Genomic DNA, 143,562 nt, shown 5'->3' on the forward strand with positions numbered 1-143,562 from the left:
CGCATCTGGACTTCACTTCCCCGCTCCACGGCCCTCTCCTCCCCCACTGCCGCCCCTCCCAGCACCCCTAGTGCCATCTCACTCCTCTCGCCATCCAGTTTGCACTGGTTTCCACCGCAACTGCCCTTTCTGAGCTGAAGCTCCCTTCTTCTCCAGGGTCTGCTCATTCGTTCAGCAAATATTACTGAGGTAACTACGCTCTGCCAGGCACTGTTCTAGATGCCAGGGAAACGGCAGCCAACAGAGGGGACAAAATTCCCTGCCTTCCTCCAGCATCCTCCTTGGGGAAACAGACCATAAACCAAAATAAGTACATTGTGTATTAGGTTAGAAAATGGCAGGTTCTGAGGGAGAGAAAAAAAAATCAGGTGGCTGGAGAGGGTGGGGTGGACGAGGCCAGGCCTTTAGGAGGAGGGGACGGGGTGGTCCAGGCGCCTCGCTGCGCTGCTGCCCATAGTGTGGTGGGGCCTCTCTACCTGGTGTGTTCCCTGCAGGCGCCCCGCAGGGCCTGAGCACAGGATAGGGAGACAGGGCCAAGGAGGGAGTGGGGGCAGGGACCTGGTGCGTGGGGCGTGCAGGCCCTTGTACAGACTTTGGTTTTTCCTGACGGAGATGGGGAAGCATTAGAGGGTTTGGGGATGGGCAGTGAACCCACTCATGTTTTACAGGAATTAAGCAGGCTCTTGGGTGGTAAGGGGGACAGATGTGGCAGCAGGGGCACCAGGCCAAAGATAATAATTGCTTGGCTTAGGGTGGTAGGGTGGAGTGGTGAGAAGTGGGTCAAATCCTGGATCTATTCTGCAGGAAGAACCAACTGGGTTTCCTAAAAGAAAAAGAAGGAGGGTCAAAGACGACACGATTTTCCATTCAAAGCTGGGGAGAATGCTTTGCCATTATTGAGATGGGGAAATCTTTAAGTGTAGAAGGACAGGGGTCTCCTTTTGGACATGTCACGTTGCAGATTTTTATGAGAGATCCAGGTGGCTGTATCGTAGATGGTTGGTTGCCTATGGATCTGAGGCCTTGGCGAGAAGTCTGGGTTGAATGGACTTCTGGGAGTCATCAGCACAGAGATGGTCTCGAGAGCCTGGAGATGAGAGGAGATGGATCTCCATGGCGACGGGGGAGGACAGAATGGTACCCACACTGGTTCATGGAGCCTCCAGCACGGAGAGGAAGAAGAAGGTCCTGCAGAGAAGACAGGCCTAGGGGGGATCACTGAGGGAGGAGGAGAATGGAGCCAGGAGGAAGGCGTCAGCCAGGTCACTTGCTGCCCGGAGCTCAAGGGAGATGAGGATTGGACAACACGGAGGCCGTGGGGTCTTTCTTCAGTGCCACCGACCCCTCATCTGTTCCCACCCACCTCTTGCTCCCTGTGTTTCAGGACTCTTGGGACCTTAACCAGAAATCACAGGTACTTCTCACCATCCCCTTCTGCCGTTTCTAGTCTCTGTCCTCTAGCCCTGAATAGGATGCTGGAGCCAGGGAGTCTCTCTTCGTATTCACTAGCTTATTGAAATAAATTGTATTTTTAAAGTGAGCTAACTTTTTAAAAGTTTAAGTAAATGGAGTTCCCCTTGTGGTGCAGTGGAAACGAATCTGACTAGGAGCCATGAGGTTGCAGGTTCGATCCCTGGCTTCGCTCAATGGGTGAAGGATCTGACGTTGCCGTGAGCTGTGGTGTAGGTCGCAGACCAGGCTCAGATCCTGAGTTGCTGTGGCTGTGGTGTAGGCCGGTGGCAACAGCTCGGATTGGCCCCCTAGCCTGGGAACCTCCATATGCCTCGGGTGCAGCCTAAAAAGACAAAAGACAAAAATAAATAAATACATAAAGTAAAAATAAAAGTTTAAGTAAATCATAGTACAGGGGGTCCCTGGATATGGTGCAAATCAGCAGAGTAGAGCTGCGGCCGTGACCCAAGTTGGGAAACCCTGTCTCTTTTACCTCGTCCTTCCGCCTTCCTCTAATCCATCTCCAGATGTGGCCAGGTGACCTTTATAAAGCAGGCAATTTCCATCAGGTCAGGATAAAATCCAGGCTCCTTAGCACGGAGTGGGACCGAACAGCTCAACCTGCCCTTGTGTGATGCTGCGCGTTCCTGCGCCGCTCTCTGTTGAGAACCCCCCCCCAATGCCCCACTCCCCCTCTTCCCGCTTGGCAGCCTCGTCCATTCAACCTTCCAGGCTGGGCTAGGACCGTCATGCCTCCAGGTGGCCTCCCTGGCCTCTAGGCTGAGATAAGTGGCCCATGTGCAACCACAATCCTTGCACACCCCCCATTTCCACATTCCGTTTGCAATACTCCTTTTTCTTTCTTTTTTTATTTTTTTATTTTTTTTGTCTTTTTTTGTCTTTTCGAGGGCCGCTCCCACGGCACATGGAGGTTTCCAGACTAGGGGTTGAATCAGAGCTGTAGCCGCCAGCCTACACCACAGCTACAGCAACGCGGGATCCGAGCCGTGTCTGCAACCTACACCACAGCTCATGGCAACACCGGTTCCTTCACCCACTGAGCAAGGCCAGGGATCAAACCTACAAACTCATGGTTCCTAGTCGGATTCGTTAACCACGGAGCCACGACGGGAACTCCCTTGTCTTTCTCTTTCTGACTTACTTTACTTAGTAGGAGAATCTCTAGCTGCATCCCATGTGGTTGTAAATGGCATGATTTTGTTCTTTCTTATGGCTGAGGCAGGACTCCATTTTCTGTGTGTGTCTGTCTCCACCACAGTGGGAGCTTCTCAAGAGAGCAGGGGTTGCATGGCTTTCCTTTCACGTCCCCCAGCCTCCTGGTGTTCACACGGAGGGTGTCCAGGAACTGTTCCCTGAAGGGACCTGCTCCTCTGCAGCCTCTCTTCTGCCTGTCAGTCTCCTCCCTCCTGTGCCAGGCCTGGGACTGGAGTCACTGACCCTCCTATTACGGAAGATGTATGGCCTCTGGCTTCAGTCCCAGTGCCTGATACACGATAGTCATGAAATCAACATGGGATGAATGAATAAATCGCAAACCACAAAACCAAACATAAGAACCGTAAAGGCCCTAGGTAATTAGAACTTAGATGCATTAAAGAAAAATATTGGGTTTGTTTTCTAAATCCGAATTTTTTTTTTTTTTTTTTTTTTTTTTTTTTTTTTTTGCTTTTTAGGGCTGCACCCACAGCATGTGGAGGTTTCCAGGCTAGGGGTTGATTTGGAGCTGCAACTTCTGGCTTACACCACAGCCACAGCATTGCCAGATTCAAGTAGAGTTTGCGAACTACACACCAGATCCCTGACCCACTGAGCAAAGCCAGGGATTGAACCCCTATCCTTATGTATACTAGTCGGATTTGTTTCTGCTGTGCCACAATGGGAACTCCTGAATATCAGCTTATTTAGTTTGTCTATAAGAGCTCTCTAAAACAGAAGTTAAAATCCATATCTCTGGAGTTCCGGTTGTGGCTCAGAGGGTTACAAACCCAACTAGTGTCCATGAGCATATGGGTTCGATTCCTGGCCTCGCTCAGTGGGTTAAGGACCCAGTGTTGCCATGAGCTGTGGCCACAGGTCACAGACTGCAGCTCAGATACTGCGTTGCTGTGGCTGTGGCGTAGGCCTGCAGCTGCAGCTATGGTTCGACTGCTAGTCTGGGAACTTCCATATCCCTCGGGCGCAGCCCTAAAAAGTAAAAAAAAAAAAAAAGTGTGTATTTGTTTTTAAAAAAAAAATCCGTGACTATGAGCTGTTGGCAATACTTTAAGAAATGTTTTATTCATTTTTATTTATTTATTTATTTTTTGTCTTTTTGCTATTTCTTTGGGCCGCTCTCGCGGCATATGGAGGTTCCCAGGCTAGGGGTTGAATTGGAGCTGTAGCCACTGGCCTACGCCAGAGCCACAGCCACACGGGATCCAAGCCGTGTCTGCAACCTACACCACAGCTCACAGCAACGCCGGATCGTTAATCCACTGAGCAAGGGCAGGGACCGAACCTTCAACCTCATGGTTCCTAGTCGGATTCGTTAACCACTGTGCCACGATGGGAACTCCTATTCATTTTTAAATTATAAAAGTAATACATGAAGGAGTTCCCATCGTGGCGCAGCAGAAACGAATCCGACTAGGACCCATGAGGTTGCAGGTTCGATTCCTGGCCTCGCTCAGTGGGTTAAGGATCCGGCATTGCCGTGAGCTGAGGTGTAGCTCACAGATGCGGCTCACATCTGGCGTTTCTGTGGCTCTGGCTCAGGCTGGTGGCTACAGCTCCCATTAGACCCCTAGCCTGGGAACCTCCACATGCTGCAGTTGCGGCCCTAAAAAAAAAAAAAAGACAGACAAAAAGATAAAAGTAATACATGAAAAAAAAGAAGGAAATGTTGGAGTGCAGAGTCGCCCCTCCTGCACCCCATCCTTCTCCCCAGAGAAAAACACTGTTACCCATTTTTGGGTAACTTTCCAGGTATTTCCCACGCATCCACATAGATGTTTTATTTCTCACACAGGGGGACTCATGCTGTGCTGGGCCCGCCTCAGCTGCTGTCACTTACTATAGGGTCTTCCACATTTTTCATGTCAGCACATGTATAATGACTGCACGTGAATGAAACGGCTGCCTGGGAGTTCCCACTGTGATGCTGTGGTTAAGGATCCAGCACTGCCACAGCTGTGGTGGAGGTCGCAGCTTCGACTCGGTTATCCCCGGCCCAGGGAATGTCCATACGCCATGGGCGCAGCTAAAAAAGGAAAAAATAATGGCTATATATTATTTCTTTGTATTGATGTATGATAACGGGAAAGCCATTAGCGTTTTTATCTCCAGTTTTTCGTAATTACAGAGATTCTGCCACAAACGTCCTTCTAACCATATGCTTTGCACGTTTGATCAGGTTCTGCCATAGGACAAATCCGCAGAAGCGGAGGCGCTGTGGAAAAGGCATATGCACCATTCCCATGTTCTTAGATCTTACCCCATTGTCTTCTAAAAGGCTGCCCCTTCTGGACTCCTACCCACGGGATAGGGCCTTGTCTAAAGTGCCCACCCCCTGCCCGCACCACCAACCAGGGGCATCTTCAGACTTTGCTTTGCTGGTCTGCCAGACAAAAAGTAGTGTCTCATTGTTTTTATTTGCATTTTTAAAAATTGTGAGTTGTTTGGCAATGACATTTTTAAGCTCCAGGCTAGGGTCATTTTTTATCATTGCGATGCTTTCCCAGGTCAGAGCTTCAGAGTAGGGAAGGCATTAGGGACCCCTTTCCCCACGGGAGGTTCTCACTGAATTGTGGAAATAAAGAGGCCAGGTGGGAGGTGGATTGGGAAAGTCAAGACCTGGATTCTAGCCCAGGTCCTACTGACCTGCAAGCTGACCTCCGTGGCGTCACTTCCCTCGGGACCTCAGGAAAAGGAAGGCGCTGCACAGGTCACCTGCTCCCTGCCAGCTCCACTGTCCCCCGACTCTAGGAATGGTTGCTAACAATCGTTCCGATCTTAGCTGCCCGCTATTAATAGACTCAAGTCCAAGATCCTAAGCCTGGCATTCCACTCCCGCCCCACTGGGCCCCAACATACGCTTTCAGATTGATGTCCCAGTGAAAAGCCCCCAGGGCCCTGGACCCCATCGCAGAGCTCCCTGAATGCGTCCTGCAGTTTCGAGCCCCTGGCCGCCTCTGCTGGTCCTGCATCTCGCCACCCCAGCCCGGTGTCACCTTTCGAGGCCAGCCTCCAATGCCCTCTCCTGCAGGAAGCCTCCCCGTCCCAGAGGGTTCGCCCCCAGCTCCCTGGCTACCATTTATTCGACCACGCATCACAAGCGTCTCTGCCTTTTCTTTCATTCATTCAGTTCTGCGTGAGTGGGAGGGAACAGCTTTACGTCCATCAGACCTGGATTCAACACTCAGAGCTGCCTCCTCTTTCTACCTTGGCAGCAGTGCCCAGTTTTCTCCTCTGTCAGTGAGGAACACAGCATCACGTTTCATGGAGTTAAAAAGGATCGCGCGGGCGAAGAAGCTCACGCTGTGCCTGGCTCAGACCCTGGGTGGTTGGCGTCCATTCTCCTTAGAGATCAGAGGGCCGGAGCCCTGTCCATTCCCTCCAAGGACTTGTCTGTTGGCCATGCCACCTAATCGTGGGCTCGTCCCAGGAAGGGACCTCCTCCTGATGAAACAGCCTGCGCTGACGGGCCAGCCGAGGCACCTGCCAGACGATGGGGCAGCCTCCGTGCCTGACAGCCAAGAATCTCTACCAGCCGGTTCACCAGAGCCCTGGAGGCGTGCCCTGTTTACCAGTGCCTCTTGGGTGACATGAAAGTCTTCCTCTCTGGACAGACGGGGTGGGGAGTCTCCACCCTTGCCTCCCAGCTCTGTGACTTAGGAAAGTCATGGCACTTCCGAGCTTCAGTTTCCTCGGCCTGGGAATATGAGATCGTGACCCCTCTCACCAAGGGTTGACTGGATTTGTTTGTTTTGTGTTGTGAAAAGTGTTTCAAGCAGGGAGGTCCCGTCATGGCGCAGCGGAAGCAAAACCAACTAGTATCCATGAGGATGCAGGTTCAATCCCTGGCCTCGATCAGTGGGTCGGGGAACCCGCGGTGCCATGAGCTGTGGTGTAGGTCGCAGATGTGGCTCAAATCCCCTGTTGCTGTGGCTGTGGTGTCGGCCGGCAGCTGCAGCTCCAATTCAGCCCCTAGCCTGGGAACCTCCATGTGCCGCAGGTGTGGCCCTAAAAAGCAAAGAAAAAGAAAGAAAGAAATTGTTTCATGAATGCCAGACCTATTAGAACTCAATTTATTAAATATTTCATTGCCCCATTTTCCTCACTATATGATAAGCTGCTTAAAGAACAGAAACTATATGTCATTTTTTTGGTGGGGGGGAATGCTGCACCCAGGGCATATGGAGGTTCCTAGGCTAGGGGTCTCACTGGAGCTGCAGCCGCCAGCCTACACCACAGCCACAGCAACGCTGGATCCTTAACCCACTGAGGGGGACCAGGGATCGAACCCGCATCCTCATAGATACTAGTTGGGTTCGTTAACTGCTGAGCCATGACGGGAACTCCTATATGTCCTATTTTTAAAAAATCCCTCATCGTCTAGCACAGGCATCAGCACGTTACACAGGATCGATAACTCACGAAGGATGGTAGGGACGGTAACGTTTGTCCGGCGGTTTCCGTGGTCAGAGCGACGGCGGCACACCCGCGCTTAGCTGAGTCTTAAAGCAGCCCTTTGAAGCAGCCAGGGTTAAGTACACGGAGGAACAAGGTCCCGAGATCCAATGACACCTTCAAAGTCTCACAGCCAGCAAACTGAGGACATGAACCCAGGCGTCCTATTTCCAGACCCCCCACTGTCCCTCTAGGTGGCATGTGAGAGTTTCTGCCTGATATTCTGGGTGTCTCCTGGAGCCAGACCACAGAGCAGTCTGGACACTTTTAATGTGGCCGAGCCACGGGCAGGGGGCTCCTAGTGACAGCATCTGGCTTGGGAGATGGTGTTTGACTGTCCTCTAAGTTGGTTCTCAAGCTCCACGTTTTGGCAGCCACACGCTCTCCTTTCCGACGATGCCCTTGCTGGCACTGCTGGGACCAGGCTGGCTCCTGGCGGCTCGGGCCCTCCCCCACCCCACCCACCTGTCAGGCCAGTGTGACTGCAGGCTCGGGTGGGTCCTGCCGACTGCCTGGCACTCGACCCAAACCCTCTCCCTGGTTCTGAATGGAGGCGGAAAGAAGCTGGGTCGGTTGGGTGCCACCCTCTGCCTGGCAACAAGAGCCCAGATCGCTCACATTCTTCTCTTACAGCTTCACTGCCCATCGATCATGCCATGAAGGCGCAACAGTTGCAACAGAGCTGTCAGCAAACTGTCGGCTCAGGAACACTGGTCTTAACCTCCAGGAAACCTCTCTCGCCTGTGACTCACGCCGTGGGAGGAGGAGTCATGATGCTTTACTGCCACTTCAAGAAAACGTCCCAGACAAGGAGCTGGGAGGCTGTGGCTCTGCTCGCTGGCTCACATAGTCTTCCAAGAAAAGGTGTCCAGCGGTAAAACATCTCCAACCATAAAATAATACCCATTTAAAATTGTCATGGAGTTCCCATTGTAGCTCCGTGGGTTAAGAACCTGGCTAGTATCCATGAGGACGCCAGTTCAATCCCTGGCCTCACTCAGTGGGTTAAGGATCCGGCGTTGCCGTGAGCTGTGGTGTAGGTCCCAGATGTGGCTTGGATCCTGCGTTGCTGTGGCTGTGTTGTAGGCCGGCAGCTGCAGCTCTGATTGGACTCCTAGCCTGGGAACTTCCATATGCCATGGGTGTGGACCTAAAAAGCAACAACAACAATGATGATGATGATAATAATAATTAATAAAATTGCTGTAGCATCTCATCACATTTCAATGCACAAGCGATATTATTCTCACTTAACAGTGGGAAACCAGGAAAGAGGGATTAAGTCACTTGCTCAAAGTTGACCTTTCGTGACCTTGATTGTTATGTGTCGATACACTCACTCACTTTGGTGTATCTCTTCTACTTTGTTTTTGGCCCCGCCCGGAGGCAGCCAGAAGTTCCCAGGCCAGGGATGGAACCTGTGCCACAGCCGTGACAAGGCCAGATCCTGAACCCTCTGCACTTCAGGAGGACTCCTGTATGTATTTTCGAAACCATGAGACTGTCAGTTCCCGTATCTGGACTTTTGAGTTACGTCTGTCCGTGGGGATCAGAGAAGGGAAAATCTGGGTGTCAGAGGGAGAAGGAGAAAATAAGAGAACTTTGCAATGAGCAGCGAGGGAAAAGCAGAAGCAGGCCCCGAAGGGTCTCCCGTAAGGGGGCGGAACTGGTGTATGTTTGGTCTGAAATTACTGTGGCCTCGCTGTGGAAATGGGCGGCGGGGGGCGGGGGGGGGGAGCAACTGGGCGTCACCTACTTAGTCCTCCTCCATCCTTTTATTTTATTTTAATGATTTTTAGTTTTTCCATTATAGTTGGTTTACAGTGTTCCATCAATTTCTACTGTGCACAATACTTTTATTTTATTTTTGTTTTCTTTTGTCTTTTTAGGGCCGCACCTGCGGCCTATGGAAGTTCCCAGGCTAGGGGTTGAATCAGAGCTACAGATGCCAGTCTACACCACAGCCACAGCCACGCCAGATCTGAGCCGCATCTGTGACCTACACCACAGCTCATGGCAACGCTGGATCCTTAACCCACTGAACAAGGCTGGGGATTGAACCCACATCCTCGTGGATAGTGCTAGGGTTTGCTAGCCACTGAGCCATGACAGAAATCCTATTTTCTTTTTCTTTTTTTTTTTTGTGTGTGTCTTTTTAGGGCCACACCCTCAGCCTATGGAAGTCCCTAGGCTAGGGGTCAAATCAAAGCTACAGCTGCTGGCCTACGCCACGGCCACAGCAATGCCAGGTCCAAAATATGCTTCTTCTTTGGTATGTTGCCCACATTATTTATGTTTGTGAACTCTGTTTTCCACATAAGCTCTCGAGGGTCTTTTTTTTTTTTCCCTTTTTTTAGGGCTGCACCTGTGGCACATGGAGGTTCCCAGGCTAGGGGACAAATTAGAGCTGCAGCTACCAGCCTACACCACAGCTGCAGCAACACCAGATGCAAGCCGCATCTTCAACCTCCAGTGCAGCTCGCGGCAAGACCAGATCCTTAACCCACTGAGCGGGGCTGGGGATGGAATTCTCATCCTCGTGGATACTAGTCAGGTTCTCAACCTGCTGAGCCACGATGAGAACTCCAAGATCTCAAGCGTCTGAGCCTGAGTCTCCCTCCCAGCCCTCGGTGTCCACGCACACGCCTGACTCACAGTCTGGCAGCCACATGGCTCCTTCTGGAGCCCCAGGCACTTGGCGCCGGTGCTGTAAATGCCCTAATGATGTGTGCGCCCTGCGCTTTGGGAAGGATGAGTTCTGTCTGGGGAGCCGAGGTGGGGAAAGTGGAGGAGATGGGGTTTGAGCAGGCTTCATCGAGGAGGAAGAAAGGTTCTCCTGAGCGGAGGGAGGCCACTCCTGACAGAGTAGAGCCCAGGGAAGGGGAGCCGATTGCCCAAGAAGGAGGGGCAGGGCCAGGGTGTGACCAGGGAAGCTTATGTGGGAGCCACCGTCTAATGGAGCCCAGGCCAAGCCATCAGGTTGTAGGCAGCGGGGAGCCACTGAAGGCTTTTGAGCCTCAGAGTGTTATCATCTATTTTTGGAAAGGCACTGGCAGAGGAATGAGACATGTTTGCAGAGGTGAGAGGTTTTGCAACCTACCAGGCGAGAGGTGATGGGGGCCTGAGCTGGGCGGTAGCTGGGTGGACAGAGGACTGGGGACTGGCCTGACAGGTACTTGGTGGGGGAACCGCCCGGGCTGAGCGATGGATGAGATGCTGGGGTGACAGGGAGGGCTTAGAGCTGGGCGAGGAGTGGAATGGCGCTGTGGTTGAGAGGTGAGGGGACACGGAGGCCAGACAGGTGTGGGGGGAGGCTCGGCGAGGGCGTTGGTGGGGATGGACGCCAGTCACCCAGGCTGATGCTTTCCCCTTCCTGTAGGGTTTGGGTTCCTTAGATTCCAAGCTGACATCATCGGGTGAAGTCCTCGGGAAACAGCGCTGTAAGTTGGCAAAGCCCACAGATTCCGGCGCACGAGGCTCCCCAGGACGGGAACGTCTCCACGTCCTTAGCTACTACAAGAACCGAATGAGGCGATTTGTGTCAAGTGCTTAGAACAGTGCCTGGCACATGCTGGGCACTAGATAGATATTGGATGAGGCCACAGGTGCACCGTGGGTAAAAGTTATGCCCGTGTCCCCCTTCAATTTGATTCAGAACCGACGTTTGAAAGGCAAACAACTGAGTTCATTAAGTAGCGATCATTGCACCACAAGTAACTGAGAAGAACTTAGCTTTTTGTAATTTTCCCTTTATCATCACTAGTTTCATCAAAGGCACTTTATTTATTTATTTTGGCTGCACCCAGGGCATGTGCACAGTCTGGACCAGGGATCGGACCTGTGCCACAGCAGCAACCCACGCCACTGCAGCGACAATGCTGGATCCTTAACCTGCTGTGCCACAGAGAACTCCAAAGGCATTTATTGAACGTGAATCTAGGGTTCCATATGGAGCCATGAGAAACAGCCCCCCCCCTGCCCCGCCCCATCTCAAAGTCTTCCTGCCTAGGTAGGGCAACAGCAGCGGCTAAACTCAATGCCCCCCATCGGTTATGCTGGGGGTGTAGAGAAATCGAAAGAACGGAGAGCCCCTGACGCCTCTTCAGACAGAGGGCGGATGCAACGGGTGGAGGTCAGGGAGGCGGGAGGTTGGGTGGTGGGTCGTCCCTGCCCTCTGTGCCTGGGGATGGGCGCTGGGGTGCAGGGTGATAAAATGCTGACTGCGAAGCCAACCACCCTCTCTGGTCCCCGGGCAGTGCTGCGGCGGGGCGGCAGGGGCCCCGGCTCTGCTCTGCACAAGCCCCATCTGGATGGACGCAGGTCCCCGGCCTGCGCTCTAAGACACCGGGGGTGGATGGGCGTGGAGAGGGGTTGACACGTGCAAACTGTGGATGGACGAGTGGGGCGTGGGAGAGGACGTCCCCACCCGAGGGCCCAGCTGGGGGACTGCTTAGGGTGCCAGGGAGATTTTGATTTTAGTCTAGTGTGAATTTCCAAGGAGACAAAGGTGAAAATAAGAAACATGTTTTATAATATTTTCTCCTCTAACATGGTAAAAAAAAAAAAATATTTCCCCTGCTTTCATTTTGGGATTTTTCAAATTCAGAGACCACCTTTTTTCATTTTAGGTAAAGTTTAACTTAATCATTTCATCTGGCTTAACATGGACAACAATGAGGACAAAAGATAATTACATTTAAGTGGTATTCTAACTTAAAAATTCCTCTGGGAGTATCTGTGAGTCACCCTGCTCAACTCAAATATCCATAAAACACGTACTAATTGTTCCAGAAGGAAATCACCGCTGCAGAGGGCAAAAGGCCAAGGGAGCTGAAACAGCAGGCTCTTAATTTATGGTCAATAAAAGGACTCTTGTGTGAGTTCTTCTCAAGTCAGAGAGTATTTGTCAGGTTAAGTCTGGCACCCAAATCATTTGATGCTTAAAAACTTCGCGAGGGCACAAAACAAGGGAACCTACACTAAGGGCTTCTGGAAAACACTGTGTGAGACTTAACACTGTGAATTTACTCAGCTTCCAAGAAGGCAGAGGCATTTTACATTTTAAAATGTCACCGGCTACCTACTCAAGATAAAAATACACACTTTTAAATTAAACAGTTAACTCTGCAGTATATAACAACTCAGAACTTTTACAGCTGCCGCACTTTGCAAATTCTAGTCAAGATTGTCCTTGAGACGCAGAAATAATGCTCCTTCTCTTCTAAGCAGCCCAGCTTTCTGAGCCAATAGAGGGTTGAATTCGTACTGCTTTAAAAAATTTTTTTTAAGTGGCTTTGTGCCAATGGGGGGCGGGGGAGCAGAACACAAAGATGACAAAGAACTACAGACGCTCCACAGGTCACTGCCCGGCCTCCTTCCTTTGGGCTACAGCAGTGCCACTTGTGAGCGGCAGTGACAGGCCTGCTGCTTTCCGTCTGAGAGAAATGCTACCCTTCGCTGCGATCAGGCGCCCGTGGCTCCTCGCCCTGCGAACTGTCAGTACGTTCCCGTAAGAATGTTGACGGATCCGAGGCAAGAGGAGCCAAAGCTGGCAGGTGAAAAGCATCCCCGCTCCTTTTCAGTCTGACACAGCATCTCCGACTAAATGCCTAAAGAAACCTGCATTTTTTGAAGGATTAAAAAAACAACCCCCCGCCCAAGCCAACACAACTATGCTCAAAGTGTATGAGCTGTCTGACTAATGCACTCTTTGGGCCCATGTTCTGTATTCTTGTGGGAGGAGATGCTCATTGGGCTCTCCCTGATTTAAATTTCTAAAGACAAATGTTAACATGTTTAAAGTTTTTGCTTTTATCGACTGCGAGCGAACCTTTAAAGGCTAGAGTTGTGGATGGCTGCATTCATCTACACACATTAAATGAGAAAGCATTTAGAGTGTTCTGTAAGCAGAGAGGCGCTTGAGCACTGTCTCACCACTGGGCTTTCCACAATGTTTTGATAATCTAAGACAATTCAACACAGGAAATTTAGGGAGTTTCCCCGGTGGCCTAGTGGATAAGGATCCGGTGTTGTCCCCGCTGTAGTACCAGTTCGATTCCTGGCCCAGGAACTTTTCTGCATGCCATGGGTGTGGCCCAAAGAATAAGGAAAACGACTGTGAAATTTAGTCAGTTTCAGCACGTGTATTCTATATTTGCATGGCCATGAGCTTAGACTGATCACTGAGAGACAAAATAATTTGAGGACCCCCCCACCCCCCGCCTCCGAAGTAGTGGCTACTGGATTCTATTTCCAGCCCCTAGAAGACCTGATTCACCCGATTACAACAGTTAGTGGACCTGAGACCATGTGAAATCCTCCTTGGCTCTATTTCCCCTTAGGGTAGAGTCACCTCAATCATGAAATTACGTTTCACTGCAGTGGTAAGTAATTTAATTAAAAAACCCAAAATTTGTTCGTAAGAGAGATTCCATCCAAACCAGCAAGCCACTTGTCACTCTAGAGGCAAAATAATGTATTTCTTCCCTGAAAGGGGAATCAACTGGAGAAAATTTGATTCCCACTCTCGGCAGGGGCAGCCTGCCGGGCCCCCGGCTCCCCCTAACCCTTCAGGCGGTGTAGACCTTGCCCTCTGCTAGCTCCTATCGGGGGCTACTTGTACAGCCACTGTGGCACTCAGCCTGCTTCTGCCTGACTTCCTAGCTGTCCTCTGCAGTTTAGAAACAGTTGAGGCAAGTATTGAGGGCTGGAGGGTGCCCTGTGCCAACATGGGTGGGTGAGGGCAGCACAGGAGTAGCTGCCCAGTCTCCAAAGCAGCCCCCGCAGGTGGAAGGGTCCAGAGGTATCTCCACGCTCCCATGGCTCAGGAGGAAGGCGGCTGGTGGAGCTGAGTGCCAGGGGCCTTGTGGATGACCCGGGGCCAGTGGTTCTCACTTCTGTGTGTATCAGAACCAGCTGGAAGGTCTGCTAGCAAATTCCACTCTTTATTCAACTGAGGTGCCATAGCGCTTCTAACCAGGGTGCTGATTCCAGAAAATTCAAGTAAATATTCAAATAATTTTCCAGATCAGATCCTTGGAAAGCAGCTTTTTAAGTTATAGAAAGATGTTTCTTATATAGCCCCCCAGCCCCACCCCTGAGCAGAGGCGCTGCAACAATTGGGTTCTCTGCAGAGCTGCGCGGGCTTCCATCAGGTGGCTGCACCATACCCTTCACCTGGTGATGGCCCTTCGGCTGCTCAAGATGCCAAGCGTATCTGCGTATAAGCCTTCGTGGGGAAAAATGCTGTTATCTTTCTGAGTAGATGCCTAGAAACAGAATGGCCGGATCATAGACATATTTTTCACTTTTGAGAAACTACCAAACTCTTCTACTGTGCTCGTACCATTTTCCATTCCCACCGGCAGTTGGGAGCACAGCTGCTTCCAATCCTTGTCAATACTGTGGACAGTCTTGTAACATTTGAGTCATTTGTGTGTGTATTGGTCTCTCCTTCTGGTTTTAACTTCATTTTCCTAATAACTAACGATATTGAGCGAGCACCTTCAAAGCGCTTATCTGTTCTCTGTATATTTTCTTTGGTGAAGCATCTGCTTCAATCTGCCCATTTTTAATTGGATTGTTTGCTTCTTATTGAACTGTAAGAATTATTTGTATAGATGAAGTCCTTTATCAGATATATTTTGCACATATTTTGCCCAGCTAGTGGCTTAAATTTTCATTCTTTTGAACAGCAAAGCTTTCCCAAGAAGAAATAGATAACCTCAATAACCTGATAGATAATAAAGACCCTGGACCTGTAGCTGAAAACCTCCCCACAAAGACGACCTTTTCAACCCAGACCCAATGAGCTTCAGGCAGTCCCCACTTGCTAACAAATTCCATACACTTAAAAATACTGAGACAGACTGCTCAAAGCTAGGAAAGGTTTTGGGTTACCCACAAAGAAGGATTATTAATAAGGGAGGAAAGAGAAGTGAAAAATAAGGTTTTGCATCCATTTCAACCTTATGAATGACCTTTAAGCCTAACCAAGAAACGTTACTTCTTTAGGAGTGAAGGCATTCACAGCTCAAACTATTCACCCACAGGAGACAGACCAGCGCAGTGAGAACATTCGATCTTTAGAGCCTTGTTCAGCGCTGGAGTCTGGGTCTAGCATGTGCCTGCAACATACACGCTGCTCGATAGGGGTTTATTGCATGAATAAACAAACCAAATCAGAATGCCGCGTTTCCAACACACGTACTTCTAATACATATACAAAATTATAATGTTTAGATCTTGGATCCATCTGGGATTTACTCTGGGGTATAAAGAGTAAGGAAATAATCCAGTTTAAAAAGCAAATTTAGCTTTCAAATACAACGAAAACAAATTTCTGAATGCCATTTCCACGCCACTGCTATTTTAACAATGAGAACATTCACAATTTAAAAAATAAATTCAAAGTTCACCTCTTTTCCAGTAAACATTTTACACGCAGTTTAATACATATGTATGTATATATGTGTGTGTCTATGTATGTACATGTGTGCAATTAAATGCTATTTTTCACCATTCTCTGGAATGCATATTACAATTTGACATTATTATCACTATTAAAATATTTCTGGAAGTTCCTCTGTGGCAGAGCGGGTTGAGGATCTGGCATTGCCATGACTGTGGCACAGGTTCCATCCCCGGCCCAGGAAATTCCACATATCATGGGTGCACCCCTCCTCCCGCCCCAATTTTTCCATTTGTTTTTTCTCAACTTTTTCTCGCTTTTCTGGATCTTGAAGATTTCTTTGTTGTTTTAGTGTATTTTGTTTTAAAAAGTCTCTTTTCAATCAAGCTTACTTCTTCATGGAGAAGGGAGGTCTTTATTCTTAGCAAGAAGGAGAAGAGATTTAGTATAAACTGATAACTCTGAGAAAAATTCGATTCTTCATAGGTTGTCACATGTTTGCAATAGCTAGAAGGGAAGAAAAAGGAAGAGGTTACATTTAAAGGGTCATTTAGAAACGTATGGCTCTATCCCGTGAACACCCCAAATAACTTAACAAATATGTATATGGTGAGGCTTCAAATACAAACACACTCTGAATTGGAAGGAAACCTGGAACCATCAGGAAGGAAATCTCAACTTTAGCAAGGAGAAAATCTTAGCACTGTCCCTGTCCCTGGCCACCACGCAGGGGACACAGGTGGCACAGAGCCGGGTGTCACACCTCCTCCTCCAGTCTAGGTGGGTCAAGGCAAACAAAAGCACGAAGGGGGAGAGATTCTGGACATATTTTGAAACAAACAAACAAACAAAATAATCCCCAACCCCCATCCAAAATAAGACACCAGACTGAATAAATAATGTACGTTGCAATTTTGTATGCGTTACAGAAAGAAGTGTTTACAAAGTGATTTTGCTAGTTTGGAAGTAGGAGACCCTGAATCTGATGAAATCTGTAACTACCATCCAATCTCCCAAACACTAATTGAAACTGCTCACTAACTCGACCAAGCTGTCTACACCGGGGCAGCAGAACATGTAAGGGATATTATGGGCTGTAATCAGCCACATCTAGACAAGGGGAAATTGCTCAGGACACATGACCTGCATTACTCAATACGTAAATTACAAGGGGGAAGAAAAGAGATAACGGGGGAATTTATGAACCCAGACGCTCAAGGGAGATCTCGACCACCTGCCAGGTATGGACTTTCCTCGGATTCTGAGTTATTTAAAAAATGACGCGACAATCAGGACAATCTAGACACTTGACGGACGCTTGACGTTAAGGAACTACCGCGAGTCTTTTACGTCTGATGAAGGAGAGGCTGCCGTGCGGGACCCGCACCCTCACCGCCTGCGAGTACAGGGGAAGGAGCGAGCGGGACGCGGGCGAAGCTGGGCTGGACACGCTGGCAGCTGCTGGAGTGGGGTGGCGATGGCTACGGGGGTCACTGCGCTGTGCTCGCTACTTTGGACGGTACTTGGGACGTCCCGCAACACAGGGGTTTTAAACCCGGTTCACCGTATCCAGGTACTGGGACTGTACACCGCACACGGCCCTAAATTCCTGAGAGAATTTTTCTGTTTGGACCACCGAGCTCTGTGGTGACCAAGGATAACGAACCACTCCTGGTTCTTTCATCTGTGAAACAGGAAAAAACAACGACATCTCCTCACAGGATGGCAGAGGACTGAATGAGAATATATAGTAAGCACTTCCCCAATGGTTGGCACACGGCAAGGGCTCAAAAATATTCACTTTCCCTACACGCCTTTAAAGGTGATTTTTTAAAATTTCCACTTAAAATCTTAAGGCTACTTTAATAATATGCCAAAAAAGCTATGGCCTACTATGTTTACTGCTAGGCGATGTAAAAGCCTCAATTGTTTCTGTGCTGATTGTTTTAATGGAAACAAAATATATAGGGATTCTCACAAAAAAAGAAGAGCCTCTTGGCTTTTCTTCTTCTCTAATTTCACTTTATTTTATTTTCTCTTTTGTCTTTTGTCTTTTTAGGGCCGCACCCATGGCATATGAAGGTTCCCAGGCTAGGGGTCCAATCGGAACTGCAGCTGCCGGCCTACACCACAGCCACAGCCACTGGGATCCGAGCCACGTCTGTGACCTACACCATAGCTCACGGCAACACTGGATCCTTAACCCACTGAGTGAGGCCAGGACTCGAACCCACATCCTCATGGTTGCTAGTCGGGTTTGTTAACCACCGAGCCACAACAGGAACTCCCTTCTTATCTAATTTTAAATTTTAGCTATATTAAGAGAGATTCTTTCAGACAGTATTATCCAAGGAGGGGAAAATGACGTTTCCCTTACGTAGGGACTCTAGGGAAAGCTCTACTTTTACAAGAGAAAGATAAGAAAAGGTATACAAAGCATTTGCTAACGTAAGGACTTTTCATTTCTAAGCTGAATCAATAATAGTATCTTTTAGGGTATACATTCCTTATCATAAACTCAGAAAATTATCCTAAAGTTGTAAGCGATAAAATCAAATATACGATAATTTACATTGATTAGGAAAGTTAGCTCCACCTCAGACAAGAAGGATCAACCGCCCGGCGGGTCTGGAGGCTCATGCAGCCTCCCCCTCAGTTCTCGAGGCTTCGGGGTTCTCACAGTTACTCTGCAGTACAGTGTCTGTCTCTTCCGAACCCTCAAAATGAGCCCTTCAGCGTGACAAGGTTCTCCACATAGCTGAAGATCTGCTCTCTTAAGCACCAAAACCTTTCGTTTTAACCATTTGGGGTGGAAATCTTTAAAAACTGAGTTATACATTATTTGGTTATCTTAGAGCACATTCAACATGTTCTTTTAAAGCGCTTATATTACATGGTGACAAGTTATCCACTTTTATAGTGGTAAGAAGAACAAACCCCACGAGTGCACACAATTTGGGACCATGCTCCACCCTCGAACTGGGACTCGGTCAGGCTTGCTTGGTTCTGGGCAGTGATCCCGTGTCTCTGAAGGGCCATCTGAATTCTTTGGTCTGCTTCTCTGCCAGTCCCTACACTGTCTGTCAAAGGAGTAGCACCACATTTGCTGTCAGGACGCTTATCAGCAGAGTAGCTCTCAGTCTCTCTCCTACTCAGTTCCTCTTGAAGAGGAAACTGGAAATCAGACAGCTCAGACACACAGACACACACACATACACACACACACACACACCCCTCTGGGCAGTGTGTGCGGGCTCCGAGTTAGGGGCTAAGGGGTATCCTGAGAAAAGCGTATAGTTTTAGTCATGGACTTGGTGACCTTTTTACTAAGATTGGCTAAACCCTTTTTTGCTCACCCTGTGGTTCTAGGCTGTAGTCTAAATAGACAAGGTGGCGGTCCCCGCTGTAGCACAATGGGTTAAGGAGCCGACAACAGCTCTGCAGCCACTCAGGCTGCTGCTGAGGCGCAGGTTTGATCCCCAGCCTGGTGCAGTGGGTTAAGGATCTGGCCCTGCTGCAGCTGTGCCGTAGGTGCAGTGGGTTAAGAATCTGGCCCAGCTGCAGCTCAGATTCGATCCCTGGCCCAGGAACTTCCACATGCTGCGGGTGTGGCCCAAATAAAAAATAAGTAGATTAAAAATAAATAGGCAAAGGTAACCGGACAGCTTGGGTGCTCAAAGTTACGGCATCGCTGGTGCCGTGCTCCGCCGTCAAATGCACGCAGGGAAAAACATCTCGACAATTTCACCTCTGACTCCATCAATGTCTCTTTATAACTAACCGTCTTCTATTACAGTATTAAACCCATGAAGAACATCTAAACTTTGGATCATGTAAAAAGCATGAAGGTGTCGCCCCCACCCCAACTCCTCCAGAACCAGCTCTGCAGGCAGAAGAGCAACAGCGCCTCAGGTCCCAACTTCCCGGTCCTATGGGGCGCGGTGGGGATGGGGACGGAGCCCGCCAGCCAGCATCATAGCTTTTCCCTTCCACTTGATGAAACCGTAAATCTTGAAGAAGCCACTGCACTGACCCCTCGAAGGACTGTATCGCCCTCAGATGCAGAGCTGACCCGGGGGTTGGGATTCTGGCCTTTCGCTGCTGCTGTTAAGACAGGGACACTCCTTAACCACTCCAGACTCCGCTAAACTTTTTTTAAGCAGTAAACTGTAATGCGGATGACTTCATTTCATTGTCTTCTATTGTGTTTTCTACACTGTACTCATCTTCGATTGATATTCAACTCCGGAAGTTAAATTCTAATAAACATCATTTTGTTAAATCACGGTGATCATTTACTGCGCATTTACTGTGTGACAGACACACCCAACTCGTTTAACTCTCCTAAAACCATACGAGGAAGCTTCTGTCTTCCATTCATTCACTCGACAAACACTTAGGAGTTTCTGTTGGGCTCAGTGGTGAACGAACCCAACTAGGACCCATAAGGACGCAGGTTTGATCCCTGGCCTTGCTCGGTGAGTTAAGGAACCAGTGTTGCCGGGAGCTGTGGTGCAGGTCATAGACGCAGCTTGGATCCTGTGTGGCTGTGGCTGTGCTGTAGGCCGGCAGCTGCAGCTCTGATTTGACCCCTTGCCTGGGAACCTCCATGTGCATCGGGGACAGCCCTAAAAAGACAAAAACCAACCAACCAACCGTAGTGAGCACCTACTATGTGCCAAGCCCTGTTCTGTGGGAAGGCAGATGAATACACGGAATAAATACATAATCACACAACACATTCCCTCGTGACGCGAGCTATAAGGAAAAAGAAAGAACAAGCAAGGGGGACAGAGAGTGATGAGGTGTGTGTGTGGGTGTGTGGGCGTGGGTGAGGGTGACGGCTGGTGATATTTCAGACATGATGGTTAAGAAAGGCCTCTCTGAAGAAGTGAAATCTGAGCAAAAACCTGCAAGTGAGCCCATGTAGAGACAGAGCAGAAGAGCGTTCCAGGCTGAAGGTATGACATGTGCCCAGACCCGCCATGGAGTGTGTCAGGCAAGTTCAGGAAGAGCCAGGAGGCTGGTGTGAACAGGGGTGGTGAGCAAGAGAAGAGGGGGGCAGGGGAGGTCAGAGAACAGAGGGGGTCTCCCGACTTCACTCTGAAATGAGACGGGAGCCGCCAGGGGTTTTGAGAAGAGGAGCCAGGTCAGCATCGCCCCTCGCTTCCCAATCAGGGCAGCAGAGCTGGGGAGCTGGAGCACAGCTTGCGCACCACCAGCAGGGCTGGGATGCGGGCAGCTGCATTCGCCAGCGCATCCCCTGCACGACTGTGGGGACCTGCCCTGGGGACGATGCCTGCGTCGATGTGTAAGGAGGTCGGTGTAAAGACCTAAGGTCTCAATGAGAAATGTCTTTATGATCTAAAACTTCATCCTGCTTTGCTGACGTATCATTGACACACAAGCTATGTAAGTTTAAGGCTATAACAGGATGATTTTTTTTTTTAAATCATTTTGGCTGCACCTGCAGCATGGGAAAGTTTCTGGGCCAGGGATTGAACCCACGCCACAGCAGTGACCTGAGCCACTGCAGTGACAACGCCAGATTTTAAGCTGCTGAGCTGCAAGGGAACGCCACAACAGGATGATTTGATAGTGTCTATACTGTGAAATGAGTACCACAACAATCAAAGGCAGTTAACACCTCCATCCCTAACACTCATAAACGAGGCTCAGTGTGTAATTCTGATGGTTTTGATTATAAGCTCACCATCTTCTAATCCCATCAAACAACCTACCTGGCTCTCATTACAGCCTGACTCCTTTAGAAGATATCCAGCCTATTTTTTTTAATTAGCAAAGAATACTACTTCACGCCAAACGAAAGATTTCGTCTTTTTTTTTAAATCCTGTCATTTCTTTCTTTTTCTTTTCTTTTTTTTTTTTTTTAGGGCACACCCGTGGCATATGGAGGTTCCCAGGCTAGGGGTCGAATCGGAGCTACAGCTGCTGGCCTACACCACAGCCACAGCAATGCTGGATCCCAGCCGCGTCTGTGACCTACACCACAGCTCGTGGTAATGCAGGATCCTTAACCCACTGATCGAGGCCAAGGCTTGAACCCATCATAGCCTCATGGATGCTAGTCAGATTTGTTTCCACTGAGCTAGATGGGTGCCCCCATCCCGTGCTTTTTTTTTTTTTGGTCTTTTTGCTATTTCTTGGGCCGTTCCCGCGGCATACGGAGGTTACCAGGCTAGGGGTCCAATCGGAGCTGTAGCCCCCGGCCTACACCACAGCTACAGCCACTCGGGATCTGAGCCGCGTCTGCGACCTACACTCCAGCTCACACTCCAGCTCACGGCAACGCCAGATCGTTAACCCATTGAGCAAGGGCAGGGACTGAACCCGCAACCTCATGGTTCCTAGTCGGATTCGTTAACCACTGCGCCACGATGGGCGCTCCTACTCCGGGATTTCTAAGAGCATCACACACACCTTCTACAGAATTTCTGGGTACTCAGCCAGTACAGGGAATTCTTGGTTGTCAGTGACTGGCCTTTCTGCTTCAGGACCCCCTGGAGGCTGTGTTCATGGAAACAGGTTCTATCACTGTCCTCTGCTGTCCAGTTGAACTGAAAACTTGAAGGGCTTCTTTTTTCAACACTGGGCGTGGAATCAATCAGTGTGCTAAATTGTTTTTGTAGACTCACCACCATTTCTGGAAGGAAGGGAAAAAAAGAAAAGGAATGAAATAAAAACTAATGTCAAATCACAAATAAAGACTGCAGATTACCTGACAGTAAGGTACCAGAGCTGGCGTCTTAGTTTTGACAAATGTACAGCAAATGAAAGGCAAGAGGGTAACACTGAGAGGAAACGGGAACTGGACGAGGGGCGCCCCGAAAGTCAACTTGGAAAGGTTTCAAACAGTAAATTTTATGCCATCTATATTTTAACACAAGTCTTAAAAAGAATGAGAACGACAACCAAAAGCAGTTCTCCAAATGAAGGGTCTGAAAGTCACAGACACACAGCATTTCAGATTTTGTGGGAACTTAACTTCCGTTTGGAGTGAGACACTGATCCTGAACTAGACACTGAAATTTCTTTCGGAGGTGGCGTTCCTTGGGAGTGCGCTTTGGCGCCTTGTTAACGCAGTGGGGAAGCACGTCTGTGTCTCCCTTCAGGTCAAGACACCCAGCTTTTCCGCCACTGTGCTGCTGCTCGGCGGCGACGGGAGGAAGTCCGACTCACCTCTTCTTTTATAGACCACTGGTTTGTCGATGGCTGAGTGGTAGAGTGGCCTTTCACTTTTCCATAGATACCTGTGAACGCAGAAAACCACTTGGAGCAGGGCGGAGAAGAGATGACCCCAACACGCTTACGACGACCCCTGAAACTCCTGAGACTCGGGTAGAAGGACCTCCTGCAGGACACAGGTCTCTACAGAGGGTACGACCCAGAGGTAAGCAAGGAGCACCGCAGGAGGCAGCAGTCGCAGCCGACAGAAGGCCCTGCTCCGCCCCAAAGCCTCCCAGAGGCCACACGATCCCCAAGAAGCCATTCGTTACATAAAACCGCAGCAGCGGTGTCCCTCCCCGTGAAATCCCCTTGCTGTCCTCTCAAAGTGAAGCCGCCTGAGACATAACCGCTGCCCCCGGCCCTGGCCGCGCGGCGGCCTGCAGATGCTGCCGACCTGTCAGCACCCCGGAGCGGGCACCTCTCGGCGGCCGAGGGGCAATCACCTAACAGGCGGGGCCTTCCCGAAAACCCTGAGTGAGCTGGACTTGAACGAACCACACAACACGCCAACTGTTCAGAGGGCTTGCCGTTTGTGATTCGTTCAAATACCTTTCCGTTACGTATTTTACCAAATAATAAAAGTGACAATATACCCAAGGCAAAAAAAAAATCTCTAAAAATACAGACGTTCCCTAAAGATTCTAACCCCACTCCCTAGATAAACCCACTGTTACAAATTCCTCACGAATACCTAATACAGACAGATTCTCTTATGGATTTATAGTAAACCCCTGTACGGGTGGCAACCATGCCACAGTCAAGGAGGCCGTATCGCCTCCTTGGGGTCACCTGCCCGGAAGATGGGGAAGGTGGGTGGTCTGAGAAACGCTCTCTCTAGAACCTTCCTTAAAAATTTACTTTACTTCTTCCCCCAACTGCAAAAGCTACACAAGACAGAGGCCCACTATCAAGTCCTCATATTTCCTCCAGGATGTCACCAAGTCTATTTCCACCGGGACGCCTGCCTCGTCCAGCCTTCCCAAATATTTCTTGCCCCACCGTGAGAAGTTAAGGCACAGTGTTCATGTAGGAAAACGGACCCGCGTCAGTGTGCGGCTCTACCAGTTTTGTTAAACACGCACAGTGTGTGTCACCACCACGGCTCATCTACAGACCAGCTCCACACACCAAGGCCCCTGCATGTTCTTGGCAGGCAACTCCTCCCCAACCCCCCAGCTAAACTTGATCTCAGACAAGCACGGATGTGTTTTTCTTCTTGTTTTTTTTCTTTTTAGGGCCACACCCACAGCATATGGAAGTTCTCGGGCTAAGGATCGATTGGGAACTGCAGCTATTGGCCAACACCACAGCCACAGCAACACCAGATCTGAGCTTCGGCCTATACCTCGGCTCATGGCAAGGCTGGATCCTTAACCCACTGAGCGAGGCCAGGGATCAAACCTGCATCCTCATGGATGCTAGTCAGGTTCGTTACTGCTGAGCGACAATGGGAATGGCAACTGATGTGTTTTTCTCTCCCTATAGTTTAGCCTTTTCCAGGATGTCATATAAATGAAATCATACCAAATGTAACCTTTTGAGTCTTGCATTTCGTACAATGTATTTACAATCCATTCACATTGCTGGCTGTATCAGAAGATTGTTCCTTTTTATTGTCAGATACGCTACAGTTTATCTATCTCCAGCTGAAGGGCATCTGGGCCGTTGCCAGTTTCTGGCCACCACGAATGAAGCAGGTGCAGCTACATACATTCATACATAGATTACTGCATGAACTTAAGCTTCTATTTCACTTGGGTAAATACCTAGGAATTAAATGAGTGTATACACTGCCAAACGTTCCAAAATAATTGTCACATTTTGCATTCTTACGTTTGGTATGGTCAGTTTTCTGTTTCAATGTTTGGTGCTTTTGATTTACATTCCCTGCCAACTAATGATGCTGAGCATCGCTTTGCGTGCCATCTACACAGGCAATCTGGTGAAGTATCTGTTGGAATCTTCTGTCCATTTAAAAACCTGAGTTGTCTGTTTGCCTATTGTGTGAGAATTCTTTATATATTCTAGGTGCAAATCTTTTATCAGATACGTGACTTGCACATATTTTCTCCCAGCCTGAAGCTTCTCTTCACAGGGTCCTCTGAAGAGCAGAAACTCTTTCTTCTGATGAAGTCCAATTTATCTTTTTTTTCTTTTATGGATCATGCTTTTGGTATCATATCTAAGAAATTGCTGTCTAACCTAAAAGGCGGCAAAGAGCTTTTGCTCACGCTTTTAAACTTTCCTCCATGTTCTTCTCGACATCTCCGGGGCGGCTGCACGGCCTCCGAGCAGTCTCTGAAGCTGTTTTTAGGTTTTCAACGATTGCTTACTTGTGTTTTTTATAATCACACGCGCAGGGACCCACGCCTAGCTAGAGACAATGCTCTAATAACTTTCATCTGACAATACGGAAGATGACGCTGTCCAGACAGAGAGAGAAAAACTAGAAATGTGTCACTGCTGGAGGTGGGGCAGGGTAAAACAGGACATCCGCCGGCACTGGGGCTCTGCCCAAGGGCCAGGCAGCAGTGACGTACATGAGTTACCTCCCTCAGCCCCAAGCACACACTCTGCGAAGAAGGATCTTCGGAACGGGTCCTCAGGACAAGCTCTTCCCCGAGGTCTGCTGTCTGCCTGGAAAATGACATTTCGCAAGTGGACGTACTTTCTTCGGTCACTCAATTCTTCCGCAAAGGAGCTAAAAGTCAGTAGGTCTTCGAGGTGTCACTGATTGTAACACTGCAATATGCGTTTGGGCTCTAAGAGCTACGCCCGAAGGGTACGCTGGAGCCCGGTTTGAGTTCATGAGACGCCCGAGTGGCCCAGCCCCGAACCCCGAGTCTTCAGGGTGGTCAGGCCGACGCCAGCTGGCGGCAGACAAGGAAGGTCCAACAGCTGATTCTCCAAGGTAACCTCAGCAAACGAATGCACGTGTGCTGCTGCTCTCATACCCACGGAGATCCAATGAGTAATGACAGTCCTTCTCCAGCAAGGAACAGAGAGGACCCAGTTTCCTGGTGTCTGAGGCCGCCAGGTTCAGTTCACCCCCCACCTCTTCTCGTTCACTTTTGTGTATCCAACCTCAACAGTATGAAAATGTGAATCCCCTCTGCCCCCCGTGGCAAGGATTCTCTCTCCCACGGTGCTTTATTCATTCCCGTAGGTCTCTTTCTCTATTTAAAAGTTCTCTAAAATTTAGAGGAAAATATCTAACTCTACTTGAGGAAATCGAAACTTCGTTCTTAGTTAAGAGTGTAAAGCAAGCACTGTCATCCCTACGGATATGAAATTATTTGATCAGATGAGTTGCTATCATAGATTTACTTAAAATACAGAGATATTAACTTTTTCTTCAAAGTCTCATAAGACTCAAAGTTCTAAGAAAAGACAAAAGCCATTCAAATCAGAGATCTATAACAACATATTTTTTCCTTGTCTTTCCTTTTTTTAAGGGCTGCAATGCAGCATATGGACGTTCCCAGGTTGAACTGGAGCTACAGCTGCCAGCCTACACCACAGCCACAGCAACATCAGATCCAAGCCAGGTTTGCAACCTATACCCCAGCTCGTGGCAACGTTAGATCCTTAACCCATGGAGTGGAGCCAGGGATCACCTTCTGGAAACTAGTCAGGTTCATTTCCGCTGAGCCACAACGGGAACTCCAACGACGTTATCTTATATCATATAAGACACAGTGTTTCCGAAAATTTATGAACTAAACTTAAAGACTTAGCTCTAAGACATCACACCATAAAACCCCTAGAAAAGAACACAAGCAAAATACTCTAACATAAGTCGGAGCAATGTTTTCTTAGGTCAGTCTCCCAAGCAGTAGAAATAACAGCAGAAACAAACAGCTAGGACCTAATCAAACTTATAAGCTTTTGCACAGCAAAGGAAACTATAAACAAAATGCAAAGACAACCTACAGAATGGGAGAAAATATTTGCATGTGATTGACAGACAAGGGATTAATTTCCAAAATAAACAAACAGCTCATACAGCTCAATAACCAAAAAACAAATAACCCAAGACCTCAACAGACATTTTTCCAAAGAAGATATACAGAGGACCCACAGGCACATGAAAAGGTACTCATAGGGAGTTCCTGTCGTGGCGCAGTGGTTAACGAATCCAACTAGGAACCACGAGGTAGTGGGTTCGATCCCTGGCCTCGCTCAGTGGGTTAAGGATCTGGCACTGCCATGAGCTGTGGTGTAGGTCGCAGACACGGCTCAGATCCCACGTTGCTGTGGCTGTGGTGTAGGCCAACAGCTGTAGCTCCGATTAGACCCCCTAGCCTGGGAACCTCTATATGCCGTGAACACGGCCCTAAAAAAAGCTAAAAAAAAGAAAAAAAAAGAAAAAGAAAAAAAAGAAAGAAAAGGTACTCGTATTGCTCATTACTAGAGAAATGCAAATCCAAACTATACTGAGGGATCACCTCGCACTGATGAGAATGGCCATCACTTAAAAAAATCTACAAATAATAAATGCTGGAGAGGGTGTGGAGAAAAGGGAAACCTCCTACACTGTTGGCGGGAATGCAAACTGGCACAGCTACTGTGAAGAACAGTACGGAGCTTCCTTAAAAAACTAAAAAAAGAGTCAGCACATGACCCAGCAATCCCATTCCTCAGCACGTATGTGGAAGAGATGACATCTATAATTAATTCAAAAAGATGTATCACCCGATGGTCACAGCAGCACTATTCACAACAGCCGAGACATGGAAGCAACCTAAATGTCCATCAGCAGATGCACGGAACACCACCCAGCCACAAAAAGAAGGAAATCACGCCATTTGCACCAACATGGATGGATGAGGGATGATCATACTAAGTGAAATAAATCAGAGGACGGCAAATACCATATGATAGCACTTGTACGTGCAATACTAAAAACTGTTAAAATTGGCCTTGTTTTAAAATAGAACAGACTTTCCCAAAGGGGAAAAGGGGGTGAGGAATAAATGGGGAAATTTGGGATGAGTAGATACAAACTACTCTATGTAAAGGAGAGAAACAGCAAGTCCTACTGTACAGCACAGGAAACTACATGCAACATCTTATAACGAACTACAACGGAAAGGAGTCTGTCAAAGAATGTATGTATAACCGAGTCACTCTGTTATATACCAGAAACTGACACGCCTCTAAGAAATTAGCTATGTTTCAATTTTAAAAAATTTCCGAGCTAACTAAATTTGAGTGCACTTTGGCTTAGAGGTTGAGTAATTTGCCCATGGTCGTACAGCGAGCTGTTAACACCAGCAGGATTCAAACTCAGCACTGCTGAATCTGACGCATGCTCTTTCTACTCTGCCACAGCGGATCCACATCAGAATGAGAATTCAGAGTCAAATGGTGAGACTGACAGAATTAAACATACTCCTCTTTCTCTGCTTTCCTTTGTGTTGATTTTTATAGGGATCTTCATGTCTATTTTTTGGCCATGCCCATGGCATGCAGAAACTCCTGGGCCAGGGACTGAACCCATGCCACAGCTATAACCAGAGCCACAGCAGTGGCAATGCCAGATCCTTAACCCACTGAGGCACAAGGGAACTCCTAAGAACCCTATAGGGATTTTTATTTGGGGGGAATATTCCATTATATATGTCACGGGTTTACATTTATAATCTTTATAATATTGGGGAGGCTAGACGGGAAATGACCAACTTTGATGAAGGGGAAGAGGGAGGATTATTAGCAATGCAGGGGAGACTCATGCAAAGTACAAAAAGTTAATTACTAAGTGGACGCTGGTGCTCTGGATTGGTCCTGGATCAGAAGGAAGACTAATAAAAAAGGATATTGTTGGTTCAGTTCATAGTTAATAGCAATGTAAAAAAGAAAAAAGTGAATTCGGAAATAGGGCCTAGCATTTTTAGAGAAAAATGTCCCAAAGCTGGTTAACCCAAACTAATGAAACTTCAGCTTTCAGATGCAAAGTAACAGACTTCAAAATAAAGTAAAAGCGTCTAAAACTAGAAGAGGTAACATACTTCGCCCTGGCTTCCTCCCATTTTTGCTTTTTCTCATCAATAGCTTTCTTCATAACTTGGTACCATTTTCTGAAATCAAACCACGGCTTATCTGAAAGAAAGGAAACCCATGATTATTAACCAAATACGGCACTTTATAACAATATACACGGTTCATCCGAGTCTTCCTTCACCGATACGACGAAACGCCTACAGACCAGCCCTTGGAGACTGTCTTCATTTTCTCACGAGACTCCTGCGCAATCCTCGCTCCTTCTCCGAGGTCGCACCTGTACCGTGGCCCTAACTGGATGATACCGAGACGGTCTCCTTGTATATCTGCCTCTCCTAGATTTGACTATAGCCTCCCTGGGACCGGAAGACATACTTTGTTCATGCAGAATATTACACCATCAGGCCGCCTGCTCCTGACTCAGCAACACCCAGCACAGTACCTGGCACAGGGTGGGGTCCCAAGACGTCTAAGAACACGTGAAGTAAGGAAGGGACGATGGGAAAGCGTGTGAAAGCACTGCCGTGGCTGCATCGGGACTTCTGTTTCTGTCCTTTCTAATCCTAACCCACATTCAAAGACTCTAAGATAAGTGAGAGAGCAGACTGAAATGGACAAGCGGTGTGAGTGGGTGTGCAAGCCGCCGAGGATGGAGAGGCAACAGAATTGAACACAGTTAAGCATAAACCTTTACTCCTCACTCTTTTATTCAATTCCTATGGGGAGATGGGAAGAATAGGGAGGGGAAACAATGAAAGTAAAGGTAACAGCAGAAAGGAGGCTGAGAGAGCGAAGGAGTCTGAAGAAGGGAAGGCTTGCGGGGGGACAGCTGAGCGAAAGTCTGAACTGTTCTCATTCTCTGACGGAGCCAGTGTCCCTTCCATGTCTAATTACAGAGCTTTTGACGGGCCAAGAGCACCCCCGCTTAACCCAACACGGCCTTATAGGCCATACAGCTGCAGAGAAGGGCCAACCACCACAAGAGCTTATAAGGAAGGAGGAAAACTACAATGATTAATGGAACCCAAAGTTCTTTGACCTTAAGTGAGTCACAGCTTCTTAAGCCTCAAGTTCCTCATCGATACTGCGCTTAAGCAGGGGACAGGGGACAACAGTCCCTGCCCTGCTGACAGCGTCAGTTCATTATGAGGATGGAAGGGAAGAGCATACGTCAAGGCACACTTTAGACGTCCACACGGTCCGTGATGACCCTTTAGCATGACAAGACATCTTTTTTTTTTTTTGCTTTTAGGGCCGCACTCGAGGCATATGGAGGTTCCCAGGCTAGAGGTCGAATTGGAGTTACAGTTGCTGGTCCACACCACAGCCACAGCAACGCAGGAGCCAAGCCTCATCTGTGACCTACGCCACAGCTCACGGCAATGCCAGATCCTTAACCCACTGAGCGAGGCCAGGGATCGAACCCACAACCTCACCGTTCCTAGTCGGATTCGTTTCTGTGCCACAATGGGAACTCCTGCAAGACATCTTGTCCAACCTTTGACTCTATGTAGAGGTCAACACGAAGCGATGTGCAGAAGAAGTATTTTGTCCATATCCTGGAAAGAACACACCAACTGACTGCCACTGTTAAATCCAAGCTCCTAAAGTCAATGAACAGGCGATCCCGTTGTGGCCCAGTGGATTATGAAGCTGACTAGTATCCATGAGGATGCAGGTTCGATCCTGGCCCTGCTCAGTGGGTTAAGGATCTTGCGTTGCTGTGAGCTGTGGTGTAGGTTGCAGATGTGGCTTGGATCTGGCATTGCTGTGGCTGTGGTGTAGGCCGGCAGCTACTTCTCCGCTTTGACCCCTAGCCTGGGAACCTCCACATGCTTCAATGTGGCCCTAAAAAGACTACATAAATAAATAAACAAATGAATGGAAGAATGAATGACACATAAATAAATAAAACCAAGGAATATATATGCGGAACCTTTAAAACCTCATAGAAATAGAGAGAAGGAAAGTGGTTGCCAGGGGCTGAGCCGGGGGGAGAACAGGGAGCAGTGGTAAAGGGGACCGACCTTCGGCTGGAAGGGGAGGAAGCCGAGGAAGCCGAGGCTCTGACTGAACCACGCCGACTGCTGCTGATAAGGCTGGGATGCGGGCCTGACATCCGCTAAGAGGGCACCTAAACATCCTCACACACACAACGAGGTAAATACGGGAGGTGGCGGAGATGCCACCGGACGGGACCGGGCGGATCCTTCCCGGTGTGTACACATGACAAATCGCCGCAACGTACACATTAAATACCTTATAATTTTTTGTCAATCATACCGCAATAAAACTGAAATTAAAAATAAAACAATGATCATAAATTCTAGGGAGGACATTAACACACTAGAATTGAACTGAAGAATTCACATATTTACCAAACTTTAATGAGTTGATCTGAGGCCAGTCACTATGTTAGATACTAAAGATACATTAAAAAAAAAGTAGAAAAGATAAGGTCCCTCTCCTGGAAGCTCGAGCTCGACCCGCTACCTGCCTGCTATGCCTACAGTACCCACCAGACGCCAGGGGTCCCAAGCACGCTACGAATACTGACAGACACCCTTCGTCCTCCAGTTTCAACGGGACATGTTCACCCACTAATGGGCCTTTGGACAGGAGTGGCTGGGGCAGGAAGGGTTAGCTCCGACCTGGGAGGGGGAGGTGAGGGGTGGACGGGAAGAGAAGGGAGAAGAGGGTCTTTACGTCGCATCTGAAAGAAGGCAGACGGGTTCGCCAGGGACAGAGCGTCAGCAGGTAAGAAGGAAAGACTGTTTCAGGTAAAAGACCAGTGTGAGCAAAGGCTGCAGGCGTTACAATAGATGGTATAGTTGCACAACTGCCAGTAAGCTGATGGTTTAGTGTGGCTAGTGAGCAGCAGCCAGGCCTTACAAAGAGTAGGAAGAAGTCCCTGAGGTTTTTTTTCAGTGGCCTTGAGATATAATTAGATAATTACATGTAAACAATTTCTGGTACAAGGCACAGTTTATATACATGGGTATATGTGTGTGTGTGTATTTTTCCAAGTTTCTTCCTTGAGTTTATTCTGTCTTTTAATCCATCATTTACAATCACTATGAATATGACTGATAACAAAATTAGGTACCTTCTTTGTTGCCTTCATTATGTTTCTCTGCAATGTTAGACAAAGACCTGGAGAAACAGATAAACAAATTGATTTACAAATCACTTCTTTGAAGACAGTCACATTTTGACGTCTTCTGAAAGAAAAGTATACCACAGGACTTGAAACCAAAGCCAATTTTTAATGGAGAAGCAATCACCGAAACGGGAAAAACACCATAAATACTGCCACTCTTTGTTGGTGTCTGGGAGCGGTGACATTTTAAGATTCCTTACTTTCCAAAATAATCTTTGAAGACACGTAGGGCCAGGAGCCTAAAGGTACACAAAGGGTTTGTGTGTGATGATTTAAGACTCAGAAATCAGGGAGTTCCCGTCATGGCTCAGCAGTAACAAACTCGACTAGTATCGATGAGGACACAGGTTCAGTCCCTGGCCTTGCTTAGTGGTTAGGGTTACAGTGTTGCCGTGAGCTGCGGTGTAGGTCGCAGTTGAGGCTTGGATCCTGCGTGGCTGTGGTGTAGACGGGCAACTGCAGTTCAGCTCCAATTTGATCCCTAGCCTGGGAACTTCCACATGCTGCGGGTGCAGCACTAAAAAGACAAAACAAAACAAAACACAATCTCAGAAAGCAGAAGAACAATGAAAAATATGTGTCTCTACCTAAAAATAGGAAGAAAACATGACCCCAACACCGTAGTAAGGCAGAATGAAATCTCTGATGATCAGCGGAGTCAAAATATCATGTAAGAAGCCACTGCTGCTACTAGTCAATGTTCTGTGACAACCGAGGGTCTCTTTTTCTATTGAGATGGAACACTGGGATTCCTTTACTCCGAATAACCAGGCAGAGAATACAATTTTTGCTCGTAAAGTTGATGTACACTTACCATTCTAAGCTGTCATCCAGTAAAAAGAGCAGCTTCAGCGCTGCTATGACGACAGCTACGGCCTGCACATCATACTTAACAGCTTTTCCCTTTTTAGCTATAGGATCAAATGTTAGAAAATCCACTTCTCCTATTCCAGTCACTTTGACCACTTGGCAGGTTACATCATGCATTTCGACTGTCGAAGAACAAAACAATAAAACAGGAATTAACTTCTTTGGCCGACAAGACCATCCTAACGTGTGTACCCACAAAAGCAGCTTTACCTTAAACCATGACGCTAGAACTCCAAGACACGTTTGGGGAATAAACTGAAAAATGGTACCTGAAGAGGAAGACGAATGGCTAGGCGAAGCCTTTCTTCTCCTATTCCGACTTCCCCGAACATCTACTACCTGGGGACACTGCTGGGCACCCAGCGCACAGCCACACTCGGTTTTCATTGTTCCAGACGTATTTCTTGCCTGTGTCTCTAGAGCAATTTGCATTGACCTGAAACGGACTCCCTTGTGGGACTCGCTCGCTGGCAGGAAGCCTGGCTGGCGCGCTGGAAGCCCCCGAGTGCATCTCACTAGACGCACGGCTTTCCCAGGGCAATCACATGCTCAGCACAGACTGGGTCTGTCATTCGAGGCTGAACAAGGTGGGGCTGGGAGCCAGGAATCCTACAGCCTCTGCATTTAGGCTTCCAATCATTAGCTTTGCGACTCTGGGTTAGAATCACTGCACCTCAGTTTCTTCATTTGTAAAATGGGTTACGGTGAAGGGAAACAGATTAAAGAAGATAATGGGAATGGATATACTCTGAAAACTCTCACTTACTCAGCAAATTCCTGTGCTCACTAGTTTAAGTACCTAGGATGTACCGCATTCTATTGTAATTAAATTCAAGTAGAGGAGCTGTTATTTATAAGAACATAATAAACTACTGAATTTTCTACCCACACTCAGCCATCACGTGCTACTGAGTCGATTCCCGCAGCGTAGTATACGTACTCTAAAAAATAACCTTACACATGGTATACATTGCACATAGCATATATATTATTATGTATGCAGTATATGTTATGTACAGAATTATTACTACTCTAAAGAATGGCATTTCTTAACATAGCTCCCTTATTTATTTAAAATTACTATCTGGACTGCCTCTCTTATGCCTAAAGTACGGAGTAATAATAAAGGAAGAAGTTACCAGAAGGAAGCAAGGACAGTAGAGAAAAACTAAGGCGTCCAGGCTTCTGAACGGAGCATTAGGTGGACAGATCACCAGCTCTGGGGGGAGGACGGGTCTACCAGGCGGGCGTCACGAAGCTCAGCTCTGTCTCACCTGCACACAGCGATACCCAGCTGCCCTCCCTCCATCTCCGCAAATGAGGTGCTATGAGGGAGGCACTTTGGAAACGCTATAAAGTCCCTCGCAAGTTATGCATATGATTGTGAAAGCTGCCAGAAATTCTCTCTGGCAGGCCCGTCAGTCCCAGTACGAGGGACAATGCTAAGAAATGCGTTTGGGGTGCATTCAAAGTCATCAAAGAGGCGGTGGTTACTCATCCTCAGTGAGGGCGTGGGTCCCACATACGGGCACTGAGGAGGGGCACCTACGGCCCCCGCCTGCTTAAAAGCACTTTTAGCTTACTGGGAGCACTAAAACCCATCCTTGTAAAAGGGCCAAATACCCAGGCCTCTTCTTCTTCTTCTTTTTTTTTTTTTTTGTCTTTTTGCCTTTTCTAGGGCTGCTCCCGCAGCATATGGAGGTTCCCAGGCTAGGGGTCCAATCGGAACTGCAGATGCCGGCCTACACCACAGCCACAGCAACACGGGATCCGAGCCGCGTCTGCGACCTACACCCCAGCTCACGGCAATGCCAGATCCTTAACCCACGGAGCAAGGCCAGGGATCGAACCCGCAACCTCATGGTTCCTAGTCGGATTCGTTAACCACTGTGCCAGGACGGGAACTCCAGCCCAGGCCTCTTCTTTTTGATCAACAGCACCAGAGGGCTGATGGGATTGCGGAGAGCAGACTTTACATTTGGAAAACGGTGATACCTGGGAGGTCTTCTTATAATCCTACGGGTGGTTTGCCCATCAAAGTCACATTTTAGGATATCAATTCTAAGGTATGGAGACTATGATACCTTAGTTTGTAGATCTATTTTGTTTATTGTTCCCTCCCCATTATTAAGTAATATGAACTCAATATAGGACATTTATAAGATACATAAAGGTAGAAGAAAGGAAAAAAATGCATTACTAAAACTTAGAAACGGCACTTCAGTATTTTGGTATATTTATTTATAATATTTTAATGACCCTTTTATGTACCTATGGTCATATTGTATCTAAATCTGTCGCTTGGCCTAGTTCATTTTTCCATACAAACATTCTCCATGCTTCTATGTACTCTTCACAAACATGACTTTAAAATCTGCATAATGTTCCACTGAATATATATACCACGACTTTACTTAAACATCATCTTTCCGTTGGATATTTAAGTTTCTTTAAGGAAGTCAGTAACATTCATGTATAATTTGTTTTTCTATATTTCAAATTACTGCTACTGAACAGTTTGTGAGAAGTGAAATTTCTCTCTCCTGGTTCTTTTTAATATGGTCTCCAAAAGGCACCTAAGAATATCATGGAGCTCTCTTGTGGTGCAGCAGGTTAAGGAGCTGGCGTTGTCACTGCAGGGGTTTAGGTCACTGCTATGGTGCGGGAACTTTCACACGCTGCAGGTACAGCCAAAAAAAAAAAAAAAAATCGGATGATGGCAGTGTCTCTCTGCATATTATAATGAGTTTAATTCTACTGCTTACTCTCAGGAAGAGTTCAGTGAGAAATACTATTAAATTACACACTGGCCAGAAAAGACTGCCACCCTCATCTCTGTCCAACAGCAACTGCATGAGCAAGACACTTGCCATAACCCAGCCTCTATCAGTTATATTTTGGTATTTCCTTGTATTCTCTCCAAATCCTAGTACTCCCTTTATAAGCTCAAGATTTAGGAATATATGAAAGGACACAGGACCTTTCTGTATTTTGAAAAACTATCAAAGAAGTAAAGCTTAAATGATTTTTTTTTTTTGTCCTTTTGCCATTTCTTGGGCCACTCCCGTGGCATATGGAGGTTCCCAGGCTAGGGGTCCAATTGGAGCTGTAGCCACCGGCCTACACCAGAGCCACAGCAACGCGGGATCCGAGCCGTGTCTGTGACCTACACCACAGCTCACGGCCACGCTGGATCCTTAACCCACTGAGCAAGGCCAGGGATCGAACCTGCAACCTCATGGTTCCTAGTCGGATTCGTTAACCACTGCGCCACCATGGCAACTCCTGACATTTTTCTTTTAAAAAATATTTTAAAACTACAGACCTAACATTTACATTTGTGTTACTATTTGTAAATGTTAGGTCTGTGTTAATACTGTGTGTTAGGTATGTTTATTTTTAGAGTTAAAGGTATACTACACATACAGTTTTATATACTTTTGCTTTTTTTGGGTAACATTTCCTTTCCTATTAAAAACACATTGAATCGCATTTGTTACATTGCTCAAACAATAATATAGTCATAACCATGTTTGTATTTTCTGTTAAGAATAGAAGTCCTGCATTTCTCACATTTCTAGTTTAGCAAGAACTTCAGGAGTGGATTCCACGGGCGGACTCCACTGGGGTGACCTGCGTCTTGGTATATTGTGAACGAGGGCTAGTCAGACCGTCTTCGCATTCTGGGGTTCATCCTACCAGACTCTGGTCTCCGCTTGTTGTAGAGACTGGGAATAGTGTGTTACTGAACAATAAAAACGCTACCACAGATTAGCTTGCAGGAGGTTGAAAATTAGAATTCTTTATGTAATAATCACGCTCCTTGCAAATGGGGGGGGTGCCTAGGTAATTAATACCACACACTGAAGTATTTGTTACTTTACTCGTGCTCAGCAAACTTACTGTGGAAGCAAACACGTTCTCTTAAGCTTATCCCTCACACCCAAATAGAACTCAGTATTTCTCAACGGTGTCCTTTAAACCACCAGAATTGGTCCAAAGTATTTCAAGAAAGGATTCTGAAATCAAGCTTCATGACACTGTGGACCCCGTCAGGTGGATCTAAACACTCTGTGATGTGAGAGGATTCAATATATTCTTCCCAACAACTGACGAAGGCAAAGCTTCCTCGCCATGTACACCACACCCTTACCGGGGAGATTGACTTCCATCAGGAATTTCATACACAGGATGTTGGGATGGAGATAGCAGTCCTCAGTTATGGCTGGAAAACGCGGCAAATCTAAAAACGTGGCCACTTCGATTACTTTTTTATAGATGTCTTCATAGGTGGGCCAAGACTGAAATGAAAGCGATAGTCAAGGTAGCAATTTTTGCAACATACATTTTTTTTTCATATTTTCTGATTTTAAAAGTTATTATATTCATTGACTAAAATTTGGAATGTAGAGGAAAGCATTAAGGGAAAATACTCATAAACCCCAAATAATCCCAACTAAGCAGTTTTAAAGAGTCATCATGCTAAATTCAAAGGCCACTAAAATTCGATCTGGCTCATAAAACTCTTACGGGCCTTACCCATGATACAGAGAAACTGTTACCTCTTGCCAACCACGGAAGAATCTGGGGACGGGCAGAAAGCTGCCCCCCAACCGGAGTCACACTGGCTCGTCGTTCATTACCCAAAGCACTGCTTACCTCTCATTCTCCTTCCCTGGGACCTTTAAATCCAGTCTTTAAATTCCCAGCTAACAATTTTAGCTGCTTCACTGTTACATAATATTCACATGCTTCCATGTGGGAGATGACACTAGGGTTTAGTCTGATAGTTAAAAATGCACAATTTTACCTTCTAGTTTCCCACATATCATATAAGAACCTCTTATAGAATTCTGGAAAATCGATAAGCTAATATTAATAAATTAAATCTGTTCATTTTAAGATCACCCTTATAGTTTATCGGGTATGCTATTTTTAAAATTTATTTACTTATTTTATTTTTTAATTTTTTCGGCTATGCCTGCTGCATGTAGAGATTCCTGGGCTAAGGAATCAAACCCAAGCCGCAGCAGTGTCAATGCCAAATCCTTAACTGCCAGACCACCAGGGAACTCCTGGGTATGCTATTTACATTTTTGCAGTTTCCGAACATTTTTCATGTTAATACTACATATAATTTTTCCTCATTTACTCATTCATTCACATTAAAATATTTAGAGTTTATTCTATGCAAGGCACTTTGGGAAATACAAAGATGAATAAAACATCAAGGAGTTTATAATCTAGAAAGAAATAAGGTATACAAAAATAACTCCAAGATGGAAAGTTACTATTACAAGCAAGATTTGTTTCCTTAAAGGCTTATGAGATTTTAGAAAAAGTAGTATTTCCAATATGGTAGGACCTGTTAAAATTGGGCCTGAACACAAACGTACTGGAAACCTGTTTGGCCATAATATCTATTAGAGTTGAACATGCACACACTCCACAATGGAGCAATTCTGGCTCCACAACCCAAGAGAAACACACATGCGCGGCCACGGAAAGACACGTACTGGAATGTTCACAACAACGCCATCTGTAAAAGCCCCAAGCTGGAAACTACCCAAACGCCATCAACAATAGAGTAAACACAGGAGAGTAAATATCCAGTAAATGTGGACACAGTCTCGCAATGGGACAGACTCTAGACAGAAAAGAAATGGACTCTTGGAGTTCCCGTCGTGGCGCAGTGGTTAACGAGTCCAACTAGGAACCATGAGGTTGCGGGTTAGGTCCCTGCCCTTGCTCAGTGGGTTAACGATCCGGCGTTGCCGAGAGCTGTGGTGTAGGTTGCAGACGCGGCTCGGATCCTGCATTGCTGTGGCTCTGGTGTAGGCTGGTGGCTGCAGCTCCAATTGGACCCCTAGCCTGGGAATCTCCATATGCCGTGGGAGCGGCCCAAGAAATAGCAAAAAGACAAAAAAGACAAAAAAAAAAAAAAAAAGAAATGGACTCTTCTGTGTGCGATAATACGAATCTTCAAAACATCATGTTAAAAGCCAGATGCGAGAGAATGATTCCAGGTATGTGAAACTCAGCGACTCGGCAGGCAAGGAGCTTCTCTAGTCACAACTCAGGAGACTGCTCTTGGGTGGGGGAGGTAACGACCGGAAGTGAGCATAAGGGGGGAACTTCCGGGGTGCTATCAAGGTTGTTTCTTGATCCAGGGGCTGGTTCAGGTTATAAAAATTCATCAGGTTTGTGTACATTTGTGACACGTTTACTTTTTTATGTCGCTACTGCAATAAAGTTTTTTAAAAAGTGGTAGGAAAGAAAGATACTATCCCTTGAGTAAGTTGTTCTGTGTAATAGAAACACTGGCACATCACCTTGCAGGAGAAATAACCTAACTGGCAAATCAGAGTTGGAAGGAAGACCTTTCGAAGTATATGGTCTAACTTTACAAAATCCCCAGGAGATGTCTGCCCTTCTTATAAATCTCCAGTGATGGGAACTCAATACCTTCCCTGACAGTGGTCTATTCCATTTTAAATGGGTTTAATTATTAAAATGTTCTTCCTTATTCTAAGTGAAAAGCTGCTTCCCAATTTTAGCCAATAATACCATTAAGTCACGTCTCGCCCATCTTCTAAAAGTGTGGAGGTGTTTAGGAGCCAACGGAAGGAATGCATTTCTCTGTTAAATGTCACTTGCTACATTCGCTCATGCACAATCATAAAGCACAAGGAAATGTCTTACGTTATGGTACATGCGTGGGCTTAAAGAAAACAATCAAGCTGTTACTTTCTAGAATTTAAACTATGCCTGATTATACTTTGCCTAAAGTTACGACTGTCTTTGTAGTATCTTTATTTTGATACCACTGTCTCAATGGCTCAACTCTTGAGTTCCTTAGGAGAAAAAAAAAAAAAAGGCTTTCAGTTTATGCTATGCTATTAGCACATGACTCATCTGTAGCTGAAGAACACAAAGTAAATTTCTGTCAATCCAAAGCAGCAATGCAGTCTTTAAAAAAATTTTTTTTAATGCTGAGATACAGTAATTCTACCTGTACACTAAAATACTATTAATTGTATGCTGGTATGTGAATTTAAAAGAGAAAAAAGGAAAACATAAATTCTCAGCGATCTTTAGAAAAAACTGTCATTTTCCTTTATCAAATTAATTTACTTAGACCTCTGCTTCATTTTGCACAGAATTTGAAGCATCTTTTCAAGTTGAAGCAATTTAACATTACTGACAAGATTTACGGCAACTCTAATCCTTTTTAATTTATGCAGGTAGGAGATGCAATTAAGTATTTTTATCTGCAAATAAACACTAGAGCAGTGAATATTCCCCTTTGAAAAATCATCATCTCAAAAAACCAACTTAAGGGATGATAAATGCATGACAAGTAACTGTAAGGTCAACAAAGAAAAGGAATCTGGTGGGCAAGAAAGATTTAATGTGTCTTCAAAACAGCCACACAAGCATCAGCCACCTTCTGCCTCCAGCGTTCCTTGAAGGGGTGGCCCAACTGTCCCTCCAAGGCTTGGCTCTGGACTAACCCCCCCAGACTTCTGCTCCTACTCACACTGAACCCCCCGACTCCGGGGGGGCCTGCATTGCTGGCTGAGCCGAGTGTCTCAGCTTGGGCAGGAGGAGGGAGGCCTGCTGCACAGCACCGTCTGCGAGAGTGTGTCAGTGTCACATTTTGATTCTGTCCCCCTGTCCTTAGCCCTGGGAGGGGGAGCCAGGAGCCTGTCTAAATTTGACAGGACCCTGAAACACGGATAACTATTATATAATAATGCCAGTAAACACGTAACGCCTGGGTTAGAATGGTCTTCTTTTGACTTTGAGAAAATGCACTTAGGGACAGAACACACTCAAGGCAAGGGTTTCTCAGAAGCTACTGGAAATCTGTACTGTACTCTGATGTGGTGTGGGCGCGCTCCAGGTGTGAAGCAGGAGAGAGGACCACCAAAAGCCCGTTCACCACTTTACAGGTTCCGTAAATTACAACAGTATTTGGTTTCATGTGATCCTTCGTTTATCTGCTAAGTAGTCTAATTTCACCTCAAATTTTGGGGGAAACAAGATGGAATAACAACAGAGAGAGGCGGAGATGATAAGGCTAGTCTTACTGCTCAAAGCACCATTTCTATCGGAACCACGTGCAAGAGGCTTATTTAAAATATCCTTAGATCCCACACCAGACTTAGAAATCCATCCCCGACATTAGGTCTAAGAACCTGTAGTTTAAACAAGCTCTCCACAACATTCTGCTGCAAAAATAAGTAAAATAAAATAAAGCGGCTCTCGATCTCGCTTTTCGATTGTAGCCTAGAGGAGACGCTCGGGTGGTCTGACTTCGCCAGCTTGAGGAGAGCAGTACACCCACAGATTCCAGCGATGGGCAGGATGTCGTGGGCAGCCAGGACAAAAGAACACACCAGCGGGTTTCCAGTCATGCTGCCTGGCAGCAGTCATTCTGGCAGGGAGTGGGAATGAGGGGAACTGAGAACACCTGTTACCATCACACTTGCCTTCGTTTCCCTCGGGCAGATGTCGAGCCCGGCAGATGACTAGTCCAGCAAAGATTGCACAAGCAACGCCAAGAATGGCATGCGGCCGACGGTGTGAGACGATGAAACATCTAGAGTGAAGTCTGAGGCCTCAGAACACATTAGAACCTGATCCAGGAAGACCTTCACTCGCTGGGGCTTAGAGAGGGGCGGACAGCTCTGGGGGAGTCTTTTTTTCCTCCTTCGGCCAACAGGGACCTAGTTTCAGCGAGGGCGTGGGACTGCGCCACGGCAGAAGGACTCGGCGTGGCCAAGTGCCACGCCGTGGGTTTGGCTGCGCCGGCACCGCATCGTTTCCTTCCACTCAGGCAGAGAGAGGAGAATGTTGTCGATCAACGTTCAAAACGCTGGGGATGTGCTTTGGAATGAATTTCCAGTTTCCTCTTTATCACTTCTTGCTGAGTCTACGAGGGGTGACGAAATGACTCATTCTTGAGAGGATTTAGAAACACACCGTCAAGGACGACGGTAGAAGACTACGTATGCAACACATTACCTACTGAGAAACTGGTCCGTGCGTTTCAAATACCAAAACATCAAGAAAATCAAGGCTGAAAATACAGAAGGAGCCCTCCTGTCCGAATAAATAATACCCTGTATCTCTAACAGAGACACACGTGTCTAGGCCCCGCTTTGGCTCAAGCCGCAGCGTCATCATCTGGTCCACAGAGATGGTGTCCCCGAGAAGAGTAGGTCTGCAGTGTATTTTACCAGAGGAACTGAGGGGGTTTTGCTGGAAGTAAATGACGCTTTGCATCAGCACGGTACTTTGCCAACTTGACTCAAAAATAAAGCAGCAGAAGAGGCAGAGGCAGAAAACGGAGGAGGAGGTTATCTTTAAATAAGCAAAGAAAATGAAATGGCCTTCTGCCAGGAGTTGGAAGCCAACAGCTCAGAGAGAGAGAGATGGTGGGAAATACTGAAACGTAACACGCATACCTGTCTCCTCTCGTGAGCTCCGCTCTTAAATCAGCGGACGGCTCGCGTGGAAAGAGAAACAAACCACGTCAGTGGTCTCGGGGCTCTGTTCTGCTCCCCTTATGTTTTCGCTGAGTTTTGTCAGATGTGTTGTTTTGGGGACAGGGGTCCACTGAAGCGCTAATAGAACAGTATAATGGAAAGAGATATTCACACTGGATAACGCTGAAGGGTCCTTAAAAAGCCCCCCCCCCCTTTGGTGTGGTTTTAAGGTGTGCTCCACATTCTGGAATAACAAAAACAGAACCAAACCAAACACAGAAGCAAAACAGTCCCCAGCAGCCCACACACACAAAACTCCGCTGGCATCCTCTTCATCACCATCTCCCAGAACAATCGCACCTTTTGTCGTTTCTGGTAGAGGAACAGCTGCTGAAGAAGCCAAGACTTAGTAGAGAAAGCTAAGCCCTGGAAGGAGGGAAGAAAATGCTTCCTTTGTTAATGAAAAGCTGTTTCATTTAAAAGTTTCAACACACTAGGGCAAGTGAATGCACTTTTGTGAACAAAGGCAAAGCGTACAATGAAGAAAAGCTGCCTGTCACTTCCATAAAGAGTCATTTGAAGACATCCCCAAACGTCCCTGTTTTTCTCGAAAAGGTGGGGGAGGGCAGGGGAGGAATGTGGACTATTACTAGACCCGGCTGAGCAGCGAAAGGCGTGCACACAGGGCACGCAGGGCTTCTAGGGTGCTACAGATTCATTTAATTACACCACTGAGAAATCACAAGAGAAGGAGGTTTTTTAAAAGACCACAAGGCTATAATAAATTGTGCCAGCATGCATTAAAATGGAGCGCTTGGGAAAGCATTTTATTGAATTTCACAAATATTCCAGTGAGTTTATTTTCCTTCATGAAGCAATGCCTTGAGACAGGTAAGGACAAGCTAGAGTTTCTGTTACACAACTGCAGGCTCTTGTGATAAACCTGATTACAATACCCTGTCAGAGGTGAACTTCCTGCTTTGCTATTAAAAAAAAAAGCACAGTGCCTCACCCTTACTTGTTCTTATTGTTGCTTTGAAGCAGAGATTCAGCTGAGAAAAAGCTAATGCTACCTGCACCTGTTAACCCAAACTTTAAGACTTTCTATTGCAAAGGAAAATTAATAAGGAATAAAAGTACGTCAGAAGAAATGACAAAGTACTGTGATATCGCATTTATGGAGCAAGGATAAAATGATTTCCCCATGTATTATGATTCGCAAAACAGTTGAACTTACATTTTTAGTCTGCTAGAATTATCTTAATGGTTAGAAATCTATCGGTAGTTACAAAAAATACTTTTTTATGTTCAAAGTCTTATCTTCTGCAAGTTTGTGGTGAACACATTGCTTTACGTGAAACACAGAGGGTTGGTCCTGAAGATAAGACCACTTCAGACACATGCTGTCAACTTGCAGAGACCAAGATAAACCTTACGAACACACACAAATTTATGAACTGATGACCAATTGAACAGGAGGCAGTAATCCGTTTTGGTCCCAGGATCGAACTGGGAAAAACCTACTGGAATCCTCCTTCTTAAATGGACCTATTCTCCAAGTATTCTGCTGACTGCGGCATGCCCCATGCCCGCCTGGCGTTCAAGTTTCACATATCTGTACTAAAGCAGATTAAAAGCTGGTATCCAGAAGAGCAGATAATCCCCAAATAATTTCCACTTGGGCTTGGCAGGGTTACCTGATTGTTTCTGCAGCAGGCTAATAACCTTTGTCATTATTCCGTTTTCCTCAGGCCCCGAGTAGAAAACCTGGTTCCCTGTTCCCGTTCCCTTCTCCTGGGAAGCAGAGGAAACGGGAGACCTGGACGGGCCATGCTGGGCACGGGGGCGCGGTGGCACCAGCACAGGATCAAGCTAAACCTCAGATAATGCACGTGAAATCACTGGTTTCATGTAGCAGATATTAAGTATGATTCTCTAAAAAGAAGCATCAAGCCTCAAACACATGTTCTGCGGGTAATTTTACTGGTTTTCGTACATTGGTGAACAATACAAATACCTGACGAGATTATCACCCCACACCCAGGTTTCCAGGAGTGATGATGACACACCCAGAACTCAAAATTTTAAATGTCCTTGCTTGTAAGCAGAAGTTAAATCCCTTATACGTTTACTACTCAATATCTAAGTGGAATACTTTTTTACTTTTTCAATCAAATACCGCTATTTAAGAGCCTCCTGATGTATTGCATGAGAAATACATACGCAGTCTGCAGGTTTACGACTTTGGTGAAAAAAAAATCCCCAGCAGATCTACTTGAAATCTCCTATAAATAAAGTATTAAAACTAATCCTGCTTTTTAGCTATTTCAAATCATTTAATCAATAAACACAGTCCTGACCATGTATACAGAAGTACATTACATTTTAGGCCTTACGGATGATAAAATAAAAGCATCTCCCATTCTCAAAGCATAGCTGGAGATACAAGAAATCTATGAACCCATGCGTCGCATTTTGCCTTTGTAACCTCTGTTTTAGAAATTCTTTAGACAACATCTGGCTTCCTTTAAAATCTTGAGAAATACAAACAATACATGTAACACATCTGTACGCTGTGAAGCAGGATAATGAGATGAACACAGCCCACCACCAGCTGAAGAACTGGCCCGTGACCAACACCGTTAGACCTCCCGGCTCTGGTCTCTGGTCCTCCCTCTGCGCCTCCCCCTCCAGAGCTGTCAGCTAGCCTGGATTTTGTTCACCATGACCTTATTTTTCTAAAAATAGTTTTTTCGTACACATAAATCACCCATATGTTTAGCTCAACTTCTTTTTTGAGCTTAACAAAAATGGTATTACACTATTTGCAGTTTCCCAAGCCTTGCCTCTTACACTCAACAGAATGTTTCTGAGATTCTTTCGTGTTGCTTGTGGCTGCAGCTGATCCATTTTCATAGTTGTTTAATACACTATGTCTATGTCACATTTTATCCATTTTCCTACTTGCAGACATTTAGATTGTTTCCAGTTTTGTTTATTTTGTTTTGTTTTAATATCTAGCTGCCTTCTTTAGCCTTTTATCCCACAAACACAAAACTGCATCAATAGAGAACTAGTCAGAGGTAAGCTGTGGCCTATCTATACTGTGCAGCTCCTAGAAAAATAAAAAGTTCATCGGTAAATTGCAGTTATATAAGAGGACATTCCTATTCTTAGAAAATATACACTAAAATACTTAGAGACAATGTGCGTGACAGATGTAACCTGCCTTCAATGATTCAGAAACTGAACTGCACGGATAGACAGATGAGGAGAACAGCTCCAATGATAAAACAATGGGATGAAATACCAACAATGGTTGAATCTGGGTAAAGGATATAGTCTTACTTTTGCCACTTTTCTAATATCATAATAATGTAATAATCTAAAATGATTCCAAAATAAAAAGTTTATTTTTTAAAAAAAGCTAAGATACAAAGTACAATAGTTATTTTTACCAAGACATCACCTCATATTATTTTAATGCTTATATTTTCTATCAAAATCTCTACAAGAAATCACTCCCCTGTTTTACCCATTTTCTCACTCAAGATTAATTTTAAAAAAGTCAACACAAGAGATTATTACTAAAGCAAATATTTTGTATAAACGAAAGCCTATAATTATGACCCTCCAATAATACGGTCCATCTGATGGAAAATTCTGAAGCAAAGATCAGACAATATCCATGAATCAGGAAAATACTTTAAAAAAAAAATCCAAAAACGAATGAGCAATGAGATACTTTCAGGCATTCAACAAAGAACTGTTTAGGTGGCACTCAGCCAAAGAGCACCTGAATACTGACTCTATTTCTAATGTCTAAAAATCAGTATTTGGAGCACTTCTGCTAACCCATGGAGGATTAGCCACTGCAGGAATTGAGTTACCACCATAAAGAGAGAGCTGGAAGACATCTATGAAACAACAGTTTCAACTGTCAGACAAGCAGCAGCACAGGACTCTAATCCCTGAGAGAAGAGAAGCAGAGGCCCCAGGCCACTGCCTAGGGGGAGCCTCCAAGCTGCAGTGCAAGGAGCCGTGGCCTTGCCGAGGTAAGGAGAGAGAGGCGAGAGTTCCTGGAAGCAGAGGTGGCTACGATGTGCGGGTGGCATCCCAGTGAGGAGAAAGCCGCACAGACAGGGAACTCCAGAGTCCTCTCAAGCTTTTGGCAAAGGGGTCCTCTCATGTCTTTGGCTAAGTATCAATCTGTGCATGTGTGAGAAAAAAACCTGAGGCCTGGAGAAAAGAAAAATTGGATTTTTTTTTCCCAATGAATCCAAGCAGCTCTTAGAGTTCACGTAAGCCATCAGCTGAAGTGGAGACTTCTTCATACTGGGGGCACCGGGAATCTTTCAAAGAGACACACACCTTAGTAGTGGCTAAGTTAGTCCTAGAATAAAGGGTCTGGAACAGCCATATAAAGCGTCTAAAGGATCAAACTGATGATCCGAATTATCTAAGCATACACCAGAACAAAAATCCAGTACTCAACAGCTAAAATCCACACTGTCTGCATCCAATCAAAAACTGCCAGGTATGCAAAGCACAAGGAAAATATGACATATCATCAGGAGATAAACCAAAGACCAGAACAGAAATAACAGAGACAAGAGAATTAGTAGATGGGAACCTTAAAATAGCTATTACAAATGTTGTCAATGAACTTGAGAATGTACAAGAAAACATAATGAGAGAAATGGAAAAAAAAAGACTGGGGTTCCCGTCAAGACTCAGTGGTAACAAACCTGAACTAGTCACCCACGAGGATGTGGGTTTAATTCCTGGCCTTGCTCAGTGGGTAAAGGATCCAGTGTTGCTGTGAGCTGTGAGTGGGTGAAGAATCCAATGGTCAGAGGATCCAGTGTTGCTGTGTAGGTGGCAGACACGGCTTGGATCTGGCGTTGCTGCAGCTGTGGTGTAGGCTGGCAACTGCAGCTCTGATTGGACCCCTAACCTGGGAACTTCCATATGCCAAGGGTGCAGCTCTAAAATCACACATACACGAAAGACTAAAGTGGGACTTTCAGAAATGAAAAATACAGAATAGGAAATGAAAAATATACTTGATGGATTTAAAAGCAGATTAGATAAACGGGAATAACCTTAACCAAGGAGGTGAAAGGTCTGTACATGGAAAACTGTAAACTGCTGATGAAAGAAAGTGAAGAAGACACAAATAAGCGGAAATATATTCTGTGCTCATGGACTGGAAACTTAATTCTGTTAAAACGTCCATATTACCCAAACCAATTACAGATTCAATGCAATCCTTATCAAAATTCCAAAGGCATTTCTCACAGAAATAGAGAAAACAATCCTAAAATTTATATGGAGCCACAAAAGACCCAAAAACAGGCAAAGCAATCTTGAGAAAGAAGAACAAAGCTGGATGCATCACACTCCCTGATTTCAAACTATATTACAAAGCTACAGTCATCAAAACAGTATGGTACTGGCATATAAACAAACACATAGAAGGATGGAACACAACAGAGAGTCCAGAAATAAACCCACAGATATACAGTCAACTAATTTACAACAAGGGAGCCAGGAAATTCCATATGCTGTGGGTATGGCCAAAAAAGAAAACAAAAATGGCCAAGGAACTGAGTAGAAATTTTTCCAACAAAAACATATAAATGAAGGGGAAAAAAAAAAGAAAAAAGAAAAAAAAAGGAGTTGCTGTCATGGCTCAGTGGTTAACGAATCCAACTAGGAACCATGAGGTTGCAGGTTTGATCCCTGGCCTCGCTCAGTAGGTTAAGGATCCAGCGTTGCTGTGAGCTGTGGTGTAGGTTGCAGACACGGCTTGGATCCCTCATTGCTGTGGCTCTGGCGTAGGCCGGCTGCAACAGCTCCAACTGGACCCCTAGCCTGGGAGCCTCCATATGCTGCAGGTGTGGCCCTAGAAAAGACAGAAAGACAAAAAAAAACCCCAAAAAACAAAAAAAAAACCATACAAATAGCCAACATGTATATGAAAAAGTGCTCAACAACACTAATCATCAGAGAAATGCAAATCAAAACCACAATGAGACAGCATCTCACACCTCTTACAATGGCTATGATCCAAAAAGACAAGAGGTAAGTTTGCCAAGGTTGTAGAGAAAAGGGAACCACTGTACACTGTGGGAGTGTAACTTGGTGCAGTCACTGCACAAAGCAGTATGGAGGTTCCTCAAAAAATGAACACTAGAACTACCATATGATCCACAAATCCCACTTCTGGGTATACATCCAGGAGAAATGAAAACAGGGCCCCAAAGAGATAACTGCACTGCAGGTTCACTGCAGTGCTATTCACAACAGCTCAATAATGGAAACAACCTAAGTGCCCACCAGCAGATAAACGGATCGAGAAGATGTACGTATACAATGGAATATTATTTAGCCATGAGAAAAAAGGAAATCTTGCTGTCTGCAACAACATGGATGCAACTTGAGGCCATTCTGCTAAGTTAAATAAGCCAGACAGAGAAAGATAAATACTGTGTGGTTATCACTTACATGTGAAATCTTTTATTAAAAAAAAAAGAACTCCCTGGTGGCCTAGCAGTTAAGGATCCAGCATTGTCCCTGCTGTGGTGGGAGCTGGATACCTGGCCTGGGAATATCTGCGTGCTGCTGGCACAGCCAAAAAAAAAAAAAAAAAAAAAAAAAAAAAAAAAAATCAAGCTCATAGAAACAGAGTGAGAGAGCGGCTGCCAGAGGCTGGGGTAGAACAGGGAGAGGCTGATGGAAGGCACAAACTTTCAGCGATAAGATGAGTAAGGGCTGAGGATCTAAAGTAAAACAGGATGACTGAAGTCAATAACATCGTACTACATAGTTCAAATTGGCTGAGAGAGTCGAATTTAAATGTTCTCATAAAAAAGACAAATACACGGGGGGGATAGATATGTTAACTTAATGGGGGGACTCCATCTGCAGTGTATACACCTATCACATCACCACAACGTACACTTTAAATAGTTACAACATTATTTGTCAGGTACACGTCAATAAGCCTGAAAGATAAAATACTCAAAAGAAAAGAGGGAAGGGAAGGGAAGGAAGGGAAAAATAAATCAGGCAGTCCTGTGGGGGAAAAAACAACACTTTTAAAGTGTTGGAAGAAAAGCACAAACCCAAAATTCTGTACTAGCAAAAATGTCTTTTTCAAAAATGAAGGGAAAACAAAGATTTTTTTTTAAACCAAGAAATTCACTGCCAACAGATCTATACTTAAAAGGTGTTAAAGGGCTTTTTAGACAGGAAGAATGCCAGAAATGGCAACTATGTGGGTAAATATAAAGTTTTTCTCATTTTAATTTCTTAAAAAGATAAACAACCTTTTAAAGCAAAAATAATCCCGATGCATTGTACAATATCTAGCAAGTAAAAATGAAATGTTTAACACTAAGAGATGCGGGGCAGGAAGCAGAAGTACATATATTGCTGTAAGGGTCTTACACTATACATGTACTGGTATGTTATTATTTAAAGTAAACTGTGACAAGTTAAAGGTGAATAGAACAACCTCTTTAAAAGAGAGGTATAGTTAATAAATCAATAGTAGAGATAATATTGAATCATTAAAAAACAATTCAAAAAAGGCAGGGAAAGAAAAAAGAACTAAAGACTAGACGGGACAAATAACAGCAAGACGGTAGATTTAAACTCAACATTATTATAGTTACATTAAATGTGGACGGTCTAAACACTACAGTTAAAAGGCAGAGGTTATGAGACTAGATGAAAATAATCAAGACTACATACTATCTACCAGAAATTGACTTTAAATATAAAGAAATAGATTAAAAATAAAAGACTGGAAAAAGATGTATTGTACAAACATTAATTTTTTTAAAAGTTAGAGCGGCTATATGAATATTGGACAAGGTGAATGTCAGAACAAGAGACATTATCGGGGGGGGGCGGGAAGGACATTACATAGTGATAAAGGAGTCAACTCATAAAGAAGACAAATATCCTAAGTACTATGACCTAGTATTAGAGCTCCAAAAGACCTGAAGCAAAAACTGATAGAATTTTAAAGAAACGCTGCTATCACAGTTAGAGATTTCAATATTCTTCTCTCAGTAACTGACAGGATAAGTAAAATTAGTATTTGAATGGTTTCGGAGCAAAAACATAACGAGCAAGTGGACGTATAAATAACTCACTTCACCTCAACTTACTAAACTTGTATCTTGGGGCAGAGAATGGTACAGATTTGACACAACACTGAGACGGTAATATTTCAGGTTGAAACCTTGAATTATCACCAGACAGAAATGTGTATAATGCAGTTCTCTTGTGGCACAGCAGCTTAGGGATCCAGGGCTGTCACTGCAGTGGCTTGGGTAGCTGCTGTGGCACAGGCTCAATCCCTGGCTGCAGAACTTCCACACGCCATGGGTGCAGCCTCCCCCATTTCCCCCCCCACCACCCGCCGCCCCAAAATGTGGCTGTAATACTTGTAGGGACTTCTTACCATATTGCTCACAGGAGGGCAATGCAAATATTAAGCAAAGGCTTAAGCTAAGCTTCTGGAAAGTATGAGCCACACTGGCTATTACAGTAAGACTCACTTGGGTCTGTGCATTATATGTCACTCTTGCAGTCATTTAAACATTTGGTAATAATGTAATCTATTACTATTTGAAAGGACACAGAATAAATTTTTTAAAATAATTATTTTTATTGAGTGAAATCTGAGCGTCTTTGTGAGTATGCATAAAGTGAAACTGAATTCCTTAATTCACAAGGAAATTACTGGTAGACACCATATAAACCCAGCCAAGGAAGCAATATCCTTTATAAGCTGAATTTATGATAACCAAAATTACAAACCACCTTAATGAAAAGCAAGAGTCGTATCTATGGACTTTGTAGAACCTACTTTGAAAAACGTAGAAATGGCACATTCAAGGTGGTTGTTTTTTAATAGACCTTTTTTGTGTGCGTGTGTGGCTGCACCTGTGGCACCTGGAAGTTCCCAGGCTAGAGGCCAAATCAGAGCTGAAGCTAAGGCCTACACCACAGCCATGGCATATCCAAGCCACATCTGCGACCTATACTGCAGCTTGCAGGAACACAGGATCCTTAACCCACTGAGTGAGGCCAGGGATAGAACCCACATCCTCATGGATACTAGTTGGGTCCTTAACCTGCGGAGCCACAATGGGAACTCCTTAACAGACTTTTAAAACAAAAACTTTATTTTCCCAAACTGATACATACATTTTTTTTTCCCCTAGCAGCTTGATTATCCTCTTAATCTCTACCTCAGAGGAAAAGTTTTTCCACCCTGGAGGCTGGAAGGAAGCCTATTACCATTTCAATGTCTGTGCTAGGTCAGTGATAGGTCTGCATTTTGAATATACTGTCTCTTGAAAACCCCAATGAGGTGAGGTTTGTTATTCCCAAGTTGCATTTCTTCTTGAAAAAATAAGAGGCTTAAGAGATCTCTAAATTTCCCTCCAGTTTTAATATTCCATGACTATATAAAATGCTGATGTCTATTCCTGAGAAGCTTACAATTTGGTTAGGGATTTTAAGACAAGTAACAGTAAGGTGCCAACAAAAAGTATAAATAACCTCGACCAGCAAAAATTTCAATGTAATCTGAGTGATGAGTGGCTCTGAGAAATCAGGTTAAAACCCAGTCAATAAGGATACAAGAAACAGAACAGACAGGAGATGAAGTGAGAGGAAAGAGAAGGGAAGAGAGGGAGAGCCACGGAGGAGGAGAGGAGAGACAGGGCCGCCAAGGCTGAGCGGTCCCCACAGGAACGCACCACTCAGTCCCCTTGGTCCTCTAGGGAAAGTCACCAACCAAAGACACCCCTAGAATCACTGAACTGAGTAGCTTTTCGGAAGAACATTTAAACGAGGCCCGTTTAGCAGCTAAATTTAAAATTACGAATTAATGAATTATGCAGATTTTCAAATCAATTACTTAAAAAACCTCCTAAGTGACAGTTTTGTTTTTTGTTTTTTTTTGTCTTTTTGCCATTTCTTGGGCCGCACCTATGGCATATGGAGCTTCCCAGGCTAGGGGTCCAATCAGAGCTGTAGCCGCCGGCCTACGACACAGCCACAACGCGGGATCTGAGCTGCGTCTGCAGCCTACACCACAGCTCACAGCAATGCCGGATCCTTAACCCACTGAGCAAGGCCAGGGATCGAATCTGCAACCTCACCATAATACTCTTGTGTCTTCTGACTGCAAAGTACAAAGAAAGGAACTCACCTCTATAGCAAAGATTCCTTTGTCACGCCCGTAGAGTTTCATCTCTTCTGGAAAATGCTGAAAAGCGTTTATGTAAGGGATACAGTCCTCTTCTGCAAACCTGCGTTTTTGAAAAGAAAGAGTTTCAATAAGGGATGTGTACGAAAAAAGAGGTAAAATGTATCTCAAAGACAAGGTAAGACGCAGTTGAGTATATACCCTATAACCTAAACATTTTTAAGGATAATCATGCTGAAAATAGATACTATGCTCTGTAGCCATGTGTGCAGAAAACATTTAGTTGCTACCCAATAAACTCTTACACTTCCGGGTAAATAGATACAACAGTTCTAGAAGGTGCGTTTCCTTTGTCTGTCTGTTTCTAGCAGGCTTGCAGACAGGGCAGTCCTGCCTTCTCTCCCGCGCTGCCCTCACACGATTCGCTCCACTTCTTCAGGGAGTTCGACCTTGACCCTGTTTCTCCTGTTAGGGTACCTCCCTTGCCCACCATTCTGTCCCCAGGACCAATGACACTGCCTGGAAGGGCCTGTCCTGGAAGAACAATGACAGGAACGTGTAGACATTCACCACCCCGTCTCAACATCCAGGACAGAGCAGCTAATCCAACATTTCGAGTAAAGTATTGAAACTGAAGAGAAGAGCACGTGTATAAATAAGTGCACACACACACACACACACACACACGCACACGTACTGATCGCTCACTCACTCAACAGAAATGTGCTGAGCACTGTAGCCCCGGCATACTCTAGGCTGGGGTACAACCGCGAGCAGAAGAGGAAAATATTCTAGTTCCTGCGGAATTTCCATTCTAGTGAGAAGAAAAAGAGGACAAACCAAACAAATAAGTGAATCTATGGTATGTAAGTCGGAGAAAATAGGAAGAAAAATAGAGAAGAACAGAGAATGAGAGGAATGGGGTATAGCAACCTGTGCCCCCTCCCCCCCACGGCTATAGATTAGGTTTTTGTTTTTGTTTTGTTTTTTCTTCTTAAGGCTGTACTCGCGGCACATGGAAGTTCCCAGGCTAGAGGGCGGAAGCGGAGCCATAGGAGCCGTAGCTGCCAGACTACGCCAGAGCTACAGCAATGTGGGATCGGAGTCACATCTGAGGTCTACACCACAGCTCATGGCAACACTGGATCTTTAAGCCACTGAGTGAGGCCAGGGATTGAACCTGCATCCTCATGGATCCTAGTCAGATTTGTTTCCGCTGAGGAGTTCCTGTCGTGGCTCAGCGGAAACAAATCCGACTAGGATCCATGGGGATGCGGGTTCGATCCCTGGCCTCGCTCAGCAGGTTAAGGATCGGGCATTGCCGTGAGCTGTGGTGTAGGTCGAAGACGCGGCTCAGATCTGGCGCTGCTGTGGCTGTGGTGTAGGCCAGCAGCTGTAGCTCCAATTAGACCCCTAACCCAGGAATCTCCATATGCTGTGGGTGTGACCCTAAAAAGACAAAAAGACCGGAAAAAAAAAAAAAACAAACCCAAAAAAGATTCGTTTCCGCTGAGCCATGACGGGAGCTCCTGATCATTTTACTTATGTATGTATTTGCTCATCTGTTTCCGCCTCTAAAACGTCACGATAGCAAGGACTTCATCTATATGCTTCACAACCGTATTGCAAGGGTCTAGACTCTAGAACACCTGCATACAGTAGACGGTCCATGAATATGTGTGGAACAAAGATACGTGGAGGCTATTTTTATTTATTACTGTTACTTAAGCAGGCAGGGTCCTTTAAAGGCTATTTTAAGGGTTATGAATTTATGCTAAGGACTACAGATGCTGCTAAAGGGTTTAAACAGGAAAGGGAGGGAGTTCCCATCGTGGCTCAGTTGAAACGAATCCGACTAGTATCCATGAGGATGCGGGTTTGATCCCTGGCCTCACTCTGTGGGTCGGGAATCCAGCGTGGCTGTGGCTGTGGTGTGGGTTGTAGACGCGGCTTGGATCTGGCGTTGCTGTGGCTGTGATATAGACCGGTGGCTGCAGCTCCCATTGACCCCTAGCCTGGGAACTTCCATATGCCGCGGGTGCGGCCCTAAAAGGCAAAAACCAACAGGGAAGGGGTGCGCAGAGTCACTATAAGAGATATGGGTATGGTGGCCAGGCTCATGCTGTATTTCCTTCAAAAGGCAATATTGTTAAATTGGTTTTTCAAACTTTGGCAAGAGTAATTCTCAAACCCAGGTATCCATAAGAATCCCCCTGGAGGGCTTATTAAAACAGAGATTGCCAGGCCCTGTCCCCAGAGTTTGATTCAGAGGGTTAGAACAGACCCAAGAAGTTGCATTTCTAACACACTCCCAGGTGATGCTGATGCCGCTGGTCAGGGACCACACTTTGAGAAAGTGGGACCTAGAGCTCTTTTCCAAGAAGGGCAGAGAGAGACTCAGCGGTGAAGTCTCTTCTCCTCCTGCTCCAAGCACTTACACCAGGGCCCAAACGTGTCCCCCAGGGCAGAATAAAAGCCCTCCAGCTAACGAGAGCTCATCTCCTCAAAAGCACTCCAGACTTCCCCTTGGAGGGAGAGGGAGGAAAGGACAAAGAGAGAAGGGCAGGGGGAGAAGCAGAAGGAAAGGGGGCGAGACAGAGAGACAAAGGTGTGGGACCTCATCTCCATCCTTCCAACCACACGGAATATTCTGAGAAGGACTGGGGGCAAATATTATTTTCTTCGTCTTGTTAGACTTCTGGGCGTTTTGATGGCCGCTTACAGACTCCCCTGAGCAGGATGGCTGGCCCTTTATCCAGCTCCAGGGGCATGATTAGACTGCTGTTTCTGCAAGATCCCTCTCGTTCTCGGGAGGAAAATGGATGGGGCGGCACAAGGCTCACTTGGGGGGCGAGGGTGGAGGCAGGAGGAAGGGGAAGATGAGAGTCATCCCGGAGGTATAACCGCAGGACGGGACGACCACCCGGCTGTAGAGAGAGCAAAGGGTCCAGGAGGCACCTTGGGTTTCTGTACGGGAGGCACCAGGGTGCAGGGTGCCTATGAAGAGCGGAAGCGCTGGCTCCAGGAGAAAGAGGATGAAGCGGTGTCTAGCAGGCCGCTGTATATACGGGTCTGGCCTCGGGAGGCAAGTCTGGGCTGGAAACAGAGGTCTGGAGTCATCGTGCGGATGGTAATTAGAGCCTGGGGAAGATGAGCTCACCCAATGAGAGCCTTCAGAACGAGATGAGGTTTTCACCTTAACAGTAAAACTCCCTGAATCACGGGCCATCTGCAGGCAGAGTTACTCACATCGGGGAAAAGCCTTGTTACTTGGTTGACGTGGCCAAATTCAAAAGCACTGTCCTCGTTTACCAGGGGCACGTCACTCAATCACGGGCCTAGCGCCAAGCATTAGGGGAGGACGGAAGGGACCCTGGGTGCCTTTCCCGCGCACGAGCCACGGAAGGCGTTTCAACCCTGCAGGCAGCGGTCACGACTGGCCTCACGTTACCGGTGCGGAAAGAGGCAGAGACAAGGACAAGACCCCAGGACAGAGGCAGGAGTCAAACCCCAGCGTCTGGTTCTAAATCTGTGTTTTAAGACCACTCTGCACACTGATGAAGCCCAGATGCTATTTAGAGCACACAGGAAGCACGGAAAACCGAAGACATCGATGATTTGGCGTGTCTTCGATTTGATGAGACGTTCTTACATGGGACATCAGAATTTATCTTGAAAAACGTAACTGCTGACTCTCTACATAACAGGCTCCTCCAGCAGTTCTGTTTTCAAGTTTAGCTCATAAACATAAACGACCTACACTTTAGCTCTTACCACCCCCAGTGTGTGCTTCTGGGCAACCACGACTAAGCATTTGCCGATGCAAGGGTCATCGGTTTATCCGCTCTCTTAAAAAGGAAAAATACTTCATGTTACTACTCAGGTAGTAGTAGTACCATGAGGCATTTAAACACCTTGAAATGACAGCTATCATCTCTACAAAAGAAAAATACTTCATGTTACTACTCAGGTAGTAGTAGTACCATGAGGCATTTTAAACACCTTGAAATGACGGCTATCATCTCTACAAAAGTCGCTTTTTACCTTCAAGGCATTTTACTCGCGTTATATAGCCAAGTTTCTAGTACACCCACAAGATAAACGGCTTTATTTCCACGTACACGTAAGGAAACCAAGGAGGTGACCGACTCGCCGAGGGCGGATTAGGTTTCGCGTTAAAACGCGGACCACCTGCGCTCTCCCTTCCGGAGACCAAGCCTCCTTGTGAAAGGCAGACTGTCCAGAGGCCGACCTCCAGTTCACACCGACCCTCGGCCAACGCGTCCTGTGCGGGAGGCCAGCTTACCTCAAAAGGTCCGAGAGAGTAACTGTCTCTCTCTGCCAAAGCAGGGACAGGTAGCAGAAGGCCAGCGTCCTTGGCACTGTCATCTTCACAATGTCCTTATCCTTTCGAAGCGAGTACTCAACTCCGTCCAGGGATCCAGAACACACAGACGTTTCTTGAGGGAAAAAACGGAGGGTTTTTTGTTTTAAGCGCAAGTCGCTGTTTTGAACCACAAAGGGAGAAAAACAGCAAGATCCAAAGAGGTATTTTGTGCCGCAGGCCAGGGGGAGTCTGGGAGAGGCGTTTTAAACACCTTGAAATGACGGCTATCATCTCTACAAAGAGCAAGCTGGCAATAAAAGGCAATGACAATTTAGAAAAAAAACTGCCCAAAAAAGGTAATTGCTGGTTCTTGGTGAGAGAGGGTGAGCTGAGATTCTAAGGAGGGATCTGCTCCTTGGAATTATTTTTTAGGAGCGAACACGACCAATTTTTTGTGTGAACAGGAACAACTTTTCAGGTGAATGAAAGGAGAAACGCCGACAAAGCGAAGCAAAAAAGCGGGCCTGCTCTGGGTCACCCCAGCCGACCCGGCCCCTCGCCGGAAGGGCATCACTTCACCCTCGGCTCTTTCACTCCGCAAATACTAATCCAGCTCCTTCTTTGTGCCACGCTTCTGGGTCTGGGGAAACGACAGCGTCCGGGATCTCGTCTATCTTAAAACTCACACCCCAGCAATGGGAGACAGTCAACGAACGAACCGAAAAAGAAAAACCAGCCCCGACAGAGGGCGGTTGAGCGCAACACAGAAACACGGCGATGGGGGGGAATGGGGGGGGTACGAAACGACGGGAAGGGGAGAGGCATGTGCGGTTTCACCCGGGGGGTCAGGGAAGCCTCTCTGGGGAGGGGACATCTGCACAGAGACCCGGACGAATTCAGAGAAGAAGAACGCCAACAACACCGGCAGGGTCACCGTGAAGGGCGAGCAAGGAAGCCAGCGTGGCGAGAGCACGGCGGGCGAGGGGAAGGTGCTCGAGGGGAGAGGAGAGCCTGAGCAGCCCCAAGGTTAAAGGGCTTTGTCGGGCCTGATTCGTACATTAGTTTGATTCTAGGGACGATAAGTAGTTGCCGGGGGGCTCTAAACAGAGGAGTGATATGATCTCATGTGTGCTTTTTAGACGGCTACTCTGGGAGTTCCCCGGTGGCCTAGTGGTTAAGGATCTGGCATTGTCACTGCTGTGGCTCCAATTTGATCCCTGGCCCAGGAACTTCTGCACGTCACAGGTGCAGCCAAAAAAATAAAATAAATTTAAAAAAGGAAAAGGTTACTCTGGCTGCTGGGAGAATGGGGTTACGGGACGGCACACAGGCGGCGGCCACTCCAGGTCAACAGCGATAGCACGTGTGCTGGAGCGGCTGGATTCTGGACATTCTTTGAAGGCAGAATAGTAAAGAGGATTTGCTATTGGATTGGATGTGACCTATGAGAAAAAAAGAGAAGACCAGTAGGATTCTAAGCTTTTGGGGCAGAACAACAAGAAAGAATGGACCTGCCATTTACTGAGACAAGAAAGATGGCAAAAGAGCAGGTCTGACAAGAGCAATCAAGACATCAGAACCGTACATGTTAAGTCTAAGATTTGATTCAACATACAAACGGAAGTGTTGAGTCGGCAGCTGAATATAAAAATCCTATAGCTGAGATGTTGGCAAGAGGTAAGAATTTTAGAGTTGTTAGGATATAGCTGGTGTTTAAAGCCACGAGTGAGGGGAGATAGAAAAGCAGGACTAGGAATGACCCTGAAAGACCCCAAGTTTCTTGGGCAAAAACTCTCCAAATTATCCCTCAAAATCCCCTTTTCCAAATCTGTAAATCCCTTCTTCGTGGCATGTGTTAGTAACTGAATGTTTCTTCTCCACGTGTGCGTTTGTTGTCCAGCTCCTTCCGCTACAATCTCAGCGCCTTGAAGACGGACGGTCTTGCTCACCACTCTGTCCCGTGCTCACCACGGTCCCCAGCACACAGGAGGAACCCAAGAAATATTTGGCGGCAAACTTCCAAGATTTCATGCTAGTGAAATGATTTGAAAAGCACGCAAAGATTCAAGGTCAAGGCCCGTTGTGGCAATACTGTTTATAATATGAAAAGAATTTAAAACAATCTGAGTGATTGGAATAGAAATTTAACTAAGTAGCTCCATGCAATGGAGCTGCACATAACGATTTACCTGATGCTTCAGATCCATGGTTCTCAAAGGACCGCCCCTAGACCGGGAATAGAGGCCTCACCTAAGAACTTGAGAGCTCAAGATGAGAGGCAAGAAGTCCCCGTTTTAAATCAAATTCAGGGAGTTCCCGTTGTGGTTCAGCGGGTTAACAACCTGACAGTGTCTCTGAGGATGCAGGTTCCCTCCCTGGCCTCGGTCAGTGGGTTAAGGATCCAGCATTCCCACAGCTGTGGTACAGGTCACACAAGAGGCTGGGATCTGGCACTGCGTTGCTGTGGCTGTGACGTAGGTCGGCAGCAGCTCCAATTGGACCCCTAGCCTGGGAACTTCCACATGCTGCAAGTACCATACAGAGACAATGTACCTTTTTAAAAACTGCACTAAGATTTCGCTTAGTTCACCTTTCTCCTTGCCACATGATTTAACGAGTCATTCCGCTCTGCTAGGCCAAGTTCCTTTCCTTGGAATATGAAGAGGTTGGACTAAATTTTTTTTAATTGAAGTGTAGCTGATTTACAATTGTGCCAATTTCTGATGAACAGCAAATTGACTCAGTGATACACATAGATATATTCTTTCTTTTTTTTTTAAATGGCCTCGCGCACATAACATATGGAAGTTCCCAGGCCAGGGGTTGAATCTGAACCACGGCTGCGCCCCACAACACAGCTGTGGCAATGCCAGATCCTTCACCTCACAGAGCTGGGCCAGGGAACAAACCTCCGCCTCCAGAGCAACCTGAGCTGCTGCAATCAGATTCTTAACCCATTGCGCCACAGTGGGAAATCCGATGTCTTAGTTTTAGAAGCTTTTTTTTTTGGCTGCAACCATGGTACGCAGAAGCTCCTGGACCAGGGATCAAACCCATGCCATAGCAGTGACACTGAATCCTTAACCACTAGGCCACCAGGAAACTCCGTGGACTGGATTATTTTAAGATGCACTGCCGGTTTCAGAATTCTAGGTAGTGTGATTCTCATTTTACCTGAGTGTGATGCTTTGATGATGCGGAAAGGCTTTTGAGTGTGGACATCAGGCTGAGACTCTGCTCCACTTTCAACAAATGAAGGACAACTGAAGTCACTCAGCAGCTCGGGCTCACTATCCCAGTCGGAATGGCTTGGATTATCTTCTAATACCTAGTTGGTGAAAGAATTACGTCGTTATTGCGTAGGAACTTACACCACAGTTTCCACCAACGGAACACTCCTGAGCATCACAAACATGAGAAGAGGAACCCATCCGGAGACCTGCAGCCGTCTGCCCAGCCCCAAAGCCAAAAGACTGTAGCCTCTGCATGTGCTCCCCACACTGCTTCTCAGGAAAGGGCTCCAAACAAGCATGAATGTGCGCGAGGAAGCAGGCTGCCAGCAGACGCAGCAGGCCTCCTTCTCCCTATGACTGATACCTCTCTGTAGCTCTAGCAGCTACATCAATAAGACAAGTTGTATGTGTGTGTATATACACAAGATGTGTATGTGCGTATATATACCTACACACATACATAGATATTTTTTGCCACACCCACGGCTTATGGAGGTTCCTGGGCCAGGGACTGAACCCCTGCCACAGCAGTAACCCGCGCCTCTGCAGTGACGGTCCTGGATCCTTAACCCACTATGTCATGAGAGAACTCCACAGCAGATATATTTCAGCAGTTTGCTTTTAACTGCCTTATAAATGGGCCATGGATCATTATACTTGAGGTGGGAGACGAGTCCACCACTGAGAAACACAGGTTTGCTATTTTTTTTTAATTGTTCCTTTTTTTAATATTTATTTTTTATAATGATTTTTATTTTTTCCATTATGGCTTATGTACAGCGCTCTGTCAATTTGCTGCTGCACAGCAAGGTGACCCAGTCACACATACACGTATACATTCTTTTTTCTCACATTCTCAGGCTCATCACAAGCGACCAGACATAGTTCCCAGGGCTACACAGCAGGACCCCGTTGCTTACCCATTCCAAAGGCAATAGTTGGCATTTATGAACCCCAAACTCCCAGTCCCTCCCACTCCCTCCCCCTCAGGTTTGCTCTTTTGATGGGTCTGAGGTATGGTTCTTACTCTCCAGGGCCGAGAAGAAGTTCGCAATCTACTTGACACACATTTGTTAAGAGCTTGGCAACTTGGCCGAGCATTTGTTTGGGGGTCCCCAGGTTCCACAGGCACCGTTTGGTGACCCAGCAGTGAAAGGAATGGGTGCTACGAATGAGAAGGTGAGAAACAGCAGGTGGAACAGGACTGGTGATAGTCCGGTTGGGGACATACGTTTGAGACAGCCATGCGACATCCAAGAGGAAATGTCAGGGACTCGGATAAACGAGGCTGCGGGTGAGGAGCGAGGGCTGGGCTGGAGACAGACATTTGGAAGCTGTCAGCTGACACTGTCATCAAATCTAAAGCGCCACTGTTTGTAAGATGCCCCACTATTTTAAGAACCCTCAAGAAAGAAGACAGTGCTTCCAGCTAAACTGTGACACCCACTGACAGAAAGCTACCTCCTGAGCTCAGGGAGCTAAAACCCGGGGGGAGGGGAGTGCGCTTCGGAACGGAGAGCACCTGCGTGCACAGGAGACGCGTTTAAAACCACAGGACCCGACGACCTCCCCGAGGAGGCAGGACCGAGCAGAGGACCAAGCACCGAGCTCTGGGCCAGCCCAGGCTTCGGATGTCTGGGACAAAAGAGGGAGCACCACGAGAGGCAGGTGGAGAGCCCAGGAAGGGAAGGGGCGTCTGCGATTCAGGACCAGAGGGTGCGACTGGCTGTGAGAAATGCGGCCTCCAGGTGAGGAAGGAAGCAGGCTGGACACTGCCGAGTGGAGCCCTGGGATCGAAAGGTTGACTGGGAGGTGGACTGGGGAGGGCCCGCTGTGGCTCAGCAGGTTAAGAACCTGACATCGTGCCTGTGAGGATGCAGGTCTGATTCCGGCCCTTGCTCGGTGGGTCAGGGGTCCGGCGGGGCTGCAGCTGACATCGTGCCTGTGAGAATGCAGGTCTGATTCCGGCCCTTGCTCGGTGGGTCAGGGGTCCGGCGGGGCTTGCAGCTGCAGCTGCAAGCGGCACAGAGGCAGCTCAGAGCCAGCCCTGCTGTGGTTGTGGGGCAGGCCGGCGACTTCAGCTCCATTTGACCCCTAGCCTGGAAACTTCCATATGCCACAGGCACGGCCCTAAAAAGGAAAAAAGCTTGACGGGAATGGGGGACAGAGAGGAGAGGGGCTGGAGACAGCAAGTTGGGACCACTCGTCCAGGGCCCTCTGCCACGAGAGGTGCAGAAACTGCATCGTGGCTGGAATCGACGGGAGGTTTTTCCAGTGGAATTCACGCTGGTGTCCTGATAGGGGGGGTCTGGGAGAGCAGAGCTTCCCGACGGACAGAGAGCACGAGGGAGCGGTCATCTCCGCGCCAAGAGGCGGGGACGGAGCTCCGAGGGAGAAGCAGACGCCCGGAGGGCAGGGCGAGAGCCGGAGGGCACAGACAGCTGCCCGCGAGCCTGGGGGCTGCTCTGGGCGTTGCGTCCCTTTCCTCCGTGGCTCTCTGCTGGTCAGCCCGCTTTAGGGCTGCCGGGCCGCTCGCAGGCCCTCCTGTGGGGCGGGGATGGACTGACAGAGACACAAGCATCGTCCCAACCCTCACCTTCTGTTTCAGTCTCTTGTGAGCTTCCTTCCTTCCCTTTTTTTTTTTTTTCTTTCTGCTTTTTAGGGCCGCACCCTCGGCATATGGAGGTTCCCAGGTCAAATCGAAGCTACAGCCGCCAGGGAGCGAGGCCAGGGATCGAACCTGCATCCCCATGGTTCCTTGTCGGATTCGCTTCCACTGCGCCACGACGGGAACTCCGTGAGTTTAACATGGGTTTTTCTCATAATATGAAGAAGTTGCTTGGCCTGCATGGCTGAGAGCATGGGTTTTTGACTGTGATCAGTTCCCCAAGGTAATGTCACTTAATGAGACCTTTGGGTCGCCAGCCAGATCTTTCTTAGGGACAGTGACCACCAGGTCAGCAATACATGTGTGGAAAATGAACCACTGCGGAGAGACAGTATATCCTTGTCGAGCAGAGCGCCCAGAGTCACTCCTGACAACCTGGTGATTCTACTGGTGTCGATACTAGAGCTACGAGACAGGTGCTCGTCCCGGGAGACGAGGCCTGCGTCATACAACTGCTCTGATGGACGGTGGCAGGACAGTGAAGCACCCAGACTTATTGTTTTCACACAGAGGTGTCTGAGAAGAGATGATAACTGAACGGAACCTCGGAATGCAAGGAAAAATAAGCAGGTGTTCCAAGCAAAAAGAATAACATATGCAAAAAAGGTTTTGACAGTACCATGACAGAAACCCGTTAAGCTTCCATTCGGAAACTCAACCACAGATTTCTTATATCTCAACAGGTCACATAACAAGTCAAAATAATTTCAATGTCTGGACCAACGACCCGGTCCTTCTGGACTAGAGAAGAAACCTTCACTGCAAATCCTCTGACAAGCATCAGGAACTCAGGTGAGGCTGGACCTCTCCTCCTCTCACTGAAATGCCTTTCTGTCCCACCGGGCAGATGCGTGACTTACCGTAGTTTTCCTTCTGCTGGTATGAACTGGGTTTTTACAATACGCTTGCTTGCTTTTCTGAAGGTACCGCTTCCAAAAATTATGTAAGACTTCATCCTAAGGTGGAAGGGAAACGAGCTTCAGGTCATGATGACAAATGCGCCGGCACGACCACACCACACAACCTCCTCCTCTGGTGCTGTACACACTGCCTTCCGTTTAAATGTATTCTTACCTTTCTTACCTGATTTTCCTTAAAAAGAATGATTATTTCAACATCAGGTGTATCGGACACACTCAATCAATTCTTAATCTTAGACATTAAGGAAGGAAGGGACTAGCTCCTTAAAGTCACTTTGTCGAAGGCTTCCTTTCACAGTTATAAGCAAATGAAGATTCCGAGAAAAAAACGCATCTGATATGTGACTACCTGCCTAGTTAGAGCCAAAGCTGCTTTTGGCTCTAGTGACCTACTGACCTGCGACCTGTCCCCTGCCCCCCGTTGTCCAAGTGAAAGTAAAGTGAAATGAAACAAAAAAGCTTTTCCACTTATTCATTACCCACTAGGTACAAGGTATCCATAAGCCTTAAGATAATCCTGCAAGATAGCTATTATCTTATTTTACCACTGAAGAAACTGAGTCCCTCTGCCAGAACGACCCAGCCACTAAGTAGAAAAGCCATGACTAGGATTTGGAGTCAGTTCTGATTCCGGAGGCTGTGTTCTTGTCACAATGCCACTCTTGCACCATTTAACTGGTCAGTTCCAAATTCACTGGTTAATTTTAGCGAAGCTGTTTTCAGGATTCATTCTGATAAAGCAGGTAAAAAGCTATATAGATGTGAACTCTACTGATGCTATTTGGTATAACAACCTGAAACTACTTACGAAAAAACATTTTCACACAGGATGAGCTGACTCTGCAGGGAGAAACCAGATTCACAGCCCCCAGGCTACCCAATGCAGTGACGGCCGGGGCAGGGCTCAGAGCCCACTTGAGCCACGCTCTGGTCTACGGCTCATTCTCCTCTGGCCTGTCCCACACACTGGCTTGAACAGCAAAGGCTACTTTATGAATCTTTTCTTGGTGGCTTCAGTAGACAATGATCTCTGTCCCTGCTCTCTCTGCTCTCCCTGTCCTGAGCATATCATCTAATTTCATGTTCACTTACTACACATGGGCATCGAACCCTCTCTCCAACAGAGCCGAACCTCTAAGCCCTTCGTTTCCAGTGAAAGATGGTCAACAACCACTCGTTACTAAATAACCGGCTTTTTCAAGAATTCCGGAAGGGGCTTCGACGGGCCGAGGGGATGTGACATTCCCGTAACGGCAGGGATGCCGGTGGTTCTCCTGAGAGGCAGCAAAGTCGAGTCCAAGGGTGGTCGCTCGACCAGGAGCATCCGTGGCACCTGGAAACTTGCTAGAAATGCAAATTCTTGGGCCCTACTCCAGACCTACCAAGCAATCTGTGTTTGAAAACAAGCCTTCCCCGTGATTCTGATAAGCTCAAGTTGAAAGGCCCCTGGTTTAATGAATCGCTTCCCAAAGTGCGTTCTGAGGAACCCAGGCCGGATGGATGCTAACCACTGACACACACCCAGGGATTCTGTCCTCGAGCTGTGAAAAGGGCATACCGCATCCCCTCGGAAATTAAAAAGCACATAAAAGGCACCCACGAGGGGGCCAAGTTATCTGTTTTACTTCAACCTAATGTTTCCTAAACACCTGAAGCCTAAAAGCTTTATTCTTTTGGATGCACTGCTCGTCATATCCCGTAGCAGACACTTTGGGAATTGCTAGTCTAGTAAAAGAATTAAAGCAAAATCATCAGAAAAGTGATTCTTCCAGCAGGCCTAAGGGTCCCACCGACAGCCCAGCTACTCCCTTCCTTTCACTCTAAATCTGTCTGTCAAAAAACAAAACGTAAAGCTAACCTCTAGACACAAATAGGCTTACCTTTAACTCTGGGCCCACTCCCAGGGTCTGCAAGGCTTCCGCTTGCTGACAAAGTATGTGCTGAAAACCTTCGCACACGTACCAATCCCAGCCTTTCTCTAAATGACAAATGACATGTTTCAGACACTGGCATTCCTAACTTACTGACTGCAATGCTACTACACAGTTACAGTTGTGTTTTAGACGCTTCAACTAGACTGTTTTCATACCCCTGAGTCGAATTTCCATTCTTACACTCTCGTGCTTCCAATCTGGCACATCTGTACACAGATGCTAACTCTCAACACCACTTTTAAATCAATCGGATTTTAAATAATGTATAATTTTTCTGAAATATTAGTGTAAGAGGCAGAAAAACAGTCACCATGTTAAAATTATGAAAGAAGTTTTATACATGTTTATTGTTCTGACCACTGCCCAGCAGAATCCTAAAGGAAAGGAAACTTGACACAGCCTCTGCTCGTAGGCGTGTCGCAGAGAACACACCTCTGTGCCAACCCACAAGGAGAGGGAACAGTGTGTGTCTGGAGAAAGAATGAACGAAGCTGAGATGCGGAGCACCCAGACCACGGGAAGGGGCAGTAAGAGCAAAGCAAACAGACTGTCCCACGGCGTCTCCCTTCCTCGAGATGGTTGGAGGCGACGGGGTAAAACAGAAAGCGAGGAAACTAAGATTCATTGAGCTCGGCCTCGTCACCAGATATTTTACGTAGGTTATTTTCTTCCAACCTCCAAACAACCTTAAGAGGGGGTTCTCTTGAGGCACAGAGGGTTAAGAAGCTGGCTTCGGCGCTGCAGTGACGTGGGTCTGATCCCTGGCCTGGAAATTTTCACAGGCAGCAGGTACGGCCAAAACCAAAAAACCAAACCAAAAATAAAAACAAAAACAGGCAAAGCTACACGTTTAAATACAACTACCAGTTAAAGAAAATGTTAAAACCAGTTAAGACCCCATGTTTTACCCTTCCCTGCTGGACAAACACCGTACCCTCTTAGAAAAGCGCGTTCTCGGCACCTGTTGCACACAGAGCTTCTGCGGTCTGTTCCTACAACGCCAAGATGCCCTCTGCCCGCAAAAGTCATAGGCCCCCTGGTCCCCTCCCTCACCCTGGGGGTCACAAGGTCTCCCCACCCCGGCTGACTGACTCACTTTCTAGAAAGGGTCTTAGGTCGTATAGGAATAAAATAGAAAGCTGGTGATTTTGATGCATTCTGAAGGTGAGGGGGTTTGAACCTTCTGAGCTGCATTTATGCACGCTCCCGCCTTCCTGCAGCCTTTTCTGACCAGCTGATAAAGCCATATTTTAAATTCCAAGTCTGGGCTCCTATTCTATATGACAAACGGTACTACAGTCCCACTTTACAGATGAAGGAACTAAGGAAAAAGAAGCTGAATATAAGGCTCTCAACATCTAATTTGAAGCCCCTGAAGTTCTTACAGCACTTTAAGTTTAAACTATACAATTTTAACTATTTATGTAAGTCCAAATTAATCAGGTTTTATGCTACTAATATTGAATTAAAATTAATCAAGTTTTAGCCTAATAAAAAGTCCCTACTAAAGGTTCAACAGGAGCAGGAGTTGGCACTTAGGCAATGTATCCCTCACGCGCGTACCCTCAAGGCTTCCTCGGGCAGAAGAGTCCACCATTATGAGCCCAGTTTCAAATCTGAGAATCTGGCTCTAGGTAATGAGTCTCAGAAATAAAAAGCATCAGCTAAATTTTACGTCAGGTCCTTCTCAGTAATGGTTAATTACACATACTCACTGGATTAATGAAACAGATTACCTTTCGAAGCACACCCATGCTGAAGTTACTTTAAAGGAAAAGACTTTTCCCTCATTTTAAAAGGGCGTGTTCAAAACTCAATGCATTTCTGAAAGGTGACTATCATGTTTAACTCGCCTAACCTGACAACTCCATAGTTGAATCATTTCAGAAAACAAGCATTTTTCTTAAAAGCACAGAAAATCATATCCTAGACAACATGTAGAACAGAAGAACATATGCCAACAGATAAAAAGAAATATACTCCCTTTGCTATTGTTTTTTGCATAACAGCTGCTCCACAAGAAAATCAAGTTATCAACAATCAGCAGACTAAAAAATGGATATGCTTTTAGATGTCTGCGTCCAACTTTACCATCATTAATTACTCACTTTAATTCTATGTTGGAACACCTGCTTAAAATTCTGGCAGCTTTTCCAGAATCTACTTAAAGTTCCATCCCACATTCCTAGATCATGAAGGTGAAGACATGACCAGAAGACGTTAAGCACACGTGGGGGCAGAGCGAGCTTACCGAGTTTTCGTTTCCTTTTGAGTCCCCGGTTGATGGCTTGTATTTTAGTGTTAGGAATAGCCCCAGTGTTTATCACTTCCTTAGATCTCTGGGGAAACAGAAGCAGACTGTTTAAAAAGACCACTAAAAGACAGCTTTACATGGCCCGAAATATATTTCCAAGCATGCTCTGGGATGTATTGAACCAAACTGTGAGTGCCAGGACCAGTGATGGTGACATTGGGGGAAAATATTAAGGGTGGAGTTGCCGTCGTGGCTCAGTGGTTAATGAATCCGACTTAGGAAACATGAGGTTGCGGGTTCGATCCCGGGCCTTGCTCAGCGGGTTAAGATCCGGCGTTGCCATAAGCTGTGGTGTAGGTTGCAGACGTGGCTCGGATTCCAAGTTGCTGCGGCTGTGGTGTAGGCCAGTGGCTACAGCTCCAATTGGACCCCTAGCCTGGGAACCTCCATATGCCAAGGGAGCGGCCCAAGAGATGGCAAAAAGACAAAAAAAAAAAAAAAAAAAAATTAAGGGTAACATTCTGGTTAACTGCAGTGGGGTGGGTTCGATCCCTGGCCTGGGAACTTCTGCATGTTGTAAGTGCAGCCAGAACAAAAAAAAACATTAAGTCTAAATGATGGGAAGTGGTGAAGACTTTTAACCAAAGGGGATATTTATGTATTTGTCTAAATTTAGAGATACAGAATGAAATTTATCTTCAGTTTTCATTAAGAATAAGAGAAATGGGGAGTTCCTGTCATGGCTCAGCAGTTAACGAACCGACCAGGATCTGTGAAGACACAGATTCGATCCCTGGCCTTGCTTAGTAGGTTAAGGATCCCACGTTGCTGTGGCTGTGGTGTAGGCTGGCAGCTGTAGCTCCAATTCTAGCCCTAGCCTGGGAACTTCCATATGCAGCCGTAAAAAGAAAAAAAAAAAAAATAAATAAAAGAAATGTTTCTAACAACAGGATTTTTGGAATGCATTCTGTTTAGTCACGGAAACCACATTCAAAGCAGTTCTCATGGACTGGGTTGGCCACAATGTCAGAACACACACCAAGGTAGTTACCTAGCAAAAACAGGCAAAACCTAGTAAAAGTAGGCAAAAAAAAAAAAAAAAAAAAAAAAAAAAGGCTTAAAATATAGATTAGACTAAATGTGAAATAACTAAAAGCTGTAGAGAGCTAAGTAGCCAAACTGGAGCTGTAAGTAATTAAGTTACTGAATGGTTACATTGCAGAATATTTATACAGTCAAGTAATATGTCCACCAATGTTTGGAATAACACAGAAAAGTACTTTATTAAGACAGAAGATTCAGCAGGACTCGCCCACACCCCCTTTCCCCTCCTATACCCAAGGAGAAAAAAAAAAAAAAGACTAAATGGAAGCTACTGAAGTGTTGTGTGTTGAGATCACTGGCGACTTCGGCTTTCACTCAAGAATGTGACGCTCTGGACAAGTCATGCCCCACACGCCGATGTCTCTCAAAGGTGGAAATCATGGCTTTAGGATCCTTCAGGTTCGAAAATGACTGCAGCCGATTTTATCAGACAGAAACCAACAGAAACATTATCAAAGACAGACATAAAAGAAAGCAATTAATGAGTTTTACTTTCTACAAAAACAGCACGCCGCCTTCCATTTCCAGGCGGTCCTCCTTCGCCGTGTTTGCATTTGCCCTGCGGGCGCACAGGCCAAACTCTTCCAGCCTCAACATACAGCCCAGCAAAGGGCCAAAGGGCCACCTTTAAAGTGCACCATTTATGTGTGCGCACATCCAAGAAACCACGGCCATGATCAAGCAAACACGCACATCCATCACCCCGACAACTGCACTGAGCGCATATCTCGTTAGCATTCTGCGTGACCAAATGGGAAGCAGGCCTAAGGACTTCTCTGCAGCCTGAAGAACATGATTCTCTCAGGGAAAAGCACTTGGGGGACTGAGCTGCAAGCTAAATTAACTTTCCGCAAGAAAAAAATTTTCTTGCTTATTTCGTATATTTTGTCCAGGTTTTTAGTTGCTTAAGGTAGGTTCCTGTTACTCCATCCTGGCCAGAAGTTTACACAATTGGTTTTGTGTGTCCCGGTTCACCTTTCTTAGGCCTGCCTGGTGAAGGCAATGCATTTGCTCCTTCCTGACTGTGACTCTGAAGCCTTTTCCATGGAGAAGCATCCTCGCATATTCAGCCTGTCCAGGAGCAGGCTGTCCGCAGTCTCGATTATTCCGGTTTGGGGCCCTGAAGGTGTGGGAAGCAGAACAGGACAAGGCACATCCAGCGTGAAGGCGGCCTCGTTTACCAAGAACACCAGGCCGATCTCGCTCTCTCGCTTTTTAATATTAAAAACCACACTGTAATTGCTGTTACAGGAACATTCCCAAACGCTGTGGAATTCCAGGAAGTATAGTTAGGGAAGTGGTGAAGTGGTCACTGCCATTTGATTTGGGGCTTTTTTTTTTTTTTTTCTTTTATTAAGATATACTCTATGGGGAAATAATTATAGTTTGACAATACTGAAATATGTGCCTTTTAAACATTTAGTCAGGAAAATGTACTAGCGACTTAGTTTAGACCAAGATTTGAAGAAATTATTTTGTTTCAGTCTCTACAACGGAGGCTACGAAAATCTCTTGCTTCACTAGCATAAGAAATGGTTATACTTCTCATACCTTAAAAGTGTAAGTTTAAGGGAAAATGAGCAATAATCTCTATTTTAATCATACATAGGCAGAGTCTAGCTTCATAATATCATACATTTTGTCTTACTGTAAAGTAATTGTTTTATTATTTAAAGCTATTCTCTATCTTGTCTATGTAATTCTCTTAGTTTCATACTTGCAAATGTAAATTTTACTTATTTTGGAGGAGTTCCCATTGTGGCACAGTGGAAACGAATCCGACTAGGAACCATGAGGTTGTGGGTTCGATCCCTGGCCTCGCTCAGTGGGTCAAGGATCAGCGCTGCTGTGAGCTGTGGTGTAGGTTGCAGCCGTGGTTCGGATCTGGCGTGGCTGTGGCTGTGGTGTAGACCAGCGGCTACAACTCCAATTCGACCCCTAGCCTGGGAGCCTCCATATGTCACAGGTGTGGCCCTAAAAGGACACAAATAAAGAAAAATTTTAAAAAATAAATTTTACTTATTTCAACATCAAATGTGCTAGCATTTTCTCCTGTCTTTTATTCACTTATTTGCATTTAATTTTATTGGACTATAGTTGACTTACAATGTATTAGTTTCAGGTGTACAGCAAAGTGAATCAGTTACCATATACACATACATATATCCATTCTTTTTCCCACATAGGTTCTTACGCATTCTTGAGCAGACTTTCCTGTGCTGTACAGTGGATTCCCGTTAACCATCTCCTTCATACAGTGGGGGGGGATGTTATTCCCACCCTCCAAGTCTTCCCTCCCCCCAACGGTTTCCTATAAGCTTGGTTTTGAAATCTGTAAGTTTGTTTCTGTTTTATAACTAAATTCTTTTGTGTCGTATTTTTTAGGTTCCACATATGATATCTGTCTTTCCCTGTCTGACTTACTTCTCTCAGCATGATTGTCTCTAATAACCCACAGAACAGAAGAAAATCTTTGCAAACAAAGTGACCCCTAAGGGATAAATCTCTCAATCAGACAAACATCTCCTGGAGCTTTACCTCAAACAAACAGAAAACCCAATCAAAAAATGGCAGAAGACCTAAACAGACATTTCTCCAAAGAAGACAGACAGATGGCCAAAAAACACATGAAAGGATGCTCAACATCACTAATTATTAGAGAAATGCAGGTGAAAACTCCAATGAGGTATCACCTCACACCAGTCAATGGCCATCACCACAAGTCTGCCAACAATACATGCTGGAAAGGGTGTGGAGAACAGGGAACGCTCCCACACTCTTGGTGGGCATGTAAACTGGTGCAACCAATCTCTGTCTTACGAGGCAGATACGGTGACTAAAATGAACACTGGAGTTGGAAGCCCTCGTTCAGGTACTTACTCAACAGTTTCTATTTACGTGAGGTTGGCATTGACGGACAAGCCTACTCGCCCCACCTACGGACACGGGCATTAACAGTGTAGCTCACAGGTTATCCAGAGGAGGAAACGGATCAACAGACAAGAAAACACAACTTACTGAGTAAGGCACTGCACAAGGGTATAATGATGACGAAGCATGTTTCCAACACTTCCAATAGTCCTTAATCTTTCTAAGATTCCATCTCCAAACAACGCATTACGAACTCTTAAAGAAGTACTAACTAATAAAAAGAAATGTATCATTTAGGTGCAATTTTAATTATTTCCCCTTACTATACAGTATGGATCGGGAAAATATTCATATATATGGCCCAATGTAATTTCAAAAGCTCATCCTAAATCTACTTTACAAATTCTTTAATCCTTGTGTAAGCACTTGAGGATTGCTTACATTCTTGGAATTTGGGCATTGTCTGAGTGATAAAAATAACTATGCCACATTATTAGGCTGAAACTGCAATTTTCATTTTTTCATTTTTTATTGTGTCTTTGTAGGGCCGCACCCAAGACATATGGAGGTTCGCAGACTAGGGGTCGAATCAGAGCTGTAGCCTCTGGCCTGCACCACCGCCACAGCAATAATAGATCTGAGCCACATCATGGCAACACCGCATCCTTAACCCACCAAGCGAGGCCAGGGACTGAACCTGCGTTCTCCTGGATACTAGTCAGATTCCTTTCCACTGAGTCACAATGGGAACTCCTGAAACTGCACTTTTTAAAGCACAAACAAATTCATAAGTGAGATCTGTTACTTACTTCTGTAACATTGTGGCAAGAAGTACAATAATATTTGCCTTCATCAGTAAGTCCCCAAGACACAGCAGCACACTGAGTACATCGTTCTTTGAACTCTTTCTGTAGGAGAAGAAAACCACATTCAATACATCATTCCTAAATCCTGCAGTTCTACTGAGAGGACTCCTGGCCCTTTTACTCTATAAATAAAGAATCATCCAAAACAGAAAATATACCAGAGAGATTTATAATCAAGAAGAACAGGCATTTCGTCTGAGCAGTTTGAAACCGGATTGAACCATTAGAGAAATGTTTCTAAAATACGCAGGGGGAGGGAGAAAAAAAAAAAAAGGGTGGTAGAGGTGAAGAGAAGGAAAAAAAGGTGAACAAAACTCCTTGAAACTGCTGTGAGGAAAGAGTTGCCGAGATTTAAGGACAGAGAAGACTTAAAAAATAGAAATAGCGTATCATTTTAAACTTCCTCCAGGATACTAAGAGCAAATACCACAAAGGAGCCAGAGTTTTATTAGGGTTATTTCAAGTTTCGATTTGTTCATTCGGGAATCTAAGGAGTACCAACTCCGTATGTAGTGGGCACTTAACGAGGTGCTGGGGATTCATCAAAACAGAGCTATAATCTCTACTCATAGCCATACAGGCTAAGGGTGAGTTCTACTTGTTAATCTCATTAACTAATGTTTATAAACGTTAACTATTCATCATTCAAAAAACACTGATTGAGCAGCTACAATGAGTAAGACCTTCTATCACCATAATGCTGCTGTACATATATAGACTGGCACCAAACTGATTCCCAACTCTTTGGTGTCTGAAGTCTTATTACCGTTGATCCAAAGACCGAATTTTTTTTAATACCGTCAGAGTGACATTTTAGGTAGTGTGTCAAGACGCATGCCAAATTTCTTTCGACAAGTTGGTCAAGTTTTCAGTGACCCCCCAGGTTGATAACTACCATAACCTCTGAGCGCCCCCAAACCCGTATTTGGAATCCTTGTACCAGACCGTGGCGAGGATTCCCAGGGACCCGCAGGTGTTCCTTGGGGGCGAGCGGGTTCCAACCCCAGCCCCCCTCGCCCAGCCTCCAGCATCAAGGAGAACTGTGGGTGGTCCCGTCTCCAGAGGATGAGCCACGTGGGTGGCCACCCCCCAAAACCTACAACTCCATCCTTCTCCCGAAACACACCCACGTCGACTAACGCCCCACCCCCGCTTCACCCAAAATCTCGCCGAGCAAGAAACTCCGGCCTCTTTCCCAAACAAACACGCGCCCTCGTGGCCCGCCAGCCCCATCCCTTTCCCCGCCCCGCCCGCCTCTGGCCAGGGGCCTCCCGCACAGCCAGCCGGCCTCCTCCGGCCCCTTCTCAGCCTCCCTCCCTTCCCGCCCCGCCGCTCGGCCGGCCAGCGCAGCACACGGCTTTCTCACCGCCTCCTCCAGGTCCATAGCGGCGCGGGCGCCGCCGACTCCGCCGCGGGGCCCGTTACCCGGGCAGCGAGCGCGGCTTCCGGGAGCGGCCGGAAAAGCCCTCCGGGCAGAAACCCAGACCCTGGTTTTGAGCTTCCGGCTCGTGCGGCTCCGGGAAGGCTCGGCCAGCTCCAGGCTGAAGCTCCGCTAATCCTGCATCACCCTCCCAGACAGCATCCCTGTTCTAGTCCAAGTAACTAAAGCCCATCAGTAAAAAAGTGGGCGGCGCCGACGGAGCTGATCCATGGAGCTGAGCGGATCCATTCTCTCTCTCTTTCTAAAATTTTATTTATTTTTTCCACTGTACAGCATGGGGACCAAGTTACACATCCATGTATACATAATTTTTCCTCCCATTGTCGTGTTGCGATGTAAGTATCTAGACATAGTTCTCAGTGCTACACAGCAGGATCTCATTGTAAATCCATTCCAAGAGCAATAGTTTGCATCCGATCACCCCAAGCTCCCGATCCCTCCCACTCCCTTCTTTGTTCAGACAGCCTTTCATCCCAGGCCGCTCTCATTCAATCCGGCTCCCCCGCGTTCCCACGCGTGGACCCGGCTCTTCACTTCGTTCTGGCTTTTGACAGCACAGGAGAAACACCAGGTTCTGGAAGAAAGAAACAGGTTTTTGAGTTAAACCTGGGTTTCTAATCACGGCTTTTCTGCCTCGTTGTGCCCCAGTTTTCTCCGCTGTAAAATTAGTTATTCCCTGTGACTCTCCTCTAAATGAGCTTCAGATGGTAAATGCTCATTAAATTTAGCTTTATTGTTGTCCCTTCATTGGCCATTCATTTCTTGGTTTGTTCATCAACCAGGCACTGTTTTAGGTTCTGGGGATTCAGCAGTGAGCAAAGTAAACAAAAGTTCCTGCCTTCATGGAGATCATATTCTGATGGGGAGAGAGAAACACAAATAAAGTACCCAGTATGTTAAATGGGCATGAGTGCCAAGGAGAAAAATAAAGCAGGAAAGGAAAGGGCGCTGTAAGGTGGTTTTGATTTTAAATGGAGCGGCAAGAAAGGTCTCCCTGAGAAGGTGACCTTTGAGGCAAGGAAGCCAGAGCCATGTTGGGACTGTCCTTCCAGGAGGAGGGAACAGTAAGTACCCAGGCCCTGGACCTGAGCCTCATGGCTGTCATTTAAGGGTCAGCAAGGAGGTCAGTGAGTGGCCGGAACCATGAGCTAAAGGGAGACTAGAAAATGAGGTGGATAGAGTTCCCACTGTGGCTCAGCAGGTTAAGAACCTGACACAGTGTCGAGAGGATGCAGGTTTGATCCCTGATCTCAGTGGGTTCAGGTCTCAGACATGGCTCGGATCTGGCATGGCTGTGGCGTAGGCCAGCAGCTGCAGCTCTGATTCGACCCCTAGCCTGGAAACTTCCATATGCCACAGGTGTGGCTGTAATACAAGAAAGAACAAAGAAAATGAGGTGAAGGCAATATATGGTTGGAAGGACCTAGTCTTGGAGAGGCCATTGGAGGAGTTACACAATCTGATATGCTTAACAGATCAATCTGGCTGTGGTGGGGAGAACAGACTGCTGGAGGCAAAGGTAGAAGCTGGGAGGCAGGTGAGGAGATTTGCAATAGTCCTAGTAGCTTGAACCAGGTAAGGGCAGTGGAGGTGGTAAGAAGTCAACAGATTCCGAAACTACGTATTTTGGAGGTAAAGGCATAAGGTTATCTTGATGGAAAAGAAACCCATCAAGCATCTATAGAGAAAGAAAGGAGGCAAGGATGACGTCAAGATTTTTGGCTTGAACAACTGGAAGGGTGAAGCTATATTTGACAGAGTTGGGGGCAGACACTGGGTGGGACAGTTTGGGGGGAGGGTAGAGGAGGAATCAGGAATTCGATTTTGGAACTTAGATACGATGATAAGGCATCCAGGTAGGAAGAGAAGGCAATTGGATGTGGGAGCCGAGCATTCAGAGACAAGTTCTGGATGGAGAAATACATTTGGGCGTTATCTGTGTGTTGATGGTATTTAAAGTCATGAGACTATATTAGATCACCCACTCCTCACTCACTTGTCAATTAATTCCTTTTACACAGTCATTAAACACCCATTCTATGCCAGGCCTTGTGCCAGCAACTGGGAAACGAGAGATAACCAGGACAGAGTCCCTGCCTTCAAGAGGCACCTAGTCCAGCGGGATATTCAGTCTTATCATTTTGTTCTAACACTAGATAAGTGCTCTTCTCTAGCTGCGTCACAATGTCATTTACCAGGCTTCTCTTTCCAAAGAAACCTTAGCCATCTTCAGAGTTTATCAAGGATTATCAAATAAATAGCTTGATTATAAGCCTCTCATTTTCTAGACCAACCCTGATTTCAAATGTTGAAATGTAAGAATGGGAAGGGGCCAGTGCTGACTGCCTAATTAACTAGGAGGTAGTGTTTTAAAATATGAGTACCATGGCATCAGAGAGTTTTTGGTCTTTTTTTTTTTTTTTGCATATACCCAGGGCCTAGGACAGTACTTAGCTTATAGGATGTGAGTCACAGATTTTTCCAGCTGTTCTTTTGTTTGTTTGTTTTAGGGCCACACCTGTGGCATATGGAAATTCCCGGGCTAGGGGTCGAATGGGAGCTACAGCTGCCAGCCTACACCACAGCCACAGCAACGTGGGATCCAAGCTGTGTCTGAGACCTACACCACAGCTCACAGCTATGCCGGATCCCCGACCCACTGAGTGAGGTCGGAAATCGAACTTGGATCCCTAGCCTGGGAACTTCCATATGCTTTGGAAGACAAAAAAAAAAAACAAAAAACACTTTGGCTCAGATGCCACTGTTGGCTTGTCAGATGGGCACAGATGCTTTTTGTCTAATGGAAATAACCAGTGGCCAGAGGACTCAGTGAGATAGAGTCTGCCTTGTGCTGCAGGTGAGAGTAAACATGGGCATATTGCTGGGAAATAGGTCAGCTGCATAACAAGTGGTATAGTTGAGCAATAGTGTCTTTTTCTTTTTAGGGCCACACCCATGGCATATGGAAGTTCCCAGGCTAGGGGTCAAATCAGAGCTGCAGCTGCCCGTCTACACCACAGTCACAGCAACATGGGGTCCGAGCCGCATCTGCAACCTACACCACAGCTCACGGCAACATGGATCCTTAACCCCCCGGAGCCAGGCCAGGGATTAGGCCCGCATCCTCACAGATACTGAGCCACCATGGGAACTTCCTGGTTAAACAATATTGAGGCAACCCCAAGAACAGGAAACAGGGAAATAAAATTAGAATGGAGGCAATAAACTCTTAAAGGAATTGAAGCATCACTGAGCCAAGATTTGATAACACCAAGGCCTAATTGAAGGTACTAATATATATCTAAAGAAAGAGAGGTATAGCCCTTCAATCCTAGTAAGAAAGGTCTGACCACACCAGCACCCCTACACACTATTATCCCCGAATAGTTAATGTACCCAAGGGACCACACCTCTTGAGTGACAGACACAGAGTCCAACACAGACCATTCCTCAGCTCTGCCCCTAGGGAGAGAGGGCACTGGCCATCAAGGATGTTTTTTCAGGGTGTAGATGCTGGATTAGTCGTTGTTCTTCCAGCCCTCTGAAGATATGGTTCTGTTTCTTCTATCTTCTGTCTTTTCTGTTGAGAAGTCAGCTACCAGTGTTAGATCAACTATAGGCTAAATAACAAGAAAATTCCCAGCTGTTTGGAAATTAGTCAATAAACTTCTAAATAACCCATTCAAAAGACCAGTCACTATGGAATGACAGAACACTTGGAACTGAATAAAAGTGGAAATATATCATATAAAATTATGAAATTCACTTCAATCTAGAGGGAAATTTATGGCCTCCAATTCAAGTATTGGAGGGAAAAAAAGAAAGACTGAAAATCAGTGATAGAGATATACATCTCAAGAAGTTAGAAGATTGAACTAAAAAAAAATAGATGGAAGGAAATAAAAAGAAATGAATGAAAGAAAAAGCATACATTCAATAGAAGGGCTCCACAAAACTAGTATTAATGGTTTTAAATGATTCATAAATTTAATAAGCCCTGGAGAGACTGATTAAGAAGAAAAGCAAAGCTGGAGTACCCACTGTGGCACAGTGGGTTAAGGAATGCAAAAGAGGAGGCTTGGATTGCTGTGAAGGCACAGGTTTGATCCCTGGCTCGGTGCAGTGGGTTAAGGATCCTGCATTGCCACAGCTGTGGCGTAGGTCACAGCTGCAGCTTGGATTCAATCCCTGGCCCTGGAACTTCCATATGCCATGGGTTCAGTCATTAAAAAAAAATAATAAAACTAAACTAAAAAAATGAGAAAAGCAAAGTTACCCAATATTAGAACAATTAAGGTGGCATCATTGCAGACAGCACAAATATTAAGAAGGTCATCAGCGGGTACAAAGGGAAGCCAGTAGCATGTGGTCTCCTGGACACCAAGTGAAAATATGTGTCCAAAAGAAGGAAGCCATCAACTCGATCAGAAACCCCTGAGAACTACAGTAGGACGAGGCCTGAGGAGTGACCTTCAGATATGAACAGTGACATCATCAGTGACCTTGACAAGAAAGTCAAATAGAGTGTGTCCAAGAGCGGACACCCCAGAGTTCCCACCTTGGCGCATTGGAAAAGAATCTGACTGGGAACCATGAGGTTGTGGGTTTGATCCCCGGCCTCGCTCAGTGGGTTAAAGATCTGGCATTGCCATGAGCTGTGGTGTAGGTCACAGACGTGGCTTGGACCCCAAGCTGCTGTGTCTGTGGTATAGGCTGGCAACTGTAGCTCCGATTTGACCCCTAGCCTGGGATCTTCTATATGCTGCAGGTGCAGCCCTAAAAAGCAAAAAAAAAAAAGCGTAAACCCCATTTGTGAGGAATTCTGTTGGAGACAGAAGCAAAGGAACAGTAGCTGATAGGCATGTAAAGTCAAGAGAGACTTTTAATTGTCTGTTTTTCATTCTTTCTTTTTTTTTGGTTGCACTCCTGGCATGGGCGGCAGGGTGGCGGTGTTTATGCCAAGGTCGGAGGAGGGCTCACAGGTATGATAGCTCTTAGAAGTGGAATGGTTAAGCCAGAAGTTATTAAATTGTCGGGCAGCATCGGGAGCCTCCCAGATTTCTGAGATCATAAATATAAAGATAAAGCCACCCAGCCATTCAGCTGCTCGCTTGATGAAAACGTCCCATTTACTCCAAAGGGACAAATTAGGTGTATTCACAATTTCAAAAATACCTGCCAGGCAATGTACTACTGAGAGCCACCTGTCATCGTGCATATAAATCTGACACTTTCCTTTTTGTGTGGAAAAAAAAAAGAGATAACTCATCTCTAAGTCTGACGGGTCTTTTAAGTATGTTGCCGTGAGATATCCGGCAATCTTCAACACGAAAGAAGACTCTCATGGGTATTCAGCCATTGCAGGCCATGCAATGGTCCTGTGACATCTGAAAGGCCTTTGTTTATAAAATGACACCCGTGCCATCCTATAGCACCGCACACACGTCTGCCTTCAGCCTTTGCTGCCACTTCCTGCTGCTGAATGAGGCAACCTGATCTCAGGGTTCGTGTGCTGTGCAAGTCACAGCAGCCTCTCCTTCGATATGGATGCAATTTTACCCAAATTATTGCTCTTGTAAAAGAAATTATTTACTGTTGAGGATATATGCTCCCTGGTCCAACATCCCGTTAGCCGCTCCTCGAAAGTAATTTTTTCTACACTTCATTTTTGAAACAATCTAGAGACTGCAATGCAAGGAACTTGTTAGAAGTATCTAGATTTTATCCAACCGTATAGCAAACCTTCAAATTGCAAATCCGTGTGCTTTGTTCTAATACTTGTATCGTCTAAATTTTCAGCATTTTCTGCATCTGCCAGCATTCCTGTTATCTGTTATTTCAGCCATATTTATTATAGTGGAAAGACAGAAAACTGATAAAAATAAAATATAACTTTTTTTTTTCTTTTTAGGGCTGCCTATGCGGCATATGAAAGTTCCCAGGCTAGGGGACAAATCAGAGCTGCAGCTGCTGGCCTAGGCCGCAGCCGCAGTCACGCAGGATCCTTAACCCACTGAGCGAGGCCAGGGATGGAACCTGCATCCTCAAGGATACTAGTTGGGTTCGTTACCACTGAGCCACAACAGGAACTCCTAATATAGAACTTTAAAGACTAGATAGATGCTTTTAAAAATACAGCGGTTGGAGTTCCCGTCGTGGCTCAGTGGTTAACAAATCCGACTAGGAACCATGAGGTTGCGGGTTCCATCCCTGGCCCTGCTCAGTGGGTTAAGGATCCGGCGTTGCCGTGAGCTGTGATGCAGGTCACAGACGTGGCTTGGATCCCGCGTTGCTGTGGCTGTGGTGTAGGCTGGCAGCTACAGCTCCGATTCGACCCCTAGCCTGGGAGCCTCCATATGCCTCGGGAGAGGCCCTAGAAAAGGCAAAAAGACAAATAAATGAATAAAACAAAACAACAACAACAACAACAGCAAAAATACAGCTGGGTAGGTACATGCCGTGACTCGGGTGGAGGTGAGTGAACAGAAGTTTTATAGGGTCGTCGGGGAGACGTCTCCAAAGAAGGGCCAGGGGAGCCGGGATGAGAACGCAATGGGAACCAAGCAAGACGATGGTGGACCGTATCCCAGGGAGCGTGGCGAGGCTGAAGCAGATCCAGGCTTGGTGTGTTTGAGGAAGGAAAGGAAGCCTGTGCGGCTGGAGGGTAATCAGTGAGAGGCAGAGTCATTGGCCCGGGGCCAGAGGGTGGGACAAGGTCTGATGGCTGATGGCCGAAGGACTTCTGGGTCCACGGGGCTGAGACCAGGCCAGTACATCCGCACAGCCCATTCCGCGTGTTACACCGGCTGTCCCTGGCAGGGACGTCCTGGCCACCATCATTGCCTCCCACCAGGGAAGGGACCTGGAGGCTGGCCAGCTGGCCATGGCTGCCTTGCATTGTCCACGTAAGCTGGGCCGGTGTACGGGGATAACAGCCTCCATGGGATTGTGGCTCAGAGAAAGTGGAGTGAGGCTTGGGGGGGTGGCAGAAAAATGGGGGTCCCACACAGGCACTGGCCAGGCACTGGGGCTCCACTGGCATAGGCGTTTCCCACAGGAGGGAGGCTGTGGAGGAAGGAGGGGCCTGAGGACACCGGGGTGCAGCCCCCTCTTCTCAGCATCTGCTGAATTTCACTTCTATCTAAGGCTCCTTCCCCTGGAAAGGATATGAAATTACATATTTTGAAAGAGTCAAAGGAAACGGAAAAAAACTTCAAACGCTAATCCTTCAATTCAGATTTCATGACCCAAAAATGCCTAAAGACCAAATTGCCTATGTTATATATTTTGGAAATACCATGATGAGAAGGTGGAAAGAAACATTATAAAGTTGGTGACTTTTAAGTCAAAATGAGAGGACATTCGAAAGGAAGCAATTTACTAAGACGAAACCTGAGCCTTCCCATCAAGGGCACTAACAAGGTTGGTTTTTCGTTGCGTGCAAGACCGGTGCACACCTGGCATTTTCTGGGCCAGGCACCAACCTAAACATGTTAACCCACTGGACCATTAGCAGCAGCAGCCCCATTTTACAGACAAGAAAACAGACACCAAGAGATTTTAACTTTCTGTAAGTGGCTGATCCAGGAGTCAAAACCTAGTGGCCTGGCAGAGAAGGCAATTTCGGCTGCCATCCCCTGACCCTCTTGGGAAGGACTGGGCTCAGTCTCATTAAAGCTGGCACTTGACAACCGATTTTGGTGGCTTAGCCACGAATAAGCTGTTGACTATGTAAGAACCTTAGATGATATTGTCAAGGTCAGAAAATGTTTGAATATAATTGCTCTTAGTTCAGCAGAAGCGGAGGGACAATTCCACACCACAAAGCGCTAAGATTTTATTAAGTGCAATTCTCTCTTTTGAGACTGCGTGTTACCTAGGGGCATTGATTTAATGGGCCATTATTGGGAAAGTCTGATGCCTTTTACTCTGTCAAATCATAGCTCCAGTTGGAGTGTTATTTAATTAATGAGGATGTATCCAGAAATGACTTTGAAATGATTAGATTGGATTTGATGAATGCCCTGTGTGTCAACTCACATGAGCTGTAAATAGCTTTATTATATACCGATAGAGTTTGGTTTATTTAGAAAATGGACAGAAATGTATTTTTAGGGGAGTTCCCGTCGTGGCGCAGTGGTTAATGAATCCGACTAGGAACCATGAGGTTGTGGGTTCGGTCCCTGCCCTTGCTCAGTGGGTTAACGATCCGGCGTTGCCGTGAGCTGTGGTGTAGGTTGCAGACACGGCTCGGATCCCGCGTTCCTGTGGCTCTGGCGTAGGCCAGTGGCTACAGCTCCGATTCGACCCCTAGCCTGGGAACCTCCATATGCTGCGGGAGCAGCCCAAAGAAATAGCAAAAAAAAAAAAAAAAAAAAAAAAAAAAAAAGAAATGTATTTTTAAATTATGATTTACATAGAAACTTAGACATGAATATATATTCCCTACCAGTTGTTAAATAAAGGTATTTTGACTCTTCCTTCTGAATCCATGGAAGGCATTTCAGTTTAATTGTAAATGTGATAAGAAGTCAATGAAAGATTTTGAACCAAGAAGTGACATGGTCTATGCTTTAAACTGTTAGGTCTCTGTATGGGGAAAAACCACAAGGCATAAAAGATGAATGAAGATGGCTAATTGGAAGTGTCGACTAGAAAAAAAAAAAAAAAAACCACAACTTAAAAGTTGAAAATTATGTTTTATTCAGTGGGCATTCCGAGGACTGAAGCCTTGGGAGACAGGCTCTCAGATGGCTCTGAGGGGTGGCGCCAAAGACTCAAGGAAGGAGGCAGGATTTAGAGGAGTTCCCCCCCCCTTTTAGGGCTACACCTGCAGCATATGGAAGCTTCTAGGCTAGGGGTCGAATTGGAGCTACAGCAGCTGGCCTATACCACAGCCATAGCAACTCGGGAATCTGAGCCATGTCTGCAACCTACACCATAGCTCACGGCAACACCAGCTCCCCGACCCTCCGAGCAAGGCCAGGGATTGAACCCACATCCTCATGGATATTAGTCAGGTTTGTTTCTGCTTTGCCACAACAGGAACTCCCGATAGGGGAGTTTTTACCAAAAATATTCCAGGTCGTTGGAACATCAAAAGATGACTAATTAAAGAAAAACCAGAATCTGAGTTAATGAATTTAACGCTTTTCTATGTATGGGAAGATGTAGGAGTCTGGGCTCCTTGAAATAATTCCCTTGGCCTGCACCTTAACTGTCTATCGCCAGTATCCTGGTGTTTCTCCTCCACCCTGAAATCCCCTCGGGGGCACTGTGGGGGGCGGGGTGGGGGTGGGGGCGGCTGATGGCTTGATGGCCACATCTTTTGTTTACTGATAGGGCAGGCAGCATTTTCTGTCCACAGGAGGCACTTACAGGAATTCAGCCCAGGATGACAGAGCTTGGACACGGGCACCAGAGTGGGCGGTGGGAAATGGGTAGATGTTGAGGATGGCGCTAACAACGGATGAGGTGTAGCGTTAAGAAAAAGGGCAGACTCTACGATATCGTGGTGAGGGTGGTGGACTAAGATAGTTATCAGCAGGTTTGGGGTGAAAATCCAGATATGGGACACGTCCAGTTGGATACAGCTGTTGGAAATGCAAGAGGAGATATGGCAGGGCAGTGAATCCGGAACTCAGAGATGTTCTGCCTGGAGATGGGGATTTGGGCATCACGGTCAGTGTACCAAGGAGATTTAAAGCCCTGGGACTTAATGAAAACCCCTGGGGAGTGAGAGCGGCCAGTGGATGAGAAGAGAGAGCCCAGCACTGAGAGGAGGGCAACGGGCAGAGAATGGTGACCAAAGCCCCTTGAAGAGTGTCAAGAAAGGAGACCTGGCACCTGCTCCCAGGAGGCGGGCATGGGGTGAGCTGGCGTAGGGCCTCCCAAGTACACGGGGTTGACAAGATGATTTCAGGGTTGTGTTCCGGTGACAGTTGGACTGGCAGGGTCAAGGCGGAGCTGGAGGGAAAGGGGAGGCCGTGAAGACAAGGCCTGTGAGGAAGAGCAGGATGGTACCGAGGGGTGAAAACGGGAGCGATCGCCGTGTGGTCACATGCCGACGGAAATGAACTACTGATTAGGGAGTGGGGGGCGTGATGACAGGAGCAACGTCCTTGAGTGGGTGAGGTCAGATCTGGCCCCTGATGAGGCCGCCCTGAGGGGCTGTGTTATTCTCACCTGATCAGGCTGTGGAAATCCCTGGAATGTGGCCACTGCTCAGCCAGGCCAGGGTCTGTGGGGTGTGGCCACATCCCAGCTGGTTCCCCCCACCTTCCTGATCCCCACCCCCACCCCACCGCCTGTACTGCCCACATCCTAGGGCTTGGAGCCCAGGACAACTCAGCTAAAGTTTAGCTAAGAGGTTCTGCTGAGTGTGGAAAGAGCTAACTACTATTTCTAGGAGCCCACGGAGCAGAGACTGCAATCAAGAGAGATTCGAATCTTGGCCCTGAAACTTCACCTGCCGGCGGTGTGCCCAGGACAGGTCATGTCTCTGCGTCTCAGTGGGAGAGGAGTCTGCAGTGTGCAGATGGTAACTTTACCCAGACACCTTCAGAGAGTATGAGGTGCAGGTGGGGCAGTGGGTGTGCAAAAGCCGTGCCGAAGCTCCGTAAACGGGAACAGATGCCATCAATTGTCACGTGGCTTCGCTTACTGGGTCATCCCCCGCCACCTCGCAGAACAGGCACAGCGTGTAGGGGAGGCATTTCTTTCTTTTTTTTTTTTTTTTTTTTTTTTGGTCTTGTCTTTTTGCCATTTCTAGGGCCACTCCCGCGGTATACGGAGGTTCCTAGGCTAGGGGCTGAATCAGAGCTGGAGCCGCTGGCCTACACCACAGCCACAGCAACTCAGGATCCAAACTGCATCTTCAACCTACCCCACAGCTCACGGCAAACCCGCAACCTCAGGGTTCCTAGTCGGATTCGTTAACCACTGAGCCACGACGGGCACTCCAGGGGAGGCATCTCTCAGGACGTTTCCGGTGCCACCCCTCTCTGTGGGTTTACTTTTCATAACTAGACTTTTAAGGTTTGGTTTTGTTTTTTTTTTTTAAAGATAAGAGCGAGCCTTGGCTTCTTGGGAGAGCCTCCGGATTTCATTACAGACGTCAGGTATCGTGTCAAGATCCTTGGTTGAAAGGCAGGGGAGACGTGTTATTATCTTCAAAGCTTTCTGGGACCCTATTAAATGCTAATAACAAGGGACGGGGTTAGTCCGGAGAGCAAACCCCATCCTGGACGCCTCTCTCCCCGGGCTCCACACACCTCTGCGGGAGGGAGAGAGAATCGAGTGCACCCGACGGACCGGCCCCCCAAGGCCTCCAGGGCCTGCCACGGCCTGGTCTGCCCATAACTGGAGCTGGAACGCGCTGTGGTTCGCGTAGAGCTGGGAGAAGGGCAAGAAGCCGATGCTCGCCGGGCAGAGGGTACGCTGGGCGCAGTGCTGGCCCATTGAGCTGGAAGGCAATTGTTCTCTTCTCCTCCAGGCTCAGGGGGTCAGATCTGGTCACGTGGCCAACAAGAGCCAAAGGCAGCCGTCTTAACCCGTGTCTCCCAGCTCCAAGGAGCCCGTGCTCTCTATAAACAGAGGAGGAGCTTCCTAAAGGTTTTCTTGGTGACCGAGTGAGTGGCGGAATGAATAAAACCCTCTGGATGCAAAGGTGCCTCGTCAAAGGACATCTGCGGCCAGAAGGCACAGCCCCCATTAAACAGAAGCAAAACTACCTTCTTAGGTTCAGGTGAGGTACTCAGAGCGTGGCTGACACAGCTCAGGAATTTCCCAAACTCTCCAGTGATAAGATCACAGGCAAGTCGCAGAACCTGCTGGGGGCTGGTTTCTCCATTTCTCATCTTGGGGCAAAAACAAGTCTTGCTCCCTCCCCCTCCCTCCCAGGAAGCAGCGTTAACAGAACCCAGGAGCCGTAGCTCTGGCCGTGGGCCTTATAGTCCTTGCAAGATGAGCCCCGACTTGTGACCATCCCGTAGCCAGTACTGGCCCCATAAATCAGGGACCCGGCACAAAGTGACAATGTGGCGCCTGTGGATCAAGAATGACTAAGAATTTCAAGACGGTGACATCAGAGAGTTAAACCGAGCCTGGGGCCCTTCAGAGTACGTGGTCCCGTGTGACTGCATGGGCTGGACACCCACGAAGCCAGCCCCACCTGTGGCCTTTGATTCCGGAGGAGGGAAGGACAGATCTTAAAAGGAGATTGGTGGGACATCTTGGGCGCACCAAACATAGGACAAACAAAATCGCCGTGGCGGTCCGGTTCCGGTTGCTTGAAACACAATTTCAGAATAGAAAGAGTTTTTAAAATCCATGTGGTACTAGTTCCATGTTATAGATCAGGAGATGGAGACCCAGACAGGAGCAGCGCCCTGGGGAGTCCTGGGCGCCACCGAGAAGGCGGGTCCTGGCTGAGTCTCCTTTGGTCTCCCTGCCACTGAAACAGCGCAGGCCGGGTGGAACTATGCATTTTCTTTTTCTCTCCACCCCCCACTAACCAACAGTAAAATAAAAGGGTTAAGTCCCCAAGGACCAAGGAAATGGGAGAAGAAGCAATGGGAATTAAAACGGGTTTGGGAGTGGGGTTCCCAGAAAAGCGAAAGGGCTGAAAATCTGGATCCTGCCGGCCCCTCCCCCTTTCCAGAATGCCAGTGGCAAGTTTGGTGTCCCCCCCAGGCAGGAGATAAGAGTCTTCTCTGGAGTAAATCCCAGACGCTACCATTTGGAATTCTTTTTTTTTTTTTTTTTTTTTTTTTTTTGGTCTTTTTGCCTTTTTCTAGGGCTACACCCACGGCATATGGAGGTTCCCAGGCTAGGAGGCCAATCCGAGCTGTAGCCACCGGCCTATACCACAGCCACAGCCACGTGGGATCCGAGCTGCGTCTGCGACCTACACCACAGCTCACGGCAACGCCGGATACTTAACCCACTGAACGAGGCCAGGGATCGAACCCGAAACCTCATGGTTCCTAGTCGGATTCGTTAACCACTGAGCCACGACGGGAACTCCCCCATTTGGAATTCTTTACAGGGAGCTGGTTTGAAGTTCAGTCCTATTAGACTGAGGTCCTGGGACCCGTCTGGCTTCTGTGCGGAGAGCTTTCTAGGCTCTCAAGTGAGAGCCAAGGACGAAGCCTCTACCTAGAAAGACAGAAAACAAAACAAATAAAAGAATTGGGAGAAATCAGAGACAACTTCAAACGGACAATCTACCTAAAAGGAGTGGGGGCGAAATTGTATCTGGGAAAGAAGAACCAGAACAAATTTTATTTTTTATCTTTTGGCTACGCCCCCAGCATGCGGAAGTTCCCAGGCCAGGGATCGAACCCACACCACAGCAGCCACTAGAACCACAGCGGTGACAACATCAGATCCTTAACCCACTGAGCCACCAGGGAACTCCCCAAAACTTTTTTTAAAAAGCTCCCAAACAAGGAAAACTTCTGGAAAGTTACATACATGAGTCAAAATAAAAATTTAATATAAAAAGTAAATTTAGAGAAACTTTCAGAAGATAGAACAAAAAGATGGAATATAGCAAAGATAAGATAAAGCAAGAGGGTAAGTCTAGGAAGTTGCAAGCCAACTGCTAGAGATACCAGAAAGCGAGCCAAGGGGACAAAATCATCAAGGAAATAATACAAAGAAATTCCTCAGCACTAAAGCACGAGTTTCCGACCCCAAACAGCTAGCTCAAGGGATGTTCTGAGCACAGAGGATGAAAAAGACCCAGGGTCAGGTACCCCACTATAAACTTTTTGACTATTAAGGACACAGAGATACTGTGAACTTCTAGAGAGAAAAAGAAGAGAATCAGGGAGTTCCCATCATGACTCAGCGGTAACAAACCCAACTCGTATCCATGAGGATGCAGGTTTGATCCCCGGCCCCACTCCGTGGGTCAAGGATCCGGCATTGCTGTGAGCTATGGTGCAGGTCGCAGATGTGGCTCAGATCCTGAGTTGCCATGACTGCGGTGTAGGCTGGCAGCTGATTTGACCCCTGGCCTGGGAACTTCCATATGCTGTGGGTGCAGTCTTAAAAAGACAAAAAAAAAAAAAAAAAAAAAAAGAGAGAGAGAATCAGAATCCTTGGACCTCTCAACAACACTTTGGGATCTAGTGAGCAATGGGCAATGCCTTCAATATCCTAATTGATATCCTACACTTTATATTCAGCCAAACTGCTCATCAGTGAGGGGAGAATAAGATATTTTCAGACATGCAAGAACGAAAATCGCTTACTTCCCTTGTGTGTTTAGTGAACTGGTGCAAGCAGTGATCCACTAAAATGAGGAACCAGGAAAAGAATACATGGAATCCAGGAAGCAAGGGATCCAGAGAGTGAGCGGCAACATGAAGCCTCACAACCGCAGTGACTAGAAACTTCCAGGTGATGTGGCACAGCATCCGGTTGAGATTGGAGAACTTGGAGGGAAGGCTCTAAGAAGAAGGGCTCAAAGAGTAAGAGGACTAGGACGTGTTAGCAAGTATGGGAAACATTATTTCTAGAAGTGAGGCAGCCTTTCTTAGGACATTAGGACAAATTAATGATAAATGAAGGACTAAGTGGGCAGTTCAGGTGGTTCTCTAGTGATTGGCATTTGCACAGTCATGATAGAGTAGGTCCTGCTGTAACTGTGGTGGGGGGTAGGGAGGTGGAAGTGGGAAGGGGAGGGACGTCTGAGTCCTTATTTACCATTGTGGGGACTCCTAGCAGTGGCTCAAAACATAAATTCGTATGTTAAAAAATAGGGGTAGATCTAGTCCTGATTGTTAATACCATCTATAAGACTTCCAAGTTTAAGATGGTGAAGGAAAGGGGTTCCCACTTTTTTCTTCAAAAAAAGAAAAAAGGAATATTCCTGTTGTGGCTCAGTGGTTCATGAATCCAACTAGGAACCATGAGGTTGCAGGTTCGGTCCCTGGCCTCACTCAGTGGGTTAAGGATCCTGAGTTGCTGTGGCTGGGTGTAGGCCAGTGGCTACATCTCTGATTAGACCCCTAGCCTGGGAAGCTCCATATACAGTGGGTGTGGCCCTAGAAAAGACAAAAATAAATAAATAAATAAATAAAAATTTTAAAAACCACCATGAGTTCCCATTGCGGCTCAGTGGAAACGAATCTGACGCAGATTGGATCCCTGGCCTCTCCCAGTACATTAAGGATCCAGCACTGCTGTGAGCTGTGGTGTAGGTCTCAGACAAGGCTGGAATCTGGCATTGCTGTAGCTGTGGTGTAGGCCAGTGGCTACAGGTCTGATTTGACCCGTAGCCTGGGGACTTCCATATGCCGCAGGTGTGGCCCTAAAGAGAAAAAAAAAAAAAAAAAACAAAACCACCAGAATTTCCAGGAATTTCTCCAAAGAAGATATACAGATGGCCAACAGGCATATGAAAAAATGCTCACCATCACTGAATATTAGAGAAATGCAAATCAAAACCACAGTGAGGTACCACCTCACACCTGTCAGAATGGTCATCATTAACGAGTCAACAAATAAATCCTGGAGAGGGTGTGGAGAAAACGGAACCCTCCTACCCTGTTGGTGGGAATGTAAATTGGTACAACCACTATGGAAAACAATATGGAGGTACCTAAGAAAACGAAATATACCCAGCAATCCCACTCTTGGGCGTATATCCGGACACAACTTTCATTGAAAAAGATATGTGCACCCATATGTTCATTCACAATAGCCAAGACACGGAAACAATCTCAATGTCCATTAACAGATGAATGGATTAAGAAGATGTGGTAGGGGAGTTCCCGTCGTGGCACAGTGGTTAACGAATCCGACTAGGAACCATGAGGTTGCGGGTTCGGTCCCTGCCCTTGCTCAGTGGGTTAACGATCCGGCGTTGCGGTGAGCTGTGGTGTAGGTTGCAGACGCGGCTCGGATCCCGCGTTGCTGTGGCTCTGGCGTAGGCCGGTGGCTACAGCTCCGATTGGACCCCTAGCCTGGGAACCTCCATATGCCGCGGGAGCGGCCCAAGAAATAGCAACAATAACAACAACAACAACCAAAAAGACAAAAGACAAAAAAAAAAAAAAAAGACAAAAAAAAAAAAAAAGAAGATGTGGTAGGGACATATACACAATGGAATACTACTCAGCCATTAAAAAGAACAAAATAATGCCATTTGCAACAACATGGATAGAACTACAGACTCTCAAACTATGTAAAGTAAGAAAGAGAAAGACAAATGCCAGACGATATCATTTATATCTGGAATCTAGCATAAATGAACCTTTCCACAGAAAAGAAACTCATGAACTTGAAGAACAGACTTGTGGATGCAAGGGGGAGGGGGAGGGAGGAGGATAGACTGGGAGTTTGAGGTTAATAGATGTAAACTATTGTATTTGGAGTGGATAAGCAATGAGATCCTGCTGTATAGAACAGGGAACTATATCTAGTCAATCGTGATGGAACATGATGGAGGATAATGTGAGAAAAAGAATATATATATATATATATATATATATATATATATATATATATATATATATGTATGACTGGGTCACTTTGCTGTACAGTAAAAATTGACAGAATGCTATAAATCAGCTATAATGGAAAAAACAAAAATAATAAAAAAGTAAAATTTTTTTTAAAAAATAAGAAAAATAACAAACAGAAACACAAACTCTAGTCTTAATGCCAGCAGACATTGCAAATTGAACCAGTAAATGTGAACCACTAAGCGGCTAGAAGAATGACTGAAAAGTGAACAAAGATGAAACCAAGTGCCAGTAGAGGTATAATTTATTTATAATAAAAATTCACCAATTTTAAGTGTCCATGATGAATTTTGACCTGTCTTTTAGTGCAACCGCTACCAAAAAGATGATTTATAACATTACAGTCGGTCTGCATCTCCAATCCCCAAACCCCTAGCAATGTCTTATCTGCTATCATCACTTTAGATTTTCCTCTTCTAGAACTTTGTATAAATGCGTATAGTATGTAGTCTTTTGTATCTGACATCTTTCGCTTAGTAATGCTTTTATGATTTATCATGTTGTATATATAAGTAGTTTATACCTATTAATTACTGAGTAGTATGCCATTTAAGTATAGATTTTTCTTTATCCATTTATCAAACAATGGACATCTGGATTGTTTCCATTTTTGGTGACTGTGAACAAGGCTGCTATAAATATTCTTGTACAGATCTTTGAGTAGACACTTTTTTTCACTTCACTTGAAAAATGCCCAAGAGTGGAGTTTCTAAATCATATGGTAAATGAATGCTAAACTTTGTAAAAAATGCTACACCATTGCTCCATAGTCTAGTCAACACTTGGCATTGTCAGTCTTTTAAATTGTAGCCACTGTGGTGGATATGGAGTGCTATCTTCATTTGGTTTAAGTTTGCATTTCCTTAACAACTTATGGTGTTGGACATATTTCACATGCTTATTTGACATCTGCTTTGTTTTTTTTTTTTTTTTTATTAAATGTTTAAATCTCTTGGCTAATTTTGATTGTCCTGTCTTAATATTGAGAATTCTTTATACATTGTAGATGTTAAGTCTTTAATTTTACGTATGTTTGGCAGCCATATTCTCCCAATCTGTGCCTTGCCTTTTCTTTGTCCTAATTGTGCTTTCAAAGAGCAGACATTTTAAATTTTGGTGAAGTCGAAGTGATTAATTTTTAAATTTTCTATGTGTCCTAGTTTTAGAGTCTTTGCCTAACCTAAGAGCGCTAACATTTTCTCCTATTTTTTTTAAAGTTTTATTGTTTTAGCTCATTTTTATACATATAGGCAGCAACTTATTCTACCACCTTTTGTTGAAAAGATTTAATTGTCTTTGCACCTTGGCTAGAAAACCAATTGACCACATATATGTGTGGATCTATAGCTGGACTTTCTTGTCTGTTACCTTGGTCTATATGTTAGATTTTACTTGAGTACCATTCTATGCTGATTACCTTAGCTTTATAGTAGGTCTTGAAACCAGATTGGGTAAGGCATCTTACTTTGGTCTTTTTTCATGTGGTTTGGCTATGTTATACGCTTTGCGTTTCTACATAGACTTTCTTTCTTTCTTTCTTTCTTTCTTTCTTTCTTTCTTTCTTTCTTTCTCTTTCTTTCCTTCCTTCTTTCTTTCTTCCTCTCTTTCTTTCTTTCTTTTCTTTCTTTCCTTCCTTCCTCCCTCCCTTCTTTCTTTCTCTTTCTTTCTTTCCTTCCTTCCTCCCTCCCTTCTTTCTTCCTTCCTCCCTCCCTTCTTCCTTCCTTCCTTCCTTCCTTTCTTTCTTTCTTTCTTTCTTTCTTTCTTTCTTTCTTTCTTTCTTTCTTTCTTTCTTTCTTTCTTTCCTTCTTTCTTTCACCACAGTGTGCAGTGGCTTGAAGTGGGCTCTCAGTTCCCAGACCAGGGATTGAACCTGGGCCACAGTGATGAGAGTGCTGAATCATAACTGCTAGACCACCAGAGAACTCCCTCCACATACATTTTAAGATTTGCTAAATTTGTTCCAATAACCCTGCTAATATTCTGAATGTCCTGGTGTTGAATCGATAGGTTAATTTGAGGGAACTGACATTTTACCAATCCTGAGTCTTCCTATCCATGAGTATGGTATATCTCACTATTTGCACCCGTCTTGAACTTCTCTCAGTAACGTTTTGTAGTTTTCAGAGCACAGTTACTACATGTAGTGTGTCCCTTTTTCTTAATCGTGTGCATAGGTGCTTGTGTGTGTGTTCAAGGGAGTGAGAAAATGAGGGAGGGAGAAAGAGAGTTTCCTTTATGTTCCCCAAAGTTGAGCAAAAGAAAATTGGTTAATTAAGGACTGTGGTTAGCTGAATTCCAGTTAAGTAAGATTTTACTGTATTTGGCATTCACACTAATAGCTCTGATTATGTCATGCCTCATGTTCAAAAACCTTCATTGGGAAATAATTATGGGATGTGCTCAAAGAACATAATATCAACTTACAAAGGGAAAATTGGAAACAACCGAGCAGGCTGATTATCTCGGTGATGCTGTGCTCTGACCATGTAGCTTTAAAAATGGTCTTATGCAACAGCGGCTTTCAGAATGGGGTCAGGGTGTCTTATGGGGTCAGGCAGGCGTCAGGGCCCCCACTTCCATTCTCATTTCAGAGCTCTATTTACATCCCTTCTGACTTTTGAGGTTCCTGGTGGGATTTTGTTTAAAAACAGTGTTCCAGTGCGGAAAATGTTTCAAAACTACTATTGCACAAGATAAAATTTCTTTTTTATAATGACCAAGAGAGATGTTAATGGGATTATAATCAGATTAGAAGAGAATATGTGTTTTATGTCCCTGTTTGGGGAAAAAAGAAATTGGAAGGTTATACGTGTTTCCAAATATGAACAGCAATCACATCTGCATTGTCAGTTGGTGAATTATTTCTGAACATTCTCACTTGTGTTTTACTAAAAATATGTCCAGTATAAAGTGCATTATTCTTTAATGAGAATAGAATAAACGACAGATTCCTTAGCCTGTCATTCAAGGCTCTCCACCATATGACGTTAAGGGTCTTTTTAGACTTCTTGCTAAACCTCACCTCATCACAAGATTAGCCTCACCGTTTCCTGAACACACCCTGTGTTTTCCTGTCCCCACGCCTTTTCCCCTGGTCCCCACACCTTAGTCCAGAATTTCCTCATCACACACCTGCCGGAATTCAACCCACTCAAAGTGAATGTGATAAAATGTAAGTTAAAGGGGAAAAAAATTCAAAACTCTGTAGAAAATACCACCTCGACTCGTTTAAAATGCAGGACGGTGGAAGGAACAAAGTGATGGATGTATGGAGGCAGCATCTCTGTGTCAGGTAATAAAACTTTTGTTTGTTGGTTGCATTTTATTATACTTTCCAAAGCATCTACAAGGATCTATTAAAATGATAAAAAAGGAAAAATGTTCATCGCCATTTTAAGACCTGGATGAAATGCTAACACCTCCAAGGGCTTTTTACACACAAAAAATAATAATGTCTTTTTTAAACTCTCCAGCCTGCGTCTCCTAACAATTTAACTACATCTCTGTGTTGCCTGTAATACAGTGGAGAGCCCTGAACCTGTCGGCAGAAGACCCAAGGTTGATCCTGGCCTCTCCTCTTGCTGCCCTGTGCTTGGCAAACCTCCTCCCTTCTCTGAGAGTCTGAATCCTCCCAGAGCTGTAGTAAGGGTTACCCGAGACAGCGTGAATAAGCTCTGTAAACTGTAGAGTGCTGTTCCGGCCTATGCTGAGTCCGATACTCCTACGAGGCTGGAGCCCAGTCACTGCAAATTATCTTCCGTAGGCGACACCCGGCAGAGAGCTGTTGATTTAAATTTCCCAGCACTTCCAAAAGAGAGCAAAAATCTCTTTGTATCTCAAACTGTTCCCAGTAGGCTGGGATTTAATAAAGGCCTGTGCTCCAGAGAGCCTATGATTTTCATCGAGTTTTGGTTTTCCTTGGCTGCTCCCAGGACCTGTGGCCTTAATAAGCCGTGCAGCAGTCGGTGGGCTCCAGCACAGCCCGGGGGCCCTTTTCAGTTAAGAATAAGAAATGACAGGCGTTCCCATTGTGACTCAGCAGGTAAGAATCTGAGTAGTATCCGTGAGGATGTGGGTTCGATCCCTGGCCTTGCTCTGTGGCTTAAATATCTGGCATTGCCGCAAGCTGTGGTGTAGGTCGCAGATGCAGCTTGAATCTGGTGTTGCTATGGCTGTGGCCGGCAGCTGCAGCTCTGATTTAACCCCTAGCCCGGGAACTTCTGTATACTGCAGGTGCAACCCTAAAAAAAGACCAAAAAAAAAAAAAAAAAAAAAACCCAAACCAAAACAAACAAACAAACAAAAAACCAAAAAGGAGAATTAGATATGACAGGCCAGAGTGACAGCGACACTGAGGTTGGCTCAGCCATATAGGCAGAGTTCCTTCGCTGCCCAGCTCTCTAAACCAGGTGACCCAGAACTGAGCGAGCATGCGGGTCGGCCCAGCCATGGCCTTTATCAGCGGGACTCCGGGAGAGACCAAAGGGACAGCCTCTAAGCTGTCCAGTCAAGGCCCTTATTGCTCAGAGTGGGCACCGCAGTCCCACGAGAGGAACTAGCTTGCCAAGGGCATGTACTCATTAGTGACAACTAGTCGGCACGGGAACTGGAGCTCGCACGTGTGTTGCTGGGTTCAGCTGAGATCACTCTGAGGCCGCAGGAATTCCCGTTCTGCTCCACACCCCTCGGCGCAAACAGAGCCTGGCATAGCCGGTCCTCTGTAAACGTTCGCCGAGGCAGTTGTGCACCAGTCAGCACGTCTCTCTCCCCGAGACCCACCCAGTGTCCTTACAGGAGGTTCTTTCCAGACTGAGAAAGACCCAGTCACCTGTCCAGAGCTTCATAAACCGCAGCCAATCGTGCTTCTATTACAGGTGGAACCACAAGGATGCGAGCCAGACGACGCAGAGAGAAGAAAGCAAACAGCTCAGCTAAACAGGGAGGAGAGGCTGGGCTGGACCCCACGCTGCCAGAGCGTCCAGATTTTCTTTTTCTTTTTTTTTTTTTTTAATCTTTTTAGGGCTGCACCCATGGCACATGGAGGTTCCCAGGCTAGGGGTCAAATCGGAGCTACAGCTGTCAGCCTACACCACAGCCGCAGCAACACCAGATCCAAGCTGCATCTGTGACCGACACCCCAGCTCAGGGCAACACCAGATCCTTAACCCACTGAGAGAGGCCTCATGTTTCCTAGCTGGATTCGTTTCCGCTGTGCCACAACGGGAACTCCAGTGCTTCCAGATTTTTTAAAAAAGATATCCTCCCTTTTAAAGAGGTTGCTGGATTCTAAAATGCTGGCTCAAGACATTTAAAAACAGTGTGTCAGGCAACTGTATCCAATATGTAGCATCGGGAATTATGTCCAGTCACCTGTGATGGAACATGACAGAAAAGAGTGTGAGAAAAAGAGTGTGTGTGTAGGTGTGACTGGGTCACTTTGCTCCACAGCAGTAATTGACAGAACACTGTAAATCAACTAAAATAAAAAAATGTTAAAACCCGGTATGTCCGCCCTCAGTAGCCAGAGTGCCTACACCTGCCTCTAGGATGAGCGGCGTCCAACATGTGGCAGGTCGGGGTGGGGGGCTCCCCAGGGCTCTGTGGGGTGGGGGAGACTAGCTTCCTCTGGGTCCTTAACAAGGAAACCGGAATACCCACTTCAGGGGGTGTTGGGAGTCATAAGGCCATGCAGAGAAGAAGTTCTTTGTAACCAGTACAGCAAAGTACCAAGAGGTAACATACAAATAGTAGGAACATGTAATCTCTTTCAACTAATGAGGTTAGGTGGTAACCCCAGGAATTAACTCCTTGAACTGCATTCGAACCCCAACCAAGAAGGTTACAGAGCGCTAGGCATCTGTGAGCTCAGAAAGAACCCATCCAGGGTGAACTCCGCACTTCGCCAAAATTCAATCCCCATGTGGTCGCCAGGGCCACGCGTCCCTGGCTAAGTTCTTTCTTTGCTCTGGGCCTCGGTTTCTCTCTCAACAACACAAGCGTACTGGACCAGCCTGCTTCCAGTTCTAAAATTCAGATGCTGGCGTCCCTGTCAGCCCAGCATCCCAGTGCTCCCGCCTGTGCCGTGTGTGAGGACTCAGCCTGCCTGACCTGGTGCCGTCACATCCTGGCCAGGGCCTTTGCCTTGTCCCCAGGTACAAGTGACCCAGTATGCTGAAACTGATGGAAGCTCAGTGGGTAGGGGTTCATACAGAGGGATGGGCTGACCTAGGGACTGAGTTGGCTTCTCAGACTAAAATCAGACAGACGAGGGAGGCAGATAAACACCAGCCAGATGGAGACGCCATGGGAAATAGACCCAGGACCTCCCGAGGCTCTGCTTTTGTAGGGGAGGCAGGATCTTTCTACCCTCAGAGGGCTTTTCAGCTGGGCCTGAAAATCAAAACGACATAAGACAGATCCACAGGGAGTTCCCATTGTGGCTCAGCAGGTTAAGGATCCGAAATTGTCTCTCTGAGGATCGGGGTTAGATCCCTGTCCTCACGCAGTGGGTTAAGGGTCCCATATTGCCTCGAGCCATGGCATAGGTGCAGATGCTGCTTGGATCTGGTGTTGTCGTGGCTGTGGCGTAGGCTGCAGCTGCAGCTGCAGCTCCGATTCGACCCTGGCCCAGGAAATTCCATATGCCGCAGGTGCAGCTGAAAAAAAAAAAACACAGATCAACAGGAGAAAAGCATATGGATTTATTTGACAGAAGTTTTATGTGACATAGGAGCCCCCAAAGGAAATGGAGACCGCAAGTGGCAAAACCTCTGTACCTAATGAGACAGAACAGAGAGAAGAAATTGTGGAAAAGGAACTACAATATATGGAGAAGCTAAAGGAAAATAAGAGTGATTTTTTTTTTTTTGGTCTTTTATCCTTTTAGGGCTGCACCTGCAGCATATGGAGGTTCCCAGGCTAGGGGTCCGATTGGAGCTGCAGCTGCGGGCCTACACCACAGCCGCAGCAATGCAGGATCCTTAACCCACCGAGCGAAGCCAGGAATCGAACCTGCAACCTCATGATTCCTAGTTGGATTCATTTCTGCTGTGCCACGACGGGAACGCCTAAGAGTGATTTTAATAAGGCACAGAACTCTCTGCTCGAGACTGCCCGTCCGTGATGATAAGCACGTTACATTCTCACAAGCGTGGAGGGAGGGCATTTTTCACGTGGGAATTCATCTTTTACTTTTCAGAACGAGAGGGAAAGTTAGGGCGTTCGCCCATCTGCTGTTTTTCAAGTGCCTTTAACTGAAAAGAATCAACCTGCCAGAGTGGCATATTTTGGGATGGCGCGTTCTGACGTCTTCCTTCACTCAATGGCGATGGGCCAGGTCTTTCCAACCAGCGATCATCGCATTGGGCCCTGGCCTGCGCTCCACCGCCACGAAGTGCTCCCCCCACGTTGCCTGCTTAGGTGTGAGTCTCCTTAACCGTGGGGTACAGGCTGGAAGACAGAGAGGCTGTGAGAGTCCCCCCAAGACAGCATGCGGGGGGCATGGGTACTGAGGGCCAGACTCATCTCAAATTCACATGGCCCCTGCCCCTGGGCGGCACGCTGCCCTGAGTCTGTGCGTCTTTACGAGTCACGAAGGAGGAAACCCCAACAGAGATGGAGCGACTTCCCCAGGTCCACGCAGCCAGTGAAGGCCGCTAAGGGCCAGAACCTGGGTGCGTCCAAGTTGAACACAAGCTCCTAAGGCCGCCCCCTCGTCCAGCGCCTGGAGGATCGGGGAGTCTGTCCAGGAGCCAGCATTCTGATCCCGTGACTTCATCCGTGATTTCAGTCTTGGGCTCCTGGGGCAGCCTCCTCCGTTTGCTCTCATGACCTCACCTCTTCTCTCTTAACCCCGAAGCCAGAACACGTGGCATGAACTGACTCTCTTCTGCAGGACTCTGGACAAGCCCTTGGCCGCTCTGGGAGCGGCTTCCTGGTCTGTGAAGGGAGAAGCCTGCTGAGGACCCTGCGTTGTGATATCCTATGCTCCAGTGTACGCTGGTGTGTCCCCCTCAGACCAAAGCCAGTGTGAAAAACAAAGCCAAAAATCCCTGCTCTGCTTCTGAAGAATCATTGGAAGTATCAAGGAAGAATTGGATCCCGATTGGCCAGGAGTCAAGTAGGCCCTTGAGACCCATTCTAGAAACTTCTAAAAGTCCCAGATTCACAAAGGCCAGCAGGGCACATAACTTCTCTTATCAACAAATGCCGAAAACCAGACCTGAAAACATCCCGGGATCCCCTGGAGCTTTAGTGAGCACAGCGTTGCTGCACAGGATCCACCTGGGAGACCCTGGCTCTGGGCGCAGCCACCCAGCGGCACTTCCAGAAAATGACACACGGCCATGGGTGGTGTGGCTTCCAGGGTGGCACGTGCAAACCAGACTCTGAAGGCAGGAAGCCACCTGGGAGACTTGGGGCCTGCAACCTGGATATCCTCACTCCCAGCAGCCAAGAAGCCTTTTGCCATATTTCTTAACAATATTTCAGAGTTCCTGTCGTGGTGCAGCGGAAGCAAGCCTGACTGCGGTCCATGGGGATGTGGCTTTGATCCTTACCCTGTGGGTGTCCGGGGGTGGAACGGCTGGGTCCTCTCCGGGATGACCCTAATTTGAGAATCAGATGAAGGAACCAGATTGAGGGTTTCCAACTCAATCCGGGGGTTGGATGGACCAGGTCGTGCTTCCACCACACACTTTGAGGGGCCTCTACCCCCCTTCCTGCCCCTCCCCGGCCCTTGGTTCCTTCAGCCCTTTGCTGGGAAATCAACCTTTTATTACCCGGGTTTCCTTTTCTCTGGTTACTGATGCGTTTCAAAGAATATGCTTGCTTGCCTTTGATGTCTCTTTTGCGAAATGCCAGTGTATCTTGGAGTAGATTATACGGAGTTAGGTAAAGAACAATTTGATTTTTTTTCTTCTTAGAGTGAGCCAGCTTTCCCAATACCATTTATCTTTGATAAAATCTATCATTTCCTTATTGGTTAGTGATGCCAACTTATCTCATATTAAGTTGCCAAATAAAGATAGGTCTGAGGAGTTCCCGTCGTGGCGCAGTGGTTAACGAATCCGACTAGGAACCATGAGGTTTCGGGTTCGATCCCTGCCCTTGCTCAGTGGGTTAACGATCCGGCATTGCCATGAGCTGGGGTGTAGGCCAAAGACGCGGCTCGGATCCCACGTTGCTGTGGCTGTGGTGCAGGCCGGTGGCTACAGCTCCGATTCCACCCCTAGCCTGGGAACCTCCATATGCTGTGGAAGCAGCCCAAGAAATGGCAAAAAGACAAAAAAATAAAATAAAAAATAAAAAATAAAAAAAAATAAAGATGGGTCTGACTGCTCCATTACATTGCCTTGGTCCATCGACCTGTTTTAGGGCTATTTTTATTAAAATGGCTTTATGGGAGTACCCTGGTGGCTTAGTGTTAAGACTCTGTCATTATCACTGCTCGAGTCACTGCTGTGGTGTGGCTTTGATCCCTAGCCCTGGAATTCTGCATGCGCTGGGCACAGCCAGAAGAAAAAAGTTGAGGTACCTAGTCAAGGATCTTTTTGACTTCTCTGTAAACTTTAGGATACATTATAAGCTTCTGTAAAAAAAAAAAAAAATCCCATTCTTTTAATCTTCCAGATTAAATTTCTCAGCCTTTCTTTTTCTTGCAGGGCACTGACACATCTGATGAATTAAAAACTCATTGTTGTGAGACCATCCTTCCATTTGCAATCGTTGGATTGTTTCTGCAAGATCTGATGTGGATGTCGCAATTTTGGCAGGAATGGTGCATGAGCGACACTGTGTTCTCAGAGCAGTGCACCAGGAGGCACATGAAGTCAGAGAGTGTTCTCAGCGTTGATGCCAATTTTTTGACCAAGCGCTGAAGGCAGTGCCCTCCACCTGCGCCACTGCATTTCTCTACCATAAAGCTAGCCTCCGTTTCTCTTTGTAATTGTGAAATAGTCTCTGGGAAAAGACGTTGAGACAGTAAATATCCGCTTACCCAACAACTTTGCACTCCGTGGTTTGAGTATTTATCCTCGTTTGAATCAGTTACTCAGGGACGGTGGCAAAAGGTTTGTTTTCTAACTCATCCCTCCAGTCATCCTCCCACTCTCAAGAAGAGCTTTCCCATCTGCCTCGATTCATTTGGATGTTGGTTTCATTTTTAGGAAACGTTCTTTTTGATTCGATACGTTATAATCCATTACTGTCATCATTCTTTTTGATGCTCAGATGGTCCCACCTTTGGCTTGGGGCATCCTTGCTCAACGTCTTGTTGGCATGTCCCCACTACCCCTAAATCTTGTCCTTCGTTACTTTCAGGCATAGCAAAATGTTCCAGGCTCATCTTGTGCTTTTCCCGTCCCAGCCCTAGAACCAGCCATTTACGCAAGGAGTTCTATCCCTTTGGGTGGAGAAGAGCATTTAGAAACCAAGAACTGGACTAATTGTGCTTGTGGCTGCCGAGGTGACTTAGAGGCTGAGTTTGGAAGTTGATTTTTGTTTAAAGTGTGACTTCATTCTGCTACCTTTCGACTCAACCCAACACTCCAAGGGTTTTCATGACTGTTTCAGATTGAACTGCGTGTCCCTCAAACATGCGGATGTCATGACCCCCCCCCCGCTACCTGTGAATGTGGCATCATTTGGAAAGACGGTCTTTGTAGCTGGTCAGTTAGGATGAAGTCGTTAGGGTGAGCCCTAATCCAAGATGACTGGCATCCTTAGAAGAAGGGGGCATTTGGATCCAGGCACATACAGGGCCAACGGCATGTGAAGATGAAGACGGAAAGGAGGGGAGTGCCTCTGCAAGCCCAGGAATGCCGAGATTCCTACCAAGCCGCCAGAAGCCAGGTGGGGGAACCCTCTCCCTCCCAGCCCTCAGAAGGAACCAACCCCACAGACACCTCGACCTTGGACTTCCAGCCTCCCGAACGTGAAAGGTACGTTTCTGGTGTTTAAGCCGCCCAATTGGTGGCAGTTTGTCTGAGCAGCCCTAGGAAACTACGGTCACATTTCTCCATTCCTTTTGTCTCTCTCTTCTCTCCCACCGTGAGAACTCTGGCTCCTCACAACATCAAGGTATTTTTTACTCATTTTCTCAGTCTTATGACTCACAAAAGTGATTTTTAAAATTGTTACACTTGGGAGTTCCCGTCGTGGCCCAGTGGTTAACGAATCCGACTAGGAACCATGAGGTTGCAGGTTTGGTCCCTGCCCTTACTCAGTGGGTTAACGATCCGACATGGCCATGAGCTGTGGTGTGGGTCACAGGTGCAGCTCGGATCCCGCCTTGCTGTGGCCCTGGCGTAGGCCGGTGGCTAAAGCTCCAATTGGTCCCCTAGCCTGGGAACCTCCATATGCCACGGGAGCAGCCTTAGAAAAGGCAAAAAGATAAATAAATGAATAAAATAAAAAAATAAAATAAATAGTAAAATTGTTACACTCATATCTCCACCAAACACAGAATTATTCATTTAATAATTTAAAGATTTTTTTTTTTGGCAGTTCTTGTTGTGTTTTGACAGAAGGTATGAAGTCAAAGTTCTGACTTCAAAGCTACTTGGATTAGTTCTCTTTTTTCCCTCTTTTTTTTTTTTTTCCTGTGATTGTGTTAGCCATCTGATGTATAGTTCGGTTTATTTGTTTCAGGTTTATTCAGTTTTACGCGTGGTGACCTCCGCATTCATAGTGATTGAATTGTACTTACTGAATATGTGACACATGAACAAAATTCCAAAAGTTTGTCAAAAGCATGTGAAAAGCTAGAGTCCCTGGTGGCTTATCGGGTTAAAGAACCAGCATTTTCCTTGCTGTGGCTCAGGTTCAATCCCTGGCAGGTGAGCTTGTGCATGCTGTGGGTGTGGCCCCCCCAAAATGTGAAAAGACATATTCAGAGCAAGCTCATTCTCTTTCCTTTCTCTCATTCCTACCCACCCCTGGGGGTATAATTAACTTCATTAGTTTCTAATTTACTCTCCCTGTGCTTCTTTTTTGCAAAAATAAGCAAATTTGTACGTATTTTCTTATTATTCTTTTTTTTTTTTGAATCTTTTTTTTTTTTTTTGTCTTTTCAGAGTTGCACCTGCAGGATATGAAGGTTCCCAGGATAGAGGTCCAATCAGAGCTGTAGCCACTGGCCTACACCACAGCCACAGCAAGGCGGGATCCGAGCCGCATCTGCGACCTATACCACAGCTCATGGCAACACTGGATCCTTAACCCACTGAGCGAGGCCAGGAATCGAACCCGAAACCTCATGGTTCCTAGTCGGGTTAGTTTCTGCTGCGCCATGACGGGAGCTCCTCTTATTATTCTTTTTATGCAAACAATAACGTACGATATATGCACTCTTTTTTTTTCTGCTTAACAATATATTCTGGAAATCATTTCATAACAACTTCAAGAGCGGTTTCTCATTCTTTTTTACAGCTGCCTAATGTTCTCTTTTCCGGCTATACCGCATTTAATTCCTGCAATCTCTAATTCTGGGCATTGTGGCCATTGCCACTACCTTGCTGTATTACATACAATGTTGCAATGAATAACCATGCCCAGACGTATTTTCATTATGTTTACTGCAAATAAATTTTTGCGATAAATTTCTAAAAAAGACTTTGCTGAGGCAAATGTTAAATACGAGTCCAGTTTTGCTGGGTATCGTCAAATCCTTCCTATGGGGCTTCAGCATTTTGATTTCCGCCAGCAACTTCCAAGAACACCGCTCTCTCCATGGGCTGTGTTGTAAAGCTTTTGAATTATTGCCAGTCTGAGCGGTGAAAATGGCATTTTGGTATAGTTAGAGTTTGTATTTCTCTTATTATGTGTGAAGATGGATATTTTTTCATGTTTATGGGCCATTTATTTCATTTTTTTTTTTTTTTTTTTTTTTTTTTTTTTGTCTTTTGTCTTTTGTCTTTTGTTGTTGTTGTTGTTGCTATTTCTTGGGCCGCTCCTGCGGCATATGGAGGTTCCCAGGCTAGGGGTTGAATGGGAGCTGTAGCCACCGGCCTACGCCAGAGCCACAGCAACGCAGGATCCGAGCCGCGTCTGCAACCTACACCACAGCTCACGGCAACGCCGGATCGTTAAGCCACTGAGCAAGGGCAGGGACCGAACCCGCAACCTCATGGTTCCTAGTCGGATTCGTTAACCACTGCGCCGCGACGGGAACTCCCCATTTATTTCATTTTTTGGTGAGTTGTATGTTCAGGGTTTTTTGCCAAGTTTTCTGTTGGAATTTTGGTCTTTTTCCTCAAGTTTTTAAAGAGCTTTTTAAATATCAATCATATTAGTCTTTTATCATTGATTTATGTTGCACAAATACTTTCCTTCAGTATGTCATTTTGACTTTGCTTGCCGTGGTTTTTTGCCATGTAAAAGTTTCTTTTCTTTTTGTTAAACTTTTATGTCGTTGGATTTATCCATTTTTTAAGTAGAAGTATAATTGATTTACAGTGTTGTATTCATTTCTGGTAGATTCATCCATTTTAAAACTGCATCTGGAAGTTCTTGTTATGGTGCAGTGGAAATGAATCCTCCTAGGATGAAATGAATCCTAGGAGGATGCAGGTTTGATCCCTGGCCCCTCTCAGTGGGTCGGGGATCCTGTGCTGCTGTGAGCTGTGCTGGAGGTGGCAGATGTGACTCAGATCTGGCATTGCTATGGCTGGCTGTGGTGCAGCTTGGCAGCTGGAACCCCAATTTGACCCCTAGCCTGGGAACTTCCATATTCCGCAGGGGCAGCCCTAAAAACAAACAACAAAACATTCTTTCTGGATTATGCTGGAAGTGCTAATAGCTAAGCATAATAGCATCACTGCTAAATCCTGAGTGATCGGAACTCCTGCTTCATGAGATTTTGCCAGATGCCCATCATCCCGGATGGAGCGCATCTGCTGCTCTTCCTGAAAGAAACTCTGATGCCCAGTAATGGACAATAAGATGTCCTCTTATAAAGGCTGACACAGAACCTTGAGTCAGTGACTATGTCTTGCTGAACCACAAATTGTCCCAAATTTGGTGGTTCAAACCGAAACCACTTTCTAGCTACGCTAATGCTGATGCCAAGGACGAGGTATTGTCCCTGTGACCTAGGCAGGAGATGGCCTTGGGAACCAGAGGAGAATCCTGGGGTCAAAAGGCTCTGACTTCACTGGTTATGACAGGGAGCCTACTTCTCAGATGGCTTCCACCTCCCATACTGGTCATCCCCACACGCGGGCCTGCCACGCTGCCTGAAATATCACTACTGGGCCCCCTTTTGGACTAAGACAGAAACAGAAGGATTCTGGGCATACGTGCACCTGCGAGTCCAGTGGCACGGATTGGCCGTGAGCGCGTCAGCTCCTTCTTAGCAGAGCTTGGAAAGGGGCCACACTTTGATAGGAAGCCGGAGTGGGGACCCAGGGTGCACGGAGGGCATCAAGGCGGGATCTAGAGAAGGATGAGAGGCCCTATGGTAAAGGCACAGGGCAGATGCCAGGCCAAGGGAGCTGTCTCAGGTAGCTGCCCCCTCTGCTCCACTTCCCTGCCCACTGCCCCGAGTCACCCTGCCTCCTGCCTGCTCCATCCTCCCCTCACAGGCAGCCAGAGCCATCTAGAACCTTCCAGAGGCTCCCCGGCATCTTCTGAGTCCTACGCAAACTCCTTACCCTGCATTCAGGGCCCAGCTCTCCAGGCTCCTGTCCCTCCAACTTTGCCGGCATACCTAGAGGATTCTCTGAACAAAAATATGGGGATTGCAAAGTGACCAGGACAGGCTATTTGTGCCCACCGGGGACATGTAAGATAAAACTAGGACTTTTCTCACAAATCTGGGTTCAGGCACAGCGTAATTGGGAACCGTCTAAACCCACTTGCAACCCTCCAGCTTCTCCCTCCACTTCGAGGGTCCTTTCCCCACCCCCGGGATCATGGAGCCCCTGCATCCTGAAAGGCTATGAGATGCCCCTCTGGCAGAAGCCATCTCTGGTCCCCTGGCCCAGCCCGCAGCAAGCGCCCTGGTCACCTTGCCGAGTTCAAGCGGGCAGAGCACTGGACCCCGAAGGAGGGGTGGGGGCGCCACCTTGTGGCTGATGCTTCCTTCGTACTAAATGCTGACTCTTGCCTGGTGACTTGTGCCCATCCCAAAGCTCCAGGGCCCAGGACCTTGGGTGGGACGACTGCACTCTCCCAGCCCGCCTGTCCTGACACCCCAACCTCACCCCGATGACAGGTCATTGGGGCGCGCAGAGGCTGCTCCCAGGAAGGATGGTTTTAGCACTTGGAAGGGGAAGGTCCTATTGATCTCATTCTCACTGGTCCGTATGCCCCCACCCCCTGGGTCTCCTGACTCTGACACTGCCAAGTGGGGCTGCCTGTGCCACCTCGTTGGGGTGCAGTGTGGGGTAGGAGGTGAGGATGAGCTTGGCACACAGAGCTGCCCAGGTTGACAGCATGCCGTCACAGGGACGTCCTTGGGTCTCTTCTCAGATTTCACCTTTAAAAAGAGGATAATAATTTACACCTATGAATTGAAGATATGGGCATAGAATCCCGGCATTTAATCGGTGCTAAAAATGGTAGCTTACGATCTTGAGTGGCAGCTGGGCATCCAGGAACACACTCCCTGCCCTGTCTGGGGGCGTCTCCTCTCAGTCCCCCTCACGTGCCCTCATCTTGACCCTCAGACCCCTGTGGGGCTGTCACTCATTCACCAACATCCCCCTCCAGCCTGGGGATGGTCCATGGCAGGCAGGTGCTGTCCTGCATCGGGTTGGGGCGGGGGGGAGATGTGGGCAGAGCTGCACCGGGCAGCTCAGGTACCCCTCTTCTGACCCCTAAATGTGCTGGCCCGTTTCCAGAACCTTCCACAGAGTTAAAGGGAGGTCTTGCCTTGCCAAGAAGGACCTACCTCACCTTTCCTTCCTGCCTCCTGCTTCATTCATCTCAACAAATGCTCAGCATCGCCTACTCTGCCCTGGGCTCCATGCTGAGCGATGGGAACCAGGCTCAGGTCCTGGAAGGTTCCAGTGATGGCAGAGAGCCACCCACTACAGAAAAGAAATTGAGCCGTGGCGAGATGGGGGCACAGCCCAGAGCCACAAATTCTGGGTTTGAAATGTCTTTGAAGTCTCCAGGTTCATCTGAAAAATTCTGGCCTTCTGTACATTATTCTCTTTGTAAATTCATATCTGTTTTCATACAAAATACTCTTTCTTCAAAAGCTTCGTCGCACTGGTGAGAATGACCATGGGTATCCTATGGCTTCGTGAGACTTCCGTGCATTCCTGAGTTTTCTCTGGGGAGTTTACATCCCAGTTGGAAAAGTATCAACCAACATCAATTCATTTAGTTCCCATCAACACCCAGAGAGGCAGGACTATTGATATCGGAAGGAGGAAACTGAGACTCGCAGAGGTTAGCAATCCACTAAAATCACACCCTCGTTGATCAGGGTGCCAGGACCGGAATCCGGTTCTTCTGGATCCGATTGTCTGCGGTAAGCGTGTGACACGGGAGCGAACACGTGTGCCCCCCCCACACACACACACCCGCATTTTCAGGGAGGGATTTTTGCACCTGTTGTGAAGTTCGGTTGCATGAATTCTGAGACATATGCACCGTTGGCCATAACACCCGTAACATTTTCGTTCGGACGGATAAGAAAACCCGCCCACACCGCATTCAGATGTTACATCCCAAACGCGTGGGCAACGCCCTTCCAGAGGGGTGACCGTTCTTCATTAGCTCTGCTGGTTGTTTGGAAATTACTGAAAAGGGGGTTAAGTGGACCCTGCACAGAGAGAGGTGTCTCCAGCTGCGGGTCTGAGCGGCTCTAAGCGGAAGTCCTCTTGTTAGGGGGTGCCCACTCCCCACGCCCACCTGTTTCCCCAGCCCTGCCTGTCACGCCGTCACCCCCGCTCCATCCTCCCAGCAAAGCCTCCTGGGCATCAGTCAGCGGCCCTCGCCTCGACCTCTCGGGAGCTGGAGCACAGGACACAGGTGGCCCTGACACAAGACGGCCTCATACGCTAGGGAGGAGCGAGGGGGCGCCTCGTGGCTGGGAGGACCTCCCCATCTATGTGTCGGGGGCGGGGGGAGCTGAGGGGGATGTGCCTGTGCACGTGCATGCATGTGAGCAGGTGGGTGGTCGCTCCAGAGCTGCGGCTCAGTCTCACTCAGCATCCGCATTCTGTCCTGCGTCCGCCTCCCCAGGAGGGTGAAGCCCAGACACCTGTCGCCCAGGTGAGCACCTGCCTGGCCCCATGCCTGCCCACGCCAGCCCCCGGGGAGCTCCAGGCTGTGGCCTGGACCCGCCTCCCCTGCCCCTGTTTGCTCCCTGGTCTGGGCCTAGTGAGCTCCCCCTGGTTTCCACCCACAGAGCCCAAGGGGTCTCAGGCAGGATTTGCTGGTGGAAGGAGGTCATTAAGGCGATGCCCCTTTGGGGTGGGTCAGGGCGTGGGGGAGGCTTTTGGTTCTTAGTTACGCCACCTTGCTGGTGGAGGGAACGCCAAGGACTACTTCTGGGTATCTTAGTGCAAGGTTCTGTGCTCCCTTACCGCTGACGCTGCTGTCATCCTCCTGCTGGAACCGCGCGTGTCCCTCCCCAGAGAGGTTAAGTAACTTGCCTGGCATCTCCCAGCCAGGAAGTGGTAGAGCAGGACTGCCTGCCCTTCCCTGTGGCCTCTTGGTGATTTCTTCTCCTTGAGCCTGGCCTGGGAGAGAGCTCTGGGGTGCAAAGCGAGGGTCCTAATGGAACCAGCCAGTGCTGAGTGCCAGCGAGGGAAGCTGGAGAGGCCACAGTGCCCACGGTGCCGCCCAGCTGCCTTGTCTGGGCGCCTGAAAGTCCTCTACTTGTGCCTCTTTCCTCGTGTGGCATAAACACATCAGCATCCTCGGAGGGCGGACTCACTGCATCGCCAGCACTGGTACAGCGGAACCTGGCGCAGATGTCCAGGCTGGTCCTGGTGGGCACAGCAGCCCTGGTCCAGGCTCTCGCTGAGCCCTCATCTCTATTGTGACTCCAAGGTTCCAGGGGAGGCAACTGAGCCCCAGAGTGGCTCCCAGGGTTGCACAAGGTCACCCCACAGGTCAAGAGCTGGTGCTTAACAGGGACACTCGTAAGTGTCTGAAATTGCGATGCCCCTGGCGCACCAGCCCTGGGGCTGACTTGCTGGGGCCATATTCCAGTAAGATGCCACCTGCAGGATGGTAGTGACTCTTTACAGCAAGAGGAATGGAGCAGTAAGAACAAGCACGGCCCCATCTAGGGCCCTCTGGTACCATGCTGATGCCAAGCACCTGGCACACACCAACCCCCTTGCAGGTGGCATTCCCCTTCCCACGTGAGGCTGGGAGGGAGGCAGAGGGTTGCTGATCTGACCAGAGGGGAGGAGCTGGTCCTGACCCCAGAGCTTGTCAGTGGCGCCTACTGACATTCTAGAAGTTAGCTTCACGACTAGAAACGTTCTAGAAAGCCTGATTATTTGTATCCGCTCTTACACCAGACGCTAGGCTGAGCTGAGGGAAGGGGTTTTTGTCCACAGCAGGTGAGCTTGGGGTGGTGCAGGGAGCAGCAGCCGGGTGCCCGGCCAGGAACAGGTGTGGGTCCCGCCGCCTCCTGACACGGTTCTGCCTCTTCCCCAGGCATGTGCTTGGAGGGCCAGTCCTTACACCAAACCCCCCAAGGGGGCTAAGCCAACCCCCATGAATGATGGGGGAAGGAAGGGGTTGGGGAGGAGGGGGAGGAGCGGATGGACGAGGAGGCGGGGGGCCGTGGACTCGGGGTGGAGGATGGGGGGGGACGTGCCTTCTGGGCAACATGAGTGACCATACGCGCCCTGGGCCTGGACTGGCCAATGCCCCGGAGCCCGAGGGGACACTGAGGTCAAAGACCCCCAGAGGAGCAGGGAATCTAAGACCCTGAAGTTGTCTTCAAACTTCCGTGAACCCATCCACTCATCTTAACCCTCAAACGGCCGGGTGTGCGAGCACTGCGGTCCCCGGGCTCCGTGGGCCTCCAGTGGGGGAACTGGGCTGGGGCCAAGGGGACCAAGCAGAGCCTCCCCCAGGGCTTTACAGGAGGTGGCGCCAAGCTAGAGGGGGAGCAAAGAGGGATCTGGCGGAGCAGAGAAGCCACAGAAAGAAGAGCTCCAGCCCCCCACCCCGGGGCGGGTGTGTGTGTGGGCTACAGGGTGGGAAGCTGCTGGGCTTCTAGCTGCCCTCAGGAGGAACCCATGTTTTAAAGAGAGAGTGGGAGTTCCCGTTGTGGCTCAGCAGGTTAGGAACCCGACTAGTATCCATGAGGACACGGGTTCCATCCCTGGCCTCGCTCAGTGGGTTAAGGATCCAATGTTGTCGTGAGCTGTGGTGTAGGTTGGAGACGTAGCTTGGAGCTGGCGTGGCTGTGGCTGGGATCTAGGCCGGCAGCTGTAGTTCTGATTCGACCCCTAGCCTGGGAACCGCCATATGCCGCAGGTGCGGCCCTAAAAAGGCAAAAAAATTAAAAAAGAAGAGAGTGCATCTCTGAGAAGAAGAAGGGACACGTGTAAAGAGGTCAGGACATGGGCTCGGGGATGATGGCCTCGGCGGCCACAGCTCCTGAGTCATAGGGAGCGGCAGCTACGCCAGCCCCAGGAGAGCCAAGCACAGTGACAGGGCCGGACGGGTCAGCTCAGTCAGCTGGACCGGCTTGAAGAGAGGCTTCTGGGGAGAAGACTCTGGTGGAAGAGCAGCCAGTCAGTCACAGCCGAGGGCCACCCTGGGGGGCTGAGCAAGTGCTGGCCACGTGGCTTCTGGAGCCCAAGGCTGGTGCTCCCAGGAGCGCAGGGACGCCCAGGGGGCCCAGGAGCAGATACCCCGGGAAGAGTCCCAGGGACCCGGGAGTCTGGGCTGAGGTGGGGTGGGAGGCGAGGAAGCGGGGATGCCCACGATGCTCCACCATCAACCTGCTCGAGCCCACCTTCGTCCCCTTCCTCTCCAGCCGCCTCTAGGCCCCGCCTCTCAGGCGCTGATGGCTCTGCCTGCAGCCCTGTGGGTGGAAGGGAGAGTCGCTGGCCACACCCAGGGGGGCCCAGGGCTCCCTCTTTTCAGCACCAGGCCTCCTGGGGTTCTGTCGACTGCCTCAGGAGTCTGGAGTCTGCAAGGCAAACTCCACTTATCACTGCTGGTCTGCTCTGCAGGCCCTTTCAGGACACTTTGCTGCCGTAAATAGGTTACCTTGGCTCCAGGTGCTTCCGGTCAGTCTGCGACCTCTCACTATTCTGTCCCCTTTGTCCCTGAGGGCAGGTCCTGCTACGGGGCTCGGGGAGCTCCCCGTGCTAACACAGCGTTACTCTGCCACGGCACCGGGAGCCAGCCTCTAAATGCTCTGCTATCAGCTTGCCTGGGACGGAGCTCAACCCCAGGGTCAGAGGCAGGACTGGCATTGGGGTTTGGAGCCAAGGTTCTAACTCAAGAAGGGACAGGGCTTGAGAAAGACATCAGGGGTGGAGGGCAGAGGCTCCAGGGGACAGCCAGGCCCACTGCCAGCTGGGTGTGCAGGCTGACCAGGGCAGGGCACACATAAGCTGTGGGGCTTTGACTGTGGCAAGGTGACTGGGCAGGGCTGGCCTCAGAGGCAAGGCCTTGGGCTGTAGGGTCAGGAGTCACCTGGGCAAGCAGGCTCTGAGGAAGCCAGGGCTAGATGATGTGCAGCAAGGCTCCAAGCGCCCTGGAACTGAAGGCGGGGCGTCCGAGAAGGCCAGGGGGTGGGGGGCTCCTGTGGTCCAGGCTGAGGGTGGCCCTGGTTTTGGAGCAGAAGCTGTTTGTCCCCGGCCCTGGTGATGGTTCCTGATCAAGCCTGGCAAGAGAGCACCGGAGCCTGGAGGGAGGCTGGGGGAGGCCAGGGAAGGGCCAGAGTTGGGGAGGAGAGGCCAGGGGGCACAGAGTCACAGAAGGCTGGAGAGAGCGTCCCTCTGGGAGAAGCCACCCAAATGGCGAGTGGATAAAAAACACGGCAGACGCTCCTGGAGGAGCCCAGAGACAAGCGGGCTCTGCCCTGCAGAGAGGCTCCTGGAGGGAAGCCGATTTATTCCCAGAGCCATTCAGACTCCTCTCTGAGTGTGCCAGGCCATAAGAGCAGCGGCAGGTGTGAAGGAGCCAGCAGCCAACGCAGGCAGGTCAGGGAGGGGCAGTGCCCAGCTGGGAACAGACAGATCCGCTCCCTCCCAGAGATGCTGCTCCAATGCCCGGCCTTCTGAGAATTTTTTCTTTTTTTTCTTTTTCTTTTTGGCCATGCCTGTGGCAACATGGAAGTTCCCAGGCCAGGAACTGAACTTGTGCCCCAGCAGTGACCAGAGCCACAGTAATGACAATGCAGGTCCTTAACCCACAGAGCCACCAGGGAACTCCCCCTCTGAACCGTAAAGGAGTTAACCCCCCCCCCCCCCCGCCCCAGGGCTCTGGATGTCAGCCTGGCAGTCTCAGAACCGGATTTACCAACTTGCCAAGGTGGAGCCAGCACTGGGGGAGGGGCTCACACGGACCCACTCACGTGACTGATGAGTAAAATGACAGCTCACTGATAGACGCTAAGAAATGAAGGTGCGTAAGGGCCACCTTTTTGCAGAGGCAGGACGAGTGCATTTTTCTTTCTAGGAAGCAGAAATTCACGTGGGGAAATTGCACTCAGAACCTGGAAATTGAACTGCTCAGGTAGTCGATGGCCTGAGACTGTTGACCTGGATGGGGGCGCTTTGCCAAGCCGACAGGTTCCTTGAGTTTTGTTAAGCACGCTCCCTGGACTGTGTTTGGAAGGGTGATGTCAGCTTCGGCCTGTGTTTCTCCTTTGCTGTTTCCATGCTTGAAGAAGCTCTTAGTTCTTCTGATGAGCACATTGTCCAGCTGCATTTAACAATTCAAATCGGAACAAATCATTTATTCCATCGGACGAGAGGTTTTTGATTGCAAGAAATGAAACAGGTTAACTGAAGCAAAAGTTAATTTATGGGAAGGACACGCGCGAGACTGCATTACGGTTGTCCAGGGCAACAGAGACTGAGGCCGAGAGAGAGAGAGATTTATTCGAAGCAATTACCTCACATGGTTGGGAGTTGGCAAATTCAAAATTTGCAAGGCAGGCTGAAAAACTAGAAACTCGGGGAGTTCCCGCTGTGGCTCAGCAGTAATGAACCTGACTAGTATCCATGAGGATGTGGGTTCGATCCCTGGCCTCGCTCAGTGGGTTAAGGATCCGGTATTGCGGTGGCTGTGGTGTAAGCTGGCAGCTACAGCTCTGATTCGACCCCTAGCCTGGGAACTTCTATATGCTACATGTGTGGCCCTAAAAATACAAAAAAAGAAAGAAAGAAAGAAAGAAAAGACACTCAGGCAGGCTCTCAATGTGAAGTCTCGAGGAGAATTCCTTCCTGATTATGACTCTTTCTTCTTGCATTTTAAGTTCTAGAGGCCAGCAGGGTTGGTTCCCTGAGAGCCGTGGGGAGGGATCTGTTCCAGGCCTTTCTTCTTGGCTGGTAGATGCCTTCTTCACGCTCACATGGTGTTCTCACTCTGTGCCGGCCTGGATCCAAAGTTCCCCTTTTTTCTAAGGACACCAGCCCCACGCATCAGGAGCCGCCCTGCTCGGGCATGGCCTCACCTGCCAAGACCCCGTTTCTAAATAAAGTTGTTTTCTGAGGCGCTGGGATTAGGATTTCAAGACATGAATTGTTTTTTTCTCTGTCATTTTCTAGGGCTGCATATGGAGGCGCCCAGGCTAGGGGGCGAATCAGAGCTGTAGCTGCCGGCCTACACCAGAGCCACAGCCACGCCAGATCGATCCCGTGTCCTCCTGGATTTGTGTCCACTGCGCCATGACGGGAACTCCTCATCACGTGCATTTTGAGGGGACACCATTCAAACCCTAACAGATGGAACGCAAAGGAGGGTGGGTAACCAAGTCTCGGCAGGGCCAACAGCCAGGGCCCTTCTAGAGGCTTCAGAGAAAGAATCAAATGGTCTGATTTAGAGCCCACGCAGCTGGGCCAAGCAGCCGCCCCTGCGCCTCTAGACAGGACGGGCTCCCGGGGGCCAGTGGCTCTGTCCCTGTCATCAGAATTCAAATCCGAGCCGGGAGCGGCCGGCTGGTCTGCTTGAGCCATGAGTCGGTCCCCTTGGCCTGCAAGAGGGGGCCAGGAGACCGTGGAGAGGTCAGGGGGGGTCCCTCCAGGCCGTGTCATGACCCAGGACACTCGGGAGCTGGGGGGCTGCGGGGACAGAGAACAGGCCTGCCCGGCTCTGCCTCTTTAAGTGGCTTTCACGCCTCCGCTGTGAGCCAGTGGGTTAGGCTGGGAGACAGATGTGGCCCGTGGGGCTCAGGATGTCCCCTGGGCACCCTGGGCCTGAGCCAGCCCCCCTTCCCCGGGAGCACTGGGCCAGGTGAGCCCTAAACCCCTTCCAGCCCCGGGGTCTGCACCTGCGGAAACGCCAGGCGTGGCCTCCTGAGCCGTTTCTGCTCCCCCGACTTCCTCTTCCTCCTCTCCTCCTAGGAAGCCAAGGCTGCAGCCTCCAGGCATCAGGGAGGGAGCTGAGGCCAGGATTCAGGGAGGGCTGGTGAGGGGAACGGGCCAGGCTTTCTCTATCAGGCCGTCTCTGCCACTAGCTGGCATCCCTGCTGAGTTCATGGACCTTCCACCGCCGCCGGCCCAGCCAGGCCCCCAGAGAGGTCTCCACCCTGTGCAGCCCAGACCCCCACCCGGCCGTGGAGGGGAGGCCTGGGCCCAGCTCTTCTGAACCGTGACTCCCAACACGCAGCTGGTTTTGAGAAGGAGAGGTGACCTTGCAGCAGAGATGAGGCAGAGACACCTCCCCCCAAGCCCTGGGTGTGCCCCCGCCCCTGCCCACAGGGGCCTATCCTGGTGGCCAGTACCTCTGGGTGCAGCCCCAAGTCTGAAGCCTGGTGTCTGAGCAGCCACGGGGCCTGGGATGTCTTCGAGGGGCCACGGAGGCAGAGACGTCCAAGCCAATTCGGTGAAGGGTGGCGTTAGGACAACCAAGACAGACCAGTCTCCAGGCTCCTTCCGGACCCTCAGCTTCCACTCTGAAATGTCCTCAAACTGGGGAGCCCTGGGTCTGTTTAGGAATTCTTTCCAGAGAAGACTTTTTTCCTTTTTCTTTTGATGTCCCCACCCGCAGCACATGAAGGTTCCCAGGCTAGGGATGGAATCAGAGCTACAGCTGCCAGCCTACACCACAGCCACAGCAACATGGAATCTGAACCACATCTGTGACCGATGCCGAAGCTCACGGCAATGCCAGATCCTTAACCCTCTGAGTGAGGCCAGGGATCGAACCACCACCTCATGGATCCTAAGTTCTTAACCCGCTCAGCCACAGCAGGAATTCCAAGGAAGCCTTTTAATTGGGTGTTTGTAATCCAATAAACATCTAAAGAGAATGTGATTTGCATATTCTGGCTCATCCTGACAAACCCCTAAGCGGCGGTTGTCGGGGGGCAGCCCTGTTTCCAGGGCACTAACCGCAAGGCTCTTTGAAGGACGGCAGGCTAATGAGAGAAGGACCCAGAGAAGCCGGATGACGTCATGGCCCACGGAGGTGGGGGGGGGAGCCCAGCCCAGCCCGATGGATGGGGAGGCCCAGGCTCCCATCGGCAGGCCGAGGTCTGCGGGTTCCCGACAGCCTCTGCCACGGCCCCGTGATTCATCCTCTATCTTGGCTCAGCACCTGGCGCCCCAAGCCCAGGGCAGAATTTTCTAGGCTGTGTGGCAACAAGATCAGCCATCCTGAGAGCACTGGGTGTGCCGAGGTTGGGGGCAGGGCTCGCGGCAGAAGCGGATGGCTCTGAGTCACCCCCAGGGGACAGCAGGGACTGTGGAAGAGTCACAGGGAAGAAAGTTGCCCCTCCGTCCAGATACTTCAATTTCACGCCTCTGCTGGGTGCTGCCCACCCCACACCCCGAGGCACCGGCTCAGGGTCTTCATTGGCCTGGAGGACAGCCATGCGGGGAGGGGCCAGGCCGACTCGGAGAGCCCAGGCCGCCCTCTAAGCCCCGTGTGGACGGAGGGTGTCCTCCCACGGCTGGTGGAGTCTCTGTGATGTTGGCCACGGGTTCTCTTTGGGTCTCCGAGAAGCCCCGCTCTGCCCTGCCCTGGAGGTATTGACAGAGTGGCCTGGAAATCTAGGTCAGCAGCAGGCAAGTCCCTACAGGTGGGTCCCGGTGCCAGGAGAGAGAGACCCAGGAAAGCCATGAGCTCAGAACCCATTGTTATGACACATCTCGTTTCCGGCCCGCCCAGAAACCCGGCCTCTCTGGAGGCGGCATAAGGGAGGTGGGGATTAGGAGCCACCTGGTTCTGGACCCAGCTTGGAAGTCTGGCTGTGGGTTGTCTCACAGCCCTGGGTCCCCTGGGGTTTGGACTAGAGCATCTTGGGGTCTCCATCCCTGCCCCTGCCGGCTGGCCCTTTGGCTGGTGCTGCAGCCATGCCAGGATTAAGGAATAAACCCTCCCGGTTAGTAGAATCCTTACTCCACCCAGTCCGCAGGACAGCCAGCCCAGGGCCGAGGGTCCCCTAGGGCTACTATGAGTGGGAAAATGCAAATGGACAAGGAGCTTCAAAAGGGGACGGGACTTCAACTGACTGCATTTGGACCCAGGCTTCTAGAGGCTTTTTTTTTTTTTTTTTTTTTTTGGCCACACCCATGCATGGCATGTGGAAGTTCCTGGGCCAGGGATCGAACCTGCGCTGTAGTTGTAACCTGCACCACTGCTGAGGCAATTCCGGATCCTTAACCAGGTAGGAACTTTCAGGTTCCCAGAGGCTTAAGAAGGCTTTAGGGTTCTACCAGAAGTGGGTTTGAAAATTCCTTTGCTACAAATGCTCTGAAGCAAGCTATGGCTTTCTCTCTATCCGTCATCCACGCAGCCAGCGCTGCCTGCTAGCATGTTCTTGAATGGAGCAAGCCCAGCTGGCAGAGCGTCCAAGCGCAGGTGGCTGCAGCAGCTGCCAGGCTGGGGAAGGAGCAGTCATTCCAGGCCGGCCAGCCCTTAAGTTGTCATCCACCATGGGTGGGGCAGGAGCTGGATGAGGAAGAAACTCACAAAGGGGCATGAATCTGCCTCCGCAGAGCCTGGACCGCCTCCCCGAGAGCAGGGAAGGGCCTGCGCCACGGGACGTACAGCCTTACATGGAGGGTCCCAGGTCCCCAGGAAGGGGAAATGCACAAAAGCTGAAGGTGAGGAAACTAAGTCTTAGAGGGAAAAGGTGCCTGGCCCAAAGTCAGCCAAAGTCAAGGCTGACCAGGAATCCGGAAAGAGTGGAAAGAAGAGGGGAGAAGGGGAGGGGAGGGAAGAGAAGGGGGTGGCTCTGGAGCTGGGGCTGGAATCAGCAGGGGCAGGGCAGAGATGGCTCATCCGGCCTTCTGTCCAGAGATCTGGTTTCTGGGTGCTCTGGGACCCACCCAGCCCCGCCTCCCAGTGGCTTGGCCTGTGCTGTGCACGCCTGCCCTCTGGTGGCAAGATATGGAAATGCAGCACCTCTGAGGGGGCGGTGGGGGGGTAGTCCTTCTACTAAATACAAGTCAGTTCAGCCCTTTTGTGCATCTGGCGCTGAGCTGAAGATGGAGAAAAAAGGAAACAGCCCCAGTTCTGAGAGTGAGTGGTTTTTTTTTTTTTTGGCAGGGAGAGGAGAAAACTGACTGTGACAATACAATGAAGAAGGAACTTGGGTTGGGGGAGTCTGGGGTATCACAAAAGAACGCCGCTTTAGAACAGGACATGCCCAGAGTTCCAGATTAAGAACCCAACTAGTATCCATGAGGATGCGAATTCCATCCCTGGCCTCGCTCAGTGGGTTAAGGATCCGGTGTTGCCGTGAGCTGTGGTGTAGGTTGCAGACTCAGCTCAGATCTGGCATTGCTGTGGCTGGGATGTAGGCTGTGGCTGGGATGTAGGCTGGCGGCTGTAGCTCCAATTCGATCCCTAGCTGGGAACCTCCATATGCCACAGGTGCAGCCCTAAAAATACATAGATACATAAATTTTAAAAATAAAACAGGACCTCCCCACCTCTTGAAGCAGGAGATTTTCCCAGCAGAAGGCACCGCCAGGCCCCTGCTCTGGAGGCCCCAGGCAGCCCAGCAGGGATGAGAGGGGCGGGGGGGGGGGATCTGCAGTACTGGCCTGTCTGCAGCCAGAGCCCCCGAGCCAGGGGGGACCCTGGAAGAGGTTTGTGGCTGTGTCTGCAGAAGAGCCTTGGGGCTGTGGGGTGAGGGGCAGAGAGGATTCCACTGCTTCTCACTGTCTGAAACCAGCCTCACATCAGAGAGGCTGTGGGGCCAGTTGGTTAAGTTCTTGGTCTTTGGAGCCAGACTGTCTGGGGCCTCACGGCACCATGCGACCTTGGGCGGTCCTCCTCCCGGGACTTCACTTTCCCCATCGGTATTAATGGTCATGAGGTGGTAATAAGAAGGCAACCCTTTCAAGGGTTGCCAAGGCGGTTATAAAGACGTCGGCACAGGAAAGGCACCTGGAGCAGTGTTTGGCACATGGTGACTGCTGGTTACACCCATCCTTCCTTCTTCTAAAATCGTCCCCTCCCTCACTCTCATGGTGGACAGTGAGGGCAGAGGCCCAGAGAGAGGACCCTGGTTCTGCTGAGCCTGGAACCTGAGAGCCGGGCACAGGCCTGGCACAGCAGAGGCAGCACTGTCACCTGGACCCCAACCCACCCCTGGGCAGTTTCCATGGGCCCAAAACTGCTTTTCTTTTCTTTCCTCTTTCTGCTGCACCTGCTGCATGCAGACGTTCCCAGGCTAGGGATCGAACCTGCACCATAGCAACGACCCATGTCACAGCAGTGACAATGCCAGATCCCTAGTCACGAGGCCACCAGGGAACTCCTGGAAGAGCTTTTCTCTGGGAGGACAGCTCTGGATTCTTCCACAGGTCCCGTGGGCAGCTGCAGGCTGGTTTCAGAGCTGTTTTGTGTGCAGTCTGCACGAAAGCATTGGCTACAGGCAACAACACGTGTTGAACTTGGCTTTCTGGAAGTGATGAGCTCTCAAGCCTCACTATGCCACGTGCAGGTCTTGACCTGGCAGCATGCGCCTTACCCAGGAGCTGGTGGGAAGTGCAGGCCCTCAGGCCCCGGCCCAGACCGAGAGAATCAGGACCGGCCCCTTAGTCAGAAGATTCACAGTCTGCGGAGCGAGAGCATCCTAAGCAGCCGGACGAAGGGGCAAAGGAATTGCAGGGTGGTGCACGTGCTCGCCGAGCCCTCCCTGGGCAGCGCCCGTGCCAGGATCTAGGGATCTGGCCAAGGTCAGAACCTCCTGGACCCTTCTGTCACCAGGGCCTCCACACAGCGCTGACCAGCCAGTGCTGAGGGGGCAGAGGTGCAAAGGTGCCTATGAGCCCAAGCCTGTCCCCCAAGAGTCAGGACTCTGAGGGAACAATTGGAGGTGGCCGGGCAGAGGGGACCGATTCCAGGGCTGGCGAGTCCAGGGCTGGCGTTTTCAAAGGAGAGGACTTCGCAGACCTTATCCTAATGCCTTCAGGCCCCAGGGCAATCCGAGGCTCATATAATCTATGTCTAAACATTTTAAAAGTAGAGGGTTCCTGTTGTGGCTCAGGGAGTTAAGAACCCGACTTGTATCCATGAGGTTGCAGGTTCGATCCCTGGCCTCGCTCAGTGGGTTAAGGATCTGGCACTTCTGTGAGCTGTGGTGTAGATCGCAGATGCATCTCAGATCCCCAGTTGCTGTGGCTGTGGCGTAGGCCAGCATCTGCAGCTCTGATTTGATCCCTAGCCTGGGAACTTTCATATGCCACAGGTGTGGCCCTAAAAAGCAAAATCAATCAACAAATAAGTAAATAATTTAAAATTATAAATCAAGCTCATAAACTATTCAATCAAATATGTTCCAGCCTCTTACCTTGGCAAAAATGCCTTCACAAGAGCCTACAAGGCCAGGTTCAAATTTAGAATTGTGGGCTTCCTTGGCACCAAGCACCAAAACACAGTGGGTCTAGACGCCCGCTGGCCCTCCCCTCCTGTTCTCACCCATAGTGCCCCTCGCGTACAGGCACACGAGTGCCACCCCCCCACCCCGCCCCTGGCCTGCTGCCCATACCCGCACCCCCCACCCCCCACAAAAAGCTGCCCTTTGGGACCCGCACACTGAGTGGCCCCCAGGAGGACCGCCTTGGGAGCAAGCCCAGGAAGTCCCTGGAAATTGGAGGGGGGCGTGGTTCCGGGAGGGCGTCCCCTTGACCCCATCAGCAGGGCCCCAGCTGCAGAGGCCCTGGGACAATGAAACTGTGGCCCACTCGCTGTAATAAGCTACACTCTAATTTCGGGGATGTGAGAAAAAAATGTGCATCTTACTTTGGACGCCCGGTAGCCGTCGGATTCCCTGCCGTGAGAATGTCCTGAAACCTACCGCCGCACTGAGTCTGAGGATCAGTGTGCCGAGTGTTAACCATACCAACCATTTCCATCGTTAACCAGGTTAAATCGTCTAATCCACCAACAAGGGGTATCTTTTCAATCATTTAGACCTTTACTTTCTCCAACTGGTGTTTGGCAGTTTTCTGTGTAAAAGCCTTGCACTTCTGGAGTTCCCATCATGGCGCAGTGGAAATAAAGCCGACTCGGAACCATGAGGTTGTGGGTTCGATCCCTGGCCTCGCTCAGTGGGTTAAGGATCCGGCGCTGCCGTGAGCTGTGCTGTAGGTCACAGATGTGGCTCGGATCTGGCATTGCTGCGGCTGTGGTGTAGGCCGGCGGCTGAAGCTGGGATTCGACCCCTAGCCTGGGAACCTCCATACGCCGCGGGTGCAGCCCTAAAAAAAGGACAAAAAAAACAAAAACCAAGCCTTGCACTTCTTTACAAAGCCTTCTTATATTCATTCCCTCTTTGGAGCCTTGAAAACCCTCTGTGAAGTAGGCATGACAGTCAATATTAAGCACATTTTATAGACCAAAGACTCTTCGACTAGTAAGTGACAGAGCTGGGACTTGAACCCCTACTCCCAGTCTCCCAGCAGAGTCAGGCCTGGACTTGCTCAGCCTGGGGGTCGCTTGTTCTCAGTCCTCCCTGCACAGGGACCAGGCATCGCTCCCCCCTCCCGGAAACCTGCCGACCTGGTGACAGTCCCCCTGACTTGGTGGGGGGGGGTGGAGGGAAGGATGGGGCAGGGCTGGAGCGAGTGCTCAGGGTCAGGGGAGGAGGGCCCGGGGGAAGGTCCCCACCCAGCCTGCAGGCAGGGAGGGACCGTGTTTGGTGGAAACGCGTCCACAGCCCTTGGCTGCCGTGAAAATCTCCCGGGGAACTTAAAAAATCCCCGACATCCAGGCTCCACCTCAGACGGATTAAAGCCGAACCCTGGGAGCAGGGCCAGGAATCCGTGATTGCAAGTCACCCAGGTGAGGCTGTCGCCTGGGCTGGGACCCGCTAGGTCGATGGTGAAGGAGGCCGCCAGCCCTGCCCCATCGGCTCTGCCTTGGTGCACATCGAGGGTGGCAGGAGGGCCCAGGCTTCAGACCAGACGGACCAGGCTACGGTCCCTGGTGGCACAAGTTCCGTAACCCTGGGTGCTGGGCCTCTGAGCCTCAATCTGTTAATCTGTAAAACGGAGACAGCTACGCTCACCTGGAAACATGAGGTCCGTGTCTCCTCATCTTGGTCTGGGCTGGCCTGTGATGCGCTGGCCAGCAGAAGGGCCCCTGTGCCAGCCCCAGGTCTAGACTCAAGGTTGGCAGCTCCCACCTCCATCTCTTGGGCCTCTTACGTTGACTTTACAGGTGAGGAGAGTGAGGCTGAGAAGCGGCTTGCCCCAGTGAGAGGGGCTTTCCTGGCTCTGAAGGAGGAAAAGGCAGCCACTGGGGCAGCGACAGACATGGCCAGGCTTTTGGAGCTGGAGCCTTGGCCCAGTCACCCCCCGGCTGTGTGACCTCGGGCCAGTTGCTTGCCCTCTCTGTGCATGTGCCACTTCTTTTGTGAAATGAGGATAAATGGTTGCACCTCAGGGCTGTTGCAGGGATGGGCTGAGCGCGCCACTGTCCCGGGGCAGCAGATGCGGGTAATTATTAAAGATGCCAGTGGCCCCTCTGCCTTACACAGAACAGCCGGCACCTCCCGGAGGCCTTGGGCCCTCGACTGCCACCCACATTAGGGGCCACGTGAGGTGTTTTCTCTAATAAAGCCCCGCCCCCCTCAAAGAGGCATTCTGATACCAGTGGCTAAAACAATTTTTCTTTTTCTTTTTAGGGCCGCACCCGCAGCATAAGGAGGTTTCCAGGCTAGGGGTCGAATCGGAGCTGCAGCCGCCGGCCTACACCACAGCCACAGCCACGCGGGATCCAAGCCTCGTCTGCCACTGACATCACAGCTCACGGAAACACCGGGTCCTTATCCCACTGAGCAAGGCCAGAGATCGAACCCGCAACCTCGTGGTTCCTAGTCGGATTCGTTAACCACCGCGCCACGACGGGAACTCCTAAAACAACTTTTCAAACACGCTCTTCACCTGGTTACATAAGGATTCGAATTTAACCTTCGTACATTTCCTCCTTTGACGTGTCATCTGATTTGGGAGATTGGGTTTGGATAAGGGACTGTTCTCTAGTTTTTAGCTGCTGATGCCACAAGGTCCCCGTTCTCCCTCTTCCCACAAATTTTTATGCTGCGGTTTGGACGTCCCCACCAGATGTCCATGACCTTGGCCAGGTCCTCCTTCCCCAAAGCAAAGGGAGGGAGGGTCCCCATCTTCCCACGGAAGACCCCCCAGTGCCTGAAGTGCTCAGCGTGGAGGGGGAGGGGAAGGAACACAGGCCACCGGGCAAAGGTCACATCTCAGCTGACGGTGGTGACAGGGCGTGGGAACTGGTGCTAAAAGGGCCTTAAAGCTGATCTGATCCAGCAATTGATCAAATAATTGTTCTTATTGTAGTGAAATATGAGTGGGATTTACAGTTTTAACCGTGTTTAAGTGTATCATTCAGTGGTGATTGATGATATAGAATTTTTTAAATTTGTGTTTTATGTATTTATTTTATTTCCTTTTTCTTTCTTTCAGCCGCCCAATGGCACCTGGAGATCCGGGGCCAAGGAGCAAACCTGAGCCTCAGCTGTGACCTGCGCCACAGCTGCAGCAACACCATATCCTTAACCCACTCTGCCAGGCCAGGGATCGAACCTGTGTCCCAGAGCTGCAGAGACACCACTCTCCTAGGCCCCACCCTCCAGGCCTGTTGCGACCTGTGAGTCCCCAGCCACTCAGGACCTGTCGCCTGCTCCCCGGTCCCCACGGGACCTCCAGCCACAGGGAAAGGCACTGTGGACAGTGGCTCATGGCAGATTCGGGTGATGGACCAGGCGGCGCTGGGCCTGCACCCACCAGATGAGTACCAGGACCACGAGGTGCCATCTGAAGCACTGAGAGGTGGCGTATTCAGTGGCAGAGCCGCCCACGGAGGCACAGTTCTGAGATGACTGGGCCACCATGGGACAGTGAGCTCGAGAGAGGCCTGTGGGGCAAGGAGCCGGGCCAGGGGTCACCCCCAGGAGCCCCGTCCTGGAACATTTGGACGGATCAGGACCAGCTGGCTCCATGGGGCGTCTGTGAAACGTCTATGAAAATATCATCCATCCAGATGGATTGCTCCGGGGTGACCAGCCGGTCGTGGGTGAATCCCTTGGGCGAGCCCCTTGGTCCCCTGTCCCTGCCAGTGGATGGGGGAGCCACATGAACGAGGGAGGGCCCTGCGGGGACAGAGAGAAGGCACCTGGCAACCTGCAATTCCAAGAAAATTTAATCAGCTTCCTGGTGATTTCCTAGGTGAGTAAAAAGAGCCAGCCCTCCCTACCTGTTTGCAGCCTGGCCTGATGTTGCCTTGGCAACCACTGTCCACAGGAATCCTGCTCCCCCCCCCGGGGGGGGGGAGGGCTGTCACATCCTTCATACCAGGAACGCGTGTGTCCGAGTGAAGGGCAAAGCGGTTGGGCCTCACAGACCTGGCGCGCCGGGCTCCCTTCCGCTAAGAGCTGCTTATTTATAACCTAAAGGAAATTTGCCCTAAAAACAGGATTTCCGTCCTTGCCTGGCTAATTTTCGTCTTATACTCTATAAGGACTTAATGCGAAGAATTTTGCCATTTGCGGGGGTTATTTTTAACAGCAGGATTAGACTGACATCCTAAAAATGGGCTGTTAGTCAGTAGGAAAACCCACCGCACCTCATTGTCCAGAGGAGGAAATGAAGGGCCCCCCCGCCCCCTCAGAGAGCTGAGGGCCCCAGGTCCGTGTAGGGTATTGGCGACACAGGACTTGAACGTGGTTGGCGTCCTGGTTGCCTTTTAGGGGGTTGGCGATACCGCAGGTCCGGCCTGCTGACAGCAGCGCCCTGTAGGAACCATCATCCCAGCAGATGGGCACGGGCTCGTTCATGACCTTTGTTAGAGACGGAGGTACATCCTGGGGCTGCCTGAGTCATCATCCAGGAAGCCCGTTGTGCTCCCAGCACTCCCAGCACTGGCCTCCTAGCCGCCCACTGCGGGCTGGAGACCTGGAGGCTGCAGGATGCGGGCAGGGGACCCACTGAGTGTGGGGCGCTGGGCAGGGCCGGTGAGCTGGCTCATCCGTCCCCCTTGGCCTGTGTGATGTCCAGGGCTGGAGGACTGTGTCTGTGCTGTCTCTGCTCAGGCCGGGTCCGAGCCTCATCCTGCTCCTGAGGCCTCTCCTGGACCTTCACAGGCGCTGTGCACCCCTCCCATCTGGCAGGGCCCCAAGTGGGATGGACAAGGCTTGACCTCTGCCTCTTAGGACTCCAGCTGGGCCTGAGGATTAAATTGACCTAAGGCAGATTCATGGGAAAAAAGCAGATTTTTACATGGGCATGGGGAAGCCCACAGGAAAATAAAGACCCAAAGAAGTGGCAAAAAGAATACATATCGCGTGTATGTGTGCTACTTTGCTATACAGCAAAAATTGACAGAACACTGTAATTCAACTATAATAATTTTTTTTTAAAAAGTGGCAGAACTTTATTGTACATATACTAGGTTGGACAAAGAGAAGAAATCGCAGCAAAGGAGCAAACATCTGGGGAGGTTAAAAAGGAGAGGGAATTTAACGAAGTCTGTTTGCACGGAATCCTCCCTGGCTTGACTTTCCCATCTCTGAAAATAAGGGAGCTTCTTCCTCTGGGAACAGGGAGGTGTGATGCCCCTGCCCCTGCCCCCGGCCCCGGCCTCCCCACTTTGATCTGCAGGCAGCAGGACTGCCTTCTGGGGTGGGGAGAGGTCCCTGCCTGGGGATACAGATTGACATAGGCAGGAAGGTCGATGTTCTGCACCCCATCATTGTCGGCACCCCCGCACTGAGCTGTAACCCCGCTGTGGGCCAAGGATGGGTGCTGGCTCCTGGTCACCCAAGCGCCCCTCTGGGCTCACCCGTGCACCGTACTGCCTCTCTCGACCTACAGTGACCTCATCTGCGTGGTTGACCCTTTGGTGACTTTGGGCTGCTGCTCAGGCTGCATGTCCCCTGCGGTGGACTTGCTCAGAGACAGGCTGCCAGGGAGCAGAGGGCCTTGGAGTCGGGCTGAGGTTCGTCCAAAGTCTCACCCGATCCCCTTGTTTGGACGATTTGGAGGGGCCCGCTCTCACTGCTTTCCCACTGCTTGTCCTGGGAAAGTTCCATTCTTTCCTCTGGAACCAGTAGCTGAGGAGCCATTTCTCAAAAAAAAAGTCCCCCGAAATTGAGTGAGGCGCCAGTCCTGGGCAGACGAGCTTTTTTGGCTTTCCATCATGAATGTCATTTCCATGCAGGGTGGTGCCCAGCGCCTACCTCCCTCCCACTACGGAAGCAGGAAGGCAGAAGGCCCCCTGCCCCAACCCCCGGCTCCAGGGCTTTCAATGTGGCCTGGACCCTGACTCTGCTGGTGGAGGTGACCATGCTGGGGTCCGGAGACAGAGACCAGGATGTGGCAACGGCAGGGTCAGGCTAGGTGGTCGCCACTGCCTCTGGCTGACATCCCCGGGGCTCATTTGATCTCAGTCTCCCAGCTTCCTATCTAGTCTGTGAGCCTGCTGCATCCTTAAAACATAACAACAAAACAAAAACCAAAAACAGAACTCAGTCAGAGTTCCCACTGTGGCACAGCAGGTTAAGGACCCAGTGTTGTCTCTGCGGTGGCATGGGTTCGATCCCCAGCCCGGTACAGTGGGTTAAGGACCCAGCATTGCTGCAGCTGCGGTATAGGTCACAGCTGCGGGTCTGATTCGATCCCTGGCCTGGGAACTTCCATTTGCTGTGGGTGCAGCAAAAAAAAAACAAAACAATGAAATCGCCTGTTTGCTGAAGGCAGCCAGAATTGGTTTAAGTTTTGCAGCCAAGAACCCTGATGGATGGAGAATCCTGCCCAGAACCCCAGGACCCTGGGTGCTTCTGGAAGGTGACGATACCCAGCAGTGCTTCACTGATAATAACGGCTGATGCCTCGAGCCCTTCCTGGGAACAGGGACCTCGACCAGAGCTCTCCCATCAGTCTTCGGGGACCTAAGATCCAGAGGGACGTCCCTGGGCTCTGACAGAGCAAATGGAAATTGACCAGAATTACCGGAGGAGTTTCCAGCACAACCGCGGGCAGTGAAGTGCTGCCAGCGCCAGCTGGCCGGAGGTCAAGGTCAAGTACCACCCCCCCACCCCCCACCCCCGGGCAACCCGCATCCATGATGCTTTAGCAATGGCCACACGCTCGTTGATGTCCCTTCCATCAAGGTCTGTCCCTTTCCCTGGATCTAGGCTTACAATGGGACGGCTCGGCCCATGGAATGGGGCAGGAGGGAAGCCGGCCAGGTGCCCGGGCCAGGCCTGGAGATTCCAGCCCCTCCTGATGCACCGTCGCTGGCAACCCTGGCCACCCCATGAGAAGACCAGCTGTCCTGGGCCAGCTGCAGGTGTGGTCCAAACAAACATTACTTGGGGACCAGGGCTGCAGGCTCCGCGTTTGTTTCTGGCGCATAGAGTGTGTTGGCCCCTCTGGGAGACCTGGGGAGACAGGGCAGCGTTGTCAGGTGTCGTAAAAGGCCTTGGCTGCCAGGCTCAGGCTTGAGGATTTATCTTTTTTTTTTTTTTTTTTTTTAGGGCCGTACCCATGGCATATGGAGGTTCCCAGGCTAGGGATCAAATTGAAGCTACAGCTGCCGGCCTCCACCACAGCCAGAGCCACTCCGGATCCGAGCCACATCTGTGACCTACACCTCAGTTCACAGCAACACCAGATCCTTAACCCACTGAGCGAGGCCAGGGCTCGAAACGAGGTCCTCACGGACACTAGTTGGATTCCTTACCGCTGAGGCACAGCGGGAACTCCTGGCAGGCGTGAACCTGTCAAGGCTTCTGGGCAGGAAGGGTGACCCTGTGGCCGAGTAAGGTCACCGGGATGGCAGCAGCAGGGCCAGAGGGAAGGTGAGAGTGACCGCTGGGAAGCCAGAGGGGGCCGTGGGAGGCAGAGAGACGGGGAGACAGGGAGACAGGGAGACGGGGAGATGGGAGACAGGAGACGGGGAGATGGTGTGATGGGGAGACGGGAGACGAGGAGACGGGGAAACATCTCCAAGGAGGAGATGGGACGGAGGCAACGCTCCCCCCGCTGTGCTGGGCTCAGCCGGTCTCCTGTCCCGAAACCCTTTGTCCAGCTGATTCCTGGAGTCTCTGATTCAGGGATTCCGAGAATTTATGATTCCTCGATCCCAGGACATGAAATGCTCGTGTTTCTCCACTTCTGTGACCCGGTGACTCACAGAACCTCTTACCTGGCAACTCGAAAATTCTCTGATTCACGCTCTGCGGAATCAGCCAGTCGGTTCCTGCCCACCCCCAGCCCACGGCCTCTCCTGGGAAGTGAGGGCAGTGCGTGCTGGTTTTTCTATTCAGTCAGACAGGTGTCGGTGGGGGGCTGGTGCCCGTCGGGAAGGTTCCTGAATAGGCTGGTATGACACAGAGGGGGTGAGCTCTGAGTGCCCGCGTGCTGAGGGGGGAGCAGGGCCCAGCTTCGGGGGAACTGAGAGACCCCACCTGACCCGAGACCTATCACCCTCTCCGCTCATGCCCACCTGCTGGGGCAGCGCCCCCAGGGCTGTGGTCTCCCTGAAGGATACTCAGGGACACACGTCTGCGGACGGGTGGCACCTTTACTTAAGCCACAAGCAGGAGCCACCCGTTGGTGGCCGTTATCACCAGCGTTGACAATAGGCCTGAGGACACGGAGACAAGCAGGGTGGCCTGTGGATGGAGGTGACGGGGGGTGTGGGGAATGGGCGGGAGGTGCCAGGACCAGAGCCACAGGTGGGGCGAAACTGAAGACTTGTTGGACAGAAGCCAGAACCTCCTGCAGGTAAATTGGGCTGGACTCGGCAGAACTGGCTTGATCCGTCTCCATCCCTGAGTCCTTGTGCAACCTCAGGCCAGCCTTCACCCTTTTCTGGCTTCCATTTCCCCATCTAGAAATGAGGAGGCTGGATCAGGGGGTCTCAAAAGGCCCCGCTTGCTCTCACGGCCCACAGTCCCACGAGCTGGTCATTAGTCTTCTCCCCCTCAGCCAGCCTCTCGGCATTAAACCCTGGGGACGAGGCCGCTGTGCTGGGTTGCTGTGAAGCCCAGGTGGGGAAACAGGGACGTCACTGGCACAGTGTCTGGGACTCTCACCCTCAGCTACCAATTGCTCTTTTCAGGGCCGTGTGTGGCCCTCTCTGTGCACAGGGGTCTCCCTGCAAGTGGAGGCTGCTCTGAGACAGTAGCAAGAGAAGGAGGCAGCCAAGCCCGCCTCTACCCCACATGCCCCTCTCGGCCCCTCCTTGGCCAGCCTTGGGGTTTGGGGAGCTGCTCTGAGAATGAAAGGGGCCACAACCATGGTTGCTGGTGGCAAAGAAAAGTGGGAAAGATGTGACCCAGCATGCACGCATCCATCCGTTAATCCATCCTTCCTTTCTTCCATCCTTCCTTCCTTCCTTCCTTCCATCCATTCATCCAGCCAGGCACCCAGCATTTATTAAGCACCTACTATGTCTAAAAGCGTGCACCCCACCCCATGGATGACTTTCTATGCCCCTCCCCCTCTCCGTTATTATTTACGCCTTTGTTCAGCTGCTCAGCGTCTTTCTCCCCCACTAAAATGTTAATTCCATGAGGTCTTTGTCTTATTGACCGCGGCATCCCAAATGTCTAAAATCAGGCCTGGCACTTCACAGGTGCTCAAAAGCATTTCTTCCACATGTGAATTTAACCCCCTCCTGCAGCCACCCTGGCTCTGAACCCCAGCTCATCTCTGTGGCTGAGACCGCAGGCAGGACGCTGTCCTGTTCTGAATCTGCGCCGGGGTCCCTGGCTGGGGGGTCTCTGAGCTCTCCTGTCATGCCACCTTCTGCCCCCCAGGGAAAAGGCCAGGGGGTACCCCTAAATACGCCCAAAGTCTCCTCTTCTCTATGTTTGGGCCAACACCCCGAGAGTTTCTGTATAAAACTGCCTCATCCTAGGGGCCATCCTGCACTTCCCAACTTGGGCTGACGACCCAACCTCATTTTCACACGTGACTTCTTTATCCCAGAGAATCTGAGTGCTGGTGGTTGGCATGGGACTTTTTTTTTTTTTTTCTTTTTCTGTCTTTTTAGGGCTACATCCACAGCATATGGAAGTTCCCAGGCTAGGGATCAAATCCGAGCTGCTGCCCACCTGCGCCAGAGCCACAGCAATGCCAGATTTAAACCGCGTCTGCGACCTACACCACAGCTCATGGGCAACGCCAGATCCTTAACCCACCGAGCAGGGCCGGGGATCAAACCCACATTCTCATGGATACTAGTTGGGTTCTTAACCCGCTGAGCCACACGGGAGCTCCGAGGTGAGGCGTTCTTGGTTGGGGAAAGCAGCTTCTTGGGGCCAGGCCTACAGCCTTAGCAGCGGCTTCTTCAGGCAGAGGCTGCGGGACCACAACATGCTCCCTGGCGATTGACCACAAGCCCTCGTGGAGGCCGGAGTCTTTGTTCCAGAACCTCGGGCTCATTGCTTCACTTTGCAAGGCTTCCCTGCCCGTAAAGTGGGATGTAAACCTGAGCCAGTCCAGACCCACCGGGATGGAGGTGGGGAGGCGGAGAGGCTGTGCCCTCCAGGCGGGGAAGCAGACCTTGAGTTCTGCCCTGGTTCTGCCACTTAGCTCAGTGGCCTCATGCCAGTTACTTACTAATAGATCCTATTCACCCACTAGAGTGTTTGGGGTTGGGCGTTCATAGGGAGTGCTCGGAAGACTGCCGAGCTCCCCTGGGGTTTGCTGTCTTAAGGGTTATTGTGACAACAGACCCCATCAGGGCAAACAAGTGTGATGGTTCAGGGCCAAAGGCTCAGGGCGTGAGGACCTTCAGAGGCGCAGATGCCAACCATGGGGTCTGGGTGGGGGGGTGGGAAAGGGAGGGGAGCCAGGGAGGGCTGGGGTCGTGTCCTGGTTTGAGAGGGGATCTTCAGCTATAGGTACCCTTTTTTTTTTTTTTTTTTTTTGTCTTTTTGCCATTTCTTGGGCTGCTCCCATGGCATATGGAGTTTCCCAGGCTAGGGGTCGAATCAGAGCTCTAGCTGCCAGCCTACGCCAGAGCCACAGCAACGCGGGATCCGAGCCGCATCTGCAACCTACACCACAGCTCACGGCAACGCTGGATCCTTAACCCACTGAGCAAGGCACAACCTCATGGTTCCTAGTCAGATTCGTTAACCACCGAGCCATGATGGGAACTCCTTCAGCTATAGGTACCCTTGTGGGGACACTCCAGGGAGGGGACCAGATGTCAACAGTCGTGGGGGGAGCAGGGAAACATGCGGCGACAATGACTGACAGCCTCTGCCCAGCTGGGCTTGTGCCCGGGGCTGTGTTCTGGGTGTCACCTTGGCTGACTCCCCTGAAAGACGCTGGTCCCATGTGTGCTGTGGCTTTTGTGAGGTAACAAAGGAACAAGAGGGGCCCTTGACTGCTGGAGGTTCAGGGAGCCTGTTCAGGCTCCAAAAGCACAAGACCTGAACCCCCTGGTCCGGGGGGAGGGCCGGCCTTCCTTCACCCAGTGCTCTGCCCCCTCGGCCACCCGGTTCTCTGCCTCTTCGCTAAGGCCTGTCCCCAAGGGTCAGACAGTTCTATAGGTTGTGGGCCTACCGGGTGTCCAGTCTGGGCACAGACAAGGGACCACCGGGACACAGACTTGCCGAGTTCTCCCAACAGCTCCGACGGGAGGGGTCATGACCCCCTATGCCCACGAGGAAGGGGAGGCTGGAAGTCAGGGAAGGACAGCCTGCTAACTGTCACCCACCCTTCACTGGACCAGGGCCCTGGCTGCTGGCCCTGCTCCCCTTGGCAGCTTCCGTCCCCTCCTGCAGCAGATCCGAGGACAGGGAGGGATGGGCCGAAGCTAAGGGCGGGAGGAGGCTTGAAGTGAAGTCCACTTGCCTCTTGTCCGGCCAGACTCTCAGCCTTTCAGCCTGTCCCGGGGGCCGCTGCCACAAAACCCTTCGAAGGCCCTCACCCTGGCCCCTGCTCCCATGCGCTACTTTAAAAAGAAATCTAGAATGAGAAAGAAGAAAGTTTCTATTTTTGATGAGGCACCGATGAAATGAAGCCTTCTCAATTATTAAAACCCAGAAATGAATTATTTATCCGGGTCAGATATATAACAGTCTTCCATTGCGGGAGCATCCGCCCCACCAGCGCGCGGTCCCGAATTTGCTGCGTGTCCTGGCAAGTCCTTTATCCTCCCAGGACCTCGGTGTTCTTGTCCATAGGATGGGTGGGGGCCAGACCGGGGGCCGGGCCAGATGGTCTCTGGGGGCTTCTGGGTGCTGGAGGCGCCTTCCTGGAGGGACTGGCTGCAGCAGGCATGTCTGTTCTCTCTCTCCCTTTTTTGGGGGGAGGGTGGGCACAGCCAAGGCTTATGGCCGTTCCCAGGCTGGGGTCAAATCAGAGCTGCAGCTGGTGGCCTACACCGCAGCCATAGCAGCTTGGGCTCTGGGCTGCATCTGTGACCTCCAGCGCAGCCTGAGGCAATGCCAGATCCTTAACCCACTGAGTGGGGCCAGGGATTGAACCCACATCCTCAGGGATACGAGTTGGGTCTGTCATATGTTGAGCCACAACAGGAACTCCCTGTTTGTTCTCTTAACCTCATCTCTCTCTCGTCCCCGAGCCTTGGCCTTCGGGATCAGACCTCCCCTGAGAAGCTCCGGTGGGTGGGACGGGGACGAGCAATCATGAATAATAACATTGCTACATGCCAGCCCTGCGCAGTGGTTTACACTGCCCAGCTTAGTCACCCCACAAACCCCTCTAAGGTAGATAATATGACAATCTCCGTTTTACAGATGAGGAAATTGGGCACTGACGATTGAAGCGCGGTGCCCAAGGTCACCCAGCTTGGAAGTGTCACAGCTGGAGCTCAAGGGCAGGCAGTCTGGTGCCCGAACGGCACCGTAAGAGCCTTGCCTTGGGTGTTGAGTGAGGCTCGTAGAGACCCGTCTGCCTCCCGACTCTTCTTGGTTGGGCTGCGCCTGTCCTCTCTGCCTTTGCACGTGCTGTTCCCTCTGCCTGGAATGCCCTCCCTGCCCAGGCCCACATGACTGTCACCTCCTCCAGGAAGCCTTCCTCTCCTCCCTCTGTGCTTACCCAGCAACCTCCTGCTTCCCTGTGAAAGCCCTTAGCCCCATCATTTACACCTGTCACCCCTCCAGAGTGTGTCCTTCTTGAGTTCAGGGACCCGTTAGACAATTCTCTGCATCCCTCTCCCCAGTGTCCCGCACAGTGCCCGATGTAGACTAGCAGGTGTTTGTTGAATGAATGAATGAGTGAATGAATGAGTGAGCTTTTGAAGGGATGTGGCCCCCTTGCCCCATGGAAGAAGGTTGCAGGTCGCCCCAGGGCCTGGCCCAGGAAGAGCCCTGACTGCCTCCCTGGCATCCTTGAGACTGTTCTCCCACCAAGGGACCCAGCTTGGCAGAGGAGACATGGGGTTTCCATGGCAACAGATATTTTTCTGCCCGAGCAAACATTTCCACAGAAATCCCAATAGATGCCAGTCGGTGTGTTGGGCGCTGCCTCCCCCGCCTCCCCAGCCCTCCCAGCCCTGAGCCAGCCCCTTCTCCTCCCGGGGCTTCCGCTGCTTTTCTCCCAGCCTCCCTGCCTGAAGCTGCTTCAGGCTGTGCCAGCCTCGCCCCACACCCTCCCCAGGTGAAGAAGGGGGGGCCCTGGCCCCAGGCTATCAGCAGTGAGGAGGCCAGTCCAGCCCCCCCATCTTCAGACAGGAAAGCCTTGGTTTTGGTTTTTTGTTTTTGTTTTTGTTTTTGCTTTTTAGGGCCGCAGGTGCAGCCTATGGAAGTTCCCAGGCTAGAGGTTGAATCGGACCTGCAGCCACCGGCCTACACCATAGCCACAGCCACGTGGGATCTGAGGCGCATCTGTGACCTACACCACAGCTCACGGCAATGCCAGATCCTTAACCCATTGAGCAAGGCCTGGGATCGAACCCACAACCTCATGGATATTAGTTGGGTTCTTTCCGCTGAGCCACTACTGGGAACTCCTCAGACAGGAAACCTTGACCCAGAAGGGGGAGGTGGCAGGGCTCCCAGCCCCTGCCCAGGCTGGCTTTGTGCTGCCACCTGCCAGCCCCACCTCACCTCCGACACGGGCGCCCATACTGCCCCCTGCCTATCCCCTCTCCCAGGCTCAGAGCCTGACAGTTCCTCACCTCACCTGGCAGAAGTTGAGAGGCCTGAGAATTACAAGGCGTCAGGCCTCGGACCCCGCCAAGCACCAGACCCCTGCCCTGGGGTCTCACCCAAGCCTCTGGGGTTGGGGGAACAATGCGGCCAGGGCATTTGCTGGTAGAAGCTCAGAGAAGTTGGTGGCTTTATACGGACACACAGCTGAGTGGCAGAGGCAGGATCTGAGCCCTGGTCTCTCTGGTGACAAGGCCAGCCTCTACCCAACTATCCTGCCAGGCTGCATCCCACACAGAAGCAGGAGGTAGGCTTTCCTGCTGTGGCTCCGGGGCTGAGGACCAGTGACGTCTCTGTGAGGTTGCGGGGTTGATCCCCGGCCTCCCTCAGTGGGTTAAGGATCCAACTTTGCCGTGAGCTGTGGTGGAGGTCACAGACGCAGCTTGGATCTGGTGTTGCTGTGGCTGTGGTGTAGGCTGGCAGCTGTAGCTCTGATTCGACCCCTAGCCTGGGAACTTCCATATGCCATGGGTGCGGCTGTAAAAAGAAAGAAAAAACAAAAGAAACAGGAGGTAGACAACCCCTTCCGGAAGTGCAGACGGAGTGCCAGGTGTGGCGTGGGGTACCAGTGGGGTGATTGAGGGTCCAGCCTGCGGGCTGCCAGCTTTCTTGGTCCTGGCGACCCTCAGACCATCTGAGAAGTGACGTGACGTGACTTCTCCCGAGCTCACGAGTGGTGGCTGGGAACGGATATGGGACCTGGTGGACTCTGACCGCGTCTCTGTCCACACCTCTCCTGCATTGCTCTTTTCCCAAAGCCGGTTTCCACCTTTCACGTCTAAGTCCCTGCTCAGCCCTCGCTGTGCGCTTGGCCTCAGCTGTGCACTCAGCATAACTGCTGGTGAGGAAGAGGGCCGGGGTGGGGAGTTCTGGGGGGGCACAGAGCCCCCACAGTCTGGCTTTGTGCAGCCAGCTGGAGACCAGCTAAAAACCTCATCAACTTGTGCCCAGGCCTGCAAGGCATGGTGGCTGATCCTATCACCCCCCGATCACCCCAGCCCCCTACCCCACTCCAGGAGCCCACTGCCCAGCCCAGAACCTCGGATGCCCACCCTCCCTCACTCCCCATGGTCTGTAGAGTTCTACCGCCCACATGGAGCCTGCCTCCGCGCATGGCATCGCCAGCTCTCATCTCCATGGCAACAGTCATCACCCCCGCACAGGGCCACTGTGCTCAGCTAACCCGAGGCCTGTCCCCCGCAACTGGCCACCCATTTGGGTCAGGAGACACCCACACACCTGCTCAGGCCAAGACTCAGGGCTCACTCCTGTTCCTGCCCCACACCCACGGGCCAGAGTGACAGCATGTGTGGGTGTGCAGTCTGCCCGGGCGGGGCGGGCACAGGCTTCCGTGTGCGCGTGCACAGGTGGCGCGGGTGCAGAAAGCACTCACAGCTCATCTGACTCTGGCCCGTGGGCCCAGGCGCCCCCAGCAAGGACTAATTGTGTGTCGTGGGTCCTCTGGGCAGGGGCGGTCTCTGTTAGGGAGCCTGCCTCCTCCGTTTGTGTGTCTGCCTCCTCCGTTTGTGTGTCTGTCTGTCTGTGTTTGTGTCTCAGCTGAGGCCAGGGAGGGGAGGGTACACCCTCCTGGGTGTCAGAGATTCTGGATGACACCTCCTTTCGTCGCATTTCTCCAGCAACAGAAGGACCCCCTCTCCGACCTGTTCTAGGACGTTCAGGACGTGGCAGAGGCTGACGGGGGCGACCCACTAGCCAGCTTTGCTGTGCCGAGCCCTGGGGCCAACAGTCAAGCTGGCCCTCCGTCCTTGAAATCCACGTCATTTCTCCTGAGGCCCGGCTGGATTCCTTTCTCCCGTGCCAAGAACGGAACCCAGGAAGGGCCCTGGCCGGGACATCAAGGAGAGGGGCTGGCGTCTTGGTTCTGTTAACAGCGGGTCCTGTGACCTTGCACAGGACACGGGCCCTGTGGGTTTCTGTGTCTGTCAATGACTTCTCCCGGACTTTGTATTCAGACCCCCCAGAATTCCATGCAATGGCAATTGTCTAAATACTTCAAAGGGCACCAGCCAGCTCTGCGAGGCCCTCCTCACCCTCACTGCCAAGAGGGAAGTGTGGGAAGGCAAAGAGAAAGGACCCAGCCGCCAGGATCCCTGGCGCTGGCGAGTAGGAGTGCATCAAGGTACCAGATCCAGGTGCTCCCTGGGGACAGGCGGGAATGAGCCTCGAGCTGGAGCCAGGAGGTGGGCGGGTGCGCCCAGCCGGGGAGTCTGGCCTTCGGGCTCTGTGCAGGGCTGTAGAGCGTTGCTTCTCAGACTTCCCCATGCAGACTGGTCACCAGACACTTGTTTATTTTTTTATCTTATTATTTTTTTCTTTTTATGGCTCCACCTGAGGCATATGGAAGAACCCAGGCTAGGGGTCAAATCAGAGCTGCAACTGCCGGCCTACACCACAGCCATAGCAACACGAGATCTGGACCGCATCGGCAGCCTACACCACAGCTCATAGCAATGTTGGATCCTTAACCCACTGAGTGAAGCCAGGAATCGAGCCCACGTCCCCATGGATCCTAGACGGTTTGTTCCTGCTGCACCACAACGGGGACGCCCAAAAGCCTCTTTTTCTTAAAAGGGAAAAAGAAGCAACTATATGATAGGATGCATGCACATGTCGGATGAAGTGACGGGCTAAAAATGCAGAGCCAGGAGTCCCCACTGTGGCTCAGCGGTTTAAGAACCCGGCAGAGTCTGTGAGGATGTGGGTTCCATCCCTGGCCTTGTTTCAGTGGGTTAAGGGTCCTGTGTTGCCGTGGCTGCAGTGTAGGCCTCAGCTGTGGCTTTGATTCGACGCCCCCCAGCCCAAGAACTTCATGTGCTGTAGGTGTGGCCTTACGAAGGAAACCAAAAAAAAACCCTCTGCAAAGCCAAACTAGCAGAAAGACAGAAAAGTTCTTGGAGCCTGAAAAGCCAAGAAAACACAAATCCGGAGAGAAAAGTGGTTGCTGAGGCTGGGTTTGCCTCTTTGTGTCCTATTTCCCCAGCAGGCTCAAGTGGTGCAGTTATCCTGGTTGTTCCCTCGCCCCACCCACCCTGCCCGAGCCACGCCCTCTTTTGGGGCCGAGGAGGTGGGCCCAGATCCAGAGCTCCCTGTGGGGTTAGCGAAGGGGCTGGAAGTCCAAGATCAAGGTGTCAGCAGGTTTGCCTCCGTCTGAGGCCTTGAGCGAGAATCTGTTCACACCCTCCCCACCCTCTGGCTGGGGGTTCTGGGGTTCCTGGGGCGGTAGGAGCGGCACCCAGTCTCTGCCTTCCTCTGCACCCGGCCTTCTCCCCGGGATTTCCCGTTGAACAAGGACCCTGGGGAGCTTGGGCCAGGGCGGCCCCGGGAGACCTCATTTAACTCGATTTCCTTTGCAAGGAAGGACCCTACACCAAGATAAGGCCACGTTCCGAGGTGCTGGGAGGGGGGCTTCACCCATCTTGTTGGGGACACAGCTCAGGCCATAAAAAGCCCCCACTAAGTGCCAGGCACCTGCCCTGTAGGAGTCTGACATTAACCCAGTCCTTTTTTTTTTTCCTTTTTCCAGCTGCCTCTGCGGCATATGGAAGTTCCCAGGCTAGGGGTTGAATCGGACCTGCAGATGCAGCCAGGTCCAAGCTGCATCTGCAGCCTACACCACAGCTTGTGGCAACACTGAATCCTTACCTCACTGAGTGAGGCCAGGGATCAAGCCACTGCCTCATGGATACTAGTCAGATTCTTAACCCGCTGAGCCACAACGGAAACTCCTTTCCCTTCTTTTTATGGCCACGCCTATGGTATATGGAAATTCTCGGGCTGGGGATTGAAATTGTGCCTCTGCAGCAACCCAAGGTGCTGCAGTGGGATTCTTAACCCATTGTGCCACAGCGGGGACTCCAACCCAGTTCTTATTTGCCCAGAAACTCCCCTTCGCAGTTGGACAGGGAAGGGCAGTCTTAGCAATGACTGGTGCAAGTTCATCCAGCTGAGAAGTGGCAGAGTCTGTTTTCAGCAAGGATACCCCGAGCCCTCCTCTGTGTGATCAGCCAGCGTGATGTTATCCAGGGACTGCAGGGAGGGAGAAAAAGTCGCCACCGTGGGTCTCCAGGCAGAGGCAGCGAGGATACCACCCTTCATGCCAGGTCTGAAGTTTCTTGCGTACAGATAGAGGAGGGATGCTTGGACCTCAGAATATGACTGTGGGAGTCAGCAAGGAGGTTTTGTGGGGATGGAAGACTTGACCTTGAGATTGAAGGGGCGAGTTACGCTGGGCTGAGCGGGCGGGGCGGGGTGGGGCAGGGGGAGCCTCAAAGGCCTCGTTGGGCTCTGCTGTCTACAAAAGCCTTAGTGGTTCAGGAAGTCAGGGGAAGGACTCGTTTGAAGGAGCATCGTGCTGCAGAGAACTCTGCCTCTGTGTGAAACCACAGCCACGGCACAGGTCTGGGGGTGGTGGGCAGGCGTCCAGTAACTTCCCACTGGAGAAGCTCATTTGGTGGTTTTTGCCATTTTTGTGCACACACAAACACACAGGCACCCACGTCTTGAGTTTGGGATGAAGCTACTACTAGACGCCTACTAAACGCTCAGCACTTAGTGTCTCGGGATGCTTTCAGCTCTAAACCACAGAAAAAGCTCAAAATGGCTTGTAATAATAATGACAACACATGAACGCTTTTAATCCCAGCAGTGATCCGATAAAATAGATAGAGTCATTACATCCACGCCCATTTTATAGACAGGAGACCAAGGAGAGAGAGAGAGAGAAGCATGCCAAAAGTCCTAAGTAGCAGAGCCTGGGTTTGGCGGTCTAGCTCAGAGCCTCTGCTCTTAACCACGATACAGTGCATTGAACTGTAGGATAGGATTTTCTCACTTTACACGATGTCCCAAGGTAGGAACATTCCAAGGACAGTTAACTCAATAGCTCAGCTTTGTCACCAAGGACTGGGGTTCTTTCCGCGCTGCCCCTTGGCTTGTTTGTTCCGTTTATCCCTTTATGTCACAATATGGCTGCAGCAGCTCCAAGTATCACATCCTCACCCAACAACACCCAAAGGCCAGCAAAAGAGAAAGTCCCTGTCTTATGATTCTTTGTAGATGAGGGAAATGTGCCTCAAATTCCCCCAGAGGCTTCCCTTCATGGCCCCTTGGCCAGAAGAAAATGACGTGTGCATTCATTTGTTAACTCCTGGGCTTCCATAACTGGCTTAGACCAAGCAAGACCCATTCCTGTTGCGCTGGGAAGGGTCTTCGCTTCTCCTGAGACACAGGGATGCCTGAGAACCTGAATGAAGCTGCCTTCTGGTTTGCTGCCGGGGAAGGGGAGCCAGAAGAGGGTGGGCCTGCCATACCCACCTTATTTCGCATTCCTCACCTTACGAGATACGGGTAATTAACATTTTATAAGGAAGGAAACTAAGACTCCGAGGGAACGAGTTGGTTGGCCAAGGCCAACCACTCGGGGCTGATGGGTCTGCATCTCGCGCATCCTCAGGTTTCCTGGCAAGTCTGGAGGTTAAAGCCTCCTCTCCCATCCTTGACCAGCTGCACTGAGAGACTCCCCAGTCCGGTCAGATGGCTCTCGCTGTCCCTCTCCAGTGACCCGGCGTCTCTCACTACGGTTTAGACCAGAGGAAGCCTCATGTGGTGTTTGCTCGCCGCATAGGCACGTGGACCAACCCCCCACCCCCACCCCCAAGGAGCCTCCCCCACTTCCCTCTCGGTGCCAGGAAGGGCAGCCTTTTCTCTTATCCGCTCTCCTGGTTCTGCTGATCAGAGATAAGCCTGGGTCCCCTTCCAGAAAGGCCTGCGGAGGGGGAGCCCCGGGGCCTGCTTTTATAGACCGGCTCCTCCTGCTTTCTGATTCTCAGGAATGCAGGCACCTTTGATTTCCGAGCCCCAGGAAGGGATCAGCCCTCTCCCTGACCCATGTGGCCCTCCCTCCCGAAATGAGGTGGGGGGGGCAGCTTTTGCCCTGGAGCACTTCCCCCCTCCACCCCCGCTGTCCTGTGCTCCGAGCCGGGGGCTCTGCTACTTGTGGACCGCTCTGGAACCACTCCCTAGGCAAGGTGGGTGTGCGGGAAGTTGAGGCAGCCTGAACTCCAGGCAGACCCGGTGGAGCCAGGCAGCTGTTTGGGGCACGGATGGCCAAACCCAGAGAGACAGTCCTGGGACCCAGTGCCCAGGCACAAACGCGGTGGCAAATCAGGAGCGGCATGCTTCTTTCCTGGAAACGAGTCAGGACACGGATCTTGATTTTCCTTTCTCCGCTCTGTGTATTTTTTCAGTCCTTATCCATCCGTTCTTCCATCCATTCATCAAACAGGCCTGGAGCCCTTGCTGTGCGGCAGGCACGGGAGTAAAATGACAACACACACGTGGTTTCTGTCCCGCCAGGAACCTCACAAATTAGAGGAATACGCTCCCTATCCAATGCATATGTAAGGTTATAGCTCTCCGTGGGCCTTTGTGTTTGGACTAGGGTCTCTGCAAAATGCATGTACAAACATGGATAATTTAGCGATGGTCTCTCTAGCATCGAGCCACAGTGAAACCAAGTCCTTTTTCCTCTTCTCCTCCTCCCCCTCGTTTTCTTTTTTGCTGGCCTGCGCCGCTTGGAGTTCCCAGGCCAGGGATTGAGCCACAGCTGGGCCCTAGGCTGTAGCTGTGGCAATGCAGGATCCGTAACCCACTGTGATAGGCTGGGGATCGAACCTGCATGTGAGTGCTCCGGAGGCGCTGCTGGTCCCACTGCACCACAGCAGGAACTCCAGAGCCTTCTTTTAAAGAAGGGACTCTGCCTTTCCCGTATTTTAAAAATTTCTCCAGGGTCAGTCAGATGCCACCCCCCCGAATACCTGTTTCCAAACCTCAAGAGAAGTTCATGATCCCAGCCTCTGGGCAATGGCAGTGCGGCCAGTCCAGCCGGCTGGGGGCCTCCTCTCCAGCTGGGCAGGCCCAGCAGGGCATCCACGGGGGCCTGAGTTAGTTGGGGGCTGCTTGGGAACCTTAAAGACGCTGCAGGAATAGCTGCTTTCCTGGGGCAAATTGCATCATGGAGGGAGCCTCCAGCACCGGAGATTAACTGGGGTGGGTCTGGACCTGCCAGGGATGGAGCAGGGCCTCGGCAGTGCCGAGATGCTGGGCTCCTGGTCCAGTGGTACCCGGTGGTGGGTGATGTGTTTGGCGCCAAGTTCTCTCCCCTGATGCTCGGCCCTGCCTGAGGGATTGGCAGAGTTCCAGGCCTGGCTCTGGACTTATGATTATTTTAAACACATCTGTAGAAGCTGTCGTGTTTAATAAAAGAGAGCCTTTTCAAGGCATTCCTAAATTTATAACGGCTTTTCAGCCTTGCACATTTTCTCAGGGGCTGGAGTCTAAAAGCCTGATCATCACGGGGTTTTGTTGTGAGACAGTGTCCCAGAATGTCCTGAAAGGCTCTCCAGTCTCAAAACGTGGGGAGCCTGTCCCCCAGGACAGTGATGCCCCCACCCCACCCCCTAGCTAGAGGCCCTGCTGTCTGGAGCCCCTCGTCCAGGGCGGCCCCTGTGCTGTCAGCTCTGGCTCTCGGAAGGCTTGAAGTTGCCTTGGGTCTGACTGCTTCCCCCACAGAGAGCCCCCACCCCCGTCTGGGATTCCGCCCTTCCCCCCCCCCTGTGAACACCCCTCCCTTTTTTTTCTCACAAAGCAATACTTAATTGCATGATGTGCTGTGCATTCTATTTCCTTAAAAATAAATGACAGGGAGTTCCCATCGTGATGCAGTGGTTAACGAATCCGACTAGGAACCATGAGGTTGCGGGTTCGGTCCCTGCCCTCGCTCAGTGGGTTAAGGATCAGGTCTTGCTGTGAGCTGGGGTGTAGGTCGCAGACGCGGCTCGGATCCCATGTTGCTGTGGCTCTGGCGTAGGCTGGTGGCTACGGCTCCGATTCGACCCCTAGCCTGGGAACCTCCATATGCTGCGGGAGCGGCCCAAAGCAATAGCAAAAAGACAAAAAAAAAAAAAAAAAAAAGACAGTCATGACAGTGCAATTAATAGGTTGTGCATTTTTAGCAGTTTGTTTATTTATTTTTGTCTTTTTAAGGCCACACCTGCGGCATTTGGAGGTTCCCAGGCTAGGGGTCAGGTTGGAGTTACAGCTGCTGGCCTACACCACAGCCACAGCAACATAGGATCCCAGCCATGACTGCGACCTACACCACAGCTCATGGCAACGCCGGATCCTTAACCCACTGAGCAAGACCAGGTATTGAACCCGTGTCCTCATGGATATAAGTCAGGTTCGTTAACCACTGAGCCATGACGGGAACTCCTTCAGCAGTTTAAATTCGATATATACCACATTCGAAAGGGCAACATTGCTTTTTATTAAGTTTTATGTATTTATTCATTTATTTGGGTCATGCTCAAGGCTTATGGAAGTTCTTGGGCCAGAGATCAAACCTGGGCCACGGCAGTGACCTGAGCTGCTGCAGGGACAAGGTCGGATCCTTAACTGGATGTGCCACAAGGGAACGTGCGCCACAACTTTTCGTTTAAAACTCCGGGGAGTTCCTGTTGTGGCTCAGCAGTAACGAACCCGATTAGTATCCATGAGGCCGGTTCGATCCCTGGCCTCGCCGAGTGGGTTGAAGATCCGGCGTTGTGGTGAGCTGCGGGGCAGGTGGCTCGGATTCCACCCTGGCTGGCAGCTACAGCTCCAATTCAGCCCAAGGCTGGGAAGTTCCTTATACCTCAGGCGAGGCCCTAAATAGGGGGTTGGACTCTGGAGTTCCCGTTGTGGCCCAGCAGGTTAAGAACCTGACATAGTGTTTGTGAGGATGTGCATTTGATCCCTGGCCTTGCTCAGTGGGTTAAGGATCTGGCGTTGCTGTGAGCTGTGCTGTAGGTCACAGACCCAGTTCGGATCTGGTGTTGCAGTGGCTGTGGTGTAGGCCGGCGGCTGAAGCTGGGATTCGACCCCTAGCCTGGGAACCTCCATATGCTGCAGGTGTAGCCCTAAAAAGACGGAAAAAAAAAAAAGGAGGGAGCCAGTAGACACCCCTTTGAATCCAGAAACACCTCCCCCTCCTGCATCCGTGTGCCACCTCCCACCCTCTTCCTCCCCGCTTCTGCCCCGCGGGAAGCAGCGTGGTACCGCAGAAAGGCCGGAAAGGCCACCTCGAACTTAGAATCCGCAGCCTTTGGGTTTGAATCCCTCTCCCATTCCCCCACTAGCTTTGAAACTGGGCCGATTCCTTTACCCCTGACCCTCAGTTTCTTCTTGAAAAGTGACACGATAGGTCCCCTCGCAGGACTTTGGGGAGGATTAGGTGCCTAGTACTTAATGAGCGCTCCGTAAATCTTAGATAAACCTGGATCCCATTCAAAGTTCATAGTGTTTACCTTTGGGAGATTTCCAGACAGGGGCGCTTTGCCAGTGAGAGTTTGCTACGCGCGCCCCCCCCCCCCCCCCGCCCCGGCCAGGGAGCCCCTGGAGCAGAAGCCTGTGATCCTGGCCACTTTCTGCAGTGGACTCTGTCCCCGGGCTGCTCCACCTGGGCCCCGAACAGCCGCAGTTTCGTCCACAGGTCCTTAGAGCTGCCTGCCTGTGCCTGGACATGCTGGGTGCCCCGGGGGGACGCGTCCGCGCTCTCCTAGAGGCTCAGGGCTGCTGAGGGTGAGGCAGTGAGAAATCGGGGGCTCGTGTATTATCTACTGATGGACTGTCTATTCTCTCCCATGGTTTCTGAGGGTGAGGAAGGGGCAGTGGCTTCGCTGGGTGGTTCTGGCTCTGGTTCTTTCGTGAGGCTGCCGTCAAGCTGTTGGCAGACCTGTCATGGAAAGCCTCGAAAGGGCTCGAGGCTCCACCTCCAAGAGGGCTCTCACACCGCTATTGGCTGGGGCCCTCAGTTCTTACTGACTATTGGCTGGGGGGCCTCCAGGGTACCTTCTGGGCACCTCCAGACTCCACGGAGGGTCTCTCCAGGGCAACTGGCTCCCCTGGAGTGAAATCTTTGTGGACCCACGCAGGCGGGAGATGGAGTGAGAGCAGAACAGAAGCCACAGTGTTTTCTATAACCTAACTCAGAACAAAT

At 49.3% G+C, this 143,562-nt stretch overlaps 1 protein-coding gene and 1 long non-coding RNA gene across 5 annotated transcripts; both read right to left on the minus strand.

Moving 5' to 3' along the window:
• On the minus strand, positions 15,280 to 74,302 carry TAF1B (TATA-box binding protein associated factor, RNA polymerase I subunit B). 4 transcript variants are annotated; one of them, XM_021087861.1, is made up of 16 exons: positions 74,106 to 74,129; positions 72,683 to 72,781; positions 72,021 to 72,144; positions 67,896 to 67,983; positions 65,591 to 65,688; positions 63,651 to 63,746; positions 60,064 to 60,217; positions 56,869 to 57,022; positions 52,566 to 52,665; positions 36,985 to 37,132; positions 32,776 to 32,953; positions 31,908 to 31,954; positions 28,810 to 28,900; positions 22,751 to 22,821; positions 21,992 to 22,214; positions 15,280 to 16,057 (listed from the first exon to the last, which is right to left on the minus strand). In XM_021087861.1, exons 8-16 carry the CDS (start codon positions 56,949 to 56,951, stop codon positions 15,853 to 15,855), a joined length of 1,146 nt encoding a protein of 381 aa, XP_020943520.1. In that variant the 5' UTR covers positions 56,952 to 57,022; positions 60,064 to 60,217; positions 63,651 to 63,746; positions 65,591 to 65,688; positions 67,896 to 67,983; positions 72,021 to 72,144; positions 72,683 to 72,781; positions 74,106 to 74,129; the 3' UTR covers positions 15,280 to 15,852. The 4 variants fall into 4 exon arrangements, with proteins under 4 accessions (XP_020943520.1, XP_020943518.1, XP_020943517.1 ...); XM_021087859.1 differs by lacking the exon at positions 72,021 to 72,144 and having other exon boundaries at positions 67,896 to 68,002; positions 74,106 to 74,302; XM_021087858.1 differs by lacking the exon at positions 72,021 to 72,144 and having other exon boundaries at positions 74,106 to 74,222.
• Positions 69,156 to 72,014, minus strand: LOC102158714. Its single transcript, XR_002342866.1, has 2 exons — positions 71,883 to 72,014; positions 69,156 to 69,413 (listed from the first exon to the last, which is right to left on the minus strand). It is a non-coding gene; the product is annotated as an uncharacterized LOC102158714 (long non-coding RNA).

This window comes from Sus scrofa, chromosome 3 (genome assembly GCF_000003025.6).
Source record: "Sus scrofa isolate TJ Tabasco breed Duroc chromosome 3, Sscrofa11.1, whole genome shotgun sequence".
In the NCBI taxonomy this organism is placed as follows: domain Eukaryota; kingdom Metazoa; phylum Chordata; class Mammalia; order Artiodactyla; family Suidae; genus Sus; species Sus scrofa.

Excerpts from the sequence above, each read along its gene's own strand:
- TAF1B (XM_021087858.1), bottom strand. Across the intron at positions 31,955-32,775 it reads CTGGATGACAGCTTAGAATG|GTCTTTGTCTAACATTGCAG; the intron begins GTAAGTGTACAT and ends CTGTTTCTCCAG. Across the intron at positions 28,901-31,907 it reads TAATGAAGGCAACAAAGAAG|ATAAGCCGTGGTTTGATTTC; the intron begins GTACCTAATTTT and ends CCTTTCTTTCAG.